Here is a 133,669-nt window from a genome sequence, read left to right on the forward strand (position 1 = left end):
ACAACTCACAACACAGTGGTTGCAGCTTAAGCTTGGCGAAGGTGCAACAAGCAGCAATATAATAATGGCAGAGGCAGAGCAGGAGGAGGCGCAGCATACGAGTATAGTTCTCCCCTCTTTCGCCGCTAGTCTATGCCTACAGATGTGTGTCGTTAATAATGTTGTGTATCAGTGATCGCAGAGCTTATTAGCGACGTCACTGTATAATGGAGTCATTGTTGTTGAATGGTGATTGCTTAATGCAGACTGTGTGATACTATGTCTCCATGGTGTACCTATTCTTTCTTTTTTCTGGAAGTGGGTATACATTGATTTATAGATATCACAATTCACAATAGGATGCATATGCAACCAAGTTGCAGAACTCTGAACATTATGATGCGATTTATAATGCGGAAATAATAGCAATGTAGTATATATAGTATTCGATAGTTGTCAAGAAAAAATTAATGTAGTTACTTAATCATACTTTTATTATGTTATTGCCACACATAACTTTGGAAAGAATAATGGTGCATTAGAAATCATATGGATCGTACGACAATTGACAAGTACTAGATCGTACAAGGGTTAGTACATACCATTTTCTCAAATTCTTCACTATCAAGTAGATTAGTAGAATAAGGACATTGCGAGGGCCGTTTTTAAGTGAAGATAAGGGATGGCAACATACTTGCATGCTTTCCATGAACAGTTGGCCTTTAAGCTTCTGAGAAGAAAGGAGATGCGAAGGAACCTAGTTTGGGCCTGAATACAGAATACTTGGTTGCACGTATGGCCCACGTATCAGGGGGCCTATTGCCTGAATTGATGATTGGGCCACCGGTATGAAGGCAACTCAAGTCGCTTCCGTACAAAACAAAAAGAAATTTGGACCTCTATAAAAAAAAGAAATTTAGACCTACATGGGCCGACATTCAGAATCATAGAGTACCCCCTCCATCTCAAAATAAATCTTAATCTCATATAAAAGAAGCCAACCAATATCAACTTTAACAAGATTTTAAAAATAGTATCAACATTTGTATTTTAAATAGGTTTACTAACAAAATATATGACGTGATTTAATTTAATACTGCCTATCTAGTATAAATATTATTAGTATTTTTAGTATATGTTTTGGTTAGAATTAAGATTATTTGACTTCTTGAAATCTGAGATGAGGAGTTGTATTTTGTAATTGAGGGAGTAGGTTTCCTTTTTTTTAATAAACAAGGGAGTAGGTTTCTAGCCGAACAAAATATTCAGAGAGCTGAACCCTCGTGCCGCTAATTAATCTCATCAATCAGCACCGCCTATACAATCCTTTTTCCATCAGTTCATCATCTCAGGGAACCACTAGACATCCGAAGCACAGGCCACCAATCATGCATGGCCGCAACCGAGCAACGTGCGTGCACAACACAATAGTACCCCGGCCCGGCGCAAAGTCAAATGAACGCCAAAACTTAGTCGTCGGCACAACACCAATTCGCTCCAATCGCGGCGACGCTCGCGAACCAACGAAACAGGCGCCCCGGCCCGGGCCTGGGTTCGGTCGGCAGCGTCTGAAACGGATCAAATGGGAAGAAAAGCGTTGGGGTTTGCCCGGATTGCGGCGGACGCAGCCCAGCAGCGCACACGCCAACCCAGTATCGGAATTAAACCACGTACGCCTGATGACGCGCGGAAACAGAACACCAATATCTTGCCAACCATCACGCACACCCAAAAACTCAAAATTTTTTAAGATATTTTCTGTCACATCAAATCTTTAGACGCATCCATTGAGTATTAAATATAGACGAAAATAAAAATTAATTTCACAGTTTGGCCGAAATTGACGAGACGAATCTTTTGAGCCTAGTTAGTCCATGGTTGAACAATAATTAACACAAACAAACAAAAATACTACAGTGTCGCGGAACTTTTCCCTTCAGAAACTAAACACGGCCTCGGTGTATGTTATTGTGCACGATTCATTTTTGTCTGCTGAGTGTGTCGCTTAATTAGAAAGGTGGCGAAATGGAAAATTAGTATGGTATATGTTGCTAATACGGTGCAATCACTTCGGTGACCGTATGATGCCTTCACCGAAAAACTAAATTTTTTCAAGATTCTATATCACATCGAATCTTGCGGCATATACAATGGAGCATTAAATATAGATGAAAACACAAACTAATTGCACAGTTTGACTGAAAATCACAAGTCGAATCTTTTAAACCTAGTTACTCCATGATTGGACAAGGTTTGTCAAATAAAAACGAAAGTGCTACAATGTTAAAATTCAAAAAAAACTGGAACTAAATAAGGCCTCCTGCAGGGCAGATACAGGGTGGCACGTACGGTTTTACTATTTGTCGTGTACTTGCTCTGTTCCAAAAAGAATGTCACCATAGGGTTCGTACTGGTTATTTTTTTTAAATATAACTAGGTTCAAAGAAGTAAAAGATATATTAATAATATTTATATCTTCAAAAAAATTATTATAAAAATATATATTTAGTAATTTATTAATGATATTAATTATGCACCATAAATGTCAATATCTTCTTATATATATTTGGTTGAACTTTAAACTATTTAACTTTTCAAAAAATAAGAGTGACATTTTTTTATGAAACGGAGGAATTAGACAGTATAATGTAAATATAGTAATACGTGCTCAATGAGTCATGCAACTATTCAAGGAATGCAAGATGTTGTAGGTAAGAGCATCCTCAAGATCTTTCTTTCAAAATCATCATTTAAATAGTCATTTAAATAAAATAATATTTTTTCATATTTCTATTATGCACACTCTAAAGAGTCAATTTAGTTCTCCATCTTCAATTAACGAGAAATTCCAAATAGAGAATAGCGATATTTGAAGATCTAACTAAGAGCCTTTTAATTAACGAGAAATTCCAAATAGAGAATAGAAATGCATATTTTGGTGAAAAAGAATACACAAAATAGAAATGGATATTTTGTGACAAAAATACACTCCAATGACTTCTTTAAAATAGATCTTCAAATATAATAATCATTTATTCCAGATATCTCGCTAACCAAATATAGAGAGTGGAAATGGTTCTTTAGAGTGTGTACAGGATGTAGACAAATTGTTGAAGGATGAAAAAAACAATTTTTATTCCAATAGCTCTCTAATTTTTTCACGAACATGCTTTGCATGTCTATCATTAAGGAGAAGCAAGAGTTTTACAACGATTAGTACTGGTCGGCCTAGGATGTGAGCAACCTTGTAAGTAAGAGCAAAAAAAAAAAAAAGCCAACTAGAACAACTGTTACATGGCAGAGATAGCAGCACGATAATCAGCCCATGGCATGGTCTGATGGAAATGACTTTCTAAATGATAATTTTAGAGATTAAGTTTATGAGAAAGTCTTGGAGATACTCTAATTTAAGAAGTTGTAGGGTATTTTCAAACAAAATTTTTATTTTTTATCAATAACAACGATATAAAAAGACTCTTAGAGTTGTTATAAGAATATTATAAGTCGCCAAATCTCTGGGACAGTGTTGCACTAGCAGTCAGAGAGCGTGATCATCTCCGTTACCTAAGGTGTCGTCCGAGATTCGGCTCCGTTGACAACCATATGTGCTCGCTCGTCTTTCAATCATGCCCGCACGTTTGCCTCAATAATGCAATGCAATAACAGTAAGTACTGCTGCGACATATTTGCTGCCACGTTTGGAACTTCTAATAAGACATTCTATATATACCACCCGAAATGAGCTACAGTCTGGCAAACAAACTCGCCATCACCATACCAAGCACCAGCTAGACCTTCTATAGTCCATTGGCCCTCGTCTCAGCTCGTCTCCTATAGCGTATCACAAACAGGAGACGACGATCAATGGCGGCTAGTCCGAGCACATTCCGATTTGCTGCCGTAGTGGCCGTGCTGTCGACCCTGTCACTTCTTGCAAGCCCTACCTCCGGCTACGAGAACGCCGAGCCCATGGTGATCAGGGACTCGCCGCAGAACGACACCAGCAGGAGGTACCTGTGGGCGTCGTCGGCGCGAGGCTACGGCTGGTCCTCCGGCGGCGCGACGTGGTACGGCAACGCTAACGGCGCCGGCAGCGACGGTACGTAGTAACAGCAGCACGTGCTCTGCTCAATGCGCGGGTGAAACTTAATTTAGCGATTAGTGGAAAACAAATTGACCTTTTTTCCATTCGGTGATCTCTCTTTTGTTTTCCTGCAAATTAATGGTAATCTCTTGGTTCCATTGTTGTGTATAATGCAGGTGGTGCTTGTGGTTATAAAGGTGATGTCAGCCAGCGCCCATTCAGGTCGATGATCGCGGCCGGCGGCCCTTCCCTCTTCAAGAACGGCAAAGGATGCGGCGCATGCTACCAAGTCAGTATACACACACGTACTATACGTTGACCGTGAGAGGTGCCACGCACGTTCTAGCTGTCCATCTACTAACTCCGGGTGTACGTACGGCGACTCTGCAGATTAAGTGCACGGGCAACAGAGCCTGCTCCGGCCGGCCAGTGACGGTCACCATCACCGACTCCTGCCCCGGCGGTGCGTGCCTTGCCGAGTCGGCGCACTTTGACATGAGCGGCACGGCCTTCGGCGCCATGGCCAACCGCGGCATGGCTGACCGCCTCCGCTCCGCCGGAATCCTCAAGATCCAGTACAAGAGGTGATTGTTGCTACTCATAGTAGTAACCATGCATGCATAATGCAAGACGCTGTGGCGTGATACATTGTCTTGGCTTGTGCAGGGTGCCCTGCAAGTACAACGGCAGGACCGTCAACTTCAAGGTGGACGCGGGGTCCAACCCGTACTACCTCGCCGTGCTGATCGAGTACGTGGCCGGAGACGGCGAGATCTCCGCGGTGGACATCATGCAAGCCGGCTACAACTCGTGGACGCCGATGCAGCAGTCGTGGGGCGCCGTGTGGCGGGTCAACTCGAACAACGGCCAGCCGCTCCGCGTGCCCTTCTCGGTCCGCATCACCTCGGGCGCCGGCAAGGTCCTCGTCGCCAGGAACGCCATCCCCGCCGGATGGAGCGCCGGGAGGACCTACCGCTCCGCAGTGAACTTTGGCTACTGAGCCAGTGTGCGGGTAGAAGTTGTTTCTTCGGTCTTGAATGAATTTGGTATGTGCGTCCGGGAAATGCGAGAGGCCGCGCTGGAAGAGGAGGTTAGGTATATTCGTGCATGTTGTGCATCCCCCCACGGTGTGTCCGGAAAACCGTGGAAGGGTACTCCCTCCAAAGACGACCACAGTGTGTTTTCCCTTGTGATGTAATGATGTCTTGGTGTCCTTAATGCAGAAGCATAACTATTGGAGTCACAATGGGTCCGTTTGGTTCTCTGGCTATCTCCTAACCAGGCTTGCTAGAGCCAACTTAAGCTTGTTTAGTTGATTGAACAGATCCCTTAGCTAGGCTTGAGCAAGCCACCCAAGAAGCCTTTAGCCTGGCCCTAGAAAATTGGAGGAGTTGGACGTTTTTCAAGAACCAGCCTGGTTGCGAGTCACCTCACCGCCCGCGGTTGCGAGTTGACCGCATCGTCCCGTCATTCCCTTCCTCTCGCTGGTGCTCGTCCCTGCGAGTTCTCCTTCGGCGATCATCCTCACCAACACAACCAATGGCAGCACCCATGCTCACCCTCGCTGAAGGAACCAGTGGCGACGCAAATCCGCTCCTTCGTTCGGTGGTGGGGCTCCGGCCGTGCTCCTCCTGCTCCGAGGACTGCACGCAAGAGTGTGCGTGCCGGGGAGGTGATTGGGAGGTGGAGGCACCGAGGAGGGGCATGGAGACAGCATTGGCAGCCCCACGATGGCGCAGACGGGATTTTCAACTCCGGTGAGCTATCTCCTTCTCCTCCTCAAGGTCCGACCGAACAACTCCGGTGAGCTCCTCCTCATCCTGTCGAATGACTCTGGTGAACTCCTCCTCCTCCTTACTCGCGGCAAGGTCCCAACGTTCCTCCTCCATGCCTCCTCGTCCCTCTGCTCCTCCTTGCTCGCCTGGCAGCAGGGGCTCGACTCCCTTCGGAGTCCGCCATGGCCAACTCTAGGTGTCGGCCATGGAAAACAGACGAGCTCGAAGTGTTTGATGAAATGGCTGAGAGGAAGTAGACTTACCTGATGAAGGAAGAGCTAAATCTATAGATTGTGATGAACTAGGGGACTCAACCAATGATATTCTTTTTATCTTTCAGATACATTTAAGTCTAATTCTAGAATGTTAATTACTTGAAGTATAAGGTCTTGGGATTGGTTGGAGGATTTGCCATACAGATTGTACTTTCTGTCCATTTAGAGCATCAGCCGCATTGGCCAAAGCCACTAGAGAAGAAGGTGATGGAAGGACTTTAATTAATAGAATATTATTTCTTTTTATTTTAGATTTTTCATGTGTAATTCAGGGTTGTAGCCGACATTGTCGATCTGCTTCTCACTCATTTTGTATTCGACACATATTTATCTGTATTGACCGAGACAATCCATTTTCATATATGTACCCATTGGCTATCTGTGTTCGATTCCAGATCCAAAGGAAAACACAAAAATATATATACATGGTATTAGCAATATCATATAGGTGGACTCATGAGCACCACCAATGCATCCATGTTTGGCACGACACGACATGAAGATAGAGGGATTACGGTCCTGCCTATAGGTGGACTCTATGTCAATGCATAACAAATGGTGTTGGACTAACATATATAGAGGAGATGATGAAAGTGGGTCCCAACAACAACATTAGTGAGGTGATGTGGTAGTGTTGACGCTGATGGTCAAAGATGCCACATGGACAAAAAGGGTAGAGTGGGGCCTGGGCGTGAAGGACATGGTCGAGATGCTAGGGGTGATGAAGGCGTGGCGGGCAATGGCAATGCTGCTGCTCGACGTGGTAGCATAGGTGTTGCGGGAGAGAGAGAGAGATAGGGAAAAAAGAGAAAGAGCAGAAGGATAGGGAGGAAGAAGAAATAGCTAGGACAAAAACAATATTTTATTAGAGTTCTCTTTTCTAAGCTAAAATCGGAAAATATAATAGATGTGGTGTTGTTCAGTAAATTTATCATAAACTAGAGTGCTAACTAGTCCATTCGATTTTTTTGTTTGATGGTAATCGAGTAATACGATATCATTTTTAGTATCCGGTGGTAATATTATCAATGATATATTGATGTCAGTGAACGGCTAGTCTCAATGGAGGTTTTATGACTTAGTTTCTAAAACAATTATATTTTGAAAACAATGCAGAAGAGTTTCATCTGTATAAAACTATCTCTATTCTTATGAAACTCTTATCATATTTGTTCATCAATATAGTGCCACATCAGCATATTTAATGTGTATGAAATTTTCATCAAACCTCCATCGAGACTGGTCTAACGCTGTTTGTTAACATTACCAATGCTGCTAGTTGACACTGTTTTTTTTTTCTTTTATACACTCTGCAATGATCGCTGTGTGCCTGTGTCGACTACTCGGTGCTCTTGTCCTTTTGGAGCACAATGTGTGATGACGCGTCTCTAAACCGTCCTAGCAGAGCAAACAAACCTGTCGGCAGGGAGGGGCCTCTCCAGCAAAGTGTCATCCTAACAGAACAAACATGTCCTGCAGATCTGAGCTTTGACGTCTTAACCAAAAGATCCTAGTACCCAATACTAGTACTGTAATTAACTGTTCATCAGAACGAAACTAAGTTCAAAAACAGGAAAGTATCAGATCGAGCTGAACCTTTTTCCACTCTGCCAATAACTCTGTATAATTTCCATTTCAAGATAATCTTATTTCGAGAAAAAAGCAAATAAATTTTCCCACACCTGAGTCACTGCAGTGTTCAGTGTGATCAACGGAGAAGAAAGGGCACACTTTTCTGCACGCACCAAATTGACAGCTTGCATCATTATTCTTTCGTCCGCTTCAAATATTGTCTGACAACTTGCGATTTTCTTTCGGTCTTGATCGCTTCAAAAGAATTGTCAACTTGCTTGGTACGTAGCACGTTATAATAATTATAACCAGGCCAATCCATCCATCCAACTGGCCAGACGTGGCACATTTAGGAGCAAATATAAAATTGCGTTGTAGTCCCATGTTGACAGAGATTCAGCTAATTATATCGTGTACGGCGAATATATAATACAAAAGCAAATCGAGAAAGTGGCAGGCAATAAATCTCAATTTGCGCAATCAACATGTAGAGGCGTAGGGCATGGCAGGCGGCGGCTTTATTTGATGTGTTATTGTCAGAAATCAGTGATCTGCTTTATATTTCCGTAGGGAGTGCAGATAGTTTTCATCATCAGAAATAAAAGAGGAGAATGGTATTCTTTTTACCAAGCATACTTAGGGATGATCGGTCTAGCATGGCGAGTGTGTGCGTTCTGCTCCATGCCCTATGGATGTCATGACAAAACTAACATTATTTTCCTATGAGAAACGCAAATATGCAACCGTCGCTATGGCGCGACCTGTGCCGAAGCACCCACGTTCGCATGGCGATGGCGGTTAGATTAGGGTTCCGGCAACGACCTTAGAAGGAGGTTGGTGGAGGCGGGCAAGACAGTAGAGGGGGCGTCGCGGGGGAGCTTGCTAGCAGTGGGGGCGTCACGGCAGAGCTCAGCGGCGCCGTGAGATTAGGGGCTAGTTGAGAGTGGCGCGACGAGGCAACTTATGCCATCTGCCAGTGATGGGGGCGAGGGCGAGGATGAGGGCAGAGCTCGCCGGCGGCTTCCTTGAATTTAGAGGAGGATAGGTTCGAGGGGCGGGGAGGAGAAAAGGGATCACGTGATTCCAAATCACGCACCACATTGTGCAATAAACTTGTTCTTTTTGTACAATTATTTTTGAGTTGCGAGATCCTGATGCTGGCATGATGAATTTATAAGTTTTTTTTGGAAGAACAGGACTGAATTAAAAAAACAAAAGTCAAAATTGTCAGATACTTTCTTCATAACTACTTGTCAGATACTTTGGTCTTTGCGTTTGTACATGCTGGAAGTGGAAGCTCAACAAGCGACCTAAAAAACTACGCATTAGTGAATACTGATGCGCGTCATCCTCAACAGATCCATTTTCGTATCCTCCCTGCAATCACCATATCAACTCATCGGTGCGCTTGTCCTCTCCTCCCAAGACACAACATCCACGTCATCCATAACGGCCCTATATAGAACAATCGTATCTGCCGTTCGAGCCTTTGCTCCGAGCACCGGTTGTTATAACGCCAACGCCACAACTGTCGTCTGCAGAGCTTCGACGTCTGAACAAACAAAACATCCCTGCTAACTGCCATCATAAACTACATTTCCACCCGGCAAGGAAGGAAGCGATTAAAAATAGAGCCGGTTCTTCACCAGCCATGAGGCCACGCGTCATAACGACGGCAAGAAAGATGCTCGTGTACCAGGCCAGCAGGTAGCACGTAGTAGTACGCTCGATATTGCTGTACGGCCAACGCCGACAGGATGATCTGCAGGCAGTACTTGGTTTGTCTTTCGTGATTTGTCATAAAAATCCAGCCTCGTCGATCGATCACGGATCCCCCCCAACCACGCTACCAGCCGAGACGATCGATCAAGTCTGTCAGTCGTCGCTGCATCCATCTGAATTTCTTTTTGATTCCCTACGGCTTCCGGGCTCCTTCCTCGTGTCAACTTCACTCCACACGTCCAGCATCACGCCATTGTTTATAGCTTCTCCGCCCCCACAACCACACCTCGCCGACGCCCCCCGCGTGTATAAGTAGCCTCGGGTTCACGAGCTTGCAGTTGCAGTGCGCAGTTCAGTGTGGGCGTGTGTGGTCGAGAGGCGGGCCGGGACCGGGAGCGAAGCTCGCCAGTTGATAGCACAGGTCGCCGGCCGTGAGTCCATCGTGTGGGTTCGTGACCACCGATTCATCTGAAGTCAAGAAATGGCAACGAGCGAGCTGCCGTCGGAGTCGGACGCGTTCGCCTTCCCGTGCCGCGACGACGACGGGACGGGGACGCCGCTGTCGCCACCGGTCGTGATCTCGGTGCTCGCGTCCATCCTGGAGCGGCACATCGCCCGCAACGAGCGGGCCCTGGCGGCCGCCGCGGCGCCGGGAGACGCCGCCGCCGCCGCCGACGACGACGACTCGGCAACGAGGAAGAGGGCGCGGGCGTTCGACAGCGGCACGGAGCTGGACATGAGCGTGCACGCGTTCCTGGAGCGCTTCGCCCGGTACGCGCACGTCCCGCCGCAGGTGTACGTGGTGGCGTACGCGTACCTGGACCGGCTCCGGCGCCTCGGCGACGCCGGCGTGCGCGTGGTGCGCGGCAACGCGCAGCGCCTGCTGACCACGGCCATCCTCGTGGCGTCCAAGTTCGTCGAGGACCGCAACTACAGCAACTCCCACTTCGCGGCGGTGGGCGGGCTGGCCCCGGCGGAGCTGGGCGCGCTGGAGCTCGACTTCTTGTTCCTGTTGCAGTTCAGGCTCAACGTCTGCACGGCCGTGTTCCGGAGCTACTGCCGACACCTGGAGCGGGAGGTGAGCCACGGCGGCTGGTACCGCGTGCAGAGGCCGCTCGAATACAGGGCGCTCGTCGTCTGCGCCGGTGAAGCGCGGGCGCAGCACCGCCAGGCAGCGGCAGCGTAGTAAAAGCTTAGCTCTGAGTCTGAGACAAGTTTGCAGAGCTGGGTGATCATCTCTGTCTGCGTCATCCGCCGGCGACCACTGGGGATTGAGAGCTGCGGCGTCGCCGCCACAGGCACGCTGGTAGAGAAGGTGTCGGTGCCCGAAGGGCGCACGGAATGTACTGTACATAGATAGCATAATGAGTAATCATGGTTTGCACTACGAGTTTAGTGGCCTTGAGTTTAGACTTGCAAGCATTGTTCTCCGTTGGCAATTAGCAAGTGTCCCTTTTACCATGATTGGAAAAAAAATTATATATTCGAAGAGGGGGAAAAAAAAAAGGTGACTGCTTCTCTAGTCTTCTCGAAAGAAGAAGAACGCTTTTAACAAGATCATAAACAATTGGTTCCAGCAGCTAACAGAACGGATTGGGATTCTGGGTGTTTGATAGCGAAATAAGTAAAAGATTAGCATCAACAGGGACCAGCGCTAACTTTGCCATCACTTTACCTCAAGTCACGGCTCACGATGGATGGCCAAATTGCCAACCAACGAGACCAAATGATTCCATATCAGACGCGGAAAAGAGCTGGAAAAAAACGTTATATATTTGCATGATGCGATCGTGTTGTCGGTGCGACATCGCCGTCAGCTAACTTTGCACATCATAAAAAGGCGGTGGGCACAGCACCGGCGCAGCGCAGGCACAGCAGAGGACCTCCCGCGCGCTGCAGCAACCCATCTGCCTCGCCCCCGCGACACGACCCATACGGTACGGACGCGCCTCCGTTTGCTCCAAGGACCAGAAACTGACGAAGCAGATGTGAAGTGAAGATGCCGATGCCCCTGGACCTGGTCCATGCTGAGGGTCTGTAGTGCAACTCTCCAAAGTCCAAACACATGGGCAAAAATAGCTGAGGGTCTGTAGTGCAACTCTCCAAAGTCGAAACACAAGTCCAAACACTTCAGATCATGTTTTGTCATGGCATATGTGGGTAATTTAAATATAGATTCATCGGTTGTGTTATATTGTTTTTCACAGTAGCGAGGTTGGTTATTATTTGGAAAAAAAATAGAATAGACCCCAAGGTTATTAGCATTAAGGGTGATTAAAGTCTACTGAACTAGGAGGATTCCCCGCGCGTTGCTGCGGGTATGAAGGGAAATATAAATATGGTCTCACTCTAGTCTATTGAGTCATCTATATATAGTTTTAGTAGTTAGTTTCAGAAGAGAAAGAGAGAAGATCACGTGAGAGAATAATTGCTAGTAGTGTGCATGCATGGTCATGTCTAGGTATAGCTGCATCCACTACTGAAACCATTTGTGAGTGGGCATTTAATTGCATGCAGTAGCAGGAGAAAGTGGATGATGATGTGGCGCAAGGAGGTGTAAGAGAATTAGTTTAGTGGGGTTTGTCTTTATAGGATATATAGATTGATGGTAAGACAATTCTATTTTTCATGAGAATTTCTAAGTTTTTTTTCTACCACCTCTTGTGAGCATTGATCTGGAGGCTCCATTGGAAGCATCTATATAGAATATATATTGTGTATTTTATTTCAGATTTTTTACATGTAGTTTGGGGAAGTATTGTGCCAAGATTTAATACAAGTCATCCTTTCCTTCCCAAAAGAACAATATAAATAGTCATTTTAGCTTCCACCACAGTAACCATGATGTTGAATTTACTATATAAAAGTAGTATTACATGTGGTGGCAAAAGAGCTTGTAGCCTAGTGGTTATAATAGCCTCAGTAGCATCTCAGGTCCTGGGTTACTCCTGGTGGGAGCAAATATTTTAGGACTAAAACGTGTTTGTACTCAGTTGACAACGAGGCTTCTATGGTGACTTCATCAATCTTGAGAATTTATCAGTCTTGTCTTTGAAGATGCTCATAGGGGTAGAGTTTGTTTACGTGCGTTTATAGGGATGAGTATGCATATGTTGTGAGTATCTAAGATGTACTATGTAATCACAAAAATTATATTATATCGGTGTTCAAGATTGTTACCAAAGTTCCCACTTTGGGGCCCAAAAAAGTGGCTAATAGGATCATTGCTAAAACTCAAACTGTATTTATTCATGGTGGGTTTATTTTTTATTGAGGGGTGATTTTGTGTGAGGCTTTACATGAACTGAAGAGGACAAAGAAGCAAGGAATTAATTTGAGAAAACTTATGAAAAAAGTTAACTTGAATTGTTTTGAAATAGGTGATGCAAATGAAAGGTTTCATCTATAAATGATGAGTTGGATGCTGAAAATAGTTAGTAGAGGAAGAGTTGCTATAATTGTGAATGGCGAGAGGGGGTACTTAGGAGCTACAGAGGACATCCTTTGTCTCTGCTATTGTTTAACCTTTCGCCTATAAATGATGAGTTGGATGATGAAAATAGTTAGTAGAGGAAGAGTTGCTACAAATGTGAATGGAAAAAGGGGTACTTAGGAGCAACAAAGGACATCCTTTGTCTCTACTATTGTTTAACCTTATTAGTGATGCTTTGGATGAGATTTTCATAAAAATTAGGGAGAATGGTTTAATCTAAGGTCTAATCCCTAAGCTAGTTCGGCTCATTTGCAATATGCTAATGATACTATTCTCTTCCTAACAACTTCGTGCACCAACTTGAAGTTTATTCTAACTTGCTATAAGGAAATGATAGGGATGAGAATAAATTATATGGTGTTTGTAGTAGGTTTTGTAGAGGAGGATGTTTGGGGCATCTGACGTCATACAAAAATCAAACTTAGTGGACAAATCAATAAATTTTGTAATAGACAACAAGCCTAGAAATGTGGTCACATATCCTTTGATGGTAAATATATCTTATTGAACTTTAGCCTTATCGTAATTCCAATTCACATCATGGGATTCCATTGTATTCATGAGAGAGCACACCATCAACTGGTCTTGTCGAGAGGAAGATTCATTTAACAATGAGTCGGTAATAAGAAGAAATATCACATGATCAAATAGAAAGGGTTTGTGAAACCCAATTACTTCGGTAGTTTGGGTTTTGTAGGAACTAGAACAATGAATGCACCCTTTTTCATAAAATGGAACTATAGAGTTGACAGTGGGGTGCAAAGTATGTGAATCAATATTTTGAGGAAGGGATAGCTAAATAATAAAAGTATATTTCAGGTTACTAATAAAGGAGCTTCCCAATTTTAGCAGGGGATTCACTTAGTTAAACATTTGTTCGAAAGAGGAAGAGCTATGTTTAAGACTAGAACTAGGGGGTGTTTGGTTAGGTGGTGCTATGGCATAGTGGTACGAAATGGAATTAAAACTAGGAGAAATGGACCTCACTAAACAAGTATACCAAGTGTGCTGGAAATTAAAGAAATCAAGGAGATTTTCTCCTATCCAAGTATACATTTATCATATTTAGTGGAGTGATACACCAAAGGATGATAGGTATCTATAGTGCAAAAAGTACCCAAAAGATACATGTTTTTATTTGGTTGGTTTGGCACGACAGGTTGCAAACTACTCTACGATTAGTGTGGAGAAATTAGGATGGTTACAAGAATTGCAAGCTTTGTGGAGTGCAGGGAACAATTTACCATTTGATGTTCCATTTCTCTATTGTTATCCTAGTCTAGTGCTAGGTGCATGCGAATTTTAAATCCAACTCGCTCAACCTCACAGGGAGGAACACTGACAAATCCATAAAGTTTATCCTGAATCCTTATTTGCAATTTCTGAATTAGTTTGGTGCTTCCTTGCAAGCTAAACATGGCCCTAAGTGAAATGCATAAGTTTTGTATGTTGTAGCCATGAGGCTAGCATTGCTAGTTCTTTTGATAAGGTAACCAGTATATTTGAAAGTCAATTGAAAATTAGAGACTAAATTAAATTTAAAAAGAGCTCATTATTAACTTGATAAATAAAATAGTATTAGTTAGTACTTCATACCGCAACAGTGTCAAGCTCATTACTAACTTTATAAATAAAATAATATTAGTCAGTACTTCATTACCACAACAATATGCATGAAAGGATTTTTATAAGGTACACCAATGGTTAAACCAATAAATAGATTAAAAGCGAAATTGTGGAATCCTAGAAATAGGTAGTCGATTAGTTAAGACCCGATCATACCGCTACTGCCCTTACGAAATAATAGCATCAAATTTCTCGGGATCGTGTCACCCAAGGAAGATGGATAGCTAAAGAAGGCTACAGTAGCATAAATAACTAGTGGTTAACCGCCATTAGACGTATCCAACTTGACCCTCTCAAGGACCAGTGGTTTTAGATATTTCCCGCCGATTACTACGGAAATTCTTTTTCTCATCCCATACTTGCACAATTTCTTAGGCTGACAGGTGTGTCTGAGGCGACTAGGGGACCTAACAACCCTTGATTTCCTTGCCATGTGTCACTAGCTTAACCAGTAGAAGGAGCACATCGCTGCCAAAGAGCTTGTATATATATAGCAAACACAACGATTAAGCAGTTGAAAGAAAAGGTTTGCTGCAACTGTGACCACCAGAGGCGTACGTGTGGCGCTATAGCTTGGAAGGCACCGTCATGAACAGCAAATCTGTCGCCCGGTAATGTGTGAATCCCCATTGTCCCTGGTACATGCATGCATGCGCACTTCTTCACAGCACATTAGCTTGACCTTTCTATCACCACGTGTTACCATGAACAACTGTGACCTCCAGATGCATGCGGTGCTATAGCTCCGAAGACGACATCGTCGAGACCATCGAATCTGTCGTGCGGCAATGTGCGAATCTCTATCATCCCTGGTACGTGCATGCACACTTGCTTCTCTACATCACATTAATTCATTAGCAGAGCTAGAAACTTTTAGGAGCCTGGTTAATTCTTATCATGCAAAAGTATTTAGCTAGAAAATTACAGGATCTATTTTGATATAAAGAAAAATTTCTTTTGAACATCGGCAACAAGCCCGGCCGGTGTCCTGGGGTGGCAGGGCGGTGGCTCCGCCACTGCATTAATTTGACCTTTCCTCTCACCATATGTTACCTTGAACAGATGCCACCATCTCCATCACCACCACAACCGTCTAGGCCGCCGGGACAGTCACCGGAGTACAAGCACTTCTGTCGAGTATGCAACAAGGGGTTCACGTGCGGCAGTGCGCTCGGTGGGCATATGAGAGCCCACGGCGCTAGTGACGTCGACGGCTTCGGCGCCGACGATGACTTGCTCGGCGATGAGGCGTCCACACGATGCCTAGCTGCAGATCAGTGGGACACGGTGGGAACGTCGGCGACTCATGCGTACGCGCTTCGGGCGAATCCGAACAGGCTGATCAGGAGCTGCCAGCTGTGCAAAAACTGTGGGAAGGAGTTCACGTCATGGGAGCTTTTTCTTCAACATGGTAAATGCAATTCAGAGGATGAGGAAGAAGAAGAGGAGGTGGATGGGTTGGGCTCGCTACGTTCACCGTCGCCTCCCTCGGACGCCGACAGTGAGGAGGATCCAACGGTGGCAGCCGCATGGTCAAAAGGAAAGCGATCGCGCCGCGTCAGAGCGGAGGAGACTTCTACCGTGGCGCCGCCGGAGCGGTGCACATTAGGAGAGGAGGAGGACCTCGCAAATTGTCTCGTCATGCTCTCATCCTACAAATCCAACAGCAAGCAGCAGACGACTATTACTGCAACGGATCATCATGAGCCTGCATGTGCATCTACCAAGAAAGGTGATGGAGAGCCACCATTGCAAGTGCAACCAATCTCTTTTTTCACACAGACACAAGAGTCAGTTATGGCACTGCCTTCGCCAGTAGCTATGGTGCCACAGTACATATCACCCGCATCACGTGGAGTTTTTGAGTGCAAGGCATGTAAGAAGGTGTTCACCTCGCACCAAGCACTTGGTGGGCACCGGGCCAGCCATAAGAAAGTGAAAGGCTGTTTTGCTGCCAAGTTTGAGAGCAATGCTAGTGAACCAACACGCCATTCAACGGTCATTGATACCAACAATGGCAACGGCACTAGCAATGGCAAGGCTACTGCTGTCGATGAAGGCAATGCAGGTGCAAGCACAGATGCCACAAGAGTTTTCGCTACAACTGGCGTCGAGGCCAATGTAGGGATGAGTACTGAGGCAACATCATCACTGTCAATGGCGCTTTTGCCCATCGGACACAATCCATCAGCCGCCACCACGCTCGCCGTCGCAGCGCAATGCAAGAAAAATGCCAAGATGCATGAGTGTTCAGTATGTCACCGCCTGTTCACCTCTGGGCAGGCACTCGGAGGCCACAAGCGATGCCACTGGCTCACCTCAAACACATCGGATCCTTGCAACCCGGTGGCCAATGTGATCCCACCCCTAACTGAAGATCTCGTCGGCGTAGTCAAACACCAGCTCAGCCTCCGGCCGATGGTGGACGCGCCTGAGCCAGTGCTCGACCTCACAATCGCGGCAAACCCGGTAGCACTAGCTGCTTCCACGGCGCGACCTGAGGCCACCAACAGCTCTTTCCGTCTCGACGTAGCACCGGTGCACTTGCCGCCACTGGTCGTCGCCGTTCCAGGTAATGTTAGCCATCAGAAGAAGGATGTAGCGACGAGCAGCCATGCCACGGATGCGGTGGCGGAGGAAGACGAGGCGGACAGCACCACAGCCAAGAGAGCTAAGATTAGCGACCTCAAAGACATGGTGAGCATGGACGGTGAGCCCATGGAACCATGGCTTCAGGTTGGCATTGGTTCCTCATCGGCCGCAGGAGATGATAGTTGACAAGGGCTGAGAATCAACTATTGATCGATCGACTATGAGGTATTACGATACATATTATTGTATTAACTACTAACTCTAGCTCAGAGCATGAATGTACAATTTGTGGAGTCTACTTTCTACTTTGATTTCTCTTTTTTTATTTATCTAGGTTAGTATATACTTGCATAATCATTGTAAGACTGAAATGTACTTCGGTTAAAGACTAATTAAAAGAAACAATATGGAAGACAATATTTTTCTCTTGCTACATTATTTGTTCTATAATTGATCTTTGTAGCATCAAACTTTAGCCGTCTGAAATTTCTGGGTTAGCATATGATTTTGTGGCTTCGTATATTGTACTTGATGATGGACCACTCTACTCAACACTGAGTGTTTTAGGGGCTTCTAACACTCAGGTGTTGCATGCCACCAAAACACTCAATTGGGAACCCAAACAAAATTGAGGGTTTCTTATGCATAGAACACTCAATTGTTAAGACCATAGGATCTAGATTGCATGAACCAAATAAAATTTATAAAAAATACAAAAATATTAAATAAACATAAAAAATATCCAGATTATTTCAATGGAAGCTAAATTGGAAGGTTTCAAAAGGGAATGAAATAGAACATACAGAAAATAATCAAAGCAAAAAAGATCAAATAATTGTTGAAGTAATTATGGCCATTCTCATCTACAAACAATAAATTTAGACTAATTGAATACAAAACTTGCACCCAAACAAGAATAGTAAAATATGATTTAGTAAGATGTAATCTGCAAATAGTAAGCATGGAACGAATCTTCCGTGCTTTCTATAACTTTCTCGACTAGTGATTGTGGTCTCGACGTAGTGTGTGCATAAAAGATGGATCGAGCGACGCACATGCATGACCCATGGTGGGGTCCACCCTAGTGTCTGCTGAACCTAGCGCAGAGGGTGAGGTGGGTGACATATGAGCTCGGATGGTTTTTAAGACACGGAAGTAGCGGTTTCTAACTCAACAACATCACGCGGACGCGGTCACCAACACATGGTTCCGATGCCCAGGAAATCGAGTGCGTGCACATATAAGAACAGCCGAGCACCTGATAATGCATCCCGCATTTCGGCGGTTGATGTCCGCTTTTTTAGCTCGACTTAGAGGAGCATGTCGTACTTGGGCTGCTCCCCTTGCCCGGTAGGCACGGCTCGGTCCGTATTTTAATGGTAGGCCTAGTAGGGGCCCAGTTAGCTAGCCGGGAGGGGAATGATCTCTCCAAGTTGCCCCTCTCTCATCCCCAAAACCCTAATCATTTGTTCACCTCCTCCCCCCCCCCCCCCGCACCGCACTTGCTCAATCGCTCTTGGCCTCTTGCCTCCCTCTCGCTGTCACTGCCATCGCCTCCACCCTCGTTCTCGGTGTGACCCCTCCACCATCATATCTCGCCTATCTCTTGGCGAATATCGCTCTCCTCCGCCTTCGCAGCTCACCTTTGACCTCCCAACTCTCATTTGCCTCTCGGCGTCTCACTGCCACTCGTTGCACGTCGTCGCTAGAAGTTCGTCATCCGTCCGTTGAGGGTTGTGCTGCCGCTCTATGTTCTACTCTAGCTTCGGGCTCTATCTCTGCAGCTAAAGTAACCCTAACACTAGCTGTCCACATTGCATCATGTAGTTGAGAACCAAGAGTTTGAAGAGTCCTTCAAAAATGTGTGGCTAAATGGAGATGGAGAAGGTTCTGCAACCTGAAGGAGTGAAGATGGACTGGTGGCCTAGTGCTAGACTACTAGTGACATTGTGTCTTTGTCTTGTGTCTTCTGTTGTGTCTCAGAGAGAGCGAGATAGTGATGAGAAACTGAGTGTGAATGGCATTTGTGAGACTGAAAGTATGTTTCATGTTTGGACTTTGATCTACGTTTTGTAAGACAATAAACATTTGAGCTTTGAGTTGGTTGTACTTTTTTTCCTTTCTAGGATTTGACATAAGGGTGGGTGAGTTTTACTTATAAAAGTTTTAAAGCAGACAACATTGCACATTGCCATTTTCATTTCCTACTGTTCTTCAATCTCTTAACTTAGACAATGACATTTTGTTGAGTGTTGATCTTCTTTAATTTCAAATGTGAAATGAGAACATTAAATATAGTTGGTTGAGGGGTTTTGAGGATAGCGAGTCTGAGTTGGTCTGACCTGGTAATTTGGTTGTACTTTCCAGTCTAGCTTGGCACAAAAAATGTCTAGACCGCTAGTCTGGCACAGTGTCTAGTTAGGCACAACTTACTGGCCTGATGCCATCGGGCCATGCCGTGTTGGCGGTCTGAATGACCATCTCTAACTAGGCACATTAGGTCTAGGTAATGCAGTAATGACGCTTACTTGATTTAAGGATCATGAAGTGGATCCTTTCAGTGAAGATCTGAGTACATAGCTTGGAGTAGAGTAGTATTCCCTCCGTCCTTAAATAATTATCTTTTTTAGTTTTCGTGCCGCAAGTTTAACTAGATTTATAAAAAAGATGTGTAATATTTGTAACTTCAAAAAAAACAATTACGAAAATAGATTTCGATGATCTATCTAATTACATTAATTTATACCATAAATATTATTATTATATATATTTAGTAAAAATTATTTCTCAAGAAGCGAAAATAATAGTTATTTAGGAACGGAGGAAGAAGCAGACTAGCGAGTGATTATCTACTGGTACATTGACTACTGTTCTGCTTAAAACACCATGATTCCGTAGCGTTCTGCAGTCACCGCAACTCCTGTCATGCGATTGGCTTGTACTATTACTGTGATCACCAACCGTCCGGTTACAATTTCTTGTGTTCTTTTCTTTCTACTCGGGCCTTGTCTAGTTCGCGAAAAATTGTAGGCTTGCTTACTGTAGCATTTTTCTATTTGGCAATTCTTATCTAATCATGGACTAACTAAGTTTAAAAGATTTATCTCATAAATTACAACAAATTGTATAATTAGATATATTTAATACTTCATAATCGTACATATATCTAAAGATTTGATGTGATGAAAAATTTTGAAAACTAAACAAGGCCTTAATTATCTAACGATGATTGCAGGCATCCAAAGAAGAAGAGGAGCAGCAGGACGCAAGTGTCAGGAAAGGAAGAACGGGCAAAAGAGTTGGGTATATTAGCCGAATTTGCTACTCATTCAGAAGTATTTTTCTCTTATAACAAATTATTGAACAATATTTTTTGTCATGGCTTATCAGCCAAAAACGAAGAGAACAAACCTTAAACCTTATACTGCCATATGAATATGACCTCATCGATTGACAATTACCCCCGTTGTCTTATATTAAATTTGCGTATGTGTCAAACATTCGATACAATATAAAGCCGAATTGCCCGTCGAATTCATATCCAAAATTCCGCTGTCATACTCTACGGCCTTGTTTATTTAGGTACTGTAGCACATTTGTAACTATAACAATTAATATCTAATCATAGACTAACAATGCTCAAAAGATTCATCTTATATGTAATTAATTGTTTTTTATCTATATTTAATGTTCCATACATATGGCTAAGCATTTAATAAAATGAAGTAAAAAGTTTTTGGGTGCAAGCTAAACAAAAGATTGATACCAGTTTTTGTTTCAGAACTGCCAGCGCTAGTATCAGTAAGGCCTTGTTTAGTTTCAAAAAATTTTTGCAAAACAGGTACCGTAGCACTTTCGTTTGTTTGTGACAAATATTGTCCAATCATAGACTAACTAGGCTCAAATGATTCATCTCATCAATTCCGACCAAACTATGCAATTAGTTTTTATTTTCGTCTATATTTAATACTACATGCATACGTCTAAAGATTCGATGTGACGGGAAATCTGAAAAATTTTGTAAATTTTTTTGAACTAAACAAGGCCTAAATAATAACTGGCACAACCTGCAGTTGCTGGCAGTCACGCATGATAAGCATGCTGCTCCCGCAACGCTGGAACACGGCAGTGCTGGCCTTCAGTGCGGCGGCACGCATCCAATATGCCGGAAAAATCTGAAAGTGGCTGGTTTCCTTCTCTATCTATATATATCAATAAAATAATACAAGCACCGTCTCATGCTTGTTCCTGCTGGAATTTATAGAGTTTTCCATTACAAAATTGGAATTTGAGTTGAAGCCAAATTTGGATTAAGAAAAAAAAAACGAAAATAAAAGAAAAGAGGCTGCTATGCTTATGGACCTGTGCCGCTGCAAGGCCCTTAAGGCCGAGCAGCCCAGCCAGGCCTCGTTGGTCTTCTGATGCGGGTTCCTCTGATGCGCACCTCGGCAAGACGAGGGTTTCCATGTTGGTCAGCTCCAACCTTGTTGGGCTGCTGTACTTCCATGTCAATTAGAGGAGCTGCAGCCCAATGTGGCGGTGACCGCCGTTCCGGGGCCAGGAATGTGCAAGGAAAGACATAGGAAAAAATTCACTCTTCCTCCATCTATTTTTATGGAAGTCCGTTTTTTCTCGCTGAATTTTAATATCAGATAAATTACCTCTTTTAATTTTTTAAACTATGCATTTACCTCCACCCAGTTTCAAGCGGTTTTAAAGATGATTTTGTCTTTTTTATTTCAAATATTTTTTGAAAAAAAATCATATTAAATCACAAAAAATCATAAAATAGAAAACCTAATTTTGTTCGTCTCATAAATTACAGAAAAATTATACAATTAATTATTATTATTTATTTATATTTAATGTTTCATGCATACACTGCAAGATTCGGTGTACCGTGAAATTTTAAAAAAATTTTGGATTTTGGGTGGAACTAAACAAGGCCTTAGATAAATCTCCAACCCATCCATACTTCTACGAGTTAGAGCGACATAGTGTAAGGTAAGTTGTTCAACACACCAACACAATAAGTTGCGTCATGTTGCAATGCAATAACATGTTTGCTAGTAATATTTAAATTCGATTTACGTTATGATAAATATCTTGAGTAGATTCAAAAGTTTGCATAACGGTGAACTAATAACCATTCAACCAAGCATTTGAAATTCTTTTATAAATGAAGTTTTTAAAAAAAATTCCAAGCACAATAAGAAGATTTAAAAAGTACTCCCTAGATAGCTCCCAAAATTAAAGTAAAGGTCAACAAATTCTATGGACTATCAATCTGCATACCAGATCAGTACTCGTGTGCTCTAGAAGAAGAATATAATCCTTGACCACATGTTCCTACTGCAAAACCGCCATAACTAAAACCTTGGCCCTATTTCGAAGTGTTTTTTTTTTCTTGTTCCTGTGTTTTCTCTGTGAAGTTGAACTAATTTCTTTAAGATTGGTAGACTAAGTGTTGAGCCAATGAATAATTCAGGTTTTGGTCAGAGCGGTATTTATAGTCTGCAGAAAACTAGCATACGTTCAACTAGGCAAAAGCAACGGATGCCTAACGGACTAACGATGATTCTCTCCCGGAAATACGCCGTGGCCAAGACATACTGATACAGCCATAAACACTTGGCTGTTACTGTTGCTTCACTGTAGTCGTATTTTTCTACTACTACTACTACATTTTTTACCACTCCTCAATGTTCGTTTGACTGATAAGTCATGACAGAAAGTACTATTGATTGAATTGTTGTAAGAGAAAAAACACTACTGAATGACTAGTGGTATTCGGAGAATCACAGCAGGGAAATGACGGGAGAACAACAAGCGCTGCTGCTGGCGGACGTCCGGCCATCCGAGCTACAGGCCTACAGCCGTGGCGTATGAGCTCATCACTTGCCCGGCTGCCTCATATTCACCAGCAGTCGTGCCCTGCATGTTAGGCGAAAAAACCATGGCTCAAATTACTAGTCACTGATTTACTGTAAGAGAAAAATACTGTTGAATGACTGATATATTCGATAGACAAGCTTAAGTTTGAATTTATGTGTCAACCATTTAGCGGTATTTTTCTATAGTAGCATCACGGAGCATTGGATTGACATTGCACCAGTATTTTTTTCAAAGGAAAGTTTAGGCATTGGCCTGTTCGTTCAGCTGGCTTCCGCTGGCTGTAGCTGTGGCTGGCTGCTTTCTTGCCTACTCAACAGTGTTTGCTGCAGTTGCTCCTACACGGCTACTACACACTACACTACACATGGCCCGTCTACAGCACAGTCGATGGATGCTTGAGCAAGAATGGTGCCGGGCGAGGGCGATTAACTTTGGAGTAGGTGTTTAGTGGGGTAATCATGTGAATCGGCGCGCACCTACTGCCAGGAAATCTCGAAAGCGGTTGGTTGGAATTGGAAAAGCACGCCGAGCAGGCGCAGGAAAAGCGCCTCCATGACTCCACGTCGCGCAGCCAGGCAGCCAGACTGCCACAGGCACAGCCCACCCACAGGCCACAGCCCACGGGGCCGGGGGCAGCACGCTGAGCCGATGCTTTGCTCGCTTGCTATTGCTAAGCTCTAATTCTGGTCTTTTTTTTCGAGATAAAAGTATTACATTCTTTGATTTATTACGAGAAGAGAAAACACTGCTGAATACTGACAAATTTGATAAATAAACTCAAACAAATATGCTCATCAAGCCTTGCTATTCTTTTTTTGAGAAAGAATTTTGCTTACTCATACTACAGGCTACAGGGCCCAGGGGGATCCAGTTACATCATGCCTTGTTAAAGAGTGGTAAAAAAAAGGATGGAAATCGATGCAAGTAAAGTGTGGAGTATACGTAGTAATTTCAGGGACGGGAGAAATTACGCGGAAGGGAAAGGAATAATGAGATACTCCACTGCTGCCTGGCTGGTGGCCCTGGCTGCATGCATGTCTTTGAGAGGAAGCAAGCTACCGATCGCTGGAATGGAGCCCCTAATGAAGCGTTGCCAAAACCATACCGTGATCTTTGGCTCCCTTCCACAACCCGCCGGATCATAAATAGATCAATTAATTAATTGGAAAGGCGTAAAAACAGAGGGTGTGCATCGCGACCGACCCTTGGGGTGGTGACATTGCAGGGTTTTTTTTTTTTGATCCAATCCCATGCGATTAATTTTGACGCGTACCGAAAGTCCCAAAATCCCCCAAGCAACACCTACACAAACTCCACTCCACCGTCGGTCAGCATGCATGCGCTTTGTTTGCTTCCCGGGGCGCCTTCTGAGCATCCCACCCAGCCTTGTTGGCACCTTCTCCTTGTTCCCACTTCCCACCCCTGCCCTGCTCTGCTCTGACCTTCCGTTTTCCATCATGTTATAAAGGCCTTGTTTAGTTGACAAAAATTTTGAATTCTGAATACTGTAGCACTTTCGTTTGTTTGTGGTAAATATTGTCCAATTATAGACTAATTAGGGTCAAAAGATTCATCTCGCGATTTACAGGCAAACTGTGTAATTAGCTTTTAATTTCGTTTAAATTTAATACTCCATGCATTTACCGCAAATTTCGATGGGACTGAGAATCTTAAAATTTTTTAGAACTAAACAAGGCCAAAGATAACCCCTTGTTTAGTTTACCCTGAAAACCAAAAAGTTTTTAAGATTCCCCGTCACATCGAATCTTGTGGCACATGCATGAAACATTAAATATAGACAAAAACAAAAACTAATTACACAGTTTAGCTTTAAATAACGAGACGAATCTTTTGATACTAGTTAGTTTATGATTAGATAAAATTTATCACAAACAAACGAAAGTGCTACAGTACCGAAATTTTTTCACTTTTCGGAACTAAACAAGGCATAATATTTTTTCTCTTAGAACAAATTAATATCAACAAAACAATCAGCTGCAGAAACGATCAGTCACTCACACACTTGCTGCACGTATGACGCACCAGCATGGTTGGAGGTTGGAGCCAGTCAAGCGAAGGCCAGAAGGAAACCGGCCAACCGCACTTCCCAGTCGTGATCCGAGCGGAATGGGGGCTTAACATGGAAAAATCTAGCCTATTTTAAGCTAGTCCATAAAAAGGCAGATTGACAGGCATCGCCATGGTGGAGAGAGTGGAGACATCTTTCTTTAATCAGAAAATCCAAACCTGCTAGGATTATTGCTCCTAATTCTTTGTATTGACAGTAGTAGCCAACTAAAATCCACAGAGCTGCTTGGTCAAAATAATATATACTATATCACACAGCTGGTTCATAAAGTAGGGTGCGTGTACAAATGATCTGTATATATGGTTGGAAATAAATACTTAATTGTTGACTAAAATTGATCTTTGTGCCATGCATGGAAGACAAGGAATTGGACCACGAGATACATTTCATATCCTTCATACGACCAACATTAATTCATAATGTACTCAACATATATACCTTTTTTTTCTTTAGATATCTTTTTCTTCGTCCTTCCATTCTTTTTCCGGGTAGGATACCAAGTATTTAAGGAGAATTTTCTGAGCCTGTCATTTCATATTTTGCATTTTTTTCTCAACACAATGCACTATATTCTGTTCATTTGATCTTATCTGTTAAATCTGCATGTTTTCGTAGTGTTTTTCTCTTAAAAAAAATCAGCAAACGGTAATTTCAGTCATAACTTTTGCTATATATATTTTTCTTGCCCATCCTCCTCTTAAAACTAATGTTTCTGATATTCCAAAAATATATAGTCGTGCTCTCAAAATCGCAATAACCAATTTGCTTAAAAAAGAAATGCAATAAGCAAAGGATACGAGGAGCCCCACAGAAACACAAAAGATATAGGAGGAAATCAAAAGGGAATAAATGTGGGGGAAGCTTGGCAGTTCCGCTATATTCTAACTCCCCCACGGAGGCAGGGGGGCAGGGCAGTTCTCTCTCGCTCGCTCGTCTCCTCCAAGAGCTCGTATTTTTAGCTCTCCCGAGCTCTCTCCCATCAAGCTCTCCAAGCTCTCCCTCGCCATGGCCAAGAACACATGCAAGCTATGCTCCCGCCGCTTCGCCAGCCCGCGCGCCCTCGCCGGCCACATGCGCGCCCACTCCGTTGCCGCCGCTAAGTCGCAGATCTCCTCGGCGTCGTCGGCTTCGACCTCCATCGCGGCCGGCGGCGGCATCGACGACGACGCTGCCGACGCAAAGAAGAAGCCCAGCCCCATCCAGGGGGGGCACGTGCTGCGGGAGAAGAATCCCAAGCGCCGCGTCCGCCTCGACGACGACTCCGACTTCTCGGATCGCGAGAGCGAGACGACGGACTACTACTCCCCGGCGTCGCCGGACGCCAAGCGCTCGCACGCCGGATCGGGGGACGCGGAGCCGGTGAGCTCGGTCTCCGACGCGGCCACGCCGGAGGAGGACGTCGCGCTGTCCCTGATGATGCTCTCCCGCGACTCCTGGCCCGCGCCGCCGCCGTCGCCGTACCCGTACCCGTTCCGCCTCGACTCCGACGACGACGACGACGACGCCCGCCGCGTGGTGGCCGCCGCCACCGCCGCCGCCGCCGCGGCGCAGCAGAAGCGGACGCGGTACGAGTGCCCCGCGTGCAAGAAGGTGTTCCGATCGTACCAGGCCCTCGGGGGCCACCGTGCCAGCAACGTGCGCGGCGGCAGGGGCGGCTGCTGCGCGCCGCCGCTCAGCACTCCTCCGCCTCCCGGCCCGGCCCCGCTGCAGCCATTGCCAGAATGCGAGGGCAGCGAGGAGGACTCCAAGGCGCAGCAGCCGCACGAGTGCCCCTACTGCTTCCGCGTGTTCCCGTCCGGGCAAGCTCTCGGCGGCCACAAGCGGTCTCACCTCTGCTCGGCTGCGGCGGCGGCAGCAGCAGCAGCCGTCACATCAAGCGCTGATCCTTCGTCGATCACAATGAAGAGCCTGGATTTCATTGATCTGAACCTCCCCGCGCCCTTCGACGACGTGGAAGTCTCCGCCTTTTCAGATCCCTTCCTCTCGTCCAAGCCAGCAGGTTCTTGAAAGAGTGCTAGCAGAGCAAGCAAGCCGGCCGCCCGCTCGCCTTTCGGCTGATTCCAGTGGAGACGATTCGAGGTAAGGATCATCAGAGACAGAAAGAAAAAGACTTACTGATTAACGAAGAGCAGTAAGGAAAGTAGAGAAACTTATGATAAAAAAATTGGAGACATCTTTGCTTGGGTTAGGATGTTCGTTTTTTTCTTAGTAAAGTATATTTGTTCGTGTGCATTGATTCAGTCAGCTACAATATCTCTGTAGTCCTCCATTTCGTTCTGTCTCTTTGTTTGTTTCAAGCCATGGAATGGGGCAGCTAACAGAGCTAGCTATAGTTCTTGAATTCTCATCTGAATGAATCAAGAAAATCCAAAAAGGAGAGCCAGCAGGGAAGAAATACTCTAGCTGAAGCGTTGCTTTCTGTTGCAGTCTCCAGCTGTGCTCGTTCCAACTGTCCATAGCAGGGAGAGCTTGGCAAAGCCAGCCGACCCAAGGCAATCGCAGTCATTAGCCGGTAGCCAAAAAACACCAGCATCGAACTGGCGATACCAATGCAGGATCGTCGGCCTGACGTTCATGTTTAGTTTGTTGCAGAAACTGAAACTCCGCTGCTCTGCTTGCTCTCTTCCCCTCTCTATCCGACTATCCGTCCGCATTGCTGTTGCCTGCCTGCTGGAGTGCTGGATGCTGCCGCCCACCACCACCACCACCATCCACCACAGCACCACCCGCATCTGCCGATGCATCCTTCCTTCCCTTCTCCTGCTGCTGCCACTGCCAGGACCAGCAGCAGGCAGCGAAAAGGCTAGGGATGAACAGTTGCCCACTGTGCCCAGGCAGGCCATTTTTGTTCTCCGTCCCTTGCTCTCGCTGCGCGGTGGCCCCCCTCCCCCACGCTTGCCCGGCACGAGCATAATGCATCCCAACAGATTGTCCGTCGCAGCAGCTAATGCAGTTTTGAATGAATAATTATATGTGTGTGTATAAATACGTCAGATACGGATCCAGATATACCTCGGATGTCACTGTAGGTGTGCTACCTACGAGTACTATACGAGATTGTTGGCTGGTTGGTTCGATGCGATCTGTCCAACGAGTTGGTTAGAGGCTGAAACGATTTTTACAGGCGCTGCTCCTCCTGCTCTCCTCCACGTTCGGCGGGAGCGCCGGGAGGTGGTTATATGCATGGCCCACCACAACGCACGTCCACGTGGCACCCGTCTCTCTCAAGCCAAGCCATGACTCATGAGCCATCAAACCGTCGTCGTCATCATCCCTTTTCTCTCCCCTCCCTCCAACCCTACGCTTGGTTTGCATCGGGCTGGTCTCAGGTCACTAGTAACGTCGCTTGTTGATTCTGGGATTAACGCGTGGTTAAAAGAGAATGTGGTATTATTATTATTATTATTAATTAATACTCCCTCCGTCTCAAATTATAAGTCATTCCAAGAATCTTTGAGAGTCAAAGTTTTTCAAGTTTGACCAAATTTATATAGCAAAATAATAACATTTTTGGTACCAACCAAGTATCATTAGATTCTTTGTTAGTTATATTTTCATAGTGCACCTATTTTATGATATAAATCTTTATATTTCTATCTATATTTTTGGTCAAACTCTCCAAGATTTTTGGAATGACTTATAATTTAGAACGGAGGGAGGAGGGAGTACTACTACAACAAAATGGGCCTGTACTGTTACCATACCTGGAGCGCGGAGCCCGAGGCGGATCTCGCGGGCGAATTAATCGGTTGGTTCACGACGCAGCCAAGGGGGGAACCGGCTATGACACGTGGGCCCTCCCTTGCCCCCGGCCGACCCGCCGCGGCCTACTACGGTGTGCGCTTCTGTGTGCCGGTAGCATGTTGGACAGGAGGCGGAAAGCCGCTTGCGGTGGGGACGGGACACGGCCCCGGAATGCCCCCACGTGGCGGCGGAGCAAGAGATCAGAGATGGACGGCTGGGATTTGTTCACGGTTGGAGCCCCCCTGGCTGAATCGGTTTCATGGATTCCTGCCCTGCCCGGTGAGAATCGTTCGTTGATCACTTGATCCATCGATCGATCGGTCTCCTGCTTCCGTTCCTTGATGATGAAATTATTATGTTGGCAAAAGTGGTAGTCCTACGAGAACTGTTTCCCCGAGCTTCACTAGTGAACAAGTAGGAGTACAGTAGTATGCTCTGAAACGGAACCAAAAGAGGCTCTGAAAAGTATGCTCACTATTCTCTACAACAAAAAGTACGCTCACTACTAATGACAAGAAACATATAAAATGATCTCAAACATATACTACGGCGTGAGCTGCAGTGCAGCAAAACACAGGCACAGCATTGTCATCTGGCTTAACTTTTGCTGGTGTCGGGGTCACTGAACGCGAGACTTCCGTGACGAGCTCGCAGTCGCGAGACCCATCCTCCCCGTTCCCCCCAGCGTCTTCACGCTGCGGCCGTCCCATCCCGGCTGCGGGCTTCGCTTTGGACCGGTCTTCGCATCGCACTGCCCGTCTACAGCTGCCGCAGAAAATTACTGGTACCGGTAGCTTTTGTCCTGTGGCCCTGTGCCGCTAGCAGGAGCGTAAGCATATACACAGGCACGTACTGTACTATAGTAGGCTGCGGCGTAATCACATTTTCACTTGACAGTCGCAACGACATCTACTGGTTACTGTCACGCTTTGTAGATATCGCCGTATGGTATTGGTATCGTTGGCACGGCCACAGGCAGATATATAAGACTACATACAGGCTTACAGCGACGGTCCATTAACCCGATGATGATCGACGCAGCTGCCGGGGGACTATTCTTCGCACCTGAGAGCTGCAGCAGCAGGTAACGGCGATCGGCGAGTGGGGCAACAGTTTGGCTGGTAGCGTCGACGCGTGGGCGCACTGCTGGTGACTGACTAGTGACTACTGACGCCACACCACCGCAAATAAACTGGGGTCGCTTTCTTGGCACAGTGAGTGCTTTGCGCAGGTTAACCACTGTCCGTTTGCGCTTAAACTCTCCTCCGTCTTTCCACTCACCAGCACTGTTCGTGCGCGCGTCGCTGCTGCACTGTTCATCGCCACGGTACGCGTACGCGGTTTCTACAGCGCTGAGAAGGAGGACACCCCAACTCTGCGGAGGATGCATAGAGCTGTACTTGTACTACATCTCCCGAAGTTTGCTTTGGAAATAGCCTTTGCAACCAGCCAAGCCATTCATTCATTCATGCATGGTTAGCTCCTGCACTGTATACCCACTATCGCATCGCATGACAGGCATGAGCAATCATGGACTTGTCTTCTGAAAAGCCGAGGTTTTGCTGAATTGAATGGCAGTAGCGTACGTATAGGTTGTATGCATGGATGGAAGAGCAGGGGGCATGCATTGCGCACACATGTATACGAGATGAGTACATTGATGGGGCGGGTTTGTTCCTCCGTGGAGCACACAGGGCAGGGCCGTTCACATGGTAGGTGACCACCCCGCCGCAAGGAGTGAAGGGGGGCGCATGGTACCCTGTCATGCGTTTGCTGTCTCGCAATTAGAACGGCATCGGCGTGGCGTATTGGCACGGCGCACCAACAGCATCTTCCTCTGCCTTTTCCCCCCTCCTTGGCTCTCTCGCTCACTCGACTGATTTGATGGAGCCAATGCTGATTCCGGAGTCCGGACACGGAGCAAGCAATCAAAGCAACGGTTGGTTTGTTTACCACGACAATGACAGCAGGGGGTATTTTTTGTTTCTGCCTGAGACATTGCCTGATTGCCATGTCTCTGCCAGAGTAATAACCGCTGCAAGTTTGTAAGCTCCGGCCTGCGCCAGGGAGGCTTTTGCCGTCGCTTTTGCGAGAAGAGACATTTGGAGATATCATCATCTCGATCGACATCTCAGTAATGTGACAGAAACTACCTTCCTTGGTCAGGGAAAAAGAAAACAACACTAGACGATGCTGCAACACACAGCTAGCGTTACTTTCTTGTTCGTTCCCTTAACGTTGTTGCTGCTCATCGATCAGCTCATGTACCCTTTTATGCGTGCTGCCACAGCATCATAAGTGTGCCGGTCACGAGAGTTTAGTTGGTGCAGGGACAGGCCTTTGGACTGTTGAGGCGAGGGTGAGGGGGCTACTGTTAGTAGGGCTCGATGGCACGCTGCGACGGTAGGATTCTTGCTTGCTTCTGCAGCCAAAGATGGTTCCTTCACTCTCCCATCTCATGATCAGCCGGGGCATATTTTTATTGCCATCACAGTCACACCCACGAGAGGGGAAAAAGATGAGCTAAAAATTTGCATTTGGGGACCTTTTGTTTGAAAAAACAAAACATAATACAAAGGTCCAAGGCGAATGCCAATTTGTGGGCAAGAGAAACCTTGGGCTGTAAGGCATCATATATATGCCAGATCCAGTGGCATCAGAATAAACATTTTTTTTTTAAAAAAGAAGAAGCTTGGCTTCGATAATCCCATTTAGTCTCCTGTTGCTATAAGTAAAAAAGCATCTCGAATGGATCTGAACTGTACTTCTTAGCAAAGCAGATGCAATAGCTCCCATTTCAAATACATGCTTCTCATCTCACAAGTCAGAACTCCATTGTAAAAGTTTCTTTTTTTTTTACTTAGGTAAAGTATCAGTGTATTACTGTACTGGTGTGGCACGAGGCAGCAGATTCTGGCACAAAGGGAGAAAACATCAATAGGGCGATAGTGCTTTCGTCCATTTGCAGCTGGTAAAAGATGAAGGAAAAGAAACATGGATGCCTCTTTTCTCAAGTTGGTACTGACCGGTAAGGCTGTTGCCTAGGACCTAGCCTACATGCGGTACCGCATGACGAACGAACGAAGTGGTAGAGATGCATGTCATGAAACTACATGGAGAATCGGTTAATATTGTTAGTTTCTTTTTTTTTTCACAATGCCAGTAAGGGGCTTCGTCTATTTCAGTTTCAGTACCACTGCGTGCCAAATAATTAAGATCGATTGATGCAAGATAGAGAAGGTAAAACAAATCAATGATGTAACACATTGAAATATTTTTTTTCTATGGAAGTAAATTGAAGTAATTAATCTGGTTAGAGGGTAGTGAAAAACCTCTTGGCCGAATATGGCAGGAGGACAAGAAATAGCCTTAAAATGGTGGAATATGGCACATCATATGAGCTCATTTGGTCCACACAAAATACAGAAACAAAATAGGCACCATGCTTCAAAGAGATATAGCTTCCCACAAAAACAGGAAGCATCTCCGTGAACGAAGAGCTGAAAAGGGAAGCTGGGGGAAGAAAGACAGAGAGAATCATTTCCCTTAGAATCAGTTTTGTTTGTTTTTTGCTTGTCCATTACCCTCGCTTCTACTGGCCCTTCCTGCTTTCACCCCCGTCTGCATGAACTGACTCGGTGACCAGCTTTTGCTACTAGCTCATGTATAGGAGCTCTACTGCACTGGTTCTTTGCCGTATCCCACTGTAGTGTGTCTGTACTTGGCATTGGCAATGAGCATCAAAAGCGGCATGTCAAGAAACGAATGCATGTGCCTCTACTGCTCTGCATCACCTCCATGGCTCCATCCTTGGTCCCCTGATGTGATCATCCCTTGTTCATAAACCAGCTAGAGACGAGCGTGTGTGAGGACGGCCCCAGTAGCAGTGTTTCAGGTTGCAAACTAAAGTCTGAGCAGGAAAGAGCGGTTTGTGTACTGTACTGCACTGCACAGGCTATCATGTACTAGTACACTAGTACTGGAGTACCTACTAAATGTTATTATACGTACAAGCATGAAAGCAAGGAGTGGTACTCTTAATTCAAAGCATAAGCGTGAAAGCGTGAAACCAAACCAAACCAAAGCAGCTGTATAAAAGCATGAATGTTACGTACAAGCATGAAAGCCTACTAGTAGATGCCTTTGTACAGCTGCTTTTGGTTTGGTTTCACTTTCAGTGACGCGAAAAGTGAAACGCAGGGCGTTCAGCGGTGAAAGAGACTCCAAGCTCGATTGCTTGAGTGCAGCCAGGTTTACTCGCCACTCGCGTTGCTGTCTTACAACTCCAGCTGCCTAGTAACTGATGAGTACAGTAACTGACAATTGCAGGTTGCGAATCATGTGGGGGGGAGGGAGACGCCGTGATCTATACAGACGACGCGACGCGGCGACGGCGACGGCGAGGGAAGCCCAAGCCACTCTGATCCGATTCCGATGGCCGTACTCGTATGCCGGCGGCCCGCCGTGACCGTGACATCTCGGTGTCGGGCCTGGCGGCTGCATGTATGCACGGCCCGTACGAAGTGGACGGCTGATGGGCTTGCTCTCTCCTCTCCAGGACTCCAGCGGTTCGCCGGTGCGGGCTCCCAGCCTGCAGGCCCATTTCGTAGCAGAGGAGTTTATTTAGGCCCAGAGCCTCTCTGTTTGAGCCCAGAGCTGGGCGTGCGCAGGCCCATGATAAAGCAAGCGGACGTTCCACACAGCAGCCTGGTTGACACTAGAGCCTCTCTCGTGGGCTCGTGGCCCAAAGCCTGTAATAATACGAATACGAGTATACGAGAATCCCCTCCACGCACCAGTCCAGGTCCAGCACACCGTTCCGTTCCCCCATTCGCCGTTCCGCATCTGTCCATCTCTTCCCCCACCCACGCACTCAGTCACCGCCGGCGCCAAGCCGATCTCCGACCACCGCAGCCATGACTTCCGGCGCCGCGCTCCTCCTCCGCCCCACCTCCGCCACGACACACCCGCTCCTCCACCAATCCAGCCCCAAACCATACTTCCTCCGCCTACACCCGTCTTGCCGCCGCCGCCGCCTGCCCGTCCCGCGCCTGTCCCTCACGCCCACCACCGCCAGCAACAACTCTCCTCCCCCGCCGTCCCCTTCGGCCCCTCCGACCGCCCCCGCGGCCCCGCCTTCCCTGTTCTCCAACTGGTCCCCGCCGCGCGCGATCTGGCGGGGGCTCTCGGCGCTGCTCCTCGCGGGCCAGGTCTTCCACCGCGTCCTCACGGGCCGCGTCCACCGCCGCAACCTCCTGGCGCAGCTCCGCCGGGTCGGGCCCGGGAGCGCGGGGGTCGCGCTCCTCACCGCCGCCTTCGTGGGCATGGCCTTCACCATCCAGTTCGTGCGCGAGTTCACCCGCCTCGGCCTCCACCGGTCCGTCGGCGGCGTCCTCGCCCTCGCCCTCGCGCGCGAGCTCTCGCCGGTCGTCACGGCCGTCGTCGCCGCTGGCCGCGTCGGCTCCGCGTTCGCCGCCGAGCTCGGCACCATGCAGGTGTCGGAGCAGACCGACACCTTACGCGTCCTCGGCGCCCACCCCGTTGACTACCTCGTGGTCCCTCGCGTGCTCGCCTGCGTGCTTGCGCTCCCGGTCTTGACGCTGATCAGCTTCGCGCTCGGCCTCGCGTCCTCGGCGTTCCTGGCCGATTCTGTCTTTGGCGTCAGCGTCAGCATCATTTTGGAGTCGGCGCGCAGGGCGCTGCGGCCATGGGACTTGATCAGCTCCTTGCTGAAATCTCAGGTGTTTGGTGCCATTATCGCGGTGGTGAGCTGTGCCTGGGGAGTCACAACCCATGGAGGAGCCAAGGGCGTTGGCGAGTCTACAACATCTGCCGTGGTTGTTTCCTTGGTTGGAATCTTCGTTGCAGACTTTGCTCTCTCGTGCCTGTTCTTCCAGGGTGCTGGTGATTCCCTCAAGTATGCAATGGGTTGAGGTGGGTCATTGCAGAGGAAGTATTTTGCTTTCTAGGAGATAGCATAGTCTTGTACATTAACAAGAATGGTGCACTGGATTCCAATAGGTGAACATTGCAACATCTGCCGCCGTCCAGGTGACATGTATCATTTTTTTTTCCCTTGATACCTACGAGAAATCATTTAGAGTGTTCTACCTTTGTTGTACTAAACTGTTGCTCAATTATTTGCCAGCGATTCATTATAACCTTATTCATGAAGCTATTGGTCGAATTGAATCAGTGTAACATATGATGCTAATATAAGTACAAAGAAAGTAAGACTAATGCTTCCTGCTTAATGAAATACGCGCCTCGGCGTGGTCTCAAAAAAATAAGTACAAAGAAAATGTTGGTACAATCTGCTTAGGCAGCAATGTGTAAATACAAATTTCTTGAGAGGTCTGCTGCTTTCAGATTCAGAAAACAACATTGAAATCATATTGTTTACCAATTGCAATTGCAACATATACACAAGGGAAGCTCATATGCTCCTATTTTAAGAATAGTGCTTTCCTGCAAGTGCACATAATCTTGCATCTTCAGCTTTCAGCGTCTATGGATGAACAGAATTGCAATAGTTTGTTAGAAACTCTAGAAAATACAGTAGTTAGACAGCGTGGCCATTGAGATAAACATCAGTGTCTCTGGGTTCCAATATGGATTGCCAGGACTAATGGATGTATATATGAGGTATATGATGGGTATAGTGACTATAGTCAGCAGGATAACAACAGTAGCACAAGAAGCTTGTTAGGGCAACATCCTAGATGACCAGATACTTCATCTTGAGCCTTTGTCCATTTGGGCCAGTAAGAGCCGGGGTCGGCGCCCAACCCCATGGATCACCCCGGCCTGGAAAGGATCCCGGCTCACATGGAAACAAATGTTTGGTTAAGCCCAGCGTGGGTTGTAACCTGGCCTACCCCGATCTTTTTCCCTCACCCCGGCCTGGGAACGAAGCTCGGCCTCCAGTGGTGTGGGTGAAATTCCTGTCGCATGGGGAGAGGCTGTGGAGGCGAGAGCGCCTGGGTGATGGTACGCAGTGGCAGTGGAGGCAGGGCAACGTAGACGCGGCAGAGCAACAAGACAGCGACACTCTTGCGTCCAGCGTCCACCCTTCTGGAATCCACCTCCTTGCAGGTAATCATTGTGCTCTTTATCGACTCCCTAGTGTTTTCTTGCAGTTCTTGATTTGTATCCTGACATGATCAGCGCCATTGGCCTTGCACCGTCCTGTGGTGCTGGGTAACCTGTGTACACTACTGTTGATGGTTCACATTAACAACAGATTCAGAGGCTCCACCTCCTTGTTTCTCTGCATTTTTTTTTGTCTCAGATAGATGCTCTGTAATTTATTTTTTTATGATAATTAGTTACTCTAATTTTGGCAGTGCCTTATGTTGTTTGGTCTGGGCTCTCAGCATAAACTTAGGAATAGACATGACTGTTGAATGAAGCAGTTTTATTTCACTGATAGAAATAGACATGAGAGTAAACTTAGAAAAAGATATTTTGTATATCCTTGATTTTTTTTTAAAAAAAAATCATTGCTACCCCACGAGTGACTGCCAGTTTGTTTAAGCCCCGTGTGGACTGTAACTCGCCTACCCTGGCCTTTCCCCTCATCCCCGCCTAGGAACGGAGGCCGACCTCAAGTGGTGTGGAAGAAATCCCATCGCAAGTGCATGAAGAGGCTGCACTGCTGCAGGGGGACCAGGGGACATGCGAAGCTGTGGCGGCAGCGAAGGCGTCACAGATGGAGCGCTCTCGTCTCTGGCATCCTCCAACAGCAGCCTTCTCACCAGTAATCTTCTTCCATCCTTTAGATACGAAGACAATAGCACATGTTTTATGTATTGGCTATCGACTGCATAGAAGTGAAATGGCTGTAGGTATTATCTAAATCTTCTATTGTCATTTGTTGATAGCCTTATTGTCTTCTTGTTTCTGAGGTACACTGCAATGACTTGAGATTGTATTTTCAATTGGTTATCTGCTAGACATATTATACAGCACTTAGAAAACATTGTTCATTCTGATTGTTTTAGACATCTAACCTGAATTATTGTATATATTTTTGTTCTTTTTAGTTGCGCCTCACTTTAAGTTTGATAGTCGTGCAGCACTTAACATTGTCTATTTGATTCATAATTGCTAGGTACTTGTCCAAGTGTTGCCTGTCGGTATTAGTTTAAGTTAAAAGGGACCTCTGATATGAAAGAATCTGATAGCTTTTCTTTATGCTTCTCTATATTTATGTACCTCAAGTCCTCAACTTTATATCTCTTTGATCTAAATAAATATTTACCTCGGAGCTTTACATCTGTAGATGAAAAACAAGTTTGTGAGCTGCTCTCTGTTATTTTGACATAGTGCACTATGTGATGATTTGTGATAGTCTATGGCTAGCTGGTGATTACAATTCAGAACTCCTTTCCTTACCTGTGTGCAGAGATATAGAAGCTCCCAAGCCCCCAAACCCAGCACAGAGATCATCTTCCTCTGCAGCTATGAGAATTATGGCAAGACCTTTCTTGATGTCAGCACGCCCCGCAAGCATGCTCAGGTTCACAACGAGGAGCAGTATACCTGCAATGAGCCCAACTATTGGAAGGTATTTGCTCCTGGTACTAGCATGAGTACCACACATACCTTTTGTTTGTTATTGCAATATGAACTTGAGCTTTAGTGTACTTATGACTTATCTGCTCTCAAACAGAAAACATCTCGAAATGTTCTTGTTTATATTGACTGAATATGTCTACCTCTTCCTATTCCTTATATGCCGTCTGTACCTGTCCAATCTTTATCCTGAGTTCCTGAATATGTGCTTCTGCACCAAGCCCCCCAAAAAAACTCCTGATTGATCCAGATAATATGTTTTCTTGATAGTATGCGTTGGCTGCATAGCACATTAGCAATGTTGCATTAGTAAAGCTCTCAGTATTTTATGATGCATATCTGTGGTTTAGGATTATCCACAATGATTGTAGCATTACTCATTAACCGACTCATGTTTTTTTCCGTTTTCTACTATTACATGTACACTTGAAAATTAGCAACAATGTCCATTTATTATTGTATTATTGCCTCACATTATTTTTTGCTGCAATCCATTCCTTTGTCTCATGGTGTTACGGGGTGGAGAAAGCAATCGTATCAGAGAAAGAGGAAGTCAATTCACATACTGCCAGTTGAGTCATCTTTAGGCTTGATGTTGGTTGCTCTTGAAGGCAACGTGCCTGTTGATACATCATACATATTCTGCGCAGTTCCAGTATATCTGATCATTTCTGGATGTAATTTTTTGTCGATTTGTGTTCTTTTATTTGGCCTGCATCAAATTTGTGTTTAATTCGAACAAAGAAGGATCATATGTATTGAGAATTGTATGACTAGCACGTTTAATTTTTTGGAGAGAGATAGTTATGTGTTTTATGTTTAAACTTGTGGAGCAACCACAGGGTTTGAATCCCTGCATTAACCGAAGACATGGTTTTAAAGAGAGGGATTAGAGAGGGGAGAGGGATTAAACCCCCAAAGGGATTGAGTGTCATGGGTGGGATCCACCTAATTTCTCCCTGGATGGATAGGACCCTTTGGGTTTTTGACCCCTATCAACCGAACAAAAGCCTGAGGTAGACTTGTATGAGTGGTATCCCAGATGCTTCGTGTTAATTTTTGGCTATTGATTCATTGCATCATCATCACATGTCTCTGGAATGTTGAATTGGACTTTAACCTTGGTAGACCTCAATTTTTTTTTTTGTCATGCATGCAAGATATGTAGATTCTGCTCGCTGTGACCTGATAAACAAGTATGCAAATTATCTCATGAAGTGAGTTTGTAACAAAATATGTTGTCTCTGGATGACAGATAATCTGTATGGGCGCAGCCAGTGTAGACTGTTAACACGTTGGTTGACATCATCGTCATATATATTTTTGTGTGTGTTCATGAACTTTAGACCTTTGCGTTGAAAAATGAAAAGATTCTCACTTTATCAAAGAAATAAGTGAAGAGAGGTATCAAAGGACGTTCTGTTCTGTTTCGCAACATCATGTTAATCGACTAGAAGGTTTTCTGTTTTCGCAACATCAGGTTAATCGAGGAGAAGCTCCAAATAAGAACCATGTATATATCCTGATTAGTGTTCGTATTGCTGAGACAGAAGATTGAACAACACATCTCAGTTCTCTTATTTATTTATTTATTTAAACGTATCGCGTACATTTTACACTGTATTATTTTAGGTTAAAAAAAAACGAATTGAACCATATACACCACCATGACAGCATAGAAGAGAGATCGCGAAAGCGCGGTGAGTAGAATTTCGCTTTCTTGTTCGTTTATGCAACCTTGCAGGAGAAGACTTCCTTGGCTCTTGCTGATAACTCCGGGAATACCCGAGTTGGGCGGAAGTCTTTGTTGAGGCAAACGACGGTCGCTCTGCCTTCCAATACGAGCTTACGGTCGGGCAGGGCCTCGATCTTGTGCTCCACAATCATCCGCACGCCTTTGATTTGGACAGGCTTCACCTTCACCACGAACCTGTCGCCGCTCTGACAACGATGATATGCACACACGATAAATAAATAAATAAATAAATAAATATAACTTCTGTGAGAGATTTTCCTTGCATGTGGGATTTGATTTGCCCTGCATGCATGCATGCATGTGTTCACACACAGCTAGCAGAGAGATGGATATGTACCCTCAAAGGCGCGAAATACTTGAGGTTGAGCTCAGAAAGAGCCATGGCGTTGCCCGTGGATGTCCAGTAGTCCACGCTGATGCCCAGCTTCTCAAGCACCACGTCACGACCTGACACGTACCGTACCACCTCAGATATATATATATATATATATATATATATATATATATATATATATATATATATATATATATATATATATATATATATATATATATATATATATATATATATAGTACTCGCAGATATGGAGATATATAGCTATGGAGGTACAGTAAAATTCATTAAACGATGGCAGGGATCATGGCTCACCGCTATGTAGGTAGCTGGCGTAGATGGCGTTGTTGACGACGCCGTACTCGTCAAGCTCGTCGTCGCGCACCTTCATCTCGATCTCGAAAAACTTGTCCTTCCTGTGTGTGTTCGCGTACATGCCACAGAAATCATCGGGATTATTATAAGGGACATGCATGCATGGTAGCCTGCAAAGTGTATCGATCAATCGATCGAAGCGAACCTGACGCCGCTGACGACGGTGGTAAACTGCTGCTGGCTGGGTGCGGTAGTGTGGCTAGGGCGAAAGCGTTGATCGAGCAGCTCGCTGCTGGCGGTCTCGGGGGCGGCGACGGCAGCCGCACCCCGGAGCCGGCAGTACTTGGGCCGCGCGGCCGCCGTGACGACCGTGCCGCGACGCGCCCGGCCGCGGCCGCCGCCGGTGCGCACCACCACGCGGTTGTGGTGGTGGCCACCATGGGCGCCGCCGGCGGAGCTGAAGCTCACCATCCCGTGGACGGCGGCGCGCAGCCGAGGGGAAGGCACGGTGGCCTGATGAACGAGGCCGGCCATCTGCTGCTGCATCATCGTGCGATATGATTTCGCGATCGATGCCGAGAGCGTGTGGCGCGTGGCACTGGCACGTACACGTTCTCGATCGGCTGATGATCGATCAGCTCTGCTAGATGCCTTGTTGGTTTGTGTCCAGTCCAGCGTTGGATATGGGTGGTGTCGCAGTGATCGTTGATGCCAAAGCGTGGCGTCCTAGCTATATATACAGGTCAGGTGGTGTGCCGAGATGGAGGATCGATCAACACGACATGGGCCAGAAATTTGCCGGCTGTTCAACAGCCCTACCTCGTCGCGGGGGTGTTTTACTGTACTCCAAAAGATAAATGTCCAATCCTGTGTGTGAGCGAGCCACTGGGCTTTGCCATTTCTCATGCATGCTCTAAATAAATCCAACCATGGCAGCAACCAAGTTTGGGCTAGCTACGTGCTGACTACTGTTGCACAGCACAGGACCATTGGATTGTACCGCGGAGTCGGGTTTTCGACTGTTCAAGTACCTTGAGCATGAGAGAAGGAAGAAGGCGTGTGTGAATCGAGGTCAAGTTGGAGGCGCGCGCGCGCGCGTGTCCCTTGACCTTGTCCATGCATGGCAGCTCTCCATGCCTTTAATTGGTAGTAATAGGTAGCGCCGTCGTTGCCGTGGTGTGTCCTGAGAGTGGATGGCGGGTGGGGTTAGCTCGAAGTGGGTCCACCGAGTCATGGACTGCTGAGGGATTAGCATTGCGTGCAGAAACTTGTTGATCAGTTAGGAATACTAATGATGATGAATGGCAGCGGCCGGATGGATGGGATAATAAACGAAGTCAGTCGTGTACCATGGTGTTGAATTTTGTTGCGGCGACGCCACACAAACCGGCCGGGATACGGTCAATTCGTACGTCCTTGAAAAGTTACTGGAACACACACGCCTGTCGATCGTCTCTCGCTCAATACAAAGCAATCACATTATATTGGCGCTAACTGTGTTACTGTTGCAGTGTTGCTATTCTACTTCTAAATAAAAAACACTCTGCAAGTTCAACGGCTAGTTGACCTCTATACGTCAAAACTAGCACGCAGAAAATCGCGCTACAGGTCGCGACTTCTGGTGTGTACACGTACGTACGTACATAGTACAGACTAGTGCAGTTCACCGTACGTCTTGTTTTTTTTTCTTTGTGGAAGTACTCGTATTTGCACACGGTAAACTTTCTTTCTCACGATCTAAATTAATATCCGTTTATGTCCGATCTATTTTTATCCCTAATCATGATTATAGTATGAGACATACTATAGTGCCCTTTGCTTTGATCATCTCATCTCACTGTTTAAATGGACGAAAAAAAGAGCTCTAAGGACATACGTCCATCTGTTTTGTAGGGGTATGAAACAAGCAGAGGCACTTTTCATTTGTTTTGCCCGGTTACATTCCAACACCACTTCTCCTGCGTTTTGCATGTGCACCGCTGAAACCGTACCGTGCATATATCGTGGGCGAGCGTATTTTGATTTCGTGCTCCATGTATGATATGCATGAGGTATATATATGCCCATGCATGTTTATGTTTTTCCCAAGACTATATTGTTTTGTTTCGTGGGGTCACAGTATATGATATAGAATCCAAGGATTAGGGTATCATGCATCGGGATTGAAATTAAATCTGAAACAAGAAACAATTGGACCACTTCCATAGATTGTATCTATATCTAATCCCCACTACAAGTTTTATCTTAACATACAAGCTATCCAAATTATATTTCACTAATTATTCACGCCATCTCTCACTAATAACCTCCATCCCACTAATTTCTAATGACCTCCTAATGCAGCCAATTTTGATAAGAGTGGATGCAATAACACATGTAGATGATTTAACTCATATATTTCAACAAACACTATATCTAGATGCATAAAAAAACAATTGTATGTAAAAGAGCTAAACATCTTATAATTTGAAACATAGGGATTAGCATTTAATATATACCTACCATGCCAAAAGGTAAATTATAAGAATATATTTGAGTAAAGTTCATCAGCGGTCCCTAAACTTGTTCGAATGTGTCATTCCGGTCTTTAAATTCGCAAAACGACCGTTTAGGTACTTAAACTTGTTCGGTTGTGTCATCCTAGTCTCTAAACTTAAAATCTCTGTGTCATCTCGGTCTCTAAACTTGTTTTTAAGTCTCATTTGGACCAAAACAGGACGAATCTAAAAACTCTATATTGAAAAATAACTCATAATTTTTTCATATGAACTCAAATGAAGATAAACTTTATATCAAAATTGTAGGCAGCAACGCGATCTACAACTTTGCAGTTGAAAAGTTTTTAAATTAAAATCGTTTAGGGTCCCAAATATTATTTATAAGTTTATAAATTTTGAAATTCAAATTTGAAATTAAATTTTATAACCTAAATGACTTCAAATAAAATACTTTTCAACTACAAAGTAGTAGATTGTGCTGAGGACTATAACTTTGATATAAAGTTTGTCTTCATTCGAGTTCATATGAAAATGTTATGAATTATTTTTTGATATAGAGTTTTTAGATCGCTTTGTTTTGACCCAGATGAGATTCAAAACCAAGTTTAGGGACAGGAAAGACACAACTGAACAAATTTGAGGACCTAAATGGATTATTTCTAAGTTTAGGGACCGAGATGACATAACTAAACAAGTTTAAGGACCGAGATGACACAGACAAATAAGTTCAAGAACCTAAACGATCGATTTGTGAGTTTAGGAACCGGGATGACACGACAGTAATACAAGTTTAAGGATCGATGGTGTACTTTACTCAATATATTTCATAATATATCTAATGAAACTTATTTGATATACTTCAAATATTATTGCCATTTTTGGTGTAAGACATGAAACAAGACACATGGTGTAAAGATAGGTCTACATATTTAAATATTGTTTGATGTTATGAAATGAAATGGTTGGGTTGGCCAGGCTGCTCAAATGTCCTCTTTAGATTGTAAGGCCTTTTTGCTAAAGGAAATTAGGCTTGTTCGATGGAGAATCAAGCCCAGCCTCTCAACTCGTTATGATCAATGGATGGAAGACATAGTCCCCTTGCTGAGCTAGTTGCTACTTTACTTGCTGCTGTTGATTTAATTTTTTTTCTATCTTTCTTTGTCTCCTAGACTGTAAGCTTCTTTCCATTCTCCTTTTCTTTTTTTCATCTCTTTTCACTCTTTCTTTGGCAGCTTGGCTGCTTGTCATGCATTTTGTAACCCTCTTTGACTTTAATTTCAATAAATACCTCAAAAAAAAATGAAATGGTTGGGTTTCACTCAGTTTTCAACCTGTAGGCATGAAACAAAACACTCCTAGTGGAGTTTTACTTAGTTTCTAATGCATTGGAAATAATACGCGCTAGATTTCGTTTAGATAAAATTCATCTCTGAGATTTCTCTCATGTTCTCAGACTGTTTCTTAATTACTAGACAATATCTTTCTACTCCTCTTTCATTTTTTACATCAGTTAAAATCATATGTGGCATCTTTTTTTAGATGCATGTATCACCCCACTATACACAATCTTACATTGCTAAGAAGTTAGATCCAAATTGGGGGTATATAACCAGCAACAACAAAACACATGTCAGATTTGGAGATTGGAGTATTACTATAGATGGCACATTTAGTTAGGGGTATTGAAAGGAGAGAATAAGAGTTTGGATTGATGGCACTTTTAGTTGGCGGTAATTGAAAGGAGAAAATAAGAGTTTGGACTTTGGAGTTAGGAGTTTAGAGATCTTGTTTATTCCGTAGGAGTGGGAGTTTTGGTGGAAAGAGGAAGAAGAGTTTAGAGGGACAACTCCACTAATCAATTCCCTTGGGAACGGGTGGGAATTGGATAGGAATTATGTTTATAATGAATGATAAATACATCCTCACTGTCGATCATGGCTTGTCCTTTACTTTCTTAAAAACTCACTCCAAATGGAGATATGAATTCCCTCTTCAACCAATCTTCAACTCCCCCTCTTATTTCCCTTCACGAGCCAAATAGACAATTGGAACAGAAAGTCAAGTTCCTACCTAATTCACTTTAACAACTCCCACCACTAATGCTCATGTCCCTTCCCATACAGTTGCCAAGCACACTCTTGAAATTAGAAAAATCTTCTAGCTCCTGAGAACTATCATGGGAGAATCTTGCAGATCGTCAGATTACTCTCAGCTATACCTGTACAAAATCTCAACTCTCTTCAGTTGTCATCCCGGAACAATGGAAGCACTTAATCCGTCAGCACCTCATAATCCTACTTCCGACAAATTCCTTTCCTGTTCCTAATACAACGTGCAGATGTCTAAAGCACATGCTATTCCTCCAGAGTAAGAAGAGCTTTCTGTACCAAACAACTGCAGTAGCAGATCAAATGTTTCAGATGAACAGTTACAAAGAATGCAGATGGACTGTGCTCTTCTATGACAGTGCTGCTCAGATGGAGATACATAGGTGGTTTTCGATGACACTGCAAGACCAAGCAGCCGCCAGTCTCCTAAATTAGATGATACTATTATGCAGCCGCCAGTCTCCAAAACCAGATGCTACAATTATTGCGACTATTATCGGAGTCATTTAAGCTCTGTTATATTCTTGGATGAGGAGGTGAAGCTTGGATGATATACAAAATTTTAGAGATAGAATGGGACTCTTTCGTTCAGACAAACAGCCCTTGTCTTTGCCTCCAAATTAGTTGCAGCTGTTATTCCGATTATTAACGTCTTTATTTGACCCTCTGCTGTCCTCGGATGAGAAGAGCTGCATCTTGGACAATAGTTCACGAGGAATGCGGGTAGGATAGTAGTCTTTGTTCAGGCAAACAGCTGTTGCCTTTGCCTCCAGAATTAGCTGCCATGAGAAACAGGACGTGGAAAGTTATACAGAGGTTGCACATAAATGCATAAAGTAACATGTAACTATATGGGTTGACACAATCCCAATTCCCACGCAGAGTTCTGCAGGTAACATTATGGTAGAAGAGCTTAAACCCACGCTGTTTCTTGTTTTTCCTGTTCTGAATGTGTAATTTTTTTTTGCGAGGATCCTGAATGTGTAACTTGGTGTTCTGCATACCTCGTGATTAGGAAGTTTCTCAATGATGTGCTCGAATATCATCCGTACACCTTTGATGCCCACAAGCCTCACCTTAACAACAAACTTGTCGCCGCTCTGCCAGTCCAAAGAAAATAAAGGGGCAAATCAGAACCAAGAGAAACTGCTATGCAGTGACATGTTCAATCCAAGGTTTCAAACTGAAATAATTTCATCAGATTTCTTCAATTTTGGTTTCTGCTTGGCTTAGGAAAGGAGCACATTACCCTCAAAGGGCCAAAGTACTTTAGGTTTAGCTCAGAGAGGGCCAGCGACTCCCCACTGCGCGCCACTGCATCCGCACTGATGCCTACACTCTCAAGTAGCTCGTGACGACCTGCTCAATTTCAAGGCATGGAATAAGATATAGGATCTCAATATGCTACCTAAACAACAATTAGATTTACGGAAAAAAAACGATGATAATACCGTATAAGACCGATTAATTACATTAGCATTAACTAACACTCCATTCTAACTTCCGAATTTGTACTATGGACAGAACTCACCATGTTGGCAGTAGCTAGCATAGACGGCATTGTTGACAACACCATACTGGTCAAGTTCATAGTCACGCACCTTCATCTCCACTTCAAAAAACTTCTCCTCCAGCCTAACAATCAAAGGAACTAGCAATGGTTCAGCATCGAGCATCCATGTGCATTTATAAAGTTCAATTTGGAGGAGTCCAGTGTCTTTCAGGAATTTGGGTATCACGATCATCCAGGCGTCCAAATTATCAACATTACAGAAGGAATCGGGGGTAAAAGGTTGTAGCTAAAGATGACAAAATGGCATAGCTAACGAGCAACACGCATAAGCCACATAACTGATATGAATTTGTGCGCTACGAGATCGGCAAAATTACTGGATCCCCTTCCTGAATAGCTACATAATTCGCCACGGGAGATGCTCCAGAGCAAGGTGAGCAACAGCAAAGTGGCTGTGACAGTGTGTGACTACACTTCCTCCTATGCCGTGGACCAAGTAAATAATCCGATCGTATCTCAAGTTTTTCCCCACGTCCAGTGAACCAAGAAAGTTCAGATAACAAAATTCCAAGAAGTACAGAGGACAAAGGGAGATTCGGAGAGACCTCAAGCCGGCCTGGGGGCTGGTGGATTGGGCGGAGACGGCGAGGGGGCGGCACGCGCGCCGGCCAGCCGCGGAGGCGAGCGGCGCCCGTCGAAGCGCCACGGCCCGGTGGACGTGCGGAGAGCTCCGGCCGACGGCTCCGCCGTGGATCGGCGGCAGCGCGGGGCGGGCGGTGGGCACGAGGCGCGCGAACTGGTGATGCATTGCGGCGAGCAGGCCGAGGGCCGGAGTGGGGCTTGCCAGCTTGACCAATGTGTAGTGGGCAGACAGCCTGCCAACCAACCAGCCAAACTAGCGGAGCATTGATTTTGTCCAACCTCCAGCAGTTCAACGGCATCTCCGTCCCGCACGGCCGCACCCGCGAAAAACCCAACCCCAAATGCAAATCCACCGAATCCCTCAAAACCCAACGGCGCGTCGGGGTTCCCGAGGTAGCGCCGCCGCTAACGGTCGCCTCGCCGCCCCTTCCTCCTCCGGCGGCGGTCTTCACCAAAAGTTGTTGAGCACCAGCACCCTGACACCGACCGCGGCATGGACGGTTCCAAGGACGCTGATCCCCTGGCCAGCCCACGTAGGTGCGCCAGTCTTTCTCCTTTTCTTCAATCCTCTGGAGGCTCGACTCCCGCCGAGACACCGCGTATGGCGATGGCGGGTGGTTGGAACTGGAACCCTTTGTTGGATTGACAGTACACTTGCACTGGTGCTTGCTGAAATACTGAAATCTGATTTCTGACTTTACTGAATCCTTTCACGGGTAATACCGATTCATGCTCTGGTGTTTCCGTACATGGATATATGCAGAACATCCTTGTTAGGTTAATTCCATCCTTGAAATTTTATTTGTCAAAGATGCCTTTGGTTGAAATGTTAACAGTTTTTGATAATTTGACCCTGAAAGCAACATGATCCCTCATTTGAGATAACTGAAACTGTGGCCTTTATTTTTAGGCTGATGAGTTTGGATTAGATAAGCCTGTGCTGGTATTAGGGACAACTTCCAGATCGGTCATGGTTCAGGACATAGCACCTTTCCTCTGAACATAAGGGCAGTCAGCTCATGTCTGATGTACCACACAAGATGATCGGCTAACATGTGTTGAAATATATTGGTAATTAACTGAATTGTCATGTTCTGGTCTATGAATATATGCATCAATTCCTTAGTAGTTTTTGTTTTACAGTTTGTACATGAAATATCTCCTAGAAGGGATCAAGAAGCTTTTCTTGAACAGTATATTTTTTCCCCCCATTAATAACACTGGATAAGAAAAGTGGATTTCCATGGTTAAAATTATTTGAGCAAACCTGGTTTAGTGCAGCTGCCTGGGCCCTGCACGGTTTTCGCAAAACGGAAAGTTTGAAACTTGATGTTTTTCCTGATAATATGTTTGATACTGGTACATTGAAGTTTACGGGGGTGTCCTTGCAATGCTTACTATGTTATGGGACCAATTTGGTAGTTAGTCATTTGTAGCAATATTTAGAACTATGGAACCAATCTGCTATTACTTATATCCAAGCATACTTGATCTGGCATCTAAACCACTAGATAGTTCGCTTCTTTTGACATATGAATTTTTTGGGAAAGGTTTTTGGCATATGATTGGATGCTCAAATTATCGATACTAGAATAGAAGTAATCTATGTAAAATAATTGACCAACAACCTTTATCTCCAGATGGATTCTATTAGCTAGGCTCTAGACCTGCTTCTGCTTGCTAGTACTTTTGTTCAGTATATATGAGCACAAGTGCAACTTTTTGAAGCCCCTCGTTTCCTTTCTAAGTGTCATTTATGTTCGACTTTGGTATTTTGTCCGCTTATTGTGGATCCCTTTTACTATGTTGTTGTTTTTTTGGGTATTAAATGTTCTGTGAATAACTAGTCACAGTAAGCTGTGGATACATACTTCCTCAAAACTGTGCAGGGCATGGTCGAGATAACGCCACAAGTTTTTTTCCCCCAAGATTTTATGCATGTGCACTTAATGGAATTTGTTGAACATTATCCTAATTGGTGGAGAGCAAATAGAGACAAATTAAACAAAGAAGAATATGAGCAGTATGAAAAACCACTTGACCTCATGGTAACCCTTACTGTGCTTTATGAAAATTAGGCTCAGAATTTCTCCAGAATTATCAGCATTCACGCAAAAGATACAAGAATGTGGTGCGGTATAGTACACCCCTTTCCTTGGAGTTGCTTCCTAGTGATATTGTTGTGGTATCTTTCCTGGTCTCTATCTGAATAGTGAATACCATGGGATAACAGTAAGTCAGTGTCTATTTTCTGTTAGGTCCTCATCTGTGGCTGTTGTTCCTAACCTTAGCAACTAACTTGGACTCCTATCAATAACTATGGTTCAGATATGGTGGTTTTTATTAGAAGTGCTTATCTTGTACATTGAGGGAAAAAACTGGTACTTTTTTACATGAATCAGGTTGTTAGGAAATAATCCAGTAGATCCATTTGTTAGGCATGTATCAGGATAGGTTAGGAAGTAGGGGATCATATCATGACTATAACATCTTGAGAGCCAAGTTGAATCTCCTCTACAAATAGCTGCCCCTGTACCCTTTATGATTCAACCAGATAGGAATCTCTGTAGCTCTCTGTCTCTGTCTGTCTCCTCCCTTTCCCATGTTACTGTTCTCGCAAAGGAGCACCACTGCCACCATCCCTCCTTGCCACTGCCCCTTCTCTCCTCCAACAAAACTAAGCACATAAGCAAGAGAGATGACACTATAGATTCCATACTTGTGAGGAAATGTCATTGGTTAATGAAAGTGAACGGTTGCTGCCAACTTCTCCGTGAGTTACATTGGTTCGATGCTGATGTCCAAGGGTCGATTTAAACCTGTTACCATTCCACGTTCAAAGCCTGCCATATCAAGCTAAGTCTGGGAGACTTTGGCCCAGTGGCGCACTTGGATTTCTATGCTGAGCATTCAAACAATGGAGAGGCACAAAGAGTTCATGAAAATATGTGAAATATACAATAGAAAAAACTATAATATATTACAAACTTTTCATACAAAATACTAGTTCAAATAGATGTGAGAAACATTGAACATCTTCAAATAAATCATCATGTTAACCATGGAAAATACTTCAAATTTGTGTGGAATGTAGTTGGTGATGCTTCCAAATTTTGAATGTGATGCTTACTATGGCATGCCTTCTTCTGCCATCCTTTATATCTGAGAATAATAGGTATTTACTCTTGGAATTGCAAACTATGGATGTGATGGTTTCATGATTTTGTTTAGATTACCCACTCCCTCATTTTCCTACTGAATAAAAAGTTATGGTATAAGGTAGGGATGGACCAACACATTCAATTATTTATACTGCCAACCATACAAATTTGCTAGGTTTGGACTTTGGAGTCAGAATTGATTGGCAAAAGCAAAAGTGTTAGGTTCGGAGTTAGAATGTCCATACATATTACTCAACCTGTGAGTCGGTTCCATGATTTGTGAACGAACGTCGATTCCATGATTTCATCCTGCAAATGAAATTTAACTTCCAATTCCAAGGTTTGTTCCTGCTTTGAAGGTTCCCTGGGAATTGGGATGCTAGAAGGACCAAGCCGTTGCATACAGCATACTGTGACGGGCAAAGCTCTGTGTTCATACTTCTTTGTAGATTCAAACATAATGGAACAATTTGAATTGCACAGACTGACAGACAAGGTCTCATATACAGAGGTATAAATAACAAACTCACTGCTCACTGTCTAGTTTACACTGGTATACATGAGTACATGACAAAGTTGAATGGTGCTTCACATTGTATGGACGGAAGGAATCTCGAATCTACTTCTGTGCTACTGGATCACTATACATATATATTAGCTGGTAAAATGGTGTTCTGTTCCGTGTTTGTTCTGTACGAATAAAATCTGGTTTGCTGTAATGGATCTGTGTCCTGACTCTTCAGACATCAGGTGTGAGCCAGTGGTATCCGTTGACGAAGCTCTTGCCGAGGAAGGGGCGGGCGGCGAAGTAGTCGAGCTCCCGCGCCCACGACACGCCGTGCACGGCGTCGACTCCGGGGCCCCAGTTCCTGTACATCCCGAAGAACGCCGTCCTGCTCGCCGGTGAGGAGGTTATATAGCAAGCACATGTTAGTAGCCGAGGACCTGAAAGGCAGGCTCAAATATTGCCTTGCTGCACTGCACGGTATGTAACTAGTGTGTGTGAAGTGCTGAACGTTACATGCTCTTGTTGCTGGTGTGATCCCAGTCATCCCATCCGCCGGGCGCGATGACGCTGTCGAAGTAGGTGTAGGCGTAGACGATGCGCGAGTACTGGCCCATGGCTCGCCCTACGTAGAGCCTCCCCGTGCCGGTCACACGGCAGTTGACGAAGGCGAAGCCCGTGCGCTCGCACGGGTCGTGCCGCCCGTGCGCCGCCACCGACCCGAACCGCTGCGCCGTCGAGTGCAGCTCGCAGTCCTGTTGCATTGCGCGCGTTTTCACCTCGCCATCAGTACACAGAACCAGCAGATTTTGCAGTATGCGTACGTGTGCCGGGCCGGTACGCACCTTGTAGAGGGAGCGGGCGTTGCCGAAGACGAAGTCGATGGAGCCCTGGATGTAGCAGTCGCGGAAGTAGTGCCGGCCGGCGTCGTCGCACAGCGTGTCCTGCGCGCCGTAGAACCCGCAGCCGAAGAAGAAGGCCTTGTCGCCGGAGATGCGGAACGCCACCGCCTGCCCTCCTTGCGTGCCGGGCATTGGTGCCGGAGCTGTGTTCTGCCAAAGAGACGACATTGGAAAGGCAAGTGCGTCAGCTATTAGCAGCCTGCTGCATGGGCCAACCGAAATGCGCTGCTCGTCCAGGCTGCCTGTCGCTCGCCGAAGCCGTCCAGTCAACCTGCTCCAAGCACAACCTCAACAAACACAGGGATTCAAAAAAAATCGAAAGGAACGAGAGGTAGCTAGGATACACAGAGAGACGGCATCGTTTACAAGTCCAGACTTGTGACTCTGAGGTTTTGTCACTTTGCCTGGCCCCTGCACCGTGTCTGCCGCCGCTGCATGATGCATCGTGGAGCCGGCCACAGCCCCTTTTTCCCCTGTGCGTCTTGTGACCTCGCGTAGTACGAGTGTACGCTCGCTGGCAGTGTGCGTTTCGTTCATCATGGACCACTGGGTAAATGCATGCATTGCAAACGGCTGCTGCTGCTCACCTTGAAGCTGATGTTCTTAGCGTTGAAATAGTTAGCGAGAATGGTTACTGAGGCGGTGTTGTAGGTGCGGAGCGGCTTCCCGTCGGGGCCGCGGTCGCTGGCCCGGTCGTGCCACTCCACCACCGTCACGTCGCGCCCGGCGCCCTGGAACGTCACGTACGGCTTCGACGCTGGCACCACCACCTTCTCTCTGCACGCACGCACATGCACACCACCCCGGCCGGCGAGCCGTCAGGAAATGAACCAAGCTCGATCGATCGGCCTCAGCGAATAAAAAAAAAAGAGGCCAGCTAGCTAGCTTAGCTAGGAAATTAAACTTACATGTACGTGCCGGCGTTGATCTGCATGATGACGCGCATGGTGTTGCCCTCCGGCACCGAGTCGACGGCCTGTTGGATGGAGACGAAGTCGCCGGCGCCGCTCGCGTCTACCACGATCTTCCGCACGCCCACCGGGTGCCTGTACCGGTGGCCCGAGTGCTTTCTGTACTCGCACTTCGTCGCTGCTGCCTGCTGGCTCGCGATCGGCGGCAGGAGGCTCGCGACGGTGACCAGCAGCAACAAGAGGATGCGAGCCAGAGCCATACTGCTTCGCGAAATGTCCGTAAGTGCTGGCTTACGAATGATGATATGAGGTTCTAGCTTTGTGTCTTGTCAACCTTTCAGTCTAGATAGCTTTCTCTCACACGCGGCCTCGTCCCTCTCTCTCTCTTCACATGCACAACATATGCTGAGACGACGGAGAGCGAGGCGAGGTAGCTACACGGGCGAGAGGGCGCGGCATATATAGAGGTGACTAGGTGAGTGAGGACCGAGGCCAGAACGTATACCAACGGAAATAATAATGGAGTCGACGAGAGACGCGGGAACGCTCCAAATGCTAGCAACCTTGCAGACGCCGGCCGGCGTGTATGCATGTTTTGGAACTTCTTGCCTTGGTCTCGGATGCCAACGGTCATGCTTTCTCTAAGTTTCACCGTACCCTTGCTAGATAGCTAAGCTAGGTTAATGTTAATTAACTAGCTAATAGAATGTGCCAAGCATATATACAGGCGATTAATATAGCTAGGCGAGTGAGATCTACTGTTTTTTTTTACGACTGTCTAGCAGTTTTTACGGGGCTGAAGTAGACTTTCCAACCGTTTACACACAGCGAACATTATACTACCTTTTAGATTCTGTAATATACTCGTACCATAATCTATCTGTTTAACTTGACACGTTGACTCCAACGGAAGCAGCTTCCTTTCATTTTTACTGGTGTCCTGGCGTCCAATAAACATGTGTTGGTCGGTAAATTCTTGCAGCCCTCGCAACTTAAGATTCTATCACTTCATTACTGCATACCACATTACAGTATGTAGTAGTACGTGTAAGGCCTTGTTTAGTTCCAAAATTTTTGGCAAAATAAGCACTGTGCAATTTCGTTTGTATTTGACAAATATTGTCCAATCATGGACTACTAGGCTCAAAAGATTCGTCTCGTCAATTTCGACCAAACTGTGCAATTAGTTTTTATTTTTATCTATATTTAATACTTCATGCATACATCTAAAGATTCGATGTGACGGGGAATCTGAAAAATTTTGCAAAATTTTTGGGAACTAAACAAGGCCTAAGCAACCAGCAAATTCTTCCCGTATAGGCCTTGTTTAGTTCCGAAAAGTGAAAAGTTTTCGGTACTGTAGCATTTTCGTTTGTTTGTGACAAATATTATCCAATCATAGACTAACTAGGATCAAAAGATTCGTCTCGCGATTTACAGCTAAACTGTGTAATTAGTTTTTATTTTCGTCTATATTTAATGTTTCATGTATGTGCTATAAGATTCGATGTGACGGAGAATCTTGAAAACTTTTTGGTTTTCAGGGTGAACTAAACAAGGTCCAAGTATACAACGTAGAAACCGTGCAGTGCATGAAAGCATGTGTATGTGACAGATCAGCTTTACCAAATCCCTAGACGATGGATGGTCCAGATTGACGACGGTGGGGTGGGCCGGGGGCCCTCCGAAAAGGGTACCAGATCGGATGGAGACACAAGCGTACACGGACCGGAGCGCCGAGATCGAGCAGGTAGCGGCGTGCATGCATGCAACAGTGCGAACTGCAAAGGGCGGCAAGAGCGCGCCGTGGCGACACCCCCCTGCAGCAGCCTGCACTGCGCACGCCGCGAGTGGGAACAAAGTCACTGCAGCTAGCGTACCGCCGATTTGTCACTGCCGAGGCCCCAACCCAAGAGACGCCACCGCAAGGCACGAGATAGAACGGTCCGAACGCGCCCAGGCCTGTCACAGGCCAGCTCGCATGCGGCCACCGCATACTACAAGAGAGCTGCACTAATCCACCATTCCACCGCTCAGAACTAGGCTGAGATGAGATGAGAGTACGCGTCGAGAACCTTAAACAACAGCAACGATCCAACAACGAACGTACACCGGCCCGCATGCCGCGCGCCAGAGGCTGCGCTGCGCCCATGCATGCACTGCGCGGTGCGCGCACATGCCTGCCTGGTTGCACGAACGCGCACGCCGCGGGCGCGGGGGTGGGATAGGGCGAGAGCACAGCAGCACAAAGGCAAAAGGCCTCTCTCTCTCGCCTTGGGAGGCGCGCGCGGGCGCAGGCGTGGCATGCCGGCCGGCATCGGCATGGCGCGCGCGGATCGGAGGTGGCCGCGGCGGCTTCCCGGCCCCGCAAATAGCAAAGTCGATCGGGGCGCTTTTTTCTGTCCGTGGTACGAGTACATTTTTATTCTCTTTGTAAGCAATCGTGGTAGATGACGAGTGGAGTAGTTTGGTACTTTGGTGTGGTATTAAAAGGCTAGCCTTTTTCATCGTCGTTCTCTTCTGGATCATCATGGGCACTGCCCCCCTCCTAATCACGTCTGGTCTGCGCGTCGTCATCAGGTATACTACCCCATTTGTCTACCTACGAGGACCACATGCATGCAGGATGCATCGATGCTGTATGTAGGAGTATATGTATGTGCAGTGCAGTACCGACTGCCTTTTGGGGCTGGATCCATGCATGCATCCTGCTTTTACAGTGCAATTTCGGTCTGGAGACAGAGAAAGTTAACCTTGGATATCGGCATCACTCATGAAGCAGCGGTGAATAATCCAATCCATACAGTATTGCTGTATCCACCACCTACCTAGCTTGTTCGAACGGTCGAGCGTGTTAGCTGCGTTCCAAGAATAACGTTATACACGTCGCGGATGCAGCCGAAAGAAGCACGCCGAGAAGGACCCCAAAATTCTCGCAAGGGGACGAGCAACCCGTACCGCTTCTCGATGAATGCAGTCTCTTGTTTTGTTGGGCGCGCGGCTGCAGGATAGGACCGGCGGGGTGACCACCGGTGCACTGTACTCTACTCTACTGCATGCGCTGCCGCAAGAGGCCAGGCGCACGCCGCGGGCGGGCGCGGCAGCTAGTAGGCAAGCGCAACGGTCACTTGCCGTTGCCGGCTGCGCTAGCTCGTGAGGCCGGGCGCGGCTAGAGGCCTAGAGCCAGAGCAAGCAAGGGGGCCGGCACGGCGCGCGCGGGTGGTTGCCGTCCCGTGCGGTGCGAACGGGCGGGCGGGGGCGGCGATGCGGTGTGGCCTACTACTACTACGACCAGCGCTCTGCGCTGTGATGCGATGACCTGCTTGCGTGCGGTTTTGTACGGTAGCAGAGCGTCTCGTTGCGTGGTAGCCTGGAGGCTTTTTAAACGTTGGGGAGCGCCAGCGCCGGATGGCGGTCCGCAAGCGGCAGGCTTGGCGAGAATGACACATCGGACCAGAGAATGGCAGCTCCTCCCCGACGCAGAAAGGGAGGACCACGTGCTCGCTTTTGACCGGTACGTGCTACAGGCCTTGTTTAGTTCCGAAAAAAATTTCGCTGTAATATTTTTGTTTTTATTTGAAAAATATTGTCTAGTCATGAACTAACTAGAATCAAAATATTTGTCTCGCGATTTACAGACAAACTGTGTAATTAGTTTTTATTTTCGTCTATATTTAATGCTTCATGTATGTGCTGCAAGATTCGATGTGACAGGGAATCTTGAAAACTTTTTGAATTTCGGGGTGAACTAAACAAGGCCATAGTAAAACTGAAAACCTTTTTTCGCACGAAATACTATATATTCATCAATTTGACAAAACACGACCCTCGTTTCTTCTAACAAGAATGCACCGCGGTGGAGTACTGTCTCATTTAATTTTCCTCATCTTTACCGAGCACACATGTCAACCAATAATGATCTCGTAGATTGTTATAGTCTTACCGGCCAATGTAAGTCTCTCTATAGTATTTGCGGAGAAGACTCATTTTATGCCAGTTTCAGTGGAGGTTTCATCAGAATGTCATGCATATTTATTAGAGCGCCATGTCAGCAAAACTATACTTTTTGCATGAAACGAAGAGGAGAGAGAAGGAAGTAATTTCACCATGGTGAAACTCCGCTGGCGTTGTTTCCCACGCGGTGAAACAGGATGAAATCTCCACTGAGGACTAAATCGTTTCACCATCTTGCATGTGATCCAATCATTTTGCAGTAATTAAATGCTTTGCCCAGCCTAGGAAACATCAAGGTGAAACTCATGCATTGTGGAGGTTGTTTCATTGTTCGTTTCATTGATGCTCTGTCAGCAAATTTATCTTGAAAACAGCACATTGAAACGGGCCATTGAGACTGCTCAATGCAAGACTCTATCACAGAGTCCAAGACAGTTAATTACATATTATTTATAGTTTTTTGCTGTGTGGCACCATATTTATTGAAGAAAGAGGTAGAAAAAATAAGACTCCAAGTCTTATTTAGACTCCAAGTCCACATTGTTCGAGGTAATAAATAGCTTTAGACTCCATGATAGAGTCTGCATTGTGAGTGCCCTTATGACCAAATGGTGTAGCCTTGCGTTAGTGAGATAGGGAGTAAATAGAAGATGACTGTCAGCATGCCCTATTGTTCCCCTTAGCTCATCAATGCCTACATGGACTAGACCTATTGGCTATTGCTTCCATTGGGCATGCCCTAAAGAGATTGTATAAGAAAAATGACTCCCGCCATATCATCTTTTCAATCTCCTTTTAAAATGGTTCTCACTCAAGGAAAAACAACCCTCAACCCCTCAAAAAAACAGGAGAGCAACTCATATACTTTGGCCTTGTTTAGTTCCGAAAACTGAAAAGTTTTCGGAACTGTAGCACTTTCGTTTTTATTTGACAAATATTATCCAATTATAGAGTAACTAGGCTTAAAAGATTCATCTCGTGATTTCTAGATAAACTGTGCAATTAGTTTTTATTTTCATCTATATTTAATACTTCATGCATGTGGCGTAAGATTCGATGTGACAGAGAATCTTGAAAAGATTTTGCTTTTTGGGGTGAACCAAACAAGGCCTTTGCCTTTCTAGGCCTTGGACAGCCTCACCGAAGGAGTCACACGTGCCTATGAGTAGAACGTCACTGTCGTGTCAAGCCACCAAGCTTCGAACCTTTTTTATCTATATTTAATGCTTTATGCATGTGCTACAATATTTGATGTGACGAAAAATTTTGAAAACTTTTTGAATTTCGGTGGAAACTAAACAAGGCCTAAGGAATAAAAAAGCTAGACATATTGATGAGCACTATGAATGCTGGCTAGGAGCGCGGAGACTGTAAATTGTTTGGGAAGTGTGCAAGACTAGAGAGGAGCAAGTCGCTAGCTAGTAATTTTTCAACATTATCTTGCATCTATGTTAGATGAATAGTGATGTTAGCTAGCTACTTCACTAGTCTTTTAGGGCGTCCTTAGGGCATGTACAACCCACAGACGGGAGTCGTCTGTAAGTGCCTCGAATTAGATGTACAGACAACCAAAAAGACAGGTCATACAACCCATAGACACGGATCGTCTGCAAGCTGTTTAATGTTGTGCATGTAGCCACAAGATCAATCATGAATACTATTTTGTGTACCACCATGTTGTTATTTGATATATAATAGATCACAGCTACGCTCAATTACATGACCATAGATCAGCATATCACGTGATTTGCCAATCTGAACCAAAAGCAAGCTGCTCAAATCGAACTGAAACGCTTCAGCAATACATTACACAGATACACCATACCAGTCAACCAAAATCAATTGCATCAGTATTCTGTACAATAGCAAGGAAGCAACATGGATAATCGATCAGTGTGTTCAGTAGGAAACTACTCGAATGGACAAACGTCCAACGAACTCTAGGATTAAACCTAATAATAAAAGAGATTCCATTAAGTACCTGACCAGCAAGATAAGCATTTGGGCATTCAAGAAAGTTTTGATTTCTAGATATAACTAGAAAACCGTAAACCATCTATGCAGTTTTTCGGAATTGAAACAGAACTGCAATCATACAACATGGTGACTACGTAAGAGAATTCCTATTCAGTCCGATAATAATATGAGATGACCAATAATATGGAGAAAATGTTTACCTCATGGGCATTCTGTCAAACACCTTCTGTGCGCTATGGATGTTGACATCGATTCTGATACTCTAATATGGGATGTGGTGGTGATGGGTGCTGCTGGGCCTGTAAATGGTGGTGTAGTTTACCGGGATGCTGCTGCCGTCGTCCCCTTCGGCTTGGGGTGCCGATGATTCCTTCCCCAGGTTCGCTTGGACTACCGCCGCCAGCAGCATGCGGCACGGGTAGGCAGATGTCCAAGCCCTTGGCGCCCAGTGGCCTAGGTACGACGACGATGGCGACGACGATGAGATGAGGATGGAATTTGGCGGGCAATTTCTATGTCTCTCGTGCACAGCTCATAGTGCGACGAACTGGTCCGCGCGTCTCGCGGCAGTCGGGACGGAGATTGCCACGCACAGGCTGTGGTGTCTCGCTGCGGCCGCGGCGGAACTCCATCGTGCAGCTCACGGCGGCCTGGGCACCTCCCGTGCGCCAATACTAGTTTCCGCGTGCACCCACGCGGGATCCATATGTGTCGACGAGTTCAGAAGACGACTCGTACATCGGTGCTCTGGCTGGCGATTGAGCCTCGGAGCACGGGCCCTCATCGTCGCCTCGCGAGACGACGGGGCGACCGTCTCCAAGCGAGATGAGGGTGTTTTTCGCAAAAACAACAACACAGAGATGAGAGGAAGAGACGCGTTGTAGGTGCCCTTAGGATCTATCCCCTGTAGTATCAGCTATCTGTAGTAACCGTACCCAACTTTTCCTCCTCTTCTCTCCCTTCCAGAACCGGTTCAGATCTTGCCCGTGGGGAGAGGCTCCCTGCTCCGCTGCCAGCCCCCTACCCTTCCTCTCCGGCGACCTCGCTGACGACGAGGGTGGACGGGCTGGTTCTCCTTCTTTCGCTTTTAAGAGTTTGTCTACTAGAATAAAGGCCGAGATGGCCGATTTATCTTCTTCAACCTTTGAAGGCAAAGTTGTCGATGCAGCCATGGCTCAGGTCGAGTTCGAAGCAGGGGTCGATGCGACCGGCCTCGCCTCCTAGGCCGTTGACTTGCGCAGGGCACCCGCGTGGGTGATGCCTGGCTTCTTCGGTGCTGGAGCCCTCGTAGTCGAAAGACGGGGACAATGCGAATCGGCTGGTCGACAAGCTGAAAGGCAAGATGAAGAATCCGCTGGAGGAGCTGCTCAAGGAGCGCGACCTCCCCATAGGCCTGGTCCTGTGGGAGGCAACCATCTTCAAGCTGCTGACGGAGTCGCGACGCCTGATGGTGTTTTTTCCGTCCTCCTGCGAGGTCGGGTTCTGCGCCTATTCTTTTAATTTTATTTTTTATGTCTCCTATATTAATATTTTATTTAAAAAATAGATGTTCAACGTGGTAAATGAGGCCTTGTTTAGTTCCTATCGAAATCTAAAAAGTTTTCAAGATTTTCTGTCACATCGAATCTTACAGCACATACATAAAGCACTAAATATAGATAAAAATAAAAACTAATTATATAGTATGTCTGTAAATTACGAGATGAACTTTTTAAGCCTATTTAGTCTATAATTGAATAATATTTATTAAATAAAAACAAAAATACTATAATACCAAAATCTGAAATCTCTTCGCAGCTAAACAATGCCTAAGATGACTTTGTCGCATCCAGTCCAACGTCCTCCTAAAGATGAAGTGACTCGCGAACGTTCGTGCAGCCATGTTCGCGAATCGCGAAAGCTTTGCTTTTTTTTTTGAGAGAGTAGAAAGCATTGCTTTTATGTGCTTTGTACTGTAGTAGAGATATCTCTCTTCGTCTTAAATAACTATCATCTTGAGTATCCGTGTCACAAGTTTAATTAAATTTATAAATATATATATATATATAATATCTATATCTCTAAATAAATTTATTAAAAACATATTTAAAAAACTTTTTAATGATATTAATTATATATCATAAGTATTATATTTTTAAATATATATTTAGTAAAAGTTATTTCTCGAAAAAAATGTAGTTATTTTAAGACACAGCAAGCAGCACATAGTGCTAGGCCTTGTTTAGATCCAAATTTTTTTGGATTTTGACACTGTAGCACTTTCGTCTTTATTTGACAAACATTATCCAATCATGTAGCAATTAGGCTTAAAAAATTCGTCTCGTGATTTACAAGTAAACTGTGCAATTAGTTATCTTTTTTTATCTATATTTAATGTTCCATATATGTGCCGTAAGATTCGATGTGATGGAGAATCTTGTAAAGTTTTGGGTTTTTGGGTGTATCTAAACAAGACCCTAGTAGTTTGCCACGTTGCCTCGCCTCCCCGTGACCGTGAGTCTATCTCAGTCCATGTCTCTCCTTAAATTGAAGGTTCACACGTGCAGCCTGTCAATGAAAAGATATATAGCCATCTTGTAAGAGAAAAACATTGTTGAATAGTTAATAGATTTGGCTTATAAGTTCGAACGAACAAACCTTGTCAGCCAAAACTAGAAAATGAGAATAATTCTCTAAAGCATGCATGAGAGATAGAGTTGTTAGAGAGTGGAAAGATATAGAAAACGATTTTTATGCAAATGACTCAAATAATGATTTAGTGAATAAGATTCAGAAAGGCTTAGAGATGCTCTAAGGGACCTAATTAGCTAATCTATAATCAGTTTGTATCACATTAGATATTTAGACACATGCATAAAGTATTAAATATAGACTAAGAGATAATTAATTGTATAAATTGCAAATAATTTAAGAGATGAATTTTTAAGCCTAATCAATTTATGATTTGACAATGTGGTGCTAAACATATTAATAATAAAGGATTACTTAGACTTAATAAATTTATCTCGTAAATTACAGAGGACTTTTGTAATTTATTTTATTATTATTATTATTCAAATACTTAGGGCCTGTTTGTCATAACTCACAATAGTTTCATGAGCTGTTATAAACTTTTTTTTTGCCAAACACTCTTTTCCAAAACAACTTTATAGGTGAAGATATTTTTCTTCTCCTGTCACAAAGACATGAGTTGAGATAAAGCTGAAGAAAGTAGCTTATGCTAGCTCTCTCCTATTTCTTTCTTTCATCCATGCATGAAGCTGTTTTGCCAAATAACTTTTTAAAACAGCTCAACTTTATCTAAAAAATTGTTTATAAAACTATCGTTTTTTTTAAAAAACAACTTTAAAGCTGAACTGTGGGCCTCAATATGACACCCCTAAATTTTGGCGGCTGGATTTAAACACCCTCCCCACCCCCGGTCGTGAGGACGAGCACTGTTCTTCACGAAAGCCATCTACAACACTGTTTAGCACTGTAGCATCATACCGGACCCTTGCCTGCGAAATCGGACAGCCACGGATGCGCGCGCCTGTTAGCTTTGAAAGTACTGCTCACTAAGTTATTATGAAAAAAATATTACTGAATAGCTATAAGATTCAGTAGATAAGCTTAATTGAACAGGCTTAACTTGCAGTGGCAGTAACCACTGCATTTTATCTCCGTCGCAGTAACAAAAAGAAAAACCGTTCAGGAGAAGCCAAGGTTATATTATCCAACACAATTATACCACGGTAAAAACAAAGTACTGTTTCTAACAACACCATTTGAACTTTCAACCCTTTTCTTCATTGGTGATGGAACTGATCACATCAATTACAAACAAAAGCCAAAAATGCCTTGGCTTTTCGGAGGAACAATAAATAAAAATAACTAAAATCTGACCCCAGTCCGTTCCTCTTCAGTTCCGCACCAATTCTACCCCTCCTTTCCCCTGTATATGTCACCTACATGTCTAAGACAACAATCATGGGTTCTAGAGGTTTCCAGATGGTTCCAGAAGGTACAACAACTCTTGCTCCCAGGCTGCAGATTACTTGTACAATTGAATTGGCCATCAGAATTTGCCAACGTGAATGGAGATTAGCTGTTCAAACTGAGCAACAGAAGTGATCAATCAATCATATGTATCTGCCGTTATATTTATATCCATTATCTAAAAAAATGTATCTGCCGTTGCCCACCTCAGTATAGCTTTGTGAACTCGGCGTTCTGGTTAGGTTCTCCGAGCCTGAACGCATCCCTCTCAATCAGGACATGCAAGGAGCTCATTGTCTTGACCAAAGATGCCCAGATCAAGGGCGCACAGCAGAAAGCATACGCAAACACTGCCAATGCCCTAACAACACCATTTAGATACCAAGGGAAGGCCATCACCAATAGTGCGCCGATGAATCCAAACCATGTTGTGAGTACGGTCATCGGGTGGAGGAGGAAAACGTTGATCACGATGGAAGAAAGAGAGAAAGAACCGAGCAAGTAGAGAGGCCAGCCAAGCAGTGGATGCACGGTCCTTGGGATGATGAAGAAGGGTATGGTGTAGGCAGCAAGTATGGACCAAGCTGCCACTACTCTCAGAAGGGAGAGCAAGAACATAGTGTTTTTCTCCATTCTTCGGTTGTAGCACATCTTGGACAAGCTAGGCCGCGCCAGTCGGGTCACTGCTATGACTCCAATGTACAGTACAGCCTGAATTAATACTACTGGTATCTCCGATGAATACCTGTTTTGCATAACATTAAGTCATTAACATATCACAAGGAAACATAAGTTCTGCATTTCAGAAACTAAAAGTCAGCATTCTTAACCAGCATGACCTCCCCCTAACCCCCCAACTTAGGAGCCCTTAATTATGAGAATCCCCTACTTTGTGGAACTTTATATTACCAAAGATAAAAAAGAAACATGACAATTTCCTGCCTTATGTAACTTTATCCTAAAAGACAAAAAGGCATGGTAATGCTTTTCCCTCCTATGCATCTTTATTCTAAAGAAGATAGAATGCATTTCTTCGTGACATGTTACCAACCACGTCAGGATATAATAATGTGGACATCCTTATCTGGTTCTGTAGGATGTCACTAAGGTTAGAATTTGAGCATGCAATAGAAATAAGCATCACAAAAAGGAAAGTAAAATAGACCACTCACCCTAGGTTTTCACGACGTTGTTCATGCCACGAGAGCCCCAAAGGTAAAACTGGCCAAGACCACCAGTACCATGGCTTAAACCATGGAGCACTCGGAAATGTAATCACACTGTTCGGTCCACATGGAATACTCCAGCGAAGCTTCAGATCTGAAAGTCTAGTCTGTTAGTCTGGACCAACAGAATGTTTGAGAATGTGGAATAATCATACTGCTACAAGCACTCACAATAGTAAGACGCATCCATCTGGTAGCCTAGAGGGAGGCGATAAGTACCCTGAAGTTTTGTACCATTAGCTGGTGGATGGAACATTGGCTGATCAAGCAAGTCTGGGAAATAACTAGCAAGGAAGCCTTGGTCGGCACCATCTGGGTTTTCACGTCCAACCGCTAGCTCATGTAGCATGTTTTTAAAAACATCCATTGAGGGCTGGAAACAAAATAAAGTTAAAAAAAATTGTGTTGCTGAGGACATCTGAGTTGAAAGGTAAGAACGGAAATTACACCAAACTCCTGAGGATGGCTAATAGATTTCAGGTAAAAAAATGCAATGAATTCCTGAAGTAGTGAACAAGATAAAATTTTCATTACTAAACAAGGAATAACAAAGAATCAATTATCAAAAGGCAGTTAGATTTCCACTATGCTGAAGTAATGGACATCAAAGAATGTCGCTAGATGCAATGTAGGTTTGTTTATAACCATTTCAAAGACAAAATTAACATATTTTCTGATCTGCAAGAGTTAAATTCTTTACAGAAAATGGAATGCCTGCAAAGTAAGTAGCTCTACCTGAAGAACGAAGAGACCTGTATGGAAGATACAGGGATTGATGAAGACAGCACAGAATTGACCACACTGAAATAACTCATCAGTATTTTGGAGGAAAATGTTGTCAGAGTCAAGCATAACAACTCGCTCATATGAAATCAAGCTCCATGCATACAGCTTGTTTAGAGTCAACTTGAATCGCATGTTGAAATTTTCTTGTTTCTCATAAGGATTTTTCAAATTCTCCACAGAGACCACCTTCACACCATCATCTTTCCTAAAGAAAAAGTTTCAATGCATATATATTACTAACAGAGGCAAAAACAATTTAAGAAAGAACACGTTACTGAATTAAAAGTCCAATTTTGCAGGAAAAGAATTTTTATGTTGCTGTAAGTGTATGTTCAATGCTTGAAATAGGAGTATAAATTGTAGCAACACCCAGCAAAAAATCATCACATCAGAAAAGAAAAAGGGATGCTCCATGCATGGTTTCAAAGAACAGCGTCACAGGATAAATTGGCATGATGGCATCAAAATTCATATTTGCTACTTCACAGAGACAAACATTGATGTCTTTTACCTAATCCTTTGTTTCACTCTATACAACCACTATTGTCCATTCATGATCAGCAGCACTTTTTTAGTGCCAACAATAAAATACAGTAAAGTGCAATTAAGTTTCTGTTCTTTAAAGTTCACGATTAAAAATTTTCTCAATATAGCAAACAATTGAAGATTTAATATTCTAACAAACAAAGACAAACGTTGGACCACTAGGATACCCACCCCCCAGAAAAGACAAATTCAAAAAAAAAACAGCATCCACTCAGGTCAGGTGTAAGTTGTTGAAAATAATTGACAGAGTCACAAGTCATAGCGCGGACAAATATTTAGCAAGAAAAAACAACAAAAAATAAACTCCAGTCGACATCAACATGTGGTTGTTTGGACAATATGACATATTTTTACATACTAGTCCAACTGATAGATTGTTATAGTCACACAGTCCCCATCAGCTAACTAGTTACTAGAAGGTGATGCAGTGGTTCAAATATCAGGCTAAGCCAGTAGCAGTAGCCCATTGCAAACATCATTTTATATAATATAATAACACAATTGCAATTGATGAAATTCAAAGGCCAGGGCTGGAAATTCGCAGCTCAAATCTCGTAGCTTACCAACAAATATTTCACATGCACTCACCTCAACAAACTTCATGGCCTTACTATACTAAAGTCAACATGAAAGGGACCTACGCACTCAGAGACCGTTGAATTCTGAGGTCATTTCCAAAGATGCAGCCAGCGAACGAACACAGTCATCTCGCACTTTCACCCAAAGTAACAAGATGGAAGTAACAAGTATCGGCTAGTCCGAGAAGTTCAGATTGTACGGGAGAGAAGTGCAGGACGGTTTGATCCATGAAAAGAGCGGAATCACTTCAAATACGGCTGGAACACCCGATGGTCCTCGTGTTTAAGGAAATGTGACGAATACAATGAGACTTGAACTGAACAAGGAAGGAGAGCATCTATAATCATACACTGGGACATCAACCTATCAAAATGTCCATTAATTCGCGTCGAAGGTGTTGAGCCAGACAACCAAAAGGACCAAAGTTCGGCGCGGGCGTGAACTTGACCCAACCGAACATGAAAATAACCACGAATTTTGCTTCAATGAACTAAGCAGGCATCAAGTCAAACCCCCCGAGCACTTCAAAACGCATCCGAAACTGAAAGGAACGCAGCAAAGTCTGCATCAAACAACGGCATGGGGGCGTCCGTTACCGAACGCCCAGCGATCCAATTAAGCGCCACCCGGGAGGCGACTGGCGCGCGCGCGCGCGCGCGCAAAGAGCCAAAAGAGCAAGACGGGGAGGAGATGGGGGAGCTTACAGCGCCTGGACCCAGAGCGGCGGGACGTCGAGGGACGCGATCACGACGCGGTCGGCGTCGGCGCTGAGCCGGCGCAGGGACCGCATCATGACGCGCGTGGCGACGTAGAACTCGTAGTCCCGTGGCGTGCCCATGTACATCATGGACGCGTAGGCGTGCCGCCTCGGCGCCGCCCCGACCGCGACCGCGACCTCGACCTCACCCTCCGCCGCCACCAACGCCGCCGCAGCCGCCACCCACACCGCCGCCACGAGCCACCAACACAGCCCCGCGGACCACCCCATCCCCACCAGGGGGAAGCAGGGACCGAACGAACCCCCACTTCCCAGCACCACCCCGAGATCTGGGTACGAGCGTGGACCCCTGGTCCTTACCCCGCCGGGGCCCGGAGCGTCCGCGCCGCGCGCCGGAGCTCGGTCGCCGGCTCTGTGGAGCCGCCGGAGGTGTCGCACGCACGCTCGCCGCCGCCGTGCCTCGGGAGCGGTGGATATTTTTTTTCTTTCCCTTTTTTTTTCTTCCCTCGATCTCCTTTTGATCTGTCTCGCTCGCATCAACGGGAAATGGGAAAAGGGGTTGGAAGTGGAAGTGGAGGGAGGGAGCAGTAGAAGACGACGCGAGACCCCGAGGAACGCGGCGCTCTTCCAGCGATCAGATGGGCCAGCTGACCTAGCAGTAGCAGCACAGCAAGAGCTGAGCCTGAGCGTGAGCCGTCACCCGTCAGCAGCTCACCACACCACCTCCACCTGCCTCTGCCTGACCGCGTGTACTAGTATAATTTTTAGGCGGCGTAGAACGGTGGTTGTGCTTGCGCACTTCCGCTAATAATTGTGGGTCACGTGGAGCACCAGTTGAATTTGCGTAATCACGATGGGACTAATGATTAGATTAGGCCGCTGGGTTGGGCTTGTCACAGCGAATGCACAACCAGGGCCGGCATGGAGTGCGTTGGCTGGAACGCTGCTGGGCCAGGTCAGGCTGGGGTTTCTTTTCTTTTTTCTCCAGATGGGCTTTGTGATCGGCGAGATTGTGGCTTTCACAGTGTTGAGTTTTTGGGTTCGCAGGCCCATCTCAGAACCAAATCCAATGCGTCCGCCGAGAGATACCCACACGCCACCACACGATGTGCCGGCGGTGCCGCCGGATGCGATCCCACTACTGTCACTGGCTCCGAGTCGCCGGCCCCGGCGGCCGCCTCGAAAGGGTTCCCTCTCCCTCCTGGCCGGTGTCCCCGCCCGCTCATGGCCCTCGGCGCCTCCGCGGTGCCTTGGCTCTCAGTACCCCTCCCTGCCAGGATGCTAACGGCGTGCCGTGTCGTGCCAATGCTGCCGTGGACACGGCAAGTGGTCGGCACTCGGCAACATCCTGTTTCTGCAAAGCCGCGACTTCACGAGGGATGAGAGTTTCTTCTACAGCAGGCTCGTCGTGTGCACTTCTCCATTTTGAGCTCTAGATGTGATACACACATGAGATGATGAACTTGAGATCCTTTTGTTCATCTTCAAGTCGGGAGACCAGGTGCATCTCTTTTTAGCAAAAGCCTCATTTGCATGGCAATGGGTAAAATTCATTTTTATATTAACAGGACACAACTTTTAGTTGGTCCAGTCTGGATCAAAGCATTCTTCTCAAAGAAGTTGGATTCGATGCAAAAGCTTTTGAGGCTGATATCTCGCCGGTACTTGATTGCACAACCACTACCTGATGATATGCTTTATTAAAGAAAGGAGAAGAAGAAACCAAGAAAATAGGCTATTAAACTTCATGCTGCAGCTACAGAGCAAACTGTTGAAAAGCTCACTCCAACTAATTGTCATCAGTTAGTCTCACAAAATTCGTTAGAAAAAGCGCCATATCACAAATAATTCGTGAAAGAAGAACTCCAGAACGAAAGGGTCACATCCCGCTGGTGGAAGCCAGTCTAACAAAACCAATGGAGGACCAGCTAGAAAGGTTCATAAACTAGTTCCTAAACCCCACTCCAAAGTCCTAATCCGTATCCTTTTATTCCCCCGTTCCCTCTGAGCTGCGCCCACTGAATCCAGGTCATCACTGCACTTTGTTCGTGTGATCGTATCATCGTGTACTTTGCTTCCAGAGCCAGGAACCACACCACCAACCACTTCTCGCGCTCTCCAGCTCACTGGTTCTTGCCGAGAAAACGGAGGAGAAGATTGAATCTTTTTGCCATCACTCTTGCTCATCTGTTCTTCATTCAGCGCCATGGGCAGTACGCTGCTTCGGGTCTATCCTTCTGAGCTCAAGATTCCCTGTAAGTTCTTCATAACTAGTTGCTTGGTGACGCTTTTTCTTGGCTGATTCTAGGCTTCTTGTTCCTGTTGCCATGAGAAGATGAGGTCAAGAAGCAGCGGTCTTGCTGCATGGAGCTGACGAACAGGACCGGCCAGTACGTGGCCTTCAAGGTGAAATTTCCTGTCCTTGTTGCTGTTTCGAGCTGCTGCTGCTGCTGCCGTGCATTGGGAGGGGGAATGATTGGCTCCTTCGATGTCCCAATACGTAGGTGAAAACAACGAACCCAAGGAAATACTCTGTGAGGCACGCCTGCGGTATACTTCTTCCCCGGAGCTCGTGCAATCTCACAGGTGCTGTCTGAGCAGCATGTGCTCGATTAGTCGATTGATTGGTTAATCCGATTCAAATTGGCAATGAAGGGTTGGCATTGGCGCAGTTACTATGCAGGCTCCAATGGAAATGCTATCTGATCACCACTGCAAGGACAAGTTCCTTGTGCAAAGTGTCGTGGTGCGGGATGGGGCGACGATGAAAGACTTCCTTCCCGAACTGGTACGTTCTTGTGGGAGTTCAGTTCATGTATTGTTTAATCACTTACTGCCGTGTCAAATATTACTGTTGTGATTTGCAGTTCGTTAAAGCACCAGGTAGGGTAATTGAGGAGTTCAAGCTGCGCGTGGTGTACGTTGCTGCTAATCCTCCATCACCGGTTCCAGAGGAAGAAGAGGAAGAGGATTCATCCCCTCGGTCAGAGGTGATAGTCTGTGAAGAGAAAAGATCACATGTATTTAATGCTGTATGTAATGCTACCAATGTTTGATGCTAGTACAAAAGAAAACCTGACATGAATTATGTAACGATATAGTTTGCTTCTTTTGCAGGCACCTACTTATATACGGGCATCTGGAGAAGAACTTTCATGTGCTGAGGTAACTCTTCTCTCTGTATAGCAGTCATTTGTGAATGTCAGTGTCACAGATGTACTTGCTAATTTTGGTACAGTGTCATCGTCACTTGTCATTACATAACTTGTAAGTATAGAACTGTGACACCTAATGAGTAATTAGGTCACTTACCTTGAACAATTATTAGTTCTGTCCTTATTAGAGAGAGAGAGAGAGAGAGAGAGAAAAGACCAGAATCAGCACAAATAAGCTTAGTGTGTCTCTGGGTGAGGGTGTTCCTGCCCTCTCCCTTGTATTTATTCTCTTCTTCTTAATGAAATGATACACCCACAGTAACGCAGCTGATGCTAAAAAACAAATTAATGCTAAAAAAACAGTAATAAAAAAACAGTAACACAGCTCTTCTGCATGATCATGAAAACAAATACCTAATGAGTAACTGTATACTTGAATATTCCTTTTAAAAAAATTGTATACTTGAATAGCCCAGATTCTTGTTGCCAATTAATCCAGTATGGCTTACTGCCTTTAAATAAATAAATACAGAAAAATACCAAGGTATATAATCCATCAGTTCACTCTGTTTTCTACTGTATGTGTTTGTTTTTGTTCAGGTTACCTCTGTAAAATCAAGGATGGCTGAAGAGAAGGAATGTGCAATTGCGGTAGAAGAAAAACTGAACCTTCAATACAAAATGGTAAGTTTTTTCCTTCAGATAAATAGTTTGAAAACTTAAGCGTTAAAGTTTGTTATCAAATAAAGTTAACCATTCAGATGTTGAGGACTGGTTATCTCGGCTCCTTGAAGGGATTATCTTTGCTTTTAATTTTGCATTTGCCACCCGGTCACATGTTCCTGATGTGTTTTTTATTCCCTCATTCTCATAACTAGAAAAGCTTGTGTGAGATGCTGTACAGGTATGCAAACAGAAAATGACGTGCTTTACAGTTAGCACTGATTCTGGTGCCCACACTATATGCATGTCTGAACGCTGACGAACATAATAGTACTAATACTACTACAGTTTTTTTATATATATCATGGAACCTATGGGCCTTAATTTTGGTAAAGGATTAGCTACAAGTATTTTACTGACAAATACATGAACATTTGAACTCATTCTTGTTTCAGGAACTGCTCGAAGAAACCAGATCATCTCAACAACAAGAAGGATTCTCACTGATGTTTGTAGTGTTCGTCTTCATGTCATCTGTGTTCATTGGACACTTAATGAATGACATCAAGGTTTAGGCAGATGGATGCTTCTACAACAACCACTGTCACCATTGCACTCTCCGTCGAAATTGTTTCTTCGTTCAATTCACATTTGAGTATAGCTTCATTCTCAGTAGCAAACAGTATATACTGTATCTAGAAATAGAAAACGTTTCATCAGGAACCTGCAGTTCGGAGTTGTATAAACCCACAGGATTTCCTAACAGTACTACTTTCCAATGGCCTGTCCATTTAACAGATATTTCCTCCATCTTGGATTTGGAATGGTAATCATATTTCAAACAGAGAAAAGCCAACTTATACAAACTTTGACCAACAATTATTCAAAAAAAAATATGCAAGTTTAGACATTCAACTTATATCAATGGATTTGTGTTCAAAGTGTCTCTGAATTATATTGGTTATATAGTAATAGTAAATAGTAAAAGATATTAACAGGTCAAAATAAGGTTATCATTCCGAGATATGGAGGGAGTATACAGAGCATCACAGATCATCAATAGGCCATAGAACAGCGAACGGAATATAGTCCAATGGTAGGACAATCTAGTGGGACGCACTACCCACACGTGTTCGGTGGTAATGCACGTTTCTCGCACGATATAGGCGACACCTTTGAATCTCCAATCTCTTCTTTACATGTGTACGAACATGCATGCGTGTGTGTACATATGGTGTGAGTGTATAGTTATGTGCGTCCAATTTATACCCTATCCAAATAACATAGGCCATTGAACAGGATTCCCAAGTACTCCTATGTTCTTGCAAGCATAGATATCCTTTTTAGTTCAGTTATTAGTTTATCAGAGTTCAGTCAACAGCTTCAAGCCACCTAGTCTAGACAGATTAGGATCTGACACCTCTTGTTGTCTCGCCCCTCTCACGCAGATGCACGCTCACTCGCACCGCCGCTCGTAGCTAGTGCCCGTCGTCTCCCAGTGCTTTGTCACTACACCATAGTTGGGCTAGTAGGCAACCACCTGCGCGGTGTACAAATCACCGTCGAGCGTGGGATTCATCTATGTGTATAGGCCGCATGACCACATCATCGCTGAGAGGAAGGAGCACAAGATCAACCAACGCTTCATCGAATCCTCCCACGTCCTCGAGAAGATTCTTTACGAAATAATTGAATCCTGCAATTCTACTACTACATATACTATGTTCTTAACAAAAATTGAACTCCACCGCGCAACACATATAGATTATGGTCAATTTGGCTCTAGTCTTTACAAAATCCTAGGTTCACCACTGCATGGAATGGAATCAACACTATAAGAGGACGTTGCATGTCTGTGTCATATTGAGATGTTTGATATAGAACTATCTATTGTCAAGTTGAAGCCAAATAAAAATGGGTCACAGTAAATTAATTCGTAATCCTTTTCGGAATGTCAACTGGATTACTGAAAGTACCCCCACAGAACTGTAAGGTAGCTACAGAAATCACACAGAAATGTAAAAGTTGCCAGCTGCTTGGCCGTCGAAGCAGTTCTTTCAGCAAAACAAGAGTCCAAGAGGACCTCCAGGGCACGACGAACAGCGAAGAGTTGAAAGAACCAAGATAAAAACTTGCCTGATCTATTTCTACGTCGGAACGTAAACATTGACATTCTGGTTAGCCACCGCGGCCAACTCCACCGCCAACCCGACGGCGACCACCGCGACCACGCAGGCTGCACCGCACCAGGCAGCAGCACTCTGCCTCCACCAGCGCCGCTGGACGGCCCTCTTCCCCGTCTCCGCCGCGGCCTCGCGATCGGTGTCGCGCTTCTTGGCAATGGCGTCCAGCAGCGTCACCTCCTCGCGTGTTCCCATGGCCTCCCGCTCCATGGCAACAGTTCCCGTCGCCTGCTCCCTGCGTGTTTCCGCGGTCTCGCCCTCGGCGTCGTTGTCCTCGGCGATGGCATCCGACGTCTCCACCTCGTTGCGTGCTTCCACGACGTCTTCGCGCTTGGCGTCCCCCTCCGTCGCCTCCTGGCACGAGTCGGTGCAGGAGCACGTGGACCGCGAGGACCCCGAGCAGTCGGCCTCCTTCTCCTCCTCCTCCTCCTCCTCCTCCTCCTCCTCCTCCTCCTCGTCTACTGGTTCCGGTGCAGCGACGACTGCGCGCTGCGCCCACTGATCGAACGTGGCCTCGAGGACGGCGAAGCGCGCCTCGGCCTCGGCCAGGCGCACCGGGCGCGCCCCGCCGTGGCACTCCGCCTCGGCGGCCAGGAGCGAGCGGAGGAAGACGGTCTTCCCCTTGATCTCATCGCGGAGCTGCTCCTCCGCGTAGGGGCTGCGCTGCCTGGACGACAGCGCTTTGTCGAGGCAGGCGCAGAGCTCGTCGAGGTTCCGGTCCACCACGGCGCTCACCCGCCGTCCCTGCGTCGCCGGCGGCATGTCCATTGGCGCGGCCCGCCGGTTTGTGGGCGCGTTGTCGATGCTGCGGTTTCGCTCAAGTGCCACGAGCGGAGCGGTGTCGCAACGCCAGGGTCGAGTGCCCGTGCAGTGTAGTAGCGCGGCGGTTTCCTCGTGGCTTTGAGCACCCGCACCCCGCGGGTAAGGTTTTTGAGGAGTTGCGAGTTGCGACGCGACGCGACGCTTCGCATTCGCTGAACGTGGGCGCGTGGCGCGCCTGGGGTTAACGGCACGGGTGCGCGCGCTGGGTTTGATACCTTCATCTCATTTGATCGCTTCGTGCCATGTGAAAGGTGGTGTGAGGGCACGGTTGCACATGCGAAGTAAATAGAGCAGGACCCAGTGTGAATGTTTCCTGGAACGATGCAACGTTCTTTTTGAGAGCAAGTATTATAATGGGCTGTAAGCTGGCTAAATGATGAGGTGGAGGAGAGAAGAGAGGAGAGAGAGGAGAAGCGGGCTGTAAGCTTACAACCAGCTTAGACACAGGAACCAAGGAACTTTGTGAGAGAGACAAGTGGGCCATATATTAATAGTGAATAGCTAACTATTGTATGAGTGGGCTGGGAGAAGACTGTAAAAAACCTTACAGCCAGCAAATAGACTGTATTATTAAACTTGCTCTGATGACGAGGTCTTGTTTAGTTCGCGAAAAAAAAAGATAAAAATGGTGTTCCAAACAAATACTTGCGTTCAATTTAATGAAATAAATTGATAATTTTTGTCCTTATTTTTTCATTTAGTTCAATAAATTACACTAGAAAAGAACCACACATATACATTTAAAACACCACCCTCATCTCTATATTTGAAGTAGGAGTATTAATCATAAACTAATTAAAAAAATAAATTACATAACTTATCTGGAAACTACGAGATAAATTTATTAAGTCTGTAGTAATTATGAGTAATTATAGACTAATTAGGCTTAAAAAAATCGTCTCGCCATTTCTAACCAAACTGCTCAACTAACTTTTTTGTCCATATTTAATGCTTCTACATATGTTAAAAGATTTGATAAGATGAGCGAAAATATTTTAGATAGAGAACTAAACAAGGCTTGAATTGATGAGAATGAACGATTCATCAAATAGTAGTGGAAAAGCTTCATTGTACCTCCTGAACTATTACTATAGTCTGAATTTTTTCCCCTTGGACTTCGTAACCTTATATCTTACCCTGTAAACTCCTAAAACCATTCAAATTACTTCCGTGCTCTGTTTTTGAAGGTGGTTTTGTTCCTTTTTTTGTTAAAAAATAAAAAATACATTCTATTATGTAAATTATAAATCGTTTTGTCTTTTCTAGATATATAGTTTTTGCAATGCGTCTAAAAGACGATATGTCTAGGTACACCATAAAAGTTTTCTGCAAATGATTTTTAGAAAAACACTATTCATTCATTGAATAAGGTACGACCGATTCTGATAAGCTCAAACGAAAACAGGTTAGAAAAGCCAAAACAACCTATATAAATTAAAATTAAAATGGAGTACTTGATAATTTTTTTAAACCATAGAAAATGTTTTTACACTTTTCAAAAAAATCTTAAAAGAATTCTAAAGTAAAATTAGGATATAGAAAAATCCAAAAAAATATTTAAAACTCATGAAAATATTCTATATACTTTAAAAATATTTAGCTCTAGAAAAATGCAAAAATATAAAAAAATATATAGAAAAATTCCAAAACAATCTAGTCACTGTTCATATGTGTTTCAAAAAAATCATGGCAAAAATATGAGATGCATCTAGCATGAATGCAACATACATTAATGTTGAATGTATCTGTGTTGATTGTGTATTATAACTTTTGTTGCGATAAGTTTTTGAAACATGTTTATATAATGATTAGAATATTTTAAGAATTTCTAGATTTTATTTTATTTCATTTTACTAGAGATAAATATTTTATTTGAATTTAGCTATCCCAATCTATCTTCAGAATTGTTTTAATTATCTAAAAGCTTAGAGATATTTCATGTGGTTAAAAAAAACCTTATCCGGTACTTAACATTTTTCTAAATAAAATAAAAGAGAAAACCAACTTCAAAACCACTCCAAACTATTGACCTATTAGGGAGGTACTTTGAATGGTTTTGAAACTTTAGAAGGTAAAATGTTTGGTTTTAGAGTTTAAGAAGGAAAATGCGATAGTTCAAAGATAGGATAAACTTTTTTTTTCCAATAGTAGTCCAGATTTCAAGGACCAGCGGTGTGGTTTTAGCCCATCAAGGACTTTCCAATGAGATCAGAGAAGTGGGCCTTTATATGGGGCTTAAGTAGTCATAACGGTCCCGCCCAACCCATATAAACTATGGGCTCAAAGATGCACACACAGTAGCTCGCCCTCCCAGCGAATCGAGCTCCTCTGAATGCTGAACTCCGCTCACCGATCGCCAACGACATTATCGATCGTCACCACAACCTTCTTATGGACCGAGATCATTTTGGCTTATGGCATGTTACAAGGTACAAAAAGGCACCGAGTCCGCCAAGATCGCCCAAACAGAGTATCATAAACCGAAAACTGGAACATGCATCCGCCACTGCAGCAATCTTGTTGGCTAGTTTGAACTTCGAACCCATCCAGATCGGCATCCCGCACCGTCATCTCAACCTCACATGCATATGCTAACTAGCTAGTTGATCACAGCATCGCCGTGCTTAATTCCAGCCACCACCTATAAATACGGCACCCGAACGCCGTCTCCAACCATCACAAGCACCTAGCAATCGAGCCATATCAAGAGCTAGCTCCTCTCGAAGCTCACTCTGCTGTGCCTGTGATCAAGAGGACACACACTGCAGAGTGCAGCAATGGCAGGCAAGCAGGCCTCGGTCGCGCTGTTCCTGGCCGTGAACATGGTGGTGTTCGCCATGGCCAGCGCCTGCGGTGGCCACTGCCCCACGCCGGCGACACCGTCGACGCCGACCCCGACGCCCGCCTCGTTCGGCAAGTGCCCCCGCGACGCGCTCAAGCTGGGCGTGTGCGCCAACCTGCTGGGCCTGATAAAGGCCAAGGTGGGCGTGCCGCCCACGGAGCCATGCTGCCCGCTGCTGAAGGGGCTCGTCAACCTCGAGGCCGCCGTGTGCCTGTGCACTGCTATCAAGGGTAGCATTCTCGGCATCAACCTCAACCTGCCCGTCGACCTTAGCCTCATCCTCAACCACTGCGGCAAGACCGTGCCCACCGGATTCAAGTGCCTCTAAGCTAGCCAAGAGCATGCCCGCGTGTTCTTTTTCTTGTCACTTCGTCTCTTATTGTCTTCTTGCTAGCAAGCTCTGCATGAGTACCTACATGCATCGGCGCGAACACGCGAAGTACGTACGTATGTAACCGCTTTGATGAGCAGCTTTCGTTTTTGGGTGTTTCTTTTTATGTAAGACAGTGTCACTGAACTATTTGGACTGTAATTCTTTTATTTGTATCCAACAAGATGCTTGATGAATAAAGCTTATATTGTTCAAAATATGTGCACATTATTCTAGCATCAGATTTTATTATGAGACATATTTATTTTTCATATACATTTGCAAATACTACATACATCAAACAAAAGTAATTGAGGTAATAATCCACAATTAGTGTCGGTATCAATGGCATCGTTAGGGCAGTTGGGGAACATGGCCGAAACTTGGTCCCGGGCCTTTGAAAAAGAAGCCCAAGACTGCCCTAAAAGACCTGATGAGAGCCCCGACTCACCCGATGGCTGGGTGTAGGTTCCGTCTCACCGGATCCCTCAAGGTGTGTGAGTCAGCCCTGTCCAAGGGATGGGACGTGATGCATGCCCTCCTTGACAAACGGAGTGTAGGTCCCGCCTTGCCGGCCCCATGGGCTCCCACTCCGTCTCACCCGATCCCCTAAAGGGATTCTCATTTCGCTCGACGGCTAGGAGCGAAGCCTAGGGTCATGCAATAAATGCCCAGACCCACGGTACACCTGGGTCGTCCACCACCACCCCACATGTGGAGGTCCATAGCAGGACGTCGTCCCGTCGTACGGGAGTTGGCGTGTTCTTGTGCCAACCAAGGTTGCGTCAGGCTACATCCAAGGGCGCACACTCACAATAGTGCAGAGTAGGCTAGCACTGTGTCATTTGTGGTTGTGTACGATGCCAATCGAGGGAGCCGCAAGCCGCGCCGCATGGCGCCGCGGTATGTGGCACCATAAATGAGTAGACGACATACCACTGTTACCGCCACGACAGCAACATGACAACATGGGGGCCACCCCTATCCTTGACGACCGGGCTGATGGGTCCCTGCTGTAGAGAGGGAGCGGCGAGGCCATAGAAGCTCATTTTCTGCACACTTCTGTTTTCTCTTCCTTCTTTTCCTCTTCTCTTCTTCCTTCATAGCGTACCCCAAGGCTCCGTCCTTGAGCTATAAAAGGGAGACCCTGAGACTCTTCTTGGACAAGCTCTTTGAACTTAACAGTTCACCAGTACACAAACACAGCATGCACACACCTCAGAGATTTGGGAGCCATCTTCCTCTCTCGTCCGCTTGTAACCTTACTACAAACAACAACAAAGAGCAGGTAGCATAGAAGCGTCGTGACTGGACTAGGGACATTCTACCCGAACCAATCACTTGTGCCCTCCTTAGTTCACCATCCGAGCCTAAATGCTAATCACACAAGTTTACTAGCCGGTGGTTTCATAACATCGACAACTAGTATTCATGATACTATTCATCCATATGTAATTTCCAACCCAACCAAAAACACTCTCAAACTCTCAAGTAGCTAGATAGAAGGTGATCCTCTTTATTTAGCCTTCTCCTTTGTTCCCTATGAACGATGTTAATCTCGGAGTACTCCTATAATGCTAAAACATCACAATGCGCTTACACTATTATAATTAGGTTCATATAAATCATGTCAACATTTTGTGGCTCGTAGTTACACATGTAGTCCTTAAATTGTCATGTGATTCTCACCTAGGTACGCGAACTATGAAGTTGCAAATATATTGTCTTAATCTACTGAAGTGCTTCAATCCTGCTAGTACAGAGCATATCCATATCTACTTCAGCCGCTATAAGGACTCCCTCATTATGCTTCGCTCCACACATCGCCCTGTCGCCTACATGGAGCACCTCGTCACACCTGAGTGCATCTGTAAGGACTCCCTCATTATGCTTCGCTCCACGCATTGCCCTGTCGCCTACATAGAGCTCCTTGTCATGCTTGAGTGTATATGTAAGGACTCCCTCATTATACTTCGCTCCACACATCGTCCTATCGCCTACATGGAGCTCCTCATCACGCCTGAGTGCATCGAGGCTGTTCCGATCCTCATCAAGGATCCTGCAGCAACGCCTCCATGGGAATTCTGGCTAGTTGTTCCTTATATATGATCATGGTTGATCTTTAGCACTTGAGCATGTTACTAGATACCAGCAGCCAACCCATATGACAAGTTACTAAACTGAATAAATGATCAACCATCAAGTGAGAACAAACATCAACATGCATCGACCAATGCAGCAATCTTGGCCACTAGTGCTGTTCTACAATGAAACTTATTTCTCGAGTACCACACAAATATATTCGTCGAACAAATCCAGATCACTCATCTAATCGCCCTCACATGCATGCATGCTCACGGGAATGTTGAACGCTCCACCAACTACCCAGTATTGCACCGATGTTTCTCCTATAAAAGCAACATTCAAGCGCCACCACTAGCCATCTCAAGCGCTTAGCCATCAGTGATTATTAAGGCACACCATAATCACTCTGCCTCGTGCTAGTGATCAAGCAACTGCTTCAGTACTCTGTAGCAATGGCAGGCAAGGCCACGATCGTGCTGTTCCTCGCCGTCAACCTGGCGGTGTTCGCCATGGCAAGCGCCTGCGGTGGCAACTGCCCCACCCCATCCACCCCGTCGACGCCGACCCCGACGCCGGCCTCGTTCGGCAAGTGCCCCCGTGACGCGCTCAAGTTGGGCGTGTGCGCCAATGTTCTAGGCCTGATCAAGGCCAAGGTGGGCGTGCCGCCCACGGAGCCATGCTGCCCGCTGCTGGAGGGGCTCGTCGACCTCGAGGCCGCACTCTGTCTCTGCACCGCCATCAAGGGCAACATCCTCGGCATTAACCTCAACCTGCCCATCGACCTCAGTCTCATCCTCAACCACTGCGGCAAGAGCGTGCCCACCGGCTTCAAGTGCCTCTAAGCTCTAAGCAAACCTATGGAAGCATTTATGTGGCATGCATGAGCGCGTGCGGGCCATGCATGGGTATGCCAACATTCTTATGGCCTCAACAGAAAACGTTCTTTTGCTAATCATTTGTTTTAGCCTATGCTTATTGGCCTGGTCATACGCATGTATCGCGGTTTGAGATCACCTTTTTCGCTTTTCCCTGAACTATTTGGATTATTGTTTTGTATTCGGCAACCTTGTTATATGAATAAAATTTACTTCTTCAGTTTGCAGTTTTTTGTCCTGTGCGTTGCGTTTCAGCTGCAATAATGTCACCTTAGACACTTTTTTTTGTGACTCTATATTCAGTAGTGCTACTGACTGAACGTTTAATTTATTTGCTACTTAAGGAAGAACTGAACGGTCTCACTAAAATCAGGCAACGATAATACCAAAATTATAATCTTATAATTTTCAAGACATACTCAATATTTTATAAGCATCCATTATAATCATTTATTACATATGTTTATTTAGTAAGATAGTATAAAAATATAGGAAAAACAGAAGAAATAAAAAAATGCTCCCAGTATAAGGATATTGTCCATATAACACTTAAACCAACTTTGAATTAAATTCAACAACCACACACTCCCATAACATAATTCCCCAATTTAAAAGAGCTTAAGTACTCTGGCCCTAATCTCAAGGACCAACAACAACTTCACACTTAAACCAATATATAAATCAGGTAGTCTACCTAGTATCCACAAAAAATATTAAGGCCTTATTTGGATGTTGTCGGATTCACTTCAATCCATGTGTGTTGGTGTGGATTGGTGTGAAATTTAGTTTAAATTCCACTCCAATCCACCTCAACACATGTGGATTGATGTGAATCCGACTACATCCAAACAAAGCTAATGGTGCTACTTTTACATTTTATGACCACATATTGGGTTTTAATACAACACAACCCACGTGTAGATTGCAGCGCAAAACATGCTTGAAATGAAATACATAATAATTACAATACAATTGGCCAAACCATGATGGTCAACGATGTTTTCTCGTCGTTAGTAAGGTCGCCGGTGTTGGGACACCACCATTGTCTCACTCACACGCGCAGGCCTAGGGAACACAACGATGGTTAAAGACTCTAGCTAGGTGCTATGCCATCGGCAATGGCAACTCGATGTCGCTCCGTCGAGACGTCTAGCAATCCCATGAGTTCAGCTTAATTTCGAGCGGTTTGCACAAGCGTGGACTCCTAGAGGTGGATCTCAACGTAGATTAGGCGAATGCGGGACTGGAGTTGCTTGGAGCTAGCATGGCTGCAACAGTGACCATGGCGCGACATAGTCCGCACAATGGCAACAACATCTCAATCAATTTAGTGACACAATGAGTTGGTAAGAGAGGGCAAGAGTAGCACCGTGATATGGCAAAGACTAATGCACAACTAAGCAGAGAGAGAGAGAGAGAGAGAGAGAGAGAGAGAGAGAGAGAGAGAGAGAGAGAGAGAGAGAGAGAGAGAGAGAGAGAGAGAGAGAGAGAGAGAGAGAGAGAGATTAAGGAAGGTTGGCCATGTGAGCTCGCGCGCGGTGGCAATGGTGAGCAGCAGTGCTGAAATCAGTCTGAAGGGCCCTCAACGTGTATGAACAGTTGTTGACGGTTCTTAACTTAAATAATTCGACTATGAATTCCTAATTAAAATAATAAATTATACATGATATCTACCAGAGTTATTATATGGTTTAAATCTAATTAACTCTATAAGTTTTGGTCATTATGTATATGCAGGAATCTAAAAAGTAAAAATGAGCAAAACTGACACTCTGAACGTCTTTATAATGGACAAATTTTCACAACAATGAGCATCTCCAAGAATTTGTTATTTTTTACTTGGCAAATCTTGTGATTTGCCAACTCTCAAAACAATATAAAAAATAAAAAATAGCTTCTCTCCAAGAGTTTGCTATTTTGAACTTGGCAAAATAAAAAAAGAAGGCCCACAAGATGTTTCTTCCTTAGGCGCTACTGATTCCGCGCGCCTCCTCTTCACGTGAACGACGCCACCGCCGCATCGTAGCTTCATCGATCGGTTTCCTGACGTTAGACCTAGCGTGAATCATAGAAGGACGATAACTACCCACAACACCGGCCTTGCCCGACGATGACTACCCTAGCTGGGCATGAAGATCGACGACGGGAAAAAGAGGGAACCATACCTGAACACTTGACGGCCTGGCTTCACGTCGAGCAGAAATAAGGAACGACAGCACGCGCAAAGGAAGGAAAGGCACGAAGGCTTTGTGCGCGCTAGAAACCATGATGACAAGTTGATATGCTGAGCATCTCCAATAGTTTGTCATTTTTTCTTTGCCATTTGTTGGAGTTTGCCAATTCTGGAAAGTAAATGGGGAAGGAGAAAAATAAGACATCTCCAAGAGTTTTGCAAATTTGACTTGCCATTTACCAAAATGTGGACCCAACTGCCGAAAGTTTTTGCACGTGGTCTCGGTCCGGGCTTTCATCGCGCGGTCGGCTGCCACTCGCATTGAGAAAGTCTGCCGCCACTTGCATTGAGACGCTCAAAGAGGACGAGAAAGAAGGAGACGAGCTAGTGGAGGAGGTGCGTGAACGCCGGCGAGTCCGGGAGCGGATGGTGCAAGAGCGCGGCGCGCGCATCAGCGAGCGTGGCGGTCGAGGATCGGAGAGCGGCGAGCGGCAATGCAAGCAGTGCGGCACTGAGGCCGCCACGGAGCGGGGGCTCCCAGAAGGCGGAGCGCACGCTGCGTCTCGCGGAGTGGGACGGAGTAGAGAAGCGCCCACTACAGCGGGCGGAGGAAGTCGGTGAGCAGCAGGTAGATGCCGTAGAGCACGAACAGCGCGGTGGCGAGGCCCGTGTGCGCCATGGCGATGTAGAGGGACGCGGCAGATCGGTGTTTGCCAAGTCGAAGACGGACTTGCATAAATGTCAAGCCTCCTCTGGAATTTGCTAAGTTTCTAAAAATACAAAACCAATATGCAAAACTGTTTGAGAGGTATTTTGTGAATTTTGGCAAAAATAAAAAATACAAAAACAATATGCAAAACTGTTGGAGATGCTCTAAGTTGCTATTTTTGAGCACTGAGAGTCATGATTTGCCAAGTTACTGTTTTTGTCAAGTTGATTTGCCTAACTGTTGGAGATAAGTTTTTCTTATTTTGCCGAAATTATATGGATAGCAAGTTGTTTTGCTAAACTTTTGAAGATGCTCATATTGCTGGGCCAGTGGCGTAGATGATCCTTCTAAACAACTCGAAAAGATAGGTGTTAATTCTTCTATGTGCAAAATCTTCGAGCTTCCTTTTGCCAAAAATTTAGCGTTCTTACCACCTCGATCAATTCAAACTATTAAAGTTTCAGCTGTAAGTCAGTTCACTTAAGTTTATCTGCCGAATCTACCGATCATTTAATATTATTTTTCTCTTACAATAAATCAGTGAACAATATTTTCAAAAATCAGTGAACAATATTTTGGAAAAAGTCTACATAACCCCCAAACTATCTAAGGTGGAATACTTCACTCCCCAAACTATAAAAGCAGATATTCTACCCCCTGAACTTTCAAAACCGGTCAAATAACCCCCTCGAGTGGTTTTAGAGGGTGGTTTTGTCTTTTTTTCTTTTTTATTTATTTCTGCTGAATCTTTGAAAAATCATAATAAATCACAGAAAAATCATAAAATTAAAAATTCAATTTTGTTGGACTCCTGATGAGCAGATCTACATAGTGAATATATAATATGATATACTTTAGTACAAATTTTTTTCTGTAGCTTTAAATCTATGTTTTTCTGTAATTAATTAGAATAATTCATATATGTAGTTCCTATGGTCTAGGCTCATTATTGTATGCTTAAACTATGGTAAAAATTTCATACTCATCGGATCACATATAACTTAGTTATAGATAAAGCATAGATTTAACAAGAATAAAGCTAAATAAATCTATAACTAAATTTTACTTGATCCAATGGATACGAAACTTTTACCATAGTTCAAGCATACAAAAATGAGTCCACCATAAAAAAATTTACCACAATTGAACCATTGGAACTACATATATGAATTATTCTTTTTAATTATATAAAAACATAGATTTAAATCTACAACCAAAACTTTGTACTAAAGTATACCATATTATATATTCATTGTGTAGATCTACTCATCAGAAGTCCAACAAAATTAAATTTTTAATTTTATGATTTTTCTGTGATTTATTATGATTTCTCAAAGATTCAGCGGAAATAAATAAAAAAGAAAAAGACAAAACCACCCTCTAAAATCACTCGAGGGGGTTATTTGACCGGTTTTAAAAGTTCAGGGGATAGAATATCCGGTTTTATACTTTGGGGGATCAAGTATTCCACCTTAGATAGTTTGGGGGTTATGTAGACTTTTTCCACAATATTTTCAAAGACAAACGAATAGGCTTCGTTTTTCTTTTGAAGCGAACAACCGTGCGTCCGTGCCCTTACATTGTCAAACTAAACGCAGATTACCTCAGCAATCACAGGGTTGTTTTGTGGTCCACCGGTTGGCGCCCTTCGTCTCGTAGCTCTGCTATCCTCTGATTGACACAACAATTTTTAAAACCCATTTCCATGACATCCTCATCATGTTACCAAGGTACAAACCAGCCAACCCCATATGCCAAGTTACTAAACTAAACTACAATCCACCATCGAGCGAGAACAAACGTCAACATGCATCGACCAATGCAGCAATCTTGATCACTAGCACTGTCCAGCATTATATCTGAAAAAAAAAATTCCAGATCCCCTATCAAATAATAATCACCGTCACATGCATCGACGACGCATCCATGATCCATGGTCACGGGTTAAGTTTAACGCCCTAATAATTTAGTGAAAGTTGTCGTTCAAAAAATAAAAATCAGTGAACGTTGCACCCATGCTTGCTCCTATAAAATGTCACACCGAGCAGCATCCATGAACTATCACAGGCGCTTAGCAGTCGATCGAGTTATTAAGGCCACCCAGCAGCCTAATCACTCATCAACCTTCGTGCTTGTGATCGATCAGCTGTTGCTGTGTGTGTAACAATGGCAGGCAACAACAAGGCCTCCTCGGTCGCGCTGTTCCTCGCCGTGAATCTGGCGGTGTTCGCCATGGCAAGCGCATGCGGTGGCAACTGCCCCACCCCGTCCACCCCGTCGACGCCGACCCCGACGCCGGCCTCGTTCGGCAAGTGCCCCCGTGACGCGCTCAAGTTGGGTGTGTGCGCCAACGTGCTGGGCCTGATCAAGGCCAAGGTGGGCGTGCCGCCGACGGAGCCATGCTGCCCGCTGCTGGAGGGGCTCGTCGACCTCGAGGCCGCACTCTGCCTCTGCACCGCCATCAAGGGCAATATCCTCGGCATCAACCTCAACCTGCCCATCGATCTCAGCCTCATCCTCAACCACTGCGGCAAGAGCGTGCCCACCGGCTTCAAGTGCCTCTAAGCATTCAGCCGCGCGGCATGATCATGCAGCTGCATGGATGATGGCTCGAATTCAGGTTTATTTGGTTTTGTATACGTGCTAGCTGGTCTGTTGTATGCATGTGTTTATATGCATGCATGCGACGGCCACGCACGTAGCTCTTGTTGTTTGATCAGCTTTGGCTTTCCGTTGCTTGATTTCCGATGTATGGTTTAATCGTCTTGTATTCGATCGGTGCGTATGAATAAATGGTTTAATCTGTTCGGTACGTAGGTATACATGATCTAAATTTGTTTCAGCCTGTACTGGCCGTATTATTCTTAAATGCAAGCGTACGTACGTGAGACGTGCCGGCCTGTGCAGACTTTGCTAATTTGCGCTTATATGGTACACGCGGTACACGTAGGCACACGTTGCTTTACCTGCCTGGGAAATTCGTGTTCTACGTTCACTTCTAATTAACGGCTACGAGCAGGGGGCACGCTTCGCCATTCTCTCTTTCTGGGCCTGAAGCCTATAGAGTTCACGAGCGAGCGCGGATGGGCCGGCCCGTAGCATTCGGTCATTGTGGAGTTTGGGTTGGAATGGGCAGACGGCAGAGGCGGTCTGAAATGGAGAAATATACCTTCTTTTCCTGTTCTTTTTTTCCCCCTAAAACGATACCTTGCTTTCCTTGAATACATGCTTTGCTAATGCTACTAAGGGTAAGATATTATCTCATAGATATTCTCGTGTCACGTAATTACAGTATGAGATGATTTAATTTGTCTTTTAGGGAATGTTTATGGGAATTACGTATGGCACGCGTATAGAAGTTGTCTTTTTTTTATTCAATAGAAGTTGTCTTTTAAGTTGTCTCCTAATAATTCTAAGGTTCTTAATTTTTGCATACAATACAACAGATTATTTTTTTATGAATATGTTTGGTTCCAACCGGAACTAGCCATGCGCGTCATGGCGTTGCCACACTTTACGGTGCCAAAGATAGCCGCCACACCTATGGCGAGATTTTGCACTGGGGAAAGTTGTGGCTACCACACCTGCGTTACCACACCTGCATGTTGAACCAAACAGTAGCCTTTCAATGCATGATGTGCCACAAGCAGGGCGTGGTGAGGAGCCAAACACCGTCTATATAACAACAACAACCACCACCACTTATACAATGATATATATATATAAGTTGTCTCGTAATCCTAAATTTTTGTGCTAAACTTTGTCACAGGTGTGGCTTTTATATATGTTACTCGCCAGAAGCTTGCTGAAGATTAGACGTGACAAATTATGATATCAACCAAACAAGCCTTTATGAGATGGTTCGTCACAAAACAACCACCTTTTACCACTCTTTTCTCTCCCCTATGTTAGTTTGCACCCAAGGCAATGAAACCGATCTACACGTACGCCGCCGCAGGCGTAACTGTGAATCGAAAGTCTCACAATGCTCCAATGCAACCAGCAGTATCACGTACACAACAGCGCACACCCATGGTCGATCATTCCGTCCCTCTAGGGGGGCGAAGGTACGTAGATTTGAGTGTGGGTTCAAATACACCATCCAATTTTTTGCAAAACCAAATGTTTTTTCTCAAAATATCTAATATATATATATATATATATATATATATATATATATATATATATATATATATATATATATATATATATATATATATATATATATATATATATATATATATATATATAACTATTAGTCTAAAGCTGGCTACAGAATATCACATTTTGTAGCCGGACCAAAACTCGCAAGACGGTCACCGGTGCACCACTGTCACGCGCCTGGTTTTGGCTTAGTGGTCCCCTTGCATGCATGCATTCAATCCCGCTAATCAAAATAATTTTTGTGCGGATTGGCTGGCTCGTTAATAACGTTGCTTCCTAATCATTCTGGTCCCCCGACGAGTCTCCCTTCTAGTACCTCTCTCGTTTCATTCTCTCTCTCTCTCTCTCTCCGGTCGTTCCGTTCCACATCTGGATCTCACAAAAGTGCACTGACGGTAAGCATCCCCCGTCCACCCTTCTCTCGTTGCTCGTGTGAGGGCTCAACGGGGCTCGGCAAGGGCGGCGGCCCGGCTCCCCCGCGACGCATCCAGTGGCGGTGCTGGCTCCGCCGCGACACGACCTCTGGTGGCGGCCTTGCTCCACTGTGCACTGCCCTGCGACGACCGGCAGCTGCCGCGCTCCCTCGTGAAGGCGACGCTGGGCTTGGATGGTGCGGCGCCCTCCCCGTTGGCAGCCTGTGCACATCCTCGTCGAGTCGGAAGCGCGACCTGCCTGTGCACATCCTTCTCGTCGGCTCGGAACCACACCACGATGTGATGCATCATGGCTCACCGGCCGGACGAACCTGAGGCGAATCGTCTCAGGTCATCCATACACGGATCCAGATTCTTTGCTCAACGGAGGAGTTTCTTCTCTCAACAAAGTCTGCTGAATAATGGATATTGTATCAGATCCATGTACTCGTGTATGTGTCTGTTTAGTTTAGATGCACAAATGCATCTTTTTTCCACAAATGTATCTAATACTGTTTTATAATTCGAGCAAATTATGTAGTATTTGCTTGCATTGTTAGCTTTGTGTAATTTATTTCAATTAAGTTGGATAATCAGAATACAAAATTTTTGTAAATATTTCTTATTGTGGATTCTCGTAAATATTTCTTAGTGTGAATTCTCATTAATATTTCTAATTTGCAGATTCTCGTAATTACTATTAGTGCAAATTCTCGTAAGTATTTAATGCAGATTGTTGTAAATATTGTTAATGTAAAAGTTCGTAAATATTTTTTTAGTGCAGATTCTCGTAAAGATTACTTAGTGTGGATTCTCGTAAATATTTTTAGTGCAAATTCTCATAACTACTCCTTCATGTAGATTCTCGTAAATATTACTTAGTGCAGATTCTTAAATATTTATTATTCTTGTAAATATTATAGGGCAGATTCTCGTAAATACTTATTAATGAAGATTCTCCTAAATATTTACAAGATCCATTTAAATAGCTGTTGTAAATATTTACGAGATCCATTTAAAAATATTCTTGTAAGTATCAAGTTATGCTAGAGGAAAATTCATAACATAGAATTCCCGTAAATATTCTTAGTACAAATACCAATTATGGTAACTATAATCCAAATCATACATACCATCTTGAGCGACTCTAAATTAGTTTCACGTAAATTGGGCTCATCATGCTCTATTCTCGTAAGTACCTATAAATATTTAATATCATAGATTTGTATTTTCTTTTAGCATTCTCGTAACACATGCAAATTTATACCAGTAAACCAGCTTCATTTATATATTTTCGTAACGCCATCTGTACACACGCTTGCATGCATGGCACCGTGAAGGCATGTATATTCTCGTAACCCATCTATACACGCTTGCAGCTTGTTTCACGTAATTAGCTCCGGCCCGCACGCTCAGCTCAAACAGGAAAGCGGCAGTAACGTTTTTGGCGCTACTCACGCAGGGTGTGCATGCTCGGTCTCTCTCCCTCAGTAATAATAGTAATTAATTACGAGATCCGGCCGGCTCGCTCGCAGCAGGTCCGTTAATTTATGGCCTGTTTAGATTGGGGATGAAAATTTTTTGGTGTCACATCGAATGTGTCGGAAGGATGTCGGGAGGAGTTTTTATAAACTAATAAAAAAACAAATTACATAGCTCGTCAGGAAACTGCAAGACAAATTTATTAAGCATAATTAATCTGTCATTAGCATATGTAGGTTACTGTAGCACTTAAGGCTAATCATGGAGTAACTAGGCTTAAAAGATTCGTCTCGCGATTCTCAACTAAACTGTGTAATTAGTTTATTTTTTTATCTATATTTAATGTTTCATATATGTGTCAAAAGATTCGATGGGATGGATGAAAAAATTTTTGGTGGGAAACTAAACAGGGCCTTAGGATCGGTCGAGCGCGCGCCTGGTGGATGGCTCGGTCGGTTGGCCTGGCTACAAAATAAGATATCTTATAGCTAGCTATAGAGTATACTCTCCCTCTATATATATATATATATATATATATATATATATATATATATATATATATATATATATATATATATATACACGGTAGCGCTATTCTACACCCTAGGTGTAGAATATTATTCTACACCGCAAGTCAAAACTGAGCAGAAAAAATACTGAGTAGTACTGAACAACGTTCAGTATCATCCAACACTATACCTAAGACCATGAAATACTGAACAATACTGAAACGCGAATACTGAATTATGTTCAGTATAACAGATTGGTGTAGAATAATACTGAATTCTAGGGTGTAGAATAGCACTTTTATATATATATATATATATATAGGGTGAGTGATTTTTACACGTACGAGTATCTACACGCACCTAGAGTCTACACGCGCGAAGGAGGCAGCCCCGCGCGGACCTAGCTAACGGGCCCGTGTTAGTGGAGCTAACGGGTTTGAATACAATCCAATTATAACACCTACTATGCGGGCGTATTTATAGGAATTCAAAAAATTGAGGCGTTAATAACATACGTGCGTTGTGAGTATGCCCATATACATGCATATAGCACGTACGTCTGCATGTGTTGAGTTGATGTCGCTATACACTGCATGATTTGTGACTGGCCGCCGGCGCCGATTTTGTATACTTGTTCTTTTTCCTACAGTTTTTTTTACTGTCATATATGCATCCATGTGAAAACAGCCAGTACGAATGCATACTTGTTAGAGTATATATGTGTACGTACGCATTATTTAAGAAAGGGTATGATTAGATAGTTGTTTTTTAATTAATGAGTATATCCAAGGAGAGAATGAACCCATACATATTTAACGGGGATCAACCGATGCTCGTTTGGAGAACAGAGTATATATATATATATATGTATGAGAATATACTCGTTCGTAGGAAAGTATACAGATTGGGGAGTATGTTTATATACTTATCTGACACATGATTATATTATTAGTATTTATCTCTCATAATGTAATATCACGGAAGTACGCTAAGTACAGCTACATACTTTTTGAAAAACAAGTATATACAGATACCTTTCCTAAGTATAGGTACATACTTTTTGATAAACGAGTATATGTAGATACCTTTTTCTGGAGTATCAGTTCATACATTATTATAGAAGTATGTACTAACATTTATCTCTCAGTTTGGTCACCGATCCACTCAATTCTGAATGCTTCGTGGTTGTCGCATAGACGCAGAATGTCGAACAACATCAGCGATGCAGACGTGGCTCACCGAGATGCGATTTACTACCTGTTCGTAAAGAATACAAAAATGAATGGGTGCAGAAGTAAACTAATCAATTTTTCATTCCACATTCTGATCAACCTGAATGAAGCAAAAAAATACAAAAAAAAACATATATGTACGTGTACCTGTACTGGCCAACAGCCCATCAGTCGCCTCCCATGACTAGTGAAAGAAGCTGCATCTAGATCTGCATCTGGTAAAAGAAGACGACTAATTCAATTAGATCTAAAAATACTATAAACTAGCTAGATCAATGAAAATACACAACATGAGCACTCACCGCGGAGCTTCGACCTGCACCCGCACACAGAGCTGGAGAACTCCGACCAAGGGCCGCCGCCTGCCGATGTAGGTGAGGGCACACCGTGCCCCTATGCGATGCCAACTCCAAAACACGGAACCATCGTCAGTTGGAGAGGATGCGCCTGCACAGACACAAGTAGGAGGAGGCATCTACGCGGCCGCCAGTCAGGGAGAGGCATCAGCGCGGCCGCCGGTAGATCGACGAGCAGACGTCCGCGAGACCACTCGTGTGGCCGGCGGATACGGTGAATGAGAACAGAATTTTCTAATATATACATTAGTTAACGGGTTCACCACTTTGACCCGTTAATCAAATAGATATGGTTTAGTTATACAGGAGTTGATACGTAGGCTGTGGAATAGACTGGGTGCGGAGGTCGGAGTAGTTACACGTTGGTGTAGAAAGGAATTACCATATATATATATATATACACACACACACTGTGCATCCCCTCCCCGCAAATCCACAGCACACGCTCCCGCTGTTTCGACGAAGCGCGCGATAAGATCGAGTATTCTAGGCTAATCCCGAATAATAAAAGTGGAGGAGCTAGGCTAGATCCAGATCTCGGATCCTGTTCCGGCCGCAAGTTTATTCGTTCCGCCCAGGCCAGTTGATCTGTCGAAACACGTTCTTCTCTCTATCGGTGGCTAGGTGCTGGCCGGCCGGTCGAAAACGTACGTATACCAATAAAACCACCACGCATGGATCCGTGCAGCGTGTAGGCGCGCGCGTACGTCCAGCAACCCGTGATCGCTGCTCGGAACTGACCGGGAAGCCAACGACGCCGCATACGACGGCGAAGGCCCCAGTCATGACAGATATTTCAGATCTCGTGCGTGCGTACGTGTGGCGTAGGAGTACACCAATTCGTAGCAGTAGTACGTTCCAGTGCACAGCGCCGGTGCACAACAAAAGGGAGGACCGACCGACCAGACCACTACCGGGACCAGCTAGGTAACCCTGACGAGAGACTGGGACGCGTCAACTGTCGAATGAATGATCGAATCCAATGGGCTGCCCGGCCTCAGGTCGCTAGTCTTGACTGAAGTGAAGTATGCGGTGTGCCGATGCCAGTATGCATGCAGTAACGTCCGATCACCGTACAGTCGTTGAAGTCGGCTACGTTCAGGCCTTGTTTAGTTCCCAAAAAATTTTGTAAAATTTTTCATATTTCCTGTCACATCGAATCTTTAGACGTATGTATGAAGTATTAAATATAGACAAAAATAAAAACTAAGTGCACAGTTTGGTCGGAATTGACGAGACGAATCTTTTGAGCCTAGTTAGTCCATGATTGGACAATATTTGTCAAATACAAACAAAAATGCTACAGTGTCGATTTTGCAAAAAGTTTTGGAACTAAACAAGGCCTGAAAACCAAAAAATTTTCAACACATGCATGAAATAATAAATATAGACGAAAACAAAAACTAATTACACAGTTTAACTGTAAATCACGAGACGAATCTTTTGATCCTAGTTAATTAGTCCATGATTGTATTTGTCACAAACAAACGAAAGTGCTACAGTGCCGAAAACTTTTCACTTTTCGGAAGTAAACAAGGCCTAAAATACACGATTCCCCTATAGCATTCCGCGCGCGCGCGCGGGGATGAGAAAGCAGATGCATAGAGTTCTGAAGGTGTGGGAGCTGTTGCGGCGGCCGAACACCGGCCCGCAGTACCCCACGGTGACCGCACGCTGGCCGGTTTGTTCGCTCGATCGCACTGTGCGGCCCGTGAGCTCGCCGGCCGGCCGGCCGATTCTCTCTCGCGCGCGTACCCCATCGCCAGGCCAGCAGCGGCAGCGCAACGTCTCTCCTGCTGTGTGGTGTGTATAGTGAGAGACGGGGACGGCACACAGCTGGGAGGCGACGCTGATGTGCCCCTGCCAGGGGGTCAAGATGATGGCGATGCGTCGGGCGCCCCCATGGTCCGGGCCAGAGCTAGCTTCCAAGCCATCCTCTCAGCTTTTCCTTGCCACGAGACACTACTGCCAGCTCAAGGCTCAAAGCAAACGGTACCACGGCTCGCCATGCATGCGCCCAGCGGAACTCCGTCGTCCACACCTCCCACTCCCACATGGGCTAGCTTCCACTGCCTACCGGCCGGCTTGTTGATGATCATTCAGAGCAAGCCAAACTTAAATAAAGATCAGAATGCAAAAAATCAATTAGCTACGGTATAAAAGAAAACTAATAGGTTGATGCTTGCATTTTTTTCTTTGTTCGCCTAATAAAAATCGTGACAAATCTTTTGCCTTCTTAATTTTCTAAAAAAAAATAGCTAGAGTAGTTAGTCAATAGTCATGTATGGATGATGATTACACTGCGTGGTTCACTGGCATATCAAACCACGTATATATATGCTGTGCCCAGCCCTGTAGGCCTGTACAATGAGCATATGATGATGTTTCTCGTCCATATTAGCTGCACGCCTGCACTTGACTAGGAAAAGTACACACCTGCTGGTACTGGGAGATAACTACAACTAGTTTCACAAGTACCCATTAGAAATAATATTGGGATGTCTTCTAAGTGAAACCGAGGGTAAAATTTTCATTTCGTTGACCAGCTTGTTCGCTTGAGATTATCTGCTTAATTCGTCAATCATTCAGCAATATTTTTCTATGTGCTCCTCCATCCAACATCCCAAACAGATCGAGCTATACAACACATATCGATCGAGTACTGTGTTGTGCCTAGAACTTAACACAACTGCACAAGCAACTTAGGAATGCTCATCCGTTGGGCTACCACCAGTAGTTTGGGGAGAAGTGGCCCAAGTATATATTCTGTGATCGCCTTGCATTAGTGGGCCAGGAACTGGACGTACTTCTACTTACGAGGCAAAACATACAGATATGGTTAAAAATGATAGAAGTACCAAATTTTCATGTACGGCTGCATTTTGCTATCTCTTTGGTACATCTACAAGGAACACAAAGGACATGTGAAAAAAAACGGCTATATATGAACCAAACAAATCATACATCTACGTGCATACTTTGTATAGAACAAATGGGATTGTGCATTATCTTTTTTTTAGGTTAGATTGTCCACTATCTTCTCACTTCTTATTATCTTTTTCTTTTTTCCTTTTTGGTTTGTGGAATAGAATTGATAGAACCACCACATCTCATTTCAGGTGGAGATATACAACTTGTGCTCTAAGTTTTTCTTTTTACCAAAGTCAATAAGGAAAACCCCAACTTATTTTTTTATATTTTTTTATTCTAGACCTGTTTAGTTTGCTCCCATAGGAGTCAAATCTAGGACTGTTGAGTGCTACTCGGGTGCTCTAACTACTAGACTATAGGCCCTTTCAAACTTGTGTTCTAAGGTGGTATACATTTACCTATATGATATGAACTTTTGGTTTGTGGAATAGAATTCACAAAACCACCACATCTCATCTATATATGGTCGAGATATACAACTTGTGTTCTAAGGGTTTTTTTTATCAAAGTTAGTAGGGGAAACCCCAACTTATTTTTATCACTTTTTTTATTTTAGACCTGATTAATTTGCTCCCACACGAGTCAAATCTAGACCTGTTGAATGCTACTTGGGTGCCCTAACCACTAGGCTAGAGGTCCTTTCGCACTTGTGTTCTAAGGTGGTATATGTTTGCTTATGTAAATGCTTTTCAAATGGCACACAATGAAAGAATGGACTAATACTAGGCCATTTCTAGTGTATTATCATGTCATACATGACAAGGGACACATGTGATATTTCGGTGAGATATCATATAGAGTTAATAAGGAAGTGAGAGAAGATTTAATTGAGTTGTATCCTCGTGGAGGTACAAGTTCAGCTATAGATTTAAGACTAGTATAGATGTAACTATTAATGGATGAGATTTTTAATAAACTATATACTACGATATTATGTACTCCATCCGTCTTGTAATAAAGTCTAAAAAATAGATAGATTAAGACCTCTGGCGAAAAAAATGCACACTCGGAGGATATCTCCTAGGTTTGATAGTTATCATTTATGTGCATCCATGATTAGCTTCCGTATTAGGAGACAATGTCCTATGTCGTTGTAATTTTTTCAGATAAATTTAAACCCTCGAAGAGTTATTTATTTTGAGATGAAGGGAGTAAAACATGAGCTGTATATATCGTACTTATATGGTCTATTTGGTGTTGCGCCAGCACAGGTCTGTATACGGCTCCGGCCGTCATTAGAGCGGGCAAAGCCATATGCCACTATAAGGACAAGCGCTTCAGCACTAAGCAGAGAGCCGGAGCCATTTTGAGGTAGTGAAACCCAGCTCCTGCGGAAGGGCTCCGCACCAAAGCACGACGAGAGCTGCTGCACCAAACGAGGTCTTATACGTAGTACATGATATAGCAGCTTTTGGAGGAAAAAAAAAAGGTGACATGATATATGATTGGGAGTAGTAGACGAGAGATCAGCTCGTGCAAATTTACCTATTATTATTATAAGGGGACATGTGGTAGGCGGGTAGCTACTTATACAGAAAAGGAGAGCTACATAAGGTCTCATATTTTCTCCTATAAATACCCCCATACTCCCCTCCCCTAAACCATCCCATCTCCCTCCTAGCTAGCACAAGCATAGTCGTCTCTTCTTTCTGCCTCCAGTTATTATCCACGAGCTAGTGCGCTGCAATCAACTTAGCCATGGCATCCAAGGCCGTCCTCTTCTTGGCTCTTAACCTCCTGTTCTTCACAGTGGCCAACGCCTGCGGCAGCTGCCCGACCCCGACGCCGCCACCGCCACCGCCTCCTGCTACTACCCCACCCCCTCCATCCAGCGGCAAGTGCCCGCTGAATGCGCTCAAGTTCGGCGTGTGCGCCAATGTGCTCGGCCTCGTCAAAGGCGAGGTTGGCAAGGTGCCTGCTGAGCCATGCTGCACCCTCCTCGATGGCCTTGTAGACTTCGAGGCCGCCGTCTGCCTCTGCACCGCCATCAAGGCCAACGTGCTCGGCATCGTCATCGATGTCCCTGTCAAGCTCAGCGCCCTCGTCAACTACTGTGGCAAGTGCGTGCCCAAGGGCTACATCTGTGCGTAAGCTCCGCGCGGTTCCACGCTCGTACGTAATTTAGCACGCACCCTGCATGGCACACACATGCATTGTGTCTGCTGATCTCTTCTGTCGTCCAGCTCATTTGTGCACCTTCGAGGGTTCTACAAACCTGTAGAACCATTCCGGCCAAATACTTTTATCAGTTCGCATGTACCGTCGATCTCTTTGCTGGATTTCCATTTTTCTTTTGTATTTGATCATTTCTTCATAAGAGTCCGCGACATCTTCTCGAAGAACAAGGAGTGTTGCTTCTAGTTTTTATATTTATGAATCATGTAATCTGTTGAGAGTCATTTGTTGTGTATGTAAAATCAAGCACTTGAACGTGTAATACTTATTCGATTTGTTAATTGTGTTAGCCATTTGGTTAATCTCCCATGATCTACTTTTATTAGGATTCTAGCACAATTACAACATATGTGTTTTTCCCTTCTCCAAATGAGAAATGTTTGAAATCTTAGATCTGTGTCGAGTGACTAAAATCACTTAGGTCCGTATTTCAGACAGACCGATATCACCCTAGTATGCCTCCATTTAGTAATCCTACTTAGGGTCTATTTGGATCCTTAATTAGCTCTAAAAGTTTGCTAAGGCATTATTTCGGATCCACAACTAATATGTCGGGTAATGCTTTATGAAAACACCCCCACCAACAAAATAGTTGTTAGCTGGTTCTCACTAGCGCTAGTACAGGTATTTATTACTTGGGATTCAAATTAACAACTCCTTTTATGCATCCCTCGGTACGGTTTTTCTTGAACCTTAGTACGTGTTACTACCACCCAAATAAACCTCGCCTCTATTGTCTAGTTATTTCCTCTTTGTCGCCCATTTCTTAAAGCTTTCCACACCAAGAATCTCTTACCATGACGCATTGCATACGAGCCATGCTTGCCAAGCACTAGACGCACCTAACTTCATCGTCCACAAAATGAGTGAGATGGTACGGTAGCATCGTCATCTTGCAAAGTCACTACATAGTGACATGCCCCTAGAGTCTATTTGATCCCTTTGTAAATAAATGAGACTAAACTACTCACTCGAGATACAGGCCCTGAACTCACTCGAATTGATGAAGGTGTTGTTATCAACAAAGAATAAGACCTCATAAGGAATCAACAATGAGGCTGATATTTTCTAGTGAATTTTGTGACCCAACAACACATCATTTCATCCCCCCCCCACCCCCCACCCCCTTTTTGCGAGACCTAATAACATCTTCATCATAGATGTTTACCTGCGACAATAGTGAGATATATATAATTCCCACACAAAACATATTTAATGGTTAATCTAATTATAAATATTTATGATTTTCTTATAATTTTGTTGAACATGAGATAGTTTGACTAAGCAAATATGCTAGAATTGGCATATACTGTAGAGTAGCAGTTCTAATATTTCGTTTTAAACAAAGACCACATTAGCTCCGGGGCTCAGCTCCGCAGAATTGTATAGCCCGTGACTACGAGGATGGCCCTCGTGTCCACTGCACAGGTCCCGTGGATCCAGACGATGCAGATAGCAGTATCTGATAGGCTGGTAGCAGATTACCAGCCAGTCCTCCAAGCAGGGACAGCGTAGCATTGCACGAGAAAATGCTGGTCGCGCGTGATGGGATAGGCACAGTGTACCAAGCCACGCGAAATGACATCCGTTTTAGGCCCCATCGATGATCTTGCATCATTCCATTCTGCTTTAGTCGTGTGGGACAGTGGTAATCTCTACTGGGGTTCCAAAAAAAATTCAATATTCCTCATCATATCAAATTTTACGGCACATGTATGAAATATTAAATATAAATAAAAAAATAACTAATTATACATTTTACTTGTAATTTGCGAGACAGATCTTCTAAATCTAGTTAATCTATAATTAGAAAATAATTATCAAATAAAAATAAAAATACTACAGTATTACATCGAGTCAAGCAGCAGCGCAGCCTGTGCACTGAATTTTTTCAGAGGCCTTGTTTAGTTTTAACTAAAATCCAGAATTTTGTAAAGATTTGTTATCCTATCGAATTTTACGGTGCATGTATAGAACATTAAATATAAATAAAAAAATAACTAATTGTACGGTTTGTCTGTAATTTATGAGACGAATCTTTTAAGTCTAATTAGTTTATGATTGGATAATTGTTCCTAAATATAAACAAAGTGCTACAGTAAAAAAATTTCAGGTAAGGAACTAAATAAGACTTTTTTTTTTTGAGAAACTGCACTGCATTTCTGCATACCCGCCTGCGGCGATGCGCGTGTTTCCTGGGCCTGGGCGCCGGCTCGCGGGGGAAAGAAAAAGGAAAACCCGTGAAACGAAGAAGAGGCTCGCCTGGTCCTGACTTTTATCTCGGCCCAGTAAAGCGAAGCATTCTGGCCCAGCAGATCACGTGGGTCGCGAAAAGCCCATGGCCAGACTCGCACGTTACGTTACGTCGTGGCAGCAGTCCAGCGGATAACGCCCGCGCTCCCCTTGGGTCCCCCGGTCTCGCAATCCCAGAGACCCTCCTGTCAAACGAAGCCGCCGGCCGCGGCACGAGAGCGTGGGCGGCCAACGAGAAGCCGCCGGACACGGTAGATCCGATCGACCGGCCGTGTCTGTGTCCCCCGCTTCCTTCGCCGCGCGCCTCCTCTCCTCCCCCACGTTGCCCAGATATCATACGAGAATACGACACGACCCCCGCGCCCCGCCGGCCATCTGCCCCCGGCGCGACGTATTGCCACAATCCCAATTCCCACCCCCACACCAAAAGGGACCCGCAACTAAACAGAGGATTTGGCACAATGCCACCACACAAGGTTATCATCAGAGAGTAAGAAATAAATGCCGTCGACTTCGAGGAGCGTCAGAGTGATCGAAGGACTCTTGTCACCACTCACACACACCACACCACAAGATCTGAATGCCGACTTCGGACGTCGCAATTCTTCAGACTCCATAGTTTGAGATCCTGGACGGACTTGATGAATGACAATCAGGCAAGGGCGCAAGGATCTGTCTATGCTTCGTTGGAGCAACATACTCCTATCTGCGTGCCCATGGAGCCGGCGGCCTCTTAGCCCCAATCAACGGGCAGATTGGGAGGGTTTGCCAGGACCTCACCTCACGCCGGGACCGATGTCCGTAATTTCTGCAGTATGCGTGCATTTGCATTCCAATTGCTACTACTGTCATGTCAAATCACTGTATGATGTGCTAGGTGATTGTTGGTAAGATTGCGGTAGGGAGGAGGGGGACATTAGCGGGAAGATTGAGAAGACTGTCAGGTGCCAAAGCAAGCCCAGGCATATTTTACTAGGCGTCCTGTATAGTATTCGCTCCAGAGTCCAGACGCACATGGATCCTACCTCGTGTTTGCAACCAGGTAGTAGAGACAAGTCGCGGAAACCAACGTTTATCTCTGTACTCTTGTCGGGTCAACGGTTAGTACAAACGTCCCTAGCAATTGCTAGTACTATTAATTTGGTGATCATTGTTGCCGCTTGCTTCTTAATGATGCCAAATCCAAACTAAATCTAGAGTACCAGTAACATGGCCTGTGTAAGTGTGTACTGCTGATATCGTCCTGGGTAACTATTGTTCAGCAGGGGTGGGATTTCTGGAAAGCATGCTCACCGGATCGATCAGAGGGTACGTTGGAAGTAGAATTGAATAATCCGATTTTTAATTACCAGGATCGATGCTGAGATTTACTCAGAGGGCAGCAGGAGCGCTCTTTTGATAGCTTGCAGAGGATTGCAGTCGCAGTGCTGTCTGCGCTTCAGCGCTTTGGTTACAGTTCGCTGCATGCCCTTCGATCGGGTGCCGGCAAATTGTGAACGGCAAACTGCACCACTCCTCCCAGCTAGCCCAGGTATGAATTTGACACGTAGTACGTCGACACCATTCCAGCAAAGATCAAGCAACTTGCTGTGATGCATGCATTCGTTCTCCTTGCTGACTTTGATCTATCTTGTGATGCTGATGTGCGCCTCATACGCTACCAGTATATACCAACACACACCGGCCATATTAATTTCTGCTCGACCAACATCGCGGCGTGCATGCCATGGTCTATCTGAAATCGCTTTGAGGTTCGGGTCGATGAGGCGGCCAATCCTACAAGCTTGCTCGATCGGTTGCTCCCAAGATACATAGCAGCTCCCATGTGACCGATCGATGCCGAATTGCCGATGCGATGCAATGTGAGACAGCAGTGGGAGTTGAGAAACGAGGATGGCTATAATAGATATGTACTCCCTCCATACCTAAATTAATTGACGTCCTAGGCTTAAGATGTGTTTTCGCAAAAGCTGTCGTCGTACGTCCGCTGTTATTTTTAGGACGCGATTGCCCTTGCCCACCTGTAGCGCTCGCCAACTCCTCGTTTCGCTCGCAATTAATCGCTCGCGTCAAAGTAGTCCATGCATCAGACCTTTGGAATCCTGCGCCACCGTAAAAAAAACTAGCCCCGTAAAAAAACTAGCCCAAAACGCGCGCCACACCCAGACCCAGCCGTAACGCATGCAGGCAAACAATGCCAACAAAACCAAAACCTGCAAAATATGTGGCCACAAGGATTCGAACACAGCTGGCCTGACTAACACCTCGCTGTACTAACCATATGAGTTAAGTAGTTTTCTCATATAAAATGCACCCGATGCCATATTTAATAGGGGTAGACAGAGAAAAATACATCCTAATTAATGACTCCTTGGTAAGCACAATCATATCCTAAACGTCAACTAATCTGGGTACGGAGGGAGTAACTGATAACTGTGTCATCGTTTGTAAGACTAGGGTATTCATATGTGATGTGTTAAAACAAGATTATTCGCAGACCGCTTACAACGTCACTTTAAAATTAAGAGAGCTATACATCTTCAAATTATAAGACGTTTTATCTTTTCTAAATATATAAGTTTTGCTATGCACTTATATGCTATATGTCAAGAACGTACACGTAGTGTAGTAGTAGGGATGTAGGAAGCATAAAACCAAAGGCCGAGAGTTCAACTCTCCACTCTCAACAAAAATACCACACTAGGCTATTTTCGGCGAAATATGTGGTCCGTACTCTAGGCTTGAGTCACGCACCAGATGGTCGTATAGTCTCTTACCTTGTTCCTTAGTGCGCGCATCTTGCAATCGTATATGTTGTTGTTGTGTGCCACTACTCTGTAAAACTTTAAATTGCTTCATGTTTAGTGAAAAACGGATGACAACCTGATCTTGAAAAAAACATGGTCCACTAATTGTTGCAGTGTTGTGATATGTTCCTGCTTAATGAAAAATGGATGACAACCTGATCTTGAAAAAAAATGTGGTCCACTAATCGTTGCAGTGTTGTGATATGCAGTCGCAGGCATGTCCTCACCGTTAGTGGCACGTCTTGATTAGCCAGGATTTGTGTTTTTTTCCGGGCCTTATGAAAGATAATCATCTACCTTTTCGTCAATGCCTCGAGGAAGATTTTACCCTCAGGAGTTAAGTTTTTTTTTTATATATGCTATGTCTAGATACATAGTAAAAAATAATTTATCTAAAAATCAAAATGGTTTATAATTTAGAACAAATAAAATATTTTGCAAAAATATATGATGTTATCCGATTGGTACTCCCTTCATACTAAAAAAAAGTGTCGATATACAATTCGTGTCCAATTTGATAAGAGATTAGAATAAGAGATATAGGGAGTGAGGAAAAGAGATGAGAAGGTGGTGGATTGGGGCTTGAGGATAATGAGATGACCTCACCAATGGGAAAGGGCATGAGAGACAGAGAGAGAAAGAGAGAGTGGATGAGAAAGAAGATGGGACCGGCATGTTAGCATGACTTGTTAGAGCCACATCACCGCATCAGCATGCCACACGCTCAGGACCACGTCATCGCATCTGCATGCCACGCGCCCGATTTAATACCACTTATGATTATTTGGACCTCGCGTGGTATAATCAACAAAATTAAAAGTGCCAAAAATATATCTGAGAGTATCGAAACCTTGACAAGAGCATAGTGGGGACAAGTTTGAAAGCGAGTTATGAAATTTACTCGTTAGTCCCATATGTCTTGGCCATATCGTCAAAAGGTTAGTATGACACAGTTTAGTGTAAGTTTAGATAATTGATGGTGCTAAAATTGCCTTCTGAGAGTACCAGGACATCATGTGGTATAAGTACAATTAGCAAATTTAAGCTGCTAAACATATTGATGAAATTTACTTAAAAGAAGCACGGGACTAACCCACATATGTGTGCTTTGCACGCTGCTAATTATTATCAATCACAAACTATTCCTTGTTTAATTCTTACGCTAATTCATGATCATATACATGATCTAGCTAGATGGGCATATATAAATAATTATATCACAGGGGAAAAGCACATATATGCATGTATACATGTCTGATCTGTCTCATCCTGACCCAACAAAATTTCTAGCAGTCTATAGCCAGAGTACTCTACCAACAACATATATAGCGAAATTAAAGTGGACCATATACGCTAACGAAGATTATTGGCAGCCCATGCACACAGGGCAGCAGCACAGGTCTGTGAGATCTTGTCGTCAAGAGTTAGCTAGGGCTGGCAAAATCATGTACATAGTACGCTTTCAAATACAAAAAGGATGATTAGGAGGAAGTAGCTTGGTCACGAAATGGTCTGATCCCGCGCGCGCATTAGTTGTGAGAAGGGGTATGTGTTCTAGGCCCGGCATAATCCAGATGAAACCCAGTGTCCTCCCGTTGAGAAAGCCGCTGCCAAACTGTATCGGCAGGCGTAGGCGTAGCTGTAGCTCGAACTGCACCAGCAGATGCTGCTGCCATTTTCATTCCCTCCTTCACCTCCGCATCCGCCTGCTGAGCCGCCATCATGTGTCTAGCCTCCATCAGCTGCCTTGACAGCCAACCGTCAGCTTTCAAGCTTGTTGCTGCCACATCCTACAGAAGGGAAACGAAATGGATTAGAATATGCAACCAAGATGATACTTGTTAGAATCACAATGATTCTATGATCAGGTGATGAACTGTCAAGCCACGCATAATCCTCTCAGAGATGCCAACCTTGCCCGGTAGACGATGTGACTTGCTGGAGCTGCGGACCTTGCCATGGACAGGAAGACCTCGCCCCTCACATGAGCTAGCAAGGAGAACGACGACGATGGGGAGGAGGAGAACGGGGAGAATAACAGCAGTGCTGTGCTTCATTAGCTGCCCTTTTGGGGCAAGAAGAGCAGAGCTTAAGCCGGTAGGCATGGCAAGCTAAGACAAGCTAAAGCAGTAGAATGAGATGGAAGCAGCAGGAGAAGTGGATATGAAGGGAGACATGAGGGAGCCAAGCCAGGCGATCATCTTGATGGCCGTGCGAGGAACTAGCCGAGGAATGCGCGCGCGCGTGAGGTGGTGGAGGAGGGGTACAGTAGCTCGGCCGGTGAACCGCCCTTGGGAATATATACAAAGTGCATGAACGCGAAGGGGGTGCATGGGTGAAGCCCGACGGTTCTTAAAAGCTGTTAGTAGTTGTTTTTCCCAAGTTCTATGGCACACAGCTAGCTAGCAATGTTTGTCTTGGTTTACCCCTTTGGATTGTGAGAACGCCGAGAAGAAACGTACCTTAGCTTGTTGTGCCCTCACTGGCCCCACAATGTGCAATGTTATGATTAACTACTCTTTGCTTAAATCTGGATTAGTGCCCTAAAGGCTAAGGATATATACTAGGTATGCTCCAGCCTCCAGCTAGCACTACTATTAGTTAACGTTTGTCCTGGAAAAGTTGATCATTAGCTTTCCACTTGTTAACGAAGGGGGAAATATGACTTGATCTTTGATGGAATACACAACCGGCTGTTCATAATTGTCGGAGGAAATTTCTATCAGAGATTCCGTTGGTTCAACAGAGAGTAAAGGAAAGTCTATTTAGCTTCGTCTCATGGATCAGTGCCTTATGTCAAGAAGAGGAAGAAGCCTAATTAGTGTTCTGCTCCTATTCCCTTTTTTTTCCATTCTTGTTCCCTAGTAGTTTTTGGGCCTTTTGTAACCGGTTTTCTAGAACTAATCCTTTGGTCGCACTTCCTTTTGAAATAAAATTCCAATAGGGGGCCAAGACCCCTCCTATTCCTTAAAAAAAACGAAGGGGGGGGAATATATGTTACATAGGAATTGACTCTTACCTTTCTCCTTGAAAAAAGGGAATTCTTGTCTTCTCAGTTCTCATAGCATGTATCGACATTATTCTTCGCGACTTAAAAACCAACAGTTACTCAATTATCACTTTTCGGTGCAAAGAAAGAAATTAAGGGTAGTTTAAGACAAGGTCTTAAAACTTCGACTATCCTGTTCGCTTGAGCTTATCTGCCGAATCTGTCAGTCGTTTAACAGTGTTTTTCTCTCACAACAAATGAGCGATCAATACTTTCAGACAAGGTCTTAAAACTTCGACTATCCTGTTCGCTTGAGCTTATCTGCCGAATCTGTCAGTCGTTTAACAGTGTTTTTCTCTCACAACAAATCAGCGATCAATACTTTCAGCGATAACTTTTCACATAAGCGAACAGATACCGGTTTGATGATATAGGTCAGCGGCTACATTCTCATTAGCACCGTCATTAGCTATTTTATTAGGGGTTATCCACTAAATGTCAGCCAGAGATTTAAAACATTTATTGTAATTAGCGATAGATGGATAGAAAACTAATTATATTGAGGACCTACTATGGTTTGGGAGTCCAGATGGAATGGCAGGCTTGCAGGGTCCTATTCTCGTTCACGCAGACAGAAAAAAACTAAAATAAGACAAGTTTTAGCATTAGGAATTAAATTCGTTCTTCTACAGCGTTGGTGGTGGCCGTGACCCTACTAGCTCCGCCACTGGCTAATGAGAATATTTGTGTACATTTGGAAGCTGCACTGCTGAACAGCACGCAAGGGGTGATTTTTCGCACTGCCATTGTCTGTGAGACTGACTATCTCCAAAGTGTCCCAATTACGTTTACGTGCATCACATTACAGGAAGCATGTCATTTCTGAAAAAAAAAAACATTTCAGCAAGCATGTGCATCCCAGTTATTATTCCTATTTTACAAAAAAATTTTAAAGTAAACAAGGCCTCAGTTCATCGCCTTCACCACACAGCCATGCTTGATGCATCTACCAAGGCGAGCACACGGAGGCCGTTTTTCTTGGGCCCGCTCCACGGGAAAGCCCGGGGATTTGCGCAGGCTGCCATGGGAAGAGGGCGCGCGTGGTAGGCTTTGGGCGTGCACATGTCGGGGAAAGGTGCCACACGAGAGCGCGTCGTGTACCTGACCGTCGCGCGCGCACGGGGCTGGTCGGAGTCGGACGGCAGTAGCCCTCGCCTCCAACCAAAGGAAACGTGTGCCAGATTGTCCACGGGCCGAATTTGTGTATGGGCCGATGTGATTTCTATCGGCATTCCTTTTTCTATCGCTGATGTTTCCTCGTTGTATTTTGTACCCGCTACGTAACGTCTGTTGGCAGATTTTTCCAGTGCTTAGCGCAGTCATCGGTATTTTCTGCCCGCTACGTAAAAACCCTGTGCCAAATAACTCCTTAGGAGAGGAGCTGGCCTTGTTTAACAAGTTCATCCAAAAACCAAAAACTTTTTATTCTTGTCACATCGAATATTACGGCATATACATGGAGCATTAAATATATATGAAAACAAAAACTAATTATACAGTTTGTTTGCAAATCGCGAGACAAATGTTTTAAGCCTAGTTACATCATGATTGAACAATGTTTGTCAAATAAAAACGAAAGTGCTACAGCGTCAAAGTTTAAAATTTTTTTGAATCTAAACAGAACCTTTGTCTAATAATTGCCTCATCCGTTTTGAATTATAAATTATTTTGACTTTTAGTAGAATCATTTTACTATGTAACTGAATATAATATCTAACTGATATAAAAAAAGATAAAAACAACTTATAATTTAGAGTAAAGTAAGTAGCTAACTAAGGGGGTGTTTGGTTGGAGTTGGTAAGATTTAGGCCCTGTTTAGATGGTGGAGGAAAAAATTTTGGGTGTCACATCGGATATGTCGGAAGGATGTCGGGAAGGGTTTTTAGAAACTAATAAAAAAACAAATTGCATAGCTCGTCAGGAAACTGCAAGACAAATCTTTTAAGTATAATTAATCTATCATTAGCATATGTGGGTTACTGTAGCACTTAAGGCTAATCATGAAGTTATTAGGCTTAAAAAATTCGTCTCGCGATTTTTAGCCAAACTGTGTAATTAGTTTAATTTTTTATCTACATTTAATGTTCCATGCATTTGTCCAAAGATTCGATGAGATCGATGAAAAATTTTTGGGTGGGGAACTAAACAGGGCCTTAATGGGTAATGTAGCATTTTCGTTTTATTTGAAAATTATTGTCCAATCATAGACTAATTAAGCTTAAAAAATCATCTCATAAATTACTCTCTAGCTGTGTAATTTCATAATTAGTTTATATTTAGTACTCTATATATATGTCTAAATATTCGATGTTACGGGCGGTAAAATTTACCGGAGGAAAACAAAAACTCCCTAATTTTTGACCGACCAGTAATTTTTATACACAACTAAAGTGCCTCTAGGTCTAGGCCCTTGCTTGGTTTCTCCGAGTGCAAGCACAACATATCGGGCTGGTCACTGGGTGGGTGTGCACTAATTTAATCCGCGTAGGACATGTCTTTTACCACTGTATTTCGGTCCATGCTGATGTGCACGGCCACTGCATAGGAGCAACCAAACTAATTACGGTACTGTACATTTTGTCTGTAAAAGCCGGACAGCGAGTCGTGTCGCGTCAAGTCATACATACTACTAGTACATCGTGACTTGTCCTCCTGCCGTGCCTGCCTACCTTCTAGGTGACCACCACTACCTTCGACACACGTGAAGATTTTTACTCCTATACTTGCATCGTGTGGATGGACCTTTGTTTGCTGGTTTTGTATGTACGTACTACAAGCATGCAAGGTCGGCAGTAATCGAGATCAGACGGATTCACAGGTTTTGGTGCTAGGACGTCCCTGTTTCGAGGTTTCATAATTCATACAGTATGTCACATGTGGCCCGGGCCAACGGGCTGCGGCTACCGTCAGATGATTTCTGCACGTTTGCAAAGCATGCGCCGTGCTTGCTTAACGTGGAAGCCTGAGCAAACTATAAACAACGACGTGTCACTATTCACTAGCCTAGCTTGTAGCCTTGTTTAGTTCCTATTTTTTTTAAAATTTCTCGTTACATCAAATTTTACGATATATATATATATATAGAGCAATAAATATAAATAAAAAATAATTAATTCATAAGAAAAATCTTTTAAACCTATTTAATATATAATTAAACAATAGAAATTGTCAAATAAATGAAAATGCTAAAATAGTTAAATCTAAAATTTTCATTATTAGACAATATCTGTTAAATACAAATAAAAATACTATAATTTATATATTGTAAAAAATTTTGCAACTAAACAAAAGCCTCAGAATGTCGCCGGGCATCGAGATTATCGGAATTCATTCATCCACGGACAGAGAATGGATGAAATCGTGTGGCAGCGACGCGCCTGCTAATCAAGGTCCCACGGGGCTGAGTTCTCCCGAGCGATTACATCTGACAATGGATACCAGCGCACTTGCATCAGCGAGCATTCTCGCCGAGACGTCCAATGAAAAAGCTGAAGCGTCCCCCTCCCCGTAGGCGCTAGCCGCAGACGAGGGAGTGGTGTAGTCTGGTACCCCCGGAGGGCCACGGCACGCCGCACGCGCCCCGCAGTTCCAATCGTCGCCGCCACCCGCCGGCCGAAAGCGGCTTTGGATCGATCGGCACGGCGGCGGCAAGCGACGCGACGGCCGCCCGGTCTGCCTTTTGATCCGATTTTGAGCTGCTGGCAGCGAAACGGGGTCGGATGTCTGATGGGCAGTCGGCGGCCGACAGAAGTGGTGGCAACGCGAGAGCGTGACGTTGTAAACGGTGCGGGCAAAGCAACGTCAGGCCCGTGGGCACACACGGGTATCGGTTGGAAGCTGGGAGCCATGGTCTATGGGCCGCGGCCCATTTTATAGCTCGGCAGGTTGAGTGGTTGGATTTCCAACATGTAAGATGCACATGCACGTGAAGATAACAGGAAAAGTTATTAGGTCTCTACATGAACTGATGATGTGTGGCATGATTACCTTTGATCACTGAACCCAGACCAATGTTGAAACTGTGAATGGCAAGTGCCGTGGGTCCTTGGTGATCAAAGAAACAGCAACAGAACACAGTAACTGACGTACTCGTGCTTATTCTGCTGATGCATGTAAATCAAGAAAATAGATTGATAGTTTACCTCTAAATTTTCTTAGATAGATCGTGATCCTTTCCTGAAAACAAAATCAGAAAGTAAAAGTTAGTCTGAAATATGCAAGACTGAGAGGAATATCTTCAAATAAAAAAAATAACAGTGGTAGACAAAGGCATAAAACTAAAGTTACTCTGAAACACAAGACTAAATAAATTAAATCTATTTTTTGCAGTACATAATAAATATAATATAAAATACTTATTTGCATTGGAGTTCCTAAGCCTGAGGAGGCAGCAATGAAGAAGAAACAGATGCATGCAGCCCTGAATGATATGCTTAAGTTCAAACATATTGCACACGGACTTTTTGTCTGCAGCAGCATAAAAGAGGAGAAAATAGAGGCAGAAAAACAACCAATCTAGAATCAAGAGTCCAGTTTCCAGTAGGTACAGTACAACAGTGAGTATGGCTAGAAAAAGTCAGGCACCTGTGAAATTGTAGGGAAAAAAGATCAGAATCACGGTCATGATACGTTTGCAAACCTTACGATTTTAAATAGTTGCAAAGTTTAAAATCTCCAATGATCATAAAGTAGCAAGATCACCTTCTACAAATTTTGTGATCTTACTTGTCATGCTATTTCCTTACTTACGGGTCCATAAAATCTCCAATGAATTAGTAGCTGATCTCGCCTGATGTTTTTGAGTAAAATCTCATCCACTTTACATAATAAAAATTGGGATGAAGATATTAACATTAACACACCTTCAGATACTTCGGAGGGGTAGTTACCATGGAGCTTGAAAATTGATATTTAAATAGGATGAGGATTAGTATATTCCCTATAGTGTGCAATAGATTTTTTAAAATTGATACTCAAAATTGATTCAAAGAGATGGACCTCTCTCCAAAATTTGCACTGCAAGTATCCCTGAATTTGTTTGGTAAAATGTAGAAAATTGCATTTTCACAGAAATTGTTTAGCATGTGGAGTATAATTTTGGAGGAGATTTATTTCAAGGATTTGAAAGTTTCATAACACAACAACCTGCACTCACTTCATACATTCTGCTATGTGTAGCGCCAGGTTTCATCAAAGACAAAGCAACAAAAACAGAGTTCCAGCCTGTCATAGGCCTTGTTTAGTTGGCAAAAATTTTCAAGATTTCCCGTCACATCGAATCTTTCGTCGCTATGCATGGAGCATTAAATATAGATGAAAATAAAAACTAATTGCACAGTTTACCTGTAATTTGTGAAATGGATCTTTTGAGCCTAGTTACTCCGTGATTGGACAATGTTTGTCAAATAAAAACGAAAGTGCTACAGTAGCCAAAACCTAAAATTTTTGCAAACTAAACAAGGCCATAGTTCAGGTTTCTGCTACTACTTTTGTTTCCTCGAATTAAGTCATTTCAGTATCCAAATCTTAAAGTTCCTTGACTCAATGAAAAAAGAAAAATCTATATTTTTAGGTAAAGGAAACTTCTAAAGTTTTAGAAGTGTAAATATGAAGTGAAATTCAAGATAAAGACATGAGTGTGCACATGTACGCATGATAATAATTTGAACCGAGTTACAGACTTGGCTCTGTACAGCACATATAATGTCAATTCATTTTGACGTAGACCTTCACTAATGCAACGGAGTTACAAACTAAGACATTTGGGGAAGATTGATGGCTCACCGTCGGCTTCCATGCGCTGGTCCGTGCTTGTTGAGGCCGAGGAACGTAGGTGCGGTGACATGGCGGGAACGGCGTCTGTGCGTTGCGGTGGCAGTGGATTGGCGAGGTCGTTTGACGGCTTCATGTTCGCGGGTGCAGTGCAGGGGTTGCGGACACAACGTCGCGTCCAGCAGCGGCCCATCCTGGCCCAGCGAGGGAGATCGCGGAGCGCAGAGCAGGGTAGAGTGCTATAGCTGTAGCGGCAGCGGCAACAGGCAGGCAGGTGCAGGCACACCGCTCCTCGCTGTTCCACGCCCACGCGCACAAGCAAGCGCCGCATCGACACCACCACCACCGAGAAGGAACCGCCTCGCGCCCCAGATTTCGCCGGGCAGGGGTCGCGCGCCCTAGCATGCGCAAGTAGGTACATGAGGGCGGCGCCCTTCAGTGCCGACGGGAGCGGGGCGGGGACCATAGAGGCGCTGCTTTGGCCGGACGGGAAGGGCGGCGGCGGCGGAGGGGACCTGCTGGTGGAGCCGACGTCGGTGCTGGACTGCAGACGGAGCCCGAGCCCGCCGTACTCGACATCGACGCTGTCTTCGTCCCTGGGCGGCGCCGCGGGGGACTCCTCTTCCGGCGTGGCGGCGGTTTCGGACAACAGCGCCGCCGCCGCCGCCGAAGCCACCAAATGGGCGGCGCCAGGCGAGCACGGCGGCGGCGGCGGTGGAGGCGGAGGCGGGGGCGGGAGGAAGGAGGAGTGGTCCGGCGGTGAGCTGCCGCCCATACCGGGGACCCTGGACGTCGGGTTCGTCGGGGAGGAGGGCTGGGACGCCATGCTCGGCGACGCCACGGCGGTGGCCGGTCAGGACCAGACGTTCCTCAACTGGATCATGACCGCGCCGGGCGACATGGAGCCGCCAGCGCCGCCGCTCCTCGGCAATGCCGCCGGCTTTGGGTTCCCGACCTCGGACCCGCTCGGGTTCTCCCTGCAGCATCACCCAGGCGGCGGCGGCGGCGCCTCGGCCGGGGCGCTGGCCTCCGACCTGTCGTCCCCCGGCGCGAGGTCGCTCACCAGCAGCAGCGGCAGCAGCAGCAAGGCCACTTCCACTTTCGGCCTCCTACCAACCGAGGCCGTGCTTCAGCCGCCGCCGCCGGCGGCCACGACCATGCCTTTCCACGACGGTGGCGACATAAAGCCCCCGCTTCTTGGAGTCCCGTCGGCAAATCTACTCCTCAATCAACACCAGACGTTGCCGGCGGCCTCCTTCTTCATGCCGCTCCCCTCCTTCCCCGACCATCAGCACCAGCCACATCTCCCGCCCCCGCCGAAGCGCCACCACTCTATGCCCGACAACCTGTTCCTCCTCCAAAACCAGCTCCAACCGCCGCCGCAGGGTCTACCGTTCCCACCAGTGCATAACACCGGGCCCTTCCAGCTCCAGCCATCGCTGCAACCGCCGCGAGGAGCGTTGAAAACAACCCCGGCGGCGCAGCAACATCAACAGCTTCTGGACGAGCTTGCTGCGGCGGCAAAGGCGGCTGAGGTCGGCAACTCCATCGGCGCGCTCGAGATATTGGCGCGGCTCAATCAGCAGCTTCCCCCAGTCGGGAAGCCTTTCCTCCGCTCCGCTTCCTACCTCAAGGAGGCCCTCCTCCTCGCGCTCTCGGACGGCCACCAGGGCTCCACCCGCCTAACCTCTCCGATCGACGTCGTCCTCAAGCTCGGTGCATACAAGTCTTTCTCCGACCTCTCGCCTGTGCTCCAGTTCGCCAATTTCACGGCCACTCAGGCGCTTCTCGACGAGATCGCCTCAACCACTTCATCGTGTATCCGCATCATTGATTTCGACCTTGGTGTTGGCGGCCAGTGGGCTTCCTTTCTGCAGGAGCTTGCACACCGCCGTGGAACTGGGAATGTCACCCTGCCAATGTTGAAGCTCACGGCCTTCGTCTCAAGTGCTTCCCACCACCCGCTTGAGCTGCATCTTACTCGGGAGAACCTCTCACAATTTGCTGCGGACCTTGGCATTCCATTTGAGTTCACTGCCATCAATCTCGATGCATTTGATCCAGCGGAACTCATTCCTCCTACTGCCGATGAGGTTGTCGCTGTTTGCCTCCCTGTTGGTTGCTCTGCACGCATGCCACCGCTTCCAATGTTGCTTCAGTTAGTGAAACAACTTGCTCCTAAGATTGCTGTGGCTATTGACCATGGCAGTGACCGGGGTGACCTCCCATTTTCACAGCACTTCATGAATTGCTTCCAGTCTTGTATGTTCCTTCTCGACTCACTTGATGCTGCTGGCACTAATGCGGATGCTGCCAGTAAGATTGAGAGGTTTCTGATCCAATCGAGAGTAGAGGATGCAGTACTTGGCCGGCGTAAAGCTGAAAAGGCAATGGCTTGGCGGGCAGTGTTTACATCAGCCGGGTTTGCTCCAGTGCCGCTCAGCAACCTTGCAGAAGCACAAGCTGACTGCCTCTTGAAGCGGGTGCAGGTCCGTGGATTCCATGTGGAGAAGTGTGGAATGGGTCTAGCACTCTACTGGCAGCGCGGTGAGCTCGTGTCTGTCTCGGCATGGCGGTGCTGATCATACCTTCCTCATCCGTGGACCGTTGTCACACCTACACCATTTGCAGGCATGTTTTAACTCTGGTAATATGCGTTTTGTCTTGCAATTAAAAACATTGCAAAGGAACTATTGTCTTGGTTGTTCCACACATCTGATTGCTTTACTTATGTTGTTGGAGTATTAGCTAGGCTTAATGGATTTAGCAATCTTCGTGTGGGTGTCTCTACAATGTAACATGTTGGTCTATGGTCTCATAACGCTGTTATTGATCTCATGGTTAGCCAGAGGATAATTTGGCATATTTGTGGCAAAATGATGTTGCCTGATAATCTAAGATTGATGCTTGTATAGATTTCTAAAGCGTGGATCACAGATCATGCTATTGTTGCATTACAAACTACATCATGCAAGTGGTGTTGTGATAGCAAAAGGTGCTAGAATTAATGCTCTGAAAATTCGATTGAGGCATCCGGTGATCAGATGGTGCCTTTAGTTTAAATTGCTGCTACCAGAACTAGAGTTATTTTTATGTACCAGCCGTTATCAGAATTGAAGCTGATTTGTGTGTGCTAGAAGAAACACTTTTGGCTTTTGAACATTCTCCATTCTTAGCACTTAATTCAGTCCCGTCCTGGATCTTATTGCTATGTATCAAGCTAGATGATTTTGAAACCAAAGGCATATGATAGGGTGAAGCTTCCTCTTTCTGTGAAAGAAATAGAGAATATAAAGTATGCCAATTGTGTTGGCTTATTTTGCCAAATATCTGTCTTAGGTAAGGAACGTTAGGGGTTCCCTGGCCATGCTGATCTCTTTCCATACTAGGCTAAGGTCCTGTTTGGAAGTCCAATTTTGGGGCAAAAACCACTGTAAATTACAGGCCCCAAAACTTTTCTGACCCAACTCAAAAACTAAGTGCTTGGAAGCCCGGTAAGCGGATTTTTTTTTACATCCGGTTGGGGCCAAAACCGACGGAAAAAAATTATGGTCACCTCTGGCTCGAGAAAAAACACGACATGTATCGAGGACATCTCGATCTCCCTTTGCTCCTTCACCCAAAGAGGCCGAGCGAGGGTTCCTCGCAGCATCGGCGGCAGTGCCCTCCAGCTGAGGCCACTGAGAAGAAGAGGGTAACTCGATCTCCCTTTGTTGGCTACTCCGGATGGAGGCGGTGACGGCGGCGGTGATGGCGGTGGTGGCAACGACGATGGCCCCAAGCTGAGTGCGGTGTGGGAGCACCGAGGCGAGCACGAGGGAATCCACGTCTTCATCAGCTGAATCCTGGAGCCTCGACGACAGATATCAAATCCATTCAGGTATCCTCCCCTGTCCTGTCACGTTCTTCTACCCCTTCTTGTATTTCTGTTCTTCAATTTTCTAGTATGATCGTGTCGATCTTGTGCTAGTCTATTTAGATGTGATGGTGTGATACACTGATGCTGCTGCTCCAAGTGAGATTTTAGATCCACTTCAATCAATTTTTACCTGATTATACTTGCTTATACTATAATAATGATCTATCTAGACCATTGTGTGCTTGCTATAGATAATTGAGCTAGTAGCATCTTTGCTGCTTTCTTGTGCCTAGCTAGGTCATCCTAAAGTGCAGGTCTTTCCTTTGAAGATACAACACTTGACTAATTATCATGCTAGTGTTTGACACTTTCAGTCAAACCTAACGTCAATACTAATAATCAATAAATATCACAAACAAGATCGACCACGGGTGACACCTCAAGAAGTCTTGTGTGTACATATATATATAGGCTGGATGACACAGTTTTGAGACATAGGTCAACTAAAAATAAGCAAAAGAAAACCAAGACAAGTGCACTCTGCTTTGTGGGTTTCCTGGAGGTCAGTCAGAGCAATGAGGATTATTGGCCATGGCCGGTGGATGGCAGGGTTCTGGATCTGGGGCCTGGGGGATGGCGATGGTGGAGTTTGTAATTTGTGAGCTGGGAGGCAGTGTGTTGGGGATGTGGGCGGGGTCGGTGGCATTGCGACGAGCTGGGCGTCGTGCGCAGGTGGCAGTTCCGGGGTAGAGAGAGTAGGGCGATGGCGAATTGAACGGGGTGGGGCGAATCGCTGTTGGCGGGGGTGATTAGCGTGCTTAATCACACCGGTCGGGGTGATTAGCGGCGCGAAAACAATGACATCCCGGGTCTCTTTAGTAGTATATATATAAGGTTAAGAACATGCAGTTTCATTGTCTTTATGTCTATGTACATTACATCTAGCAAGCTAGGTAACAGTAGATTTATATATGTATCAGTGTCAGTAGATGCCGAGATGGAACAATGGAAGTAAGTCTTGATTAATTCCAGTAGAGATGAGCCGGGGTGCTGGAACAGTTGAAGGCGGTCTTGTGGTCAGTAACTGTAATCCCCAGCAATGGTCACCATGTTGTTGAGGTGGATTGATGGTAGAGGATATGCGAGTCTTTGTTAGTTTGTTGGGTGATTGATTACCTCCCCCATTGCCATTCTATGCTGTAACAGAGAATGTAGATTTACAGCAGGCTGCAACTATCGCTGCAATGACTGAATGATATGTGCTTGATCTGCTTCAGAATTCAGAACTTAGGCATGGATTGCTTTGCATCCATTTTCATATTCACATCACTCTATTCTCCATCCATTTATTCTTATTTGCATGTACTGCAATCTCTCTGAAATTTCACATTTCCTTGCAATTTTTAACAATGCTTCACATTTAACTTGCAACTCTGTGTTGCAGGTTAGTGTCTGCAAACATGTGAGGATCTTAGAAGATTATGGCCTTTTGATCTTTGGAGAAGTTCTATTTAAATCTTATTCTCTGGTCAACATCTATCTATGTTGTTTTTCTTCTGTAACAGTGGATTAGTGCATTGATCGTCCTTTGCAAAGTTTTGTTTAGACTTGCAGCAATTATGAACTGATCTGAGGTTTCTGAAGCAACCATTGACTTCCTTGGATAGGTTATGGTCACTAATGATCTTGAGCAATGACATGCCTGCTTACTGAAGATATGCTCCCTCCGTCACTAAATGTCTGTCATTTTCGCTTTCTGAGAACATTGATCAAATATATATTAAAACATATTAATATTTATGATACATTAAATTTAGTTTTTTTAATAAATTTATTTAAAGATAGAAATGTTATACGTGTTTCTATAAATCGAGTCAAAGTTATTGGCATACAAATTCTGGTGATAAATATTTAGGGTAGATGGAGTATATCTGTATATCTGAATTATAGTTAAGAAATTGTGTATTCTAATGCATGTTCAAGTAGACAGCTAGAGTATGCGCGCTGCTTCATACAGTATGCGCGACGACGGGGCGGCGACCGGAACACCCGCGACTCCGCGAGGGATAGAGTGGGCGGGCGCGCAGCCGGGGGCACCGCCCACCACCCCCACTGGGCGCACTGGCCGTGTGGTCCAAGGCAAGCGCTGTCCCTTCGCCCATAAATACGTCGCACTTGCGTTGTACCGCGCCCTGTTCGTGATGATTATGGCAGGTTACAGTACAGCCACGCCTTTATTTCCGATGATTATTTCTCCCTCGCTCACAGTCTCACATGGCCACGGCCTGCGACCCTGCGTGCTGCTGCCCTCGCCGTCGTGATCTCTAGCGCTCTGATTGGCCCCTCCCCTCTCACGGCTTTAAAGAACTGCCACTCGCTCTCCTTGCAGGTACCACCTAGCGTCAGTTTCAGCAGAAGCTGCTGCTGGCTGTTTGTTTGTTTTCTCTTGAAGCTTGCAAACAAATCTGGGATTTGGGAAAAAAAAAACGCTAAAGGCTCCATGTGTGTGTGATGGGGTTTGAGTTATAGCTCCCTCCCTATCTGCTGACGCATACACTATATATCTTTTTTTGTTAATTAACACTCCTAGGCTCCTCCGTGAGACTAGGGCCTTGTTTAGTTCCAAAATATTTTGCAAAATCGACACTGTAGCTCTTTCGTTTGTATTTGACAAATATTGTTCAATCATAGCCTAACTAGGCTCAAAAGATTCGTCTCGTCAATTTCGACCAAACTGTGCAATTAGTTTTTATTTTTGTCTATATTTAATACTTTATGCATGTGTCTAAAGATTCGATGTGATGGGAAATCTGAAAAATTTTGCCAAATCTTTTGGGAACTAAACAAGGCCTAGACAAACTGCATGAGAACATGCTATCCGATCATGAGGCTGACAGCTCCCTTTTCTTTAAGCAAAAGGAGGGTGATGGCGAGTCTTGGGTAGCAGCAGCATTTGTTTAACCTGCCATGCACCCCTGTTGCTCCTTCTACCTTTCCCTCCTGTCCCGGTGTTGCCATGCAAACCCCTCCGCTCGCTGGGCTGCCTGCTGCGTGCATTGCATTTGCACCTGCACTGCACCTCCACTGCATGCCACTCTGGAGGCCCCTAGGCTGTGGGGTGTGTGGGCGGGCTTGCCCTGATCGCTGCTGTCTTTACTTAGGGGCTGTTTGAAAAATTTTACAAAATTGTTAAGATTTTTCATTACATCAAATCTTACAGGATATGTATAGATCATTAAATATAAATTAAAAAAATAACTAATTACATAATTCGTTTGTAATTTGCGAGACAGATCTTTTGAGCCTATTTAGTCCACGATTGGATAACAGTTATCAAATACAAACGAAAATGCTACAGTAACCAAAATAAAAAATTCACCAACTAAACAGCCCCTTAAGCCGAGGAATCGAGCCACACACTTGGTCCGCACCTAAAATCTAAAACTTTTCAAGATTTCCTATCATATCAAATCTTCGTTGCATTCACGGAGCATTAAATATAAATAAAAAATAACTGATTACACAGCCTAGAATTTGCGAGACGAATCTTTTAAATCGGGTTAGTCCATAATTAAACAATAATTACTAAATACAAACGAAAGTGTTACAATATCTAAAACAATATCTAAAACTTTAGGTCAGCGTCACTAATCCCATCGTTTCACTAGGCGGGCAGCGGCAGGTCCAAGCAAGTAATGAGCTTGCTTTCATTAGTAACAAGACAACGTGTCCGGATAAAGTTATTTTTGTCCTTGACGACATATGCTCCCACTTCCTCTACTAGTGGATTTGTATTGAGAAATATAGAAAATACACACACTTAATACAAATCCAATGGTAAAGGTAGTAAGAGCATATGCCTTTGAAAAAGTAGAGAAATGCTCCTACTACAACCTGTACATCGTAGCACTCCTTTTTTTTAAAAAAAAAAGGTTTACAGCACGACCTGCATTTTAGGCTCCAAATCACTTGTCCTACCAAGATCTCATACTATCGTCAGTTAACACACGGAGCCTACTCCCAGGTCCCAATGGGGCGAGTGTAAGGCCTTTTCAGTTGTCAATTTTTTTTAGATTTTAGATACTGTAGTATTTTTATTTGCATTTGGTAATTATTATCTAATTATGGACTAACTAGACTAAAAAATTCATTTTATAAATTAGAGATAAACAGTATAATTAATTTTTATTTTCGTTTATATTTAATACTCTATGCGTATACCGCAATATTTGAGTCGATATGACAGTAAAAATTTTTGGAAACTGAACCGGACCTTACTTTGTGCACTGTCAGGATGGGGAAAAACCATCACGAAAATATCTGAACTGCACACTGCACCTTTCCAAAACGACCCTTCATGCGAAAGTTCTTTGCAAAACACAGGATCCATCTGCCCACGTTCTGACGCCCGCCTCGCGACGCGTCCTCATCAGCAGCAGAAGCGAGGGACCACGCCTCTCCCGGGCGCGGGAGGGCCGGGAGCGCGGGAGCCAGCCCGGAGAGGCAGAGACGCAGACCGGCAGAGCGCGCGTGGGCAGCACGGCGCGTCCGCGCCTACCCTCCTACACGTACGCGCAAATGTTGCTGCACCTGCACGTACGCGCTCAGTCGCCTCCCCAGCCCCAGCCGGTGTAGTGGTGGAGCGGCACCATCCCCTGCACGACATCGCCACGGGCAGCCGGGCAGGCCTGCGCTGCGCTGCATCAGCCAGTGAGCCAGCCAGGTCCGTCTACTTCTACCGCGAGGTGAGGGTCGGTCCAGTCCATGTCCAAGGCCAAAGGACGACAAGGACCACATCCACAGCACTGTTTGGTCGTGTACATGATTTTCATCTCGTCTGTCACCTCCCACAGGTCACCGATTCGTCCCGGCCATCTTTCCCGGGCTGTGCAGTCATGCGACTCTGGACTCGTCCTCCGCCGCACAGCACAGCACAGCCCGCCCGGCGCCTCCTGGCTTGGCTCTCCCGCCTGGCACGGGGGATGCCTGTTGCCTTGGCCAATGGCCAGTTTGATCGGATCGGCCAGAGGACCGCCGGGTTTTTGTTGTCATCTCGCTGCGCGCGCCGCATCGTTGGATGTCTGGACCTGCCGAACGGGTCTGGTTGCGTCTTTCCCGACTTCCCGTGCTCTCGCGGTGACGCAGCAGCGCCAGCGCGGCGCGGCCCCCCGTGCTCGGCGCACAGCGCAGTGAAGGCAGGAACAAGCTAGGCCCAGCAGGCCCACAAAATCGTTTTGATATTTCGAGACCACACCGCAGTGCTGCGGGTCCGTTCGATGACAATTGGTGTTGAGAGCTCGTCGTGGGAGGGCGTGTCATGCATGCCGTGTCATCGTGTGTTGCTTGCAGCGCGGGGCGCTGCGGTTGTGCCTTTCCTGGCTCGTGGGCAACGGACCAATCAGAGGAGTGAGGCCAGGGGAAAAGCACCCCCCACCTCACGAACCGGGCCGTCGCTTCCTTGCAGGCAGGCACGGCACGGTCCGGTCTCTAGCCCTGCCACTGCTACAAGCCATAGCACGCAGGCTCGAACGCCCAGCACGAAGCGATCTTTGATCTTTCTCGTCACCGTCGTCGTCGTCGCGTCGATGATGAGATCAGGACCACGCAGTGCATCATGCAGCCGTATCCGTGCTAGCTGGCGGTACATGCCGGCCAAGTGTCGGTGACGGTAGGGCATCAGCGACGCACGCAGCCGCTGCGCCCGCGATGCGAAATACTAGCACACGCGACGCCAAGGCCTTTTTTCTCCTTTCCGTGTGACAGGCACCTGGGCGTTATTTAGTTTCAAAAATATTTTAGATTTGGTTGTATCATTTTTGTTTTTATTTGATAAATATTATCGATTTATAAAGTAACTAGGCTTAAAAGATTCATCTCGTAATTTACAGGTAAACTATACAATTAGTTTTTATTTTTATCTATATTTAATGCTCTATGTATGTGTCACAAGATTCGATGTGACAGAAAATCTTAAAAAGTTTTTGATTTTTAGGGTGAACTAAACAAGGCCCTAATAGGGTGTAGCCTCCGTAACCTCTAGCCCACTAGCTCTTAACTAGTCCATGCTAACACTACATCTTTATCGAGAATACTTTTGTATATAAAAAGGCATAGTAAAGTTATTTCTCGTACTAACCATCTAACTTATATTCTGCCTAATTCCTTAATCATGTACTAAAGATCTTCAGAGAGGTTGTCGAAACATTCGTTTACATGACTCCTCAAAATATCGGCCAGGTGAACAACGCCGCAGAGATTGTGGCACCCCCTTACCCTGGTGAGATCAAATTTCGAACTTGCGGTGGGGCATGCGAGCTTTTTTCCTTCCACGACAGGTGGCATTTGTATGGTGTTTTTTCGATGAGTTTAGGATTCGAACCTACGTCGTTTGTACCGTCGTTCATAGACGGGGGAGGGTGTGGGACAAAGAGGGTGCGCCGATGAAAAGGTGAGAAGCCTCATATTAAACTTCGTTTCTCAGCTCTTGGATTTTACGTAGTCTTTTTGTGATCTCTTGATTTTAATAGAGATAAATTTTTTTATATAATTTTTAGGTATATAATGATTAAACTACTCAATAAAATATGTTTTTCTTAGTAGACCTAGAATAATTTGAATTCAATAGAGATTTTCTAGAGGAGAGACGTCCTCAAGTGGCGGAAAGAGGCCGCACATCTCCTCGACGGCGACAAAAGCAGCCGGGTGCCGGGCTCTCTCAATCTCTACTGTACTCATTAGGGCACTCACAATGCAGACTTTATCATAGAGTCTAAAGTTATTTATTACCTCGAACAATATGGACTTAGAGTCTAAATAAGACTTGGAGTCTTATTGTTTCTATCTCTTTCTTCAATAAATAAGCTGCCACATCAGCAAAATACCATAAATAATATGTAATTAATTGTCTTGGACTCTGTGATAGAGTCTTGCATTGTGAGTGCCCTTAGGCCAATCTCAATGCATGTTTCATGAGAGTGTCATGCACATTAAATAGGGTGCCACATAAGCAAAATTGCTGACTTGGCAGGATCATTAAATGAAGGAGTTTCATCAGATGAGAGAGAAGTTTCATCCCCATGAAACTCATCTGGCTCGGTTACCTAGTTTAGAGTCTTGTTAACTGTGCCACGAAACTGTGCATTGAGACTGGCCTTAGGTAGCCGGTAGGCACGACTGCACGTCCACAAGCGTGCCTGTAGGGATGCCCAGAAACGGCAACGGAGCTCACTCCCTCCGGACTTCCACAGAAGTACAGTTCTCAATTTTTGAAAAGTCAAATATTTTATTTCAAATTTGACTATTGTTACATAAAACAATACTAATATTTATGATATGAGATATCTGTCATTAAATTAATTATATAACTTTTCTTATAATACACCTAGTTGGATAATGTTGTGAGCACGTCATCTTTTTTGTTTTCTGGCCTTTTAAGATTCTCACAAATATAACTTTTGATTTTAGAGTATGGATCCAGGGTTTGACGCCAAGTTAACACTGTTTGACGACAGTGATAATGGTGCCAAGTCCATAAACCACATGCACAACTACACACCCTTGGCACTATAGTGGATGGCGGCGCCAAAAGCATTGTTAGCTTGGCGCCAATAATAATGGCGTTAAATTCTAGGTTTAGATTTTGAACTCCAACTACTAGAGATGTAATTGTGACAATATTTAAAAAAGAGACCAGAAAATCTGACTACCCATGTAGTTTTAGTTAATACTTTAGTTTTTTTTGACACATTCATGTTACATGATTTATACCCATGTAGGCAACCAAACAATATTTCTTCTAAATCTGACTACCTACATGCAAGGAATCAAACAAAAGAGCATGCATACATTCAGCCTAACTATGGTGAGTCAGGCCTATGGATAGGGATCAAGCTACACACATACGACCAACCAAACAGCCAAGAAAAGCAGCGGCGAATATGAATACTGAGTTCCAGATAATCCTGAGACAATGAGGACTGAACCACCAACCAGGACTCAACTTTCTCAAAGTGATATATACGAAGCAATAGCCCTCCGAAGCTTCAATATACATTAAACAGCGCACATAATTAGATCAGGTGCTCCAGATCTTGGCAGCAATTAAGTAGAAAAAGATGGGTGAGAAAAGAAGAAGAAGAAGAAGAAGGCAAAGAACACAGAAAACAATACACGAATGCAGTACTTGATGTAAAAGTGCTTCCTTGTCCTTGTCAAAGAACACTCACTACTTGCAGGCTTTTAATCTTTTAGAGAGAGAAAAAATGCGTTCCTTTGTTCATTTGATTGATCCAAGGGGAGGGAAAAGGAGGTAAAAAAGTCAGGAGAATCTTAAAGTGGTCAGGTCCATCTATGCAATGTCAAGGGAACCCCTCTAAGTGCTTCTGTATATACTAACATGTGTAACATCTAAACCGTTAGTCTAGACATGCAGCGGTGCCTATCATAGCGTTGAACATTCTCGTCGTCGCAGAAGTAGCACTCCACCGTATCCATCCCTTGCAAAGTGATGCAATAATACAGACTTTCCTACCGAGAAAGGGCTAGAAAAAAAAAAGCAGAGTAAAGTAAAGATAGGATTGTTGATGCATATATGTACAAAAGTGATGTAGAGTACATAGCATGGTCCATCCATATACACAGATGATCAAGAAGCTAGAGTATGTCTATCTCTTCATGCATAAGCTACCTCATACAGGGAAAGAAAATCAGTAGAAACAGGTTAGACCAAAGTTGAGGCCGGTGATCATGATGAGCAAAGCTACTACAGCCGTATATGTCTTTTAGCTGACCAATCAGTGAGGAAAGGAGGAAGCAGCCAGGACAAGATCATGAAAGGGAATGTGAACACAGGTCTTAGACATTTGCTTTCCTACTGTCAATCGTCCCGTGTTTAGTGAGTAGTGATGCGTGCTCAGGCGCAGCTTTTGGACAGGGAAAGTGGTAGTAGTGTTACTGCCAGCTCTGAATCTCTGAAGACACAGATAGTGCCAAATTTCTGGACTAAAACTGCATTAGATGTTTCCTAATTTTTTTACGGCTATATATCCATATACCCTGTATAGTCTGTACCAGAGTTTAGTGGACATAAACTTACCGGTACTCACATGAGGCCAGTGTGGGGCCAAATGGGCCTAAAATATGGGGGCCCAAAGACTAGTGCGTGTCACTGTGGAGAACAAAGATATGCCAACCAAACTCCACCCCAATGCAAAAGCTGCAAAGCGACGTATTTTTGGGCTTTTGGCCCTCGAAGCAAGTCTGCTCCATGGCACGCACGTACGTGTCTCGTTGCGTGTGGACGTCCCGTCCCTCTGGGCAAAAGTCGTGGGTGATGTTGATGAAAGAATGTGGAGAAGAAAAAGGATCTCGAAATACAAAAGTGAGGTGAACCTGGAATGGGTCGAGGATTCAGATAAGCCAAGCGATGAAAAGGCTTAGCTAGCTCGCTGCACTGGCCTGCCTGCCGGAAAGGAAAAATAAAGAGAAGGGTGGACTTTGCATGCTTTGCATGCGTTGCGATCACACACGAACACGAGTACACGACTAGGTCTTTGGTGCGTTTGCACATTTACATGCGATTTTTTTTTAGAACCTAGAAAGTAAGGTAGTGCATAACACCGTTGTTGTATCAGAACACTCGAGGGCAATTGTCTGTTTAGTTCACGATTTTTTTTAGTTCGGCCACCGTAGTATTTTTGTTTATATTTGGTAATTATTATTAACTATGGATTAACTAGTTTCAAAAAATTTGTCTCACAATATGATGTATATCTATTGATATTAATTTAATGTCATAAATCTTGACTAGGTTTTTCTAGAAATCCAATCAAAGTTTAAAAATTTTGACTTAAGACAACTATAGGAATCTATTTATTCATAGAGAGTGAGAGTAGAAAATAAATTTTTACGTCAAGAATCTCAAACTATTTCTAAATTACGCCCAACCAGTTTTATATTTTCTTTGTGTATTGTACATCTACGTCAGGAACTCTGTCTTACTCTTTCACATTTGTCCACCTCGAGATTGGCATGTTGGCACGCGATTTGATCAATTTTTCCAAGTGTGGAAAGATTGGAAAATGAGATCGGTAGTTATCGAAGACCAAGTTTTTTTAATCTCATCAACAAATCTAAATTAGAAGCAGGTTTTGGAAACTCTTGGATTTTTAGATGCTATAAAGTTAGACGACGTAATATATATATTTATATACTCATCTGTTAGTTTTTAGATTTGTCTTAAGCTAAACTTTTCTATAATTGACTAAATTTTCAGAAAACAATTATATATATTTGTGATACTAATTGAACATATTATGAGATTATAGTTCATGGTGTATCTAATAATACTAATTTAATGTTATAAATCTTTTTTAATATATAAATTTAGTTAAATTTAAAAGTCCATGGGAATTGACAGGCTATAGCAGCTTCTATCGCGGCCAGTACTACTTTTGACTAGGATATAAAGGCACTAAGGCAGCAAAGTGATAACCGATCTAAAAGAGAACAAGATAATCAAATTGGGCCCTCGAGTGCCTGTCTTCGTTGTTATTCTCTCGCCACACAAACCAACCCGTCCCCTTCCTGTCACTCACTCACTCGCGCGGTCGCGCTCGCGCCTCCCCTTCGAAATTGCCTCTTTTTTTTTTTTTTTGCTTTCGCGCGTCCGGTCAAACGCAGCGCCTTGCCGCTCCGCTCCAGGCAGGCAGTCCGCTACCATGCCAATGCGGCAATGCAACCGTCCTGCGCTCCTGTCATGCATGATGAGAACGTGGAGCCGGTGCGGAGGCGCTTGGCGTCTTGCGGCCGCAGAGACCGACCCGACCCGACCTGGTTTCCGCCGGCCATTTTTCCTTGGGTGGAAACGCCCCGCTGCTCCTGTGTGATCAGGGCGCCGGCGCTCATCCTTTTCCGGGCGCGTGCGGGGGGGCCTCGGCCCGTCCATCCACCCATCAATTTGCTCGCTCGCCTCGCTCTCGCTCTCGCTCTCGCCGTCTCGCCATCGGTTTTTACCACCCGGCTTTTCTCGGTGGCGGCTGCCGGAGTGCCTGCTGGCTGGTCCGGATCGTGCTCGCGCAACAGGATAAGGGCGGCCGCGCGCGTGCAAGTGGGCTGCGCTGGCGCTGCTGCGGGTCTGATCCGCGGAGACGAGGAGGATGGCGGACGGACGGCGGCCGATGGCGATCGAGAGATAGCAGCAGGTCGACCAGGCTAGACCCCGTTGGCGTGGCGCGTAAAGGCGTAACCTGATCGTGTCAGGCTTTGCATGTTGGAGGCGCTCTCCGCTGGACCGGCGTATCAGTACCACCCGCTGTACTGTGCCGTCTTCGTCTATTCGTTTGGAGCGTAGCTGCAGCATTAGTGAAAAGCTAGCTTGGTACTCTCGAAGGCTGAGCATCTCCACTGCTAAATCGAACAAAACTGACAAGGTTCGGTTGAGTGCAGTTCGGTTTGAGAGAGCTGCAGTGTGGCGTCGGTGTTTGCTCAAAAAAACATTAAACAAATCGGAAGTGACCCTGCCTAGGAGGTTCCACACACAACATTTTCAATGGCTTGTCCTGTATAAAGATTTTTTTATTGAAACAGTCACGGCACGGTTCGGTGCTTGAGTTTGGTTCGCTTTTTGTTCTGACAACGAGCAGCCGAACCGTCTAGTGTTCTCGGTTCGATTCTGCGATACACCGGAGATGAGCAGGCGGGGCAGCACGACCGCACGAGGGCGGCGAGCTTTTGCTTGGCGGGGCTACCCAATTGTTTTTTTTAGAGCAATACCCAATTGTTTGGACCAGGCCAGTACCATACGTAGAGCAGCTGGAACAGTGCTCTGCTCTGCAGCAAGGACTGGCCTGGCGTGTTTGGTACTGCGTCCGATGCGAGGCATGGGCGGCCCAAGCTGCCGTGCCTGGCGCGGCATGGACCTCTGTCGGATGATATTGCAAAGCACATTTCTAGAACCCGCGACCGCGTTGCTGGATACTATCATATTGGCAATGCGGCTCCTCGACTAGTTGCTTTCGCCCGGGACGAGATAACTGCGGTGCGGTTACAATAAACAAACAAGGAGGGGGAACAAATCTCTCGCCCGAAAACAAAAAAAAGTTATGGCTAATAATGCGTGTCCAGCTACGTGCTTTGCCGTGGGCATCTACGCATCTGATGCAGGAACATATTCGTGCCGGGCTTCACCAACAAGGCTGTTCGTTGGCCCGACCCAACGGTGCAGTGACGAGGCCACGACAGTGCATTATGCCGTGTCGTCTCAGTCTCTCCGTTGAGTCTGTCACCGCAGCTGACTGCTGTGTTTCACGGTGTGGCGCGCGTCGTCACCGCGTGTGAAGAAAACGAGTGATTCGATATTATCCACTACGTATTGTGTGATAAAAAAAAAGATCACAAGGACACAAGCGCAAAAAGGAATTTCAGTCCCATTGGATGCAAAAAACAGAGGGGAATTGTAGGCCCAGAGAAAATTCAAAGCCTTTGCTCTGCGGTTTAAGGGCACGACGAATGCAGTGTCACGCAACTACGCAAGGGCCTGGAAAGAGCCCAAGTATACAACTGGGCTTAAAAATGTCTAACTGCTGTACGGCGATTGCAGCCCTTTGGACCAACACCCAACAACAGACAATCAAGCTTTTTGTCTGCCAAAAGAAAAACCAGGATGCGTTTTGGGCCAATTTAGGACGACGGTGATGATCATTAGGAGTTTATGTCATATTTCATCTCTCTCTCTCTCTCTGGGGAGTTTCTCAAAAAAAATTGGATTTTTGTTGTGATTGGAGAAACAAAAGCAAAGGTCTTACTCTTAATTCTCAAGTAATGAGATGATTGAGTGAGAGGAGTTTCAGGTTATACTTGAGATGATGAAGTTGTTAGGGCCTTCTTCTTCCACTCATAGGTAAGTCTACGTTTCGAACGTCCACAGCGGGACGGGCACGCGGACCGCTCGTGCGCAAACCGCCGGCGGCCACCCAGGCCGCCGCCGGCCACCCCTGCCGTGCGTCCTCGGGCTCGCGGCCTCGCTCTCGCCACCTCCCTACTGTCCCCGCTCTCACCGCTCCCGCCCAGATCCGTCAGCAGAGGACTTGGTGAGCCACTCGCGGACGGCTCGGGCGCTCCGCCGGCCCGGCAAACCGCCGGCGGCCACCCAGGCCGCCGCCGACCACCCCTGCCGCGCGGCCTCGGGCTCGCGGCCTTGCGCTCGCCACTTCCCTCGCTGCCCAGATCCGTCAGCAGAGGGGAGCTCGCCCAGATCCCCCTGCGGTCGAGTTCGCCTCTCCGCCCGCCTCTGTAGGACGCGCCGCGACCTGGAGAGGAGACTAGGTAGTTGTGAGAAAAAGCCTGGCGACTCACGCTTCTGGAAAAGTCTTATGAATGTCAAGAATATCTTTTTAGGGTTGGGACATTTTAAGGTCAAAGATGGTTCTCAGACTAGATTTTGGTTTGACACTTGGCTGGGTAATAAACCACTTAAAGACAAGTTTTCTTCTTTGTTTAATATTGTAAGAAGGAAGCAGGACTCTATTGCGTCAGTTATGAGTTCTCCCATACTAAATGTCACTTTTCGAAGGAATTTAGTGGGTACAAACCTAGCCAATTGGCAGCGTATTGTCGCTTCCTTGCAACATGTTAACTTAGTTGAGGAACGAGATGCTTTTATTTGGGGTTTAATGGCTTCTGGAACGTTCACAGTAAGATCTATGTATGCTGCTTTAATTAACAATGGGGTCAAAGTGTCACAAGATATTTGGCAAACAAAGCTACCGATGAAAATAAAAATATTTTTGTGGTATTTGAAGAGGGGTGTCACTCTTACAAAAGACAACCTAGCTCGTAGGAATTGGCATGGAGACAAGTTATGTTGTTTCTGTCACTTAACAGAGTCAATTCAACACCTATTCTTTGAGTGCTTTTATGCCAAGTTTTTGTGGCGCTCGATTCATTTACTTTTTGGAATTTTACCACCAACAAGTATAGATGATCTGTTTCAAAATTGGTCTAAGGTGGGCAACAAAAAGTATAATACATTGTTATTAACAGCAGCTTCTGCTTTATTATGGGCAATTTGGCTAACAAGGAGTAAACGAAAATCAAAATCTCTTTTGCAGGTACTTTTCAGAGGGACTCACTGGCTACGTTAATGGGCAAGTCTGCAACGACATGATGATCTTAAGGATCAACTAGTTTCTGCAGCTAAGCATCTGGAGACGTCAGCTTTAGATTTCTTCGGTTCCAACGGATGGCTCTCGCAAAGACATGTTGGTTTTGTTTAGAAAAAATAACTTTTTGTTCTAGTAGCCGTGTGTGTGGCTGTACGTGGGTACAGCAAACTTTGCCCCTTTGCTAAACGTTGTAATAATTGACCTGATTCTATCATTGGATAGATGAAGCCGGATCTTATATCCTTTATCTAAAAAATGTAAGGTGAGATCAAGGGTAGGAATTGGGTTAACATTTGGGAAGAAAAGAGAATGTGATTCTTGAGCTCACCCAAGGGTGAAGATGGGGGTGATGATCTCTATGTGCTTCTTGAGTTGGTGATGCTGGGTCCTCCTTGATCTTCTTCCTTTTCTTTTCTTTTCTTTTCTTTCTCCTCTTTCATTTCCTTTCTCTCTTTAGTTCTTGCTTTCTTTTATTTTGGAGAGAGTGGGGGACGAGTGAATGATGTAGCGGGTGAGAGGGGAATGCTGATAAGTAGGGCCAAGTGGTCCGACAGAACACAGACTTTGGGATACTGAATTTGGAGAGAAGAGATTGGTAGCCTTTGACACACCTTACAAAGGGATCGCTTCTCCAATGATAAGGTCTTGTTTAGTTCACCTCCAAAACCCAAAAACTGTTCACGATTCTCTATCATATTGAATTTTGTGGCACAAGCATGGAATGTTAAATATAGATAAAAAAAATAGTAATTATATAGTTTTTCTGTAATTTACGAGACGAATCTTTTGACCTTAATTAGTACATGATTGGACAATAATAGTCAAATAAAAACGAAAGTACTACAATATTCAAAAACTTTTCACCTCCTCATTTCGAGAATTTAGCAGGGTCAACCGTCCTATGGCTGACGGTGGAGTGCTGAGCGTCGGGTCCAATTCCACTTAGTACGGAGGGGTCAGGCTGTGTATTGGGATTGGCCTCTTCCGGTTACAGTTCAATACCAAAGAATTGGGTCTCCAAACGAAATCTCAATTCTACATCCATACAAACAGCAGCATTTGTAGCTCTGTCTGTGCTATATCCAGGATCACATTCGACGTTCCCAATCTGATCGACAAACACCACCGCAGAACATTTCGCAGCTAAAACTCATGTTTAGTTGTGCAACCTTGTTGTACTCTCATTCTTGGATTTGCTTTCGCTAATAATACAAGGTCGTCTAACTATGGCTAGTGGAATTGCAGTATGTGCAGCTCCCTAACAGAGCAGAGATAGAAACGCCCGGGCTGGCGCGCTGCAACCACATTGCATTCCATTTCCATATACATATATACCATGACGAACAAGAAGCACGGCACACCAGGAGCAAGATCCCACAGTTCTGGGACAGAAGCGCACCTGCTCCCCTCACCCTGAGGCCTAAAATCACAGGTGGTCTCGTGGTCTACGGTTCGTCCATGGTGGACACGGGCAGGTCGCTAGCGGCGTGGGCGGGCGTCCTCCGGGACTCCATCTTGGCGGCCACCTCCGCCACCACCAGCCTCGACAGCAGCAGCCCCGCGACGAGCGCCGACGCCATCAGCATCGTGAACACGGCGCTCCAGCTCCTGGCGGAGATGTACCCCGTCAGCAGCGGGCCGACGGCGGCGCCGATCGACCCCGTGCCGTCGATGATCGCCGTCACGGTGGCCAGCGCGCGGGAGTTGCCGTTGAGGGAGCTGTGCGTGCCGAGGTCCGCCGACACGGCCGTCGTGATCAGCGCGTAGGGCCCGTTCACCAGCATCCCGGTGATGAACATGAGCGCGATGTTCCACGCCAGCGAGACGTTCCCGTAGATGCGGTAGAAGAAGAGCGCCGGTATCGCCGAGAAGGTGAAACTCGCTGCCGTCAGCGCCCGGGCGTCCAGGTGGTCGGAGATGTGGCCCGCGAGGATGCCGCCAACAACGCCACCCACGTCGAACAGAGTTGACAGTACCCCGGCTTCCGAGTCTGACAAGTATTGTCCACCGATAGCTGAAAACAGGAACAGAGTGCTGATGTCAGTGTAAATAGTTCTTAGCAATTCAATGTAGTGATAAAAAGGTAAAACCTTTTAACTTTTGTATGGTCCATGCATGTATGGCATGACACTGAATTATTTCAGAATTACTCAATACATTCTCATCTTTCATAGCCGAAAATACAACTAAGCGCATTGAAACACATAAGTCAAATTATTATCGCAGCAGCATATTGCCACAAACTTGCTAGTAGCATTCACATCATATGCCGCTTTCTTTCTTGGTTTGTTTAAATCAAAATACCTAAGCAGAGTGAGAAATCAGAAACATGCATGCCAACCAGTAAGACAAAGAGCACCATGGTTGCAGACTGCATTTTAGAGCACCATGCCTACCACAAACTGGAATGCTATGATTTTTAGAAAAGTCAGCTCCAATTCTAGGGAGTGCTTGTCCACATATATAACGGGTCAGAAAGTTTGATTTGCACATCACAAAGGGCTTACAATTTCAATTGCTATTTTGCTTCGACACTATATATAATATCTCAAGCACTTATTCTAACTAGTGACGGGCATCATGTTATAAGGTTTGTAACTCTAAACACCAAAACATGCTTTCTGATTATCAGTGGGCAATAATGGTTCATTTCATAAAAGCCAAAAAAAAAGAGCCTGTAGCAAGTGGCAAGTGCAAAAATAAAACTTGACAAACCTGTGTGGCTGATATAAAAGGGAAGCCAATACAGGAAGGTATAGGCCACAAGCTTGCAGAAGAAAAGGCAGAGGGCGAAAGGTGCTACACCAGGAATTCTCCACGCCTCAATAAATCCCACTGCCTTTTCTTTTACATCTGATGAGCGTCGTTCCAACAAGGGAGCGTCCATGTCACTCTTCTCAGAGTCCTTCAAATGGAGATCCTCCTGGATTCCAATCACATCAGGCCCAACAGGCAAGAAGAGGAACACCGTGAGCCCGACCAGTGCGATCATGATACCGGGCACCACAAAGGACCAGCTCCATCCATACTTCAGCATGGCAGCAGCAATCAGAGAGCCAGATATGTTTCCTACAGATGTGTGAGCATTCCATATCCCCATTATCAGTCCCCTCTTGCTCTTCCCAAACCAGTTACCAACTACTGCAACCACTGAAGGCCATCCAGATGACTGAAACAGGCCAGACACCATCTGCATGCCCAGAAAGTAGTAGAAGCTGTGTACATTGAACCAGTAGCCGGCTCCAAAGGCGGCGGTGAACAATCCAGTTCCTATCATTCCTATAGTCAGCAGGATCCTCAGATCCACCCTGTCGCCCAAATGGCCAGCAAAGAACATCCCAATTGCATATACACCAAGAAAAGCCAAGTCAATCTCCCCAAGCAATACAGTGCCATCTTCAGCGTTGAACGGAGCCCAACCGCCGGAGAGAGTCGCATTATTGTTCTCTGCACCTTTCAAATTTTGAAGGTAGAGATGACTGGGCCAATGCAACATACCTAGGTTTGTCTTAGGATCAAGAACACTCTTAACAATGCTTGTGGTTTTTCTAGTGGCATGGTAGCTGGCGTATGATAAGAACGTCAGAACTAGTACAAGAGCCTGACATGATCTGAAGGAGATGGGACTCCCCCGGGCACACTCAAAAAGTTGAATCCCCAAGGGCTTTCTGCTACGCATTTTGCTTTTCTGATGAATTGATATTTCCTGCAAAGATAGCTCAAGCCAGGAAGAAAGGCCGGCCGATGTTATGAAATTGCCTTAGCCGTGTCGCGGTGCTGCCTGAAAAGGTCAAATAGAGCCGATATCAGAACCATCCACAAGACCATATAGCTAACAATTTCGTTTTGTAATACTCTAAGTAATCCCGTGACAATAAGGACGATAAGCTGGATACATTTTCTCACCAAACAATAGCATAAATACTTCAATTTAGGTGCGTTGCTATGGCATCGATAATGAGTTCTAAACTATTATTGCAGAACAGTTGTAAATTATCAGTTTAGTTAATTCAACAGGCCTTGACATCAGCATAAGCATACGCATACACCTAAAATTAATCTCCAACAAAATAGACATACTCCCACCAGATAATAAGTATATAAAACAACCAAGAGTTTTGCGATATATATCTAAATACTTATACTTATCTGTAAATAACTTGGTAGTATTGAATTCCTTTTGATAGACAACAGAAACTTAATGTAAATAGCCAAATCGGGGAGAGGATGTCAAACAAGGGGGCAAAACTTATGTCAAACATCTACGGAGTACATGAACATCAAAGGCAACATAACTGCGATTTAATTTAATCCGGTTTGCTCCGTACAACCAATCGCCAAACAAAAGGGAAAGGACGAACATGCTCTTCTTCACAATGGATTAAACGAATAGCCAGTTGGCTGAACTCAATGGGCAGAAAAGGCAAGGAATACTCCTTCAGATATGCAACTCAAGGGAGGAAAAGAAAGCATCAAAGGCGAGAGGGAAGGTGTACGGACACCAAAGGATCGCTTCAGCAGGGAAGAAAGAAAAGATTAGGAAGAAAGAAAGGTTGGGATACAAAGGAAAACAAATCAGGTTGCTGCTGCCAAACTAGCGAGGGAAATTAAAGAAAGCCGGCGATCCGTTAGTTACTGGCGCTCATCTATCCGGACGGTACGTAACCGAGAGCATGCTCAGGTGTAATTAATGGAACGGAGGAAGAGCAAGCACACACGGGATTAGAAGATTGCAGTCGTCGTACCCACCTTGAAGCTATTAGGAGAAGTGGTGCCAGCCGCCGCCGCTGCTGCCCTTGAAGTTTTTCTTCCAAGGGAACGGCAGAGCTGTTCCTGGCTGCGCGGAGGGAGCCGTGAGGGAGGCGGAGGGCAGGTTTCTGGGGGCGCCTCAGACGTGGCTTCCGAGGAGTTCCGGGTCTTATAGGGAAGAGAGATTAGAAATTCATTCACAAGTGCCTTTTTGCCTGGCCGTGGTGAGCCGGGGGGGTTTCACCCTCTGGTTCCGGTCGTTCCCCCGGTGCGGTGAGGTCACACCCAGTCACCCACGATCGTTTATGCGGTCTTCTTGTGTTAAGATTGGCAAACTTTTTTTTTCATATCACCATCACCAGCTCTACAAACCTCTGTAAACAAAGGTACCCAGTAGGATTACAGTAGATTCTTGTACGTTTGGCTTACTGCATCCAAGTAATTCTCACGAGCGTTGTCTAAGCGTCAATGGACGCAGTGTGTATGTTCAGGTGCTTGTCTAAGCCTCGCGTGCGTGGTCATCACCCTGATTCTCGCGTTGGAGGTGCATTATCCGTTAGTCAACTATATTAAATCTTCCTTTTAATAAAAACTCGTCAACAAACATATGTTCTAAACAACAATAAAGAGAGTGCTGCTACCTAGCTCATCAGGTAACAAGGTGCACAGTGCACTGTTGTCGTCTGAACTTTTGTGCTACCACTAGGTGTTTGGCGGCGTGAGGCAATCAAGCAAAGGAGCTAGGCTGCTGCTCCTGGTCCTTACGCACACCTGTTGGTGATCGCACCTCACCTAATTTTGCCCATGCATCCGGCCGGAAGATTTTGCTGGCGGCCAGTTGAAAGCTAAGGATAGAGAGAATATAGCGAGTGGATATTCTCCTGGGGACGGATATTCGCAGAGCGGCCAGCGCTAAACGCCTCCTAACTGGATCTTCTGGTTAAGCCGGCCCCACAACCGTAGGGCCCTCGCAAACACCATATCATGGCCGGGGGCTCGTGCCGTCGTGCGCATGCATGTGCCGTTTGTTCTATGGCCGAATTGCAGCTAGCTACCAACATCGATATATAGATGCTGCTGTAGGCTGATGACATAGATCTATCATATCTTTTTTTTTTTCTTTTTGACGCCACAGAGATAGGTCGAACGCAAGCAATAATTCGACGAGCAATATACAGGCAGTAAATACTACCAACTAGGTTTCATCTAATCCATGTGGTAGCAGGAATTAAAACATTGCAAAAAAAGAAAAGAAGACGAACCTTGCTGGCGGAGGATCAATGGATCGATCATCTGTGCATGGTCGTCGTGAATTGGTCAACAGTTGATGCGCGGAAAGCCGTGGCGACGTGCCTGCGCATGATGTGGGATATGGATGATCGAAGATTTGAAGAGAAAAATCGAGCGAGGAGCATGAGCGTCAAAGGGGAACCGGAGAGTTAATTACCTTCGTCCGTCGTATGGAGGGGTTCCGGAGGGGATCGCCATTGCTGGGAGAGAATAGTAAACGGCCAGGTAAACGCAAGAGGAAAGAGCAGCTTTTAATTTGCCTATTTATGTGTACGGACAGGCGAGAGATCGATAGTACTGACGACTCTCTATATTGTCGGTTGATTATTATATTGTTCGCTTAAATAAAAAAGAACATCGGTTTTATTTATGTACTACGATTACAGCTGATAAACCTATTTGCTATACTCCCTCTATAGCTATAAAGAAAGTTGTTTTTGGACAAAGTTTGAGTCAAACATTGAGAATAATAACTTTTAAGTTATTGAATTTGAAAATATGAAAACCATATGAATAGAGATCTGTCTTCAAAAATACTTTTTATAAAAGTATACATATACCACTTTTTGATAAATATTTTTATAAAAACATGGAGTCAAAGTTAGACTTTGGAGACCGTGTCGTTCTCCTAAACGACTTCTTTTATAGGTATGGAGCGAGTACAGCTTTAGGACATCCTCAATGAGAGTTTCATGACACAATTTCCAACACATCCATATTTTAGAAACAGTGCATAGGAGTTTTATGGGGATGAAAC

The 133,669-nt window shown here is 45.1% G+C and overlaps 17 protein-coding genes, 3 long non-coding RNA genes and 1 pseudogene across 23 annotated transcripts in view; 13 read left to right on the forward strand and 8 right to left on the reverse strand.

Annotated features, from left to right (window-relative positions):
- The window catches only part of LOC8083371 (expansin-B15), a 1,639-nt gene extending 1,382 nt beyond the window's left edge, over window positions 1–257 (forward strand). The window contains exon 4 of the mRNA XM_002446861.2: window positions 1–257. This exon is cut by the window's left edge and continues 466 nt beyond it. The gene's annotated coding sequence lies outside the window, so the exon portion shown is untranslated.
- LOC8083372 (expansin-B5) lies at window positions 3,733–5,306 on the forward strand. The gene is made up of 4 exons (XM_002446862.2): window positions 3,733–4,078; window positions 4,240–4,352; window positions 4,454–4,647; window positions 4,730–5,306. The coding sequence occupies exons 1-4, from the start codon at window positions 3,844–3,846 to the stop codon at window positions 5,061–5,063; spliced, it is 876 nt and encodes a 291-aa protein (XP_002446907.1). The 5' UTR covers window positions 3,733–3,843; the 3' UTR covers window positions 5,064–5,306.
- On the forward strand, window positions 9,499–11,599 carry LOC8083373 (cyclin-P2-1). Its single transcript, XM_021462693.1, has one exon. It carries the CDS (start codon window positions 9,889–9,891, stop codon window positions 10,591–10,593), a length of 705 nt encoding a protein of 234 aa, XP_021318368.1. The 5' UTR covers window positions 9,499–9,888; the 3' UTR covers window positions 10,594–11,599.
- Window positions 15,043–17,551, forward strand: LOC8083374. Its single transcript, XM_002446864.2, has 3 exons — window positions 15,043–15,137; window positions 15,252–15,338; window positions 15,589–17,551. Exons 2-3 carry the CDS (start codon window positions 15,315–15,317, stop codon window positions 17,302–17,304), a joined length of 1,740 nt encoding a protein of 579 aa, XP_002446909.1. The 5' UTR covers window positions 15,043–15,137; window positions 15,252–15,314; the 3' UTR covers window positions 17,305–17,551.
- On the forward strand, window positions 25,952–27,521 carry LOC8083375 (zinc finger protein ZAT1). The gene has a single exon (XM_002446865.2). The coding sequence runs from the start codon at window positions 26,108–26,110 to the stop codon at window positions 27,107–27,109; it is 1,002 nt and encodes a 333-aa protein (XP_002446910.1). The 5' UTR covers window positions 25,952–26,107; the 3' UTR covers window positions 27,110–27,521.
- On the forward strand, window positions 33,648–35,038 carry LOC8083376 (protein TRIGALACTOSYLDIACYLGLYCEROL 1, chloroplastic). Its single transcript, XM_002446866.2, has one exon. The coding sequence runs from the start codon at window positions 33,763–33,765 to the stop codon at window positions 34,777–34,779; it is 1,017 nt and encodes a 338-aa protein (XP_002446911.1). The 5' UTR covers window positions 33,648–33,762; the 3' UTR covers window positions 34,780–35,038.
- LOC8083377 (acyl-acyl carrier protein thioesterase ATL4, chloroplastic) lies at window positions 38,377–40,377 on the reverse strand. Its single transcript, XM_021463632.1, has 4 exons — window positions 40,034–40,377; window positions 39,829–39,929; window positions 39,517–39,626; window positions 38,377–39,364 (listed from the first exon to the last, which is right to left on the reverse strand). The coding sequence occupies exons 1-4, from the start codon at window positions 40,375–40,377 to the stop codon at window positions 39,152–39,154; spliced, it is 768 nt and encodes a 255-aa protein (XP_021319307.1). The 3' UTR covers window positions 38,377–39,151.
- LOC8055968 (acyl-acyl carrier protein thioesterase ATL3, chloroplastic) lies at window positions 44,597–46,889 on the reverse strand. Its single transcript, XM_002448247.2, has 5 exons — window positions 46,553–46,889; window positions 45,966–46,069; window positions 45,684–45,793; window positions 45,439–45,534; window positions 44,597–45,213 (listed from the first exon to the last, which is right to left on the reverse strand). Exons 1-5 carry the CDS (start codon window positions 46,753–46,755, stop codon window positions 45,055–45,057), a joined length of 672 nt encoding a protein of 223 aa, XP_002448292.1. The 5' UTR covers window positions 46,756–46,889; the 3' UTR covers window positions 44,597–45,054.
- On the reverse strand, window positions 50,255–52,561 carry LOC8055969 (probable pectinesterase 68). The gene is made up of 5 exons (XM_002448248.2): window positions 52,066–52,561; window positions 51,745–51,934; window positions 51,101–51,307; window positions 50,772–51,010; window positions 50,255–50,643 (listed from the first exon to the last, which is right to left on the reverse strand). Exons 1-5 carry the CDS (start codon window positions 52,326–52,328, stop codon window positions 50,490–50,492), a joined length of 1,053 nt encoding a protein of 350 aa, XP_002448293.1. The 5' UTR covers window positions 52,329–52,561; the 3' UTR covers window positions 50,255–50,489.
- Window positions 57,681–59,108, reverse strand: LOC110436218. The gene is made up of 2 exons (XR_002454012.1): window positions 58,200–59,108; window positions 57,681–58,107 (listed from the first exon to the last, which is right to left on the reverse strand). It is a non-coding gene; the product is annotated as an uncharacterized LOC110436218 (long non-coding RNA).
- On the reverse strand, window positions 61,689–66,556 carry LOC8055970 (putative glucuronosyltransferase PGSIP8). 2 transcript variants are annotated; one of them, XM_002448249.2, is made up of 6 exons: window positions 65,819–66,556; window positions 63,939–64,194; window positions 63,375–63,576; window positions 63,150–63,297; window positions 62,184–62,722; window positions 61,689–62,095 (listed from the first exon to the last, which is right to left on the reverse strand). In XM_002448249.2, the coding sequence occupies exons 1-5, from the start codon at window positions 66,367–66,369 to the stop codon at window positions 62,185–62,187; spliced, it is 1,695 nt and encodes a 564-aa protein (XP_002448294.2). In that variant the 5' UTR covers window positions 66,370–66,556; the 3' UTR covers window positions 61,689–62,095; window position 62,184. The 2 variants fall into 2 exon arrangements, with proteins under 2 accessions (XP_002448294.2, XP_021319686.1); XM_021464011.1 differs by having other exon boundaries at window positions 61,689–62,722.
- LOC8055971 (vesicle-associated protein 1-3) lies at window positions 67,651–70,460 on the forward strand. Of its 3 annotated transcripts, none has more exons than XM_021462669.1 (8): window positions 67,651–68,087; window positions 68,168–68,238; window positions 68,337–68,418; window positions 68,505–68,620; window positions 68,700–68,822; window positions 68,950–68,997; window positions 69,588–69,671; window positions 70,106–70,460. In XM_021462669.1, the coding sequence occupies exons 1-8, from the start codon at window positions 68,039–68,041 to the stop codon at window positions 70,223–70,225; spliced, it is 693 nt and encodes a 230-aa protein (XP_021318344.1). In that variant the 5' UTR covers window positions 67,651–68,038; the 3' UTR covers window positions 70,226–70,460. The 3 variants fall into 3 exon arrangements, with proteins under 3 accessions (XP_021318344.1, XP_021318345.1, XP_021318343.1); XM_021462668.1 differs by having other exon boundaries at window positions 67,657–68,087; window positions 68,700–68,864; XM_021462670.1 differs by having other exon boundaries at window positions 68,168–68,382; window positions 68,488–68,620; window positions 68,700–68,864.
- On the reverse strand, window positions 71,566–72,601 carry LOC8083378 (annotated as a pseudogene).
- On the forward strand, window positions 75,322–76,087 carry LOC8055972 (14 kDa proline-rich protein DC2.15). The gene has a single exon (XM_002446868.2). It carries the CDS (start codon window positions 75,433–75,435, stop codon window positions 75,823–75,825), a length of 393 nt encoding a protein of 130 aa, XP_002446913.1. The 5' UTR covers window positions 75,322–75,432; the 3' UTR covers window positions 75,826–76,087.
- On the forward strand, window positions 78,295–79,057 carry LOC8083379 (14 kDa proline-rich protein DC2.15). The gene has a single exon (XM_002446869.2). The coding sequence runs from the start codon at window positions 78,405–78,407 to the stop codon at window positions 78,792–78,794; it is 390 nt and encodes a 129-aa protein (XP_002446914.1). The 5' UTR covers window positions 78,295–78,404; the 3' UTR covers window positions 78,795–79,057.
- On the forward strand, window positions 83,756–84,531 carry LOC8083380 (14 kDa proline-rich protein DC2.15). The gene has a single exon (XM_002446870.2). It carries the CDS (start codon window positions 83,876–83,878, stop codon window positions 84,272–84,274), a length of 399 nt encoding a protein of 132 aa, XP_002446915.1. The 5' UTR covers window positions 83,756–83,875; the 3' UTR covers window positions 84,275–84,531.
- LOC110436647 lies at window positions 88,586–90,139 on the reverse strand. The gene is made up of 3 exons (XR_002454466.1): window positions 89,812–90,139; window positions 89,657–89,724; window positions 88,586–89,534 (listed from the first exon to the last, which is right to left on the reverse strand). It is a non-coding gene; the product is annotated as an uncharacterized LOC110436647 (long non-coding RNA).
- On the forward strand, window positions 94,358–95,273 carry LOC8083381 (14 kDa proline-rich protein DC2.15). The gene has a single exon (XM_002446871.2). It carries the CDS (start codon window positions 94,495–94,497, stop codon window positions 94,885–94,887), a length of 393 nt encoding a protein of 130 aa, XP_002446916.1. The 5' UTR covers window positions 94,358–94,494; the 3' UTR covers window positions 94,888–95,273.
- LOC110436611 lies at window positions 97,628–99,193 on the forward strand. The gene is made up of 2 exons (XR_002454417.1): window positions 97,628–98,755; window positions 98,889–99,193. It is a non-coding gene; the product is annotated as an uncharacterized LOC110436611 (long non-coding RNA).
- Window positions 108,972–111,798, forward strand: LOC8055973 (scarecrow-like protein 6). Its single transcript, XM_002446872.2, has one exon. The coding sequence runs from the start codon at window positions 109,272–109,274 to the stop codon at window positions 111,432–111,434; it is 2,163 nt and encodes a 720-aa protein (XP_002446917.1). The 5' UTR covers window positions 108,972–109,271; the 3' UTR covers window positions 111,435–111,798.
- LOC8083383 (putative glycerol-3-phosphate transporter 1) lies at window positions 128,014–131,785 on the reverse strand. The gene is made up of 3 exons (XM_002448252.2): window positions 131,623–131,785; window positions 129,589–130,654; window positions 128,014–128,887 (listed from the first exon to the last, which is right to left on the reverse strand). The coding sequence occupies exons 2-3, from the start codon at window positions 130,550–130,552 to the stop codon at window positions 128,319–128,321; spliced, it is 1,533 nt and encodes a 510-aa protein (XP_002448297.1). The 5' UTR covers window positions 130,553–130,654; window positions 131,623–131,785; the 3' UTR covers window positions 128,014–128,318.

This window comes from Sorghum bicolor, chromosome 6 (assembly GCF_000003195.3).
Source record: "Sorghum bicolor cultivar BTx623 chromosome 6, Sorghum_bicolor_NCBIv3, whole genome shotgun sequence".
In the NCBI taxonomy this organism is placed as follows: Eukaryota; Viridiplantae; Streptophyta; class Magnoliopsida; order Poales; family Poaceae; genus Sorghum; species Sorghum bicolor.

Excerpts from the sequence above, each read along its gene's own strand:
- LOC8055970 (XM_002448249.2), bottom strand. The coding sequence starts at position 66,369 with ATGCGAGCGAGACAGATCAAAAGGAGATCGAGGGAAGAAAAAAAAAGG. Across the intron at positions 63,577-63,938 it reads CAGGTCTCTTCGTTCTTCAG|CCCTCAATGGATGTTTTTAA; the intron begins GTAGAGCTACTT and ends TTTTGTTTCCAG. Across the intron at positions 62,723-63,149 it reads CAACGTCGTGAAAACCTAGG|GTATTCATCGGAGATACCAG; the intron begins GTGAGTGGTCTA and ends TATGCAAAACAG.
- LOC8083377 (XM_021463632.1), bottom strand. The coding sequence starts at position 40,377 with ATGATGCAGCAGCAGATGGCCGGCCTCGTTCATCAGGCCACCGTGCCT. Across the intron at positions 39,930-40,033 it reads ACCGTCGTCAGCGGCGTCAG|GAAGGACAAGTTTTTCGAGA; the intron begins GTTCGCTTCGAT and ends GAACACACACAG. Across the intron at positions 39,365-39,516 it reads AGTATTTCGCGCCTTTGAGG|AGCGGCGACAGGTTCGTGGT; the intron begins GTACATATCCAT and ends CATCGTTGTCAG.
- LOC8055969 (XM_002448248.2), bottom strand. The coding sequence starts at position 52,328 with ATGGCTCTGGCTCGCATCCTCTTGTTGCTGCTGGTCACCGTCGCGAGC. Across the intron at positions 51,308-51,744 it reads CTAAGAACATCAGCTTCAAG|AACACAGCTCCGGCACCAAT; the intron begins GTGAGCAGCAGC and ends TCTCTTTGGCAG. Across the intron at positions 51,011-51,100 it reads ACGCCCGCTCCCTCTACAAG|GACTGCGAGCTGCACTCGAC; the intron begins GTGCGTACCGGC and ends GCAATGCAACAG.
- LOC8055973 (XM_002446872.2), top strand. The coding sequence starts at position 109,272 with ATGAGGGCGGCGCCCTTCAGTGCCGACGGGAGCGGGGCGGGGACCATA.
- LOC8083381 (XM_002446871.2), top strand. The coding sequence starts at position 94,495 with ATGGCATCCAAGGCCGTCCTCTTCTTGGCTCTTAACCTCCTGTTCTTC.
- LOC8083376 (XM_002446866.2), top strand. The coding sequence starts at position 33,763 with ATGACTTCCGGCGCCGCGCTCCTCCTCCGCCCCACCTCCGCCACGACA.
- LOC8055972 (XM_002446868.2), top strand. The coding sequence starts at position 75,433 with ATGGCAGGCAAGCAGGCCTCGGTCGCGCTGTTCCTGGCCGTGAACATG.
- LOC8083372 (XM_002446862.2), top strand. The coding sequence starts at position 3,844 with ATGGCGGCTAGTCCGAGCACATTCCGATTTGCTGCCGTAGTGGCCGTG. Across the intron at positions 4,079-4,239 it reads TAACGGCGCCGGCAGCGACG|GTGGTGCTTGTGGTTATAAA; the intron begins GTACGTAGTAAC and ends TGTATAATGCAG. Across the intron at positions 4,353-4,453 it reads GATGCGGCGCATGCTACCAA|ATTAAGTGCACGGGCAACAG; the intron begins GTCAGTATACAC and ends GCGACTCTGCAG.
- LOC8055968 (XM_002448247.2), bottom strand. The coding sequence starts at position 46,755 with ATGCATCACCAGTTCGCGCGCCTCGTGCCCACCGCCCGCCCCGCGCTG. Across the intron at positions 46,070-46,552 it reads AGCCCCCAGGCCGGCTTGAG|GCTGGAGGAGAAGTTTTTTG; the intron begins GTCTCTCCGAAT and ends TTTGATTGTTAG. Across the intron at positions 45,794-45,965 it reads TGCTAGCTACTGCCAACATG|GTCGTCACGAGCTACTTGAG; the intron begins GTGAGTTCTGTC and ends GAAATTGAGCAG.
- LOC8055971 (XM_021462668.1), top strand. The coding sequence starts at position 68,039 with ATGGGCAGTACGCTGCTTCGGGTCTATCCTTCTGAGCTCAAGATTCCC. Across the intron at positions 68,088-68,167 it reads TTCTGAGCTCAAGATTCCCT|ATGAGGTCAAGAAGCAGCGG; the intron begins GTAAGTTCTTCA and ends TGCCATGAGAAG. Across the intron at positions 68,419-68,504 it reads GAGCTCGTGCAATCTCACAG|TTACTATGCAGGCTCCAATG; the intron begins GTGCTGTCTGAG and ends GCATTGGCGCAG.
- LOC8083375 (XM_002446865.2), top strand. The coding sequence starts at position 26,108 with ATGGCCAAGAACACATGCAAGCTATGCTCCCGCCGCTTCGCCAGCCCG.
- LOC8083383 (XM_002448252.2), bottom strand. The coding sequence starts at position 130,552 with ATGCGTAGCAGAAAGCCCTTGGGGATTCAACTTTTTGAGTGTGCCCGG. Across the intron at positions 128,888-129,588 it reads CTTTTATATCAGCCACACAG|CTATCGGTGGACAATACTTG; the intron begins GTTTGTCAAGTT and ends TCCTGTTTTCAG.
- LOC8083380 (XM_002446870.2), top strand. The coding sequence starts at position 83,876 with ATGGCAGGCAACAACAAGGCCTCCTCGGTCGCGCTGTTCCTCGCCGTG.
- LOC8083379 (XM_002446869.2), top strand. The coding sequence starts at position 78,405 with ATGGCAGGCAAGGCCACGATCGTGCTGTTCCTCGCCGTCAACCTGGCG.
- LOC8083374 (XM_002446864.2), top strand. The coding sequence starts at position 15,315 with ATGTGCGAATCTCTATCATCCCTG. Across the intron at positions 15,339-15,588 it reads GCGAATCTCTATCATCCCTG|ATGCCACCATCTCCATCACC; the intron begins GTACGTGCATGC and ends TACCTTGAACAG.
- LOC8083373 (XM_021462693.1), top strand. The coding sequence starts at position 9,889 with ATGGCAACGAGCGAGCTGCCGTCGGAGTCGGACGCGTTCGCCTTCCCG.